At 55.3% G+C, this 127,289-nt stretch overlaps 5 protein-coding genes across 9 annotated transcripts; 2 read left to right on the top strand and 3 right to left on the bottom strand.

Moving 5' to 3' along the window:
* Positions 1 to 10,404: 10,404 nt before the first annotated feature.
* On the bottom strand, positions 10,405 to 40,255 carry LOC144253941 (complement C3-like). Its single transcript, XM_077796604.1, has 41 exons — positions 40,144 to 40,255; positions 39,138 to 39,330; positions 37,477 to 37,639; positions 37,320 to 37,390; positions 35,857 to 35,951; positions 35,681 to 35,763; positions 35,514 to 35,604; positions 34,458 to 34,560; positions 34,239 to 34,365; positions 33,949 to 34,064; positions 33,717 to 33,863; positions 32,534 to 32,743; positions 32,211 to 32,417; positions 31,929 to 32,087; positions 31,177 to 31,306; positions 30,898 to 30,969; positions 30,503 to 30,703; positions 28,564 to 28,672; positions 28,214 to 28,299; positions 25,935 to 26,077; positions 25,636 to 25,848; positions 23,109 to 23,175; positions 22,923 to 23,009; positions 22,061 to 22,264; positions 21,554 to 21,629; positions 21,070 to 21,229; positions 19,385 to 19,483; positions 18,802 to 18,958; positions 18,345 to 18,508; positions 16,559 to 16,717; positions 16,359 to 16,418; positions 16,075 to 16,165; positions 15,870 to 15,921; positions 13,838 to 13,925; positions 13,657 to 13,746; positions 12,702 to 12,807; positions 12,147 to 12,236; positions 11,896 to 11,976; positions 10,954 to 11,037; positions 10,730 to 10,865; positions 10,405 to 10,583 (listed from the first exon to the last, which is right to left on the bottom strand). The coding sequence occupies exons 1-41, from the start codon at positions 40,215 to 40,217 to the stop codon at positions 10,442 to 10,444; spliced, it is 4,986 nt and encodes a 1,661-aa protein (XP_077652730.1). The 5' UTR covers positions 40,218 to 40,255; the 3' UTR covers positions 10,405 to 10,441.
* Positions 40,256 to 43,514: 3,259 nt separating this feature from the next.
* Positions 43,515 to 50,281, bottom strand: Gpr108 (G protein-coupled receptor 108). Of its 2 annotated transcripts, none has more exons than XM_026414980.2 (18): positions 50,137 to 50,281; positions 49,284 to 49,403; positions 48,263 to 48,313; positions 47,987 to 48,069; positions 47,177 to 47,346; positions 47,016 to 47,062; positions 46,838 to 46,906; positions 46,653 to 46,757; positions 45,983 to 46,116; positions 45,809 to 45,884; positions 45,333 to 45,406; positions 45,135 to 45,252; positions 44,858 to 44,988; positions 44,728 to 44,771; positions 44,455 to 44,504; positions 44,236 to 44,319; positions 44,003 to 44,127; positions 43,515 to 43,678 (listed from the first exon to the last, which is right to left on the bottom strand). In XM_026414980.2, exons 1-18 carry the CDS (start codon positions 50,254 to 50,256, stop codon positions 43,606 to 43,608), a joined length of 1,674 nt encoding a protein of 557 aa, XP_026270765.1. In that variant the 5' UTR covers positions 50,257 to 50,281; the 3' UTR covers positions 43,515 to 43,605. The 2 variants fall into 2 exon arrangements, with proteins under 2 accessions (XP_026270765.1, XP_026270766.1); XM_026414981.2 differs by having other exon boundaries at positions 47,177 to 47,301.
* A 2,058-nt stretch (positions 50,282 to 52,339) lies between these two features.
* Trip10 (thyroid hormone receptor interactor 10) lies at positions 52,340 to 60,792 on the top strand. Its single transcript, XM_026414979.2, has 15 exons — positions 52,340 to 52,416; positions 53,609 to 53,724; positions 53,809 to 53,865; positions 54,641 to 54,788; positions 54,867 to 54,929; positions 55,153 to 55,257; positions 55,344 to 55,472; positions 56,018 to 56,164; positions 56,266 to 56,460; positions 57,399 to 57,566; positions 57,805 to 57,914; positions 59,623 to 59,755; positions 59,948 to 60,084; positions 60,165 to 60,283; positions 60,393 to 60,792. The coding sequence occupies exons 1-15, from the start codon at positions 52,393 to 52,395 to the stop codon at positions 60,539 to 60,541; spliced, it is 1,800 nt and encodes a 599-aa protein (XP_026270764.1). The 5' UTR covers positions 52,340 to 52,392; the 3' UTR covers positions 60,542 to 60,792.
* Positions 60,793 to 61,320: 528 nt separating this feature from the next.
* On the bottom strand, positions 61,321 to 68,185 carry Sh2d3a (SH2 domain containing 3A). Of its 4 annotated transcripts, none has more exons than XM_026414978.2 (9): positions 68,117 to 68,185; positions 66,460 to 66,809; positions 66,048 to 66,124; positions 63,983 to 64,470; positions 63,759 to 63,874; positions 63,382 to 63,556; positions 63,187 to 63,298; positions 62,481 to 62,666; positions 61,321 to 61,734 (listed from the first exon to the last, which is right to left on the bottom strand). In XM_026414978.2, the coding sequence occupies exons 1-9, from the start codon at positions 68,183 to 68,185 to the stop codon at positions 61,574 to 61,576; spliced, it is 1,734 nt and encodes a 577-aa protein (XP_026270763.2). In that variant the 3' UTR covers positions 61,321 to 61,573. The 4 variants fall into 4 exon arrangements, with proteins under 4 accessions (XP_026270763.2, XP_077651958.1, XP_077651959.1 ...); XM_077795832.1 differs by having other exon boundaries at positions 61,321 to 61,755; positions 63,382 to 63,579; positions 63,983 to 64,084; XM_077795833.1 differs by having other exon boundaries at positions 63,382 to 63,579; positions 63,983 to 64,084.
* A 5,882-nt stretch (positions 68,186 to 74,067) lies between these two features.
* On the top strand, positions 74,068 to 122,696 carry Vav1 (vav guanine nucleotide exchange factor 1). The gene is made up of 27 exons (XM_026414962.2): positions 74,068 to 74,271; positions 99,315 to 99,431; positions 99,551 to 99,609; positions 99,695 to 99,763; positions 99,992 to 100,100; positions 100,185 to 100,280; positions 101,034 to 101,102; positions 101,232 to 101,335; positions 101,795 to 101,894; positions 102,528 to 102,623; positions 102,855 to 102,923; positions 103,064 to 103,150; positions 103,251 to 103,336; positions 103,815 to 103,947; positions 104,744 to 104,853; positions 105,486 to 105,587; positions 105,767 to 105,864; positions 105,948 to 105,970; positions 106,141 to 106,186; positions 107,757 to 107,893; positions 108,213 to 108,278; positions 111,208 to 111,239; positions 113,852 to 113,968; positions 115,593 to 115,680; positions 117,419 to 117,533; positions 119,415 to 119,566; positions 122,468 to 122,696. The coding sequence occupies exons 1-27, from the start codon at positions 74,068 to 74,070 to the stop codon at positions 122,519 to 122,521; spliced, it is 2,538 nt and encodes an 845-aa protein (XP_026270747.1). The 3' UTR covers positions 122,522 to 122,696.
* Positions 122,697 to 127,289: the final 4,593 nt, after the last annotated feature.

Genomic DNA, 127,289 nt, shown 5'->3' with positions numbered 1-127,289 from the left:
TATGCCCAGTCTGTGGTGGAGAACACTAGGGTCTGGAGGGTCCTCTATCCCAGATATTGGAGCCTCATTCGTAGCCCATGTCTGGCCATGCATTTATTTGTGAAATTTTTAAGAGAAGGGAGTCTCCTCTAATGCTTGGGCTGGCCCTGGAGTCTTGAGCTGAAATGATCCTCTTTCCTTGGGTCTCCAAGTAGCTGGGACAACAAGTGTACACCACTGCTCACCGTTCACACTTTTATTAATCAAACCTGTCCTATGAGTCCATCTATATGCTGAGATCTGGAACCTTACTTCCGGAGACTTTCATGCTGAGAGGAGGAGTGGTGGAAGGGACGGAGCTCAGCACCCACACTCGCAGCCCCATGAATGTTTTCACCAGCAGAAAAAATTTCTGCTCCTTGGGGGATCAGGGAAGGCTTTGGAAGAAGAGGCCTTTCAGGTTGGCTCTGAAGTATGCATAGGGATTCACTATCCTGGTGAGCTTGTTTTGTAGGGAGAGGGGAGCCTGGAGGTCCCTTCACCTGACCTTGGCCGATTGCCCAAGTGACTATTTTTAAAAAGTCATCAAGGAGGAAAGCCTTCATTTCTACTTTTTGAACCTGTCTTATTTCAACATTGTTTTTTAGGATATTGTTATTTGAAGTTGTACTTATTTGCTTTTTTGTGTAGGTAATTCATGCATCCACGTGGTTCAACAGCTAAAAGGTACCACAGGGTGTCAAAGGGAAGGTCATCTTCCTCCCACGATTCTTAAAACTAATCTGAACACATTCTGCATACCATTCTTCTCTCCTCCCGGGTCGCCTTGCTTTTTCATGAACACTATACCCTAGACATCATTTCACACTGGTGCTCAGAGAGCTTCCTCATTCTTACAGGGAACTACTTCCTATCCCACTGTGTGGAAGAATCCAGGGTCCTCTTGAGGGGCACACAGACTTCTGTGGTTGCAGATCACACTCTCCCAGTGAACGGTCTTGACCTGCTCCCTTTCCTAGCTTTGAGCTTCCTAGCTGTGGTCTTTGGGCCAGCTCCTGATAAGCATTCTGAGCCTCAGCCTACTTCTGCAGATGAGTTGTTTTGCAACTACAGGAGAAGGTGCTGGGTCCACATGTACATGCCCGCTGACAGTGCTAGATACCGCTAAGTTCCCCTTCCTGGGAGCTGTAGTGATTTACCCACTGCTCAGCTTGCATGAAATGCATTGCCAATTTCCCCAGGGCCTGGTCCCCAGAGCATGTGGGCAGGCTTTTGGATTTTTGCAACCTGGGTACAAACTGGAAGCTCAGTGTCATTGACATTTGCATACCTCTGATGCTCAGAGGTGTTGTCCCCTGATCACAGGAGCTAAAGGGTTAATGGGAATGGTGTGAGGGTGGGGGGTCTTGGTCCCTGGAAAGGTGGTTTCCAAACCCCACTGAAAAGGTTAAAGGGGAGTTTGCTCTGATTTCCTGTAAACCACACCCTGTCCCTGGCTGTGCCAGGGTGGGGGAGGCCTGGAGAATTAGAGCAAACCTGGCTTCTGTCCCTTTGATTGCAAAACCCTCTCAGGGAGACAGAAGATGAAAACACTTGCTCAAACTGATCCCCAGTGGCCCCCATGACTTCCCCACTCCTTCCCCCCATCAGCCACCCTATTTCCTGGTTTTGTGATGGCCCTAAACACGGGGACTGGGGCACTGGCAATGCTGACGAGGGACTCCTGTCCTGCTGCAAGGATTGGTTCCTTCTTCTGGAGCCTCAGTTAAGCCATCTGAACAGTGGCTCACAGGACAGTACTGCTATGTGCTCTTGGGAGGGGCCCAATGCCTAGAAGTCTCCTGGCTGAGAGGGGAGGATCAATACAGGGTCGCCACCCTTCAGGCTCGTGGTGCTGGGGATCTGGAGGGCTCCAGACCTGGTGACCACAGGCAAGGGGGCTAGAAGGGAAGCCAGAGGCCTGGAGAGGACCAGGCCCCCTGGGAGGAAGGGGAATTCCTGGGCCTTGTGGCCTTTCTCAAGATGTGTACACATTGTGTCCAGAGGCTTGGGAGGGGAATGGTGGACAAGATGAGCCAGCAAGGGAGGGGCGGGGGTTCCCAGTGGAGGCCCAGGCAGCCCAGCATTCTGTATCTGGGCGGGGCCAGGCTGCTGGCTGACAGGTAATGGGGCATCTGAATGGCCTTACTCTGAGCAGGTGCGGCAGGCCCATACCTTTAGGTCCCGCATGCAGGCATTCAAGCAACCTGCAAGTATTTGGGGAAGAAATGGCATCTTTTCTGAACATGCACAGAATTTTTTTCTGGACATTGTTGCGACTTGGTCCAGTGTAGTGCTGTGGCCACCAAGTTGCACTGTGTTGGTGTCACCCGTCTGTGAAGTCTACAGGAGGCTGTGAATACTGCAGCATTTGACGTAGGGGACTTGGCCATACTCTGATTTGGCACCCCTGGGTGTCCCATAGGAACCAGGCCCCGGAGACTGCTTATTATTTTCCTGACGTTGAGATTTAACTGGAAGTCCTGTGTTTGATCTAGCACCTCCAGATGGGGTGCAAGGAGGGGGGTAAGGATTTAAGGGTGGGTCCCAGGCGCCCCACTGCACACCTGCCTGGGTTGGCTGCTGCCTGGTACACCCTGCCCCCATTCTTTCCTCTGAGGACTGGCCAGCTAGTGTTTTCCCAGAATCTCCATCCAGGACCCATGACAGGCCATCCCCTTCTCCCTCCTTATTACTCATTAACCCACAGGTGACCTTGACCTGGCTGAATCAACCAACAGCCCCGTGTGTACACTTCGCAGCCAACCCCCACCCGGGGAAGACGCAGGAGAGGTTTGGGTCCCAGCTCTGCAGGCGCCTCCCATCCCAGCCTCAGTGCTGACTCTGTCACCCGGAGAGGAGCAGGCAGGACCCCACCTGCTGGTGAGAATGCAGGACACATGATAAAGACGACACCTGGTTCAGTGCCCTGAGCACCATGTTTGTTGAGCCAGTTTGTATTTTTACTGACCCCTACTTCTTCTCCCCCTTGCCTGACTTTGGTGACAGCCAGCAGACCCCCAAGCCAGTCCTCCTTTCCTCTCCCTGGATCTGGATGCTGGCAAGCCCCTGGGTCCCTCCCAGGCTGCCTTTCCTCTCCTCCCCATGGCCTCTGCTCCCGCCTGGTCCAGCCTCTCCCGTCCAGCTTGTCTTCTCCACAGTGGCTGGGGACTCTTTCTAAAATCCATTCCTTCAACAAAATGATAAAATGGAAAATTCCAGAAATAGCTGGCTACAGTGGTATATATCTGTAGTCCCAGCTGCTCAGGAAGCTGAGGCAGGAGAATTGCTAGAGCCCAGGAGTTTGAGGCCCTACCTGCCTGCCCTTCCCCAAGCCCGGGCAGGCACTAGGTTTGTCTGTATGGACATTTCACAGAGATGGGAACAGCCGGCGTCTTCGTGTCAGGGTTATTTCATGGGCGCAGCATGGATCACGCCTCACGGCTCCATTCCCTTAGGGCAGAATGATATTCTGTCATGAGGATGAACCGAGTTTTGTATGGCCATTTCCCCCATGGAGGGACACGTTTCCCCTTGGGGACTGTGACTAATGCTGTTGGGAGCAGAGGTGCTGGTCTGAGGACCAGTTCTCAATATATTTCCAGGAGTGGAATTGCTGGTGGGATCGTGTTCTGGGGATTGAACCCAGGGCCTCGTGCATGCTAGGCAAATGTTGTGGCTTGGATGTGAAGTGTCCCCCAAAAGCTCACATGTGAGACAGTGCAAGAAGGTTCAGAGGAGAAATGATGGGATTGTGAGAGTCTTAACCCAATCAGTGAATTGATCCCTCATGGGATTAACTGAGTGATAACTAGAGGCGAGTCAGGTGTGGCTGGAGGAAGTGGCTCCTTGGGGGCGTGGCTTTGCGGTGTATATTTTGTATCTGGAGCTGGAATCTCTCTCTCTCTCTCTGTTTCATGATCACTGTGATGGGAGCTGCTTCCCTCTGCCACACTCTTCCACCATAATACTCTGCCTCACCTCAGGTCCTTGAGGAATGTAGAGGCATTTTTCTGGACTAAGAATTCTGAAACCATGAGCCCTCAAATAACTTTTCCGCCCCTACAATATTGCTGGTCAGATCCTTTAGTCACAGCAGTGAAGAGAGCCGGCTAAAGAGCCACCCACCTACCACTGAGCCACACCCAGCCCTTTGTATTCTATTTTGAGACAAGGTCTCACTAAGTTACCCAGGATGGCCTCAAACTTGAGGTCCTCCCCTGCCTAAAATGTTCCAGTGACTTCCCACTGAGCTGACAGGGTGGGCAAGTTACAGCCCATGGGTCAAAGCCAGCTGGTCCTGTTTCTGAGCAGCCCTGGACAGAGCTCCAGGTGGCTGCTATGATGGTGAGATTGGAGACCCTGCTGGGGTGGCGGCCTCTGCCTCTGTCCACCCCAGCCCACCTCCCTGGCTAGCTGATGGCTGCCACCAGGCCACCCTCCAAAACATGTTCATCACCACCTCCAAGTGGGAGCTCCCTTTAGCCACTGCTGGGCGCTGATGGGTGTGGCCTCCATGGGAGGCAGCAGCTCACATGCTGCCTGGCCTCTGGACGGCCACTGCAGAGGAGAGCCAGGCCCTGCCCAAACACTTTGCTGGGACTTGGTTGTTGCTGGAGCAGAGAAGGAAGCTGCATTGAGGGCCAACTCCCAGGCTCCCAAACTGCCTGCATTTCAAGTGACCCTTGGACATGTCACTCTGGCCAGAGGATGACTCCAGAGTCAGCACTCGGTGCACCCAGCCCTCTGGGCGTCTCTTGCCCGGGGTGGCAAGTCTGAAGTGCCCTCCCTGGTTTTTGTCATAGGCTCAAATTTACCTCTTCACCGCCCCCCTCCCCAGCCTTAAAATAGTTACTCTCTGGCTCTTATTAGGCAAACCTTGCTTTCTCTGACCTTTATAGATCCTTGTGGTCTCTACCTGGGGCTTTCTTGGTCCTCTGGCTCATGCCTTTTGGGTCAGTCTGCCCAGGCATCTCCAAGAGGGAAACAATCTTCCCTGGATGTCTCGAGACAAGCTCCTCCTCCTCATCTGGCCTCGACACAAGAGACCCCACTTCAGAGGAGCTGTCCCTGATCACCTGTGTTGGCCAAGGGTCTCCAGAGAAAGATACAACAGGAGAGAGTGAGATAGACAAAGAGACAGAGAAACAGGGAGAGAGACAGAGACAGAGAGACACAGAGATGGAGAAAGAGAGACAGGGAGGAAAAGAGAGAGGGACAGTGACAGAGAGAGAGAAAGAGGTAGAGGTAAGAGAAAGAGCAGAAACAGAGACAGGAGAGAGCTGGACCGGGAGAGGCCCGTGTGTTTAGGGACCTGGCTCCCAGGATGGCGGGTGTGGGCAGGCCGCAAATCTGCAGGGGCAGCCAGCAGGTGGAGGCCTCTGGGGAGAGCCCGAGGTGTGGCCTTGCATCCAGGAGCTGGGAACGGAGGCGGAGCTCTGCCTCCTGTGTCACGGCCTTGAGGCAGAAGCCCTTCTCAGGACACCTCAGTGTAGGCTCCTCAGGGGACCCGTCGTCTCCGACCCTGCCACCCAACCTCATCCAGGGCCAATGCCTGACCTGCAAGTCCACCGAGATGCGAATCCCACCCCAAAGACCTCCCCAGCCTCAGTTTTGGTCCTGGTCACTGTGACCAAATGCTCCATCCAGCTGGGACAACCATTCGGGACAACCTTTCTGGTTGCCCTCCTCCTTTTCTGTCTGGCTGAGTGCCCTCTGTCCTCCAGTGTCCTTTCCTTTCCCCCTCTCAGAAGGTCAGGTTCACAAGATCCCTCCTGTGCTGGTCACAGAACTGTGCACAGCGACCCCCAACACCCCCCCCCGAGAATTAAAGAAATGAATACAATGGCCCCAACTGAAGCCAGGGTTTTGAGGTGAAGCCAGGGTTTTGAGGTGAAGCCAGATCCCCCTTCTGCTGGCAGATGGGTTTGAGCAAACTGCGCCTCGCCGGTTTCCTTCTGGGGCCTTCTGGTCCAGCCAATGTGAAGAATAAAACCCACAGACAATAACGAAAGGGGAGGTTGAATGGAGCAGGAGTCACGACCTGAGAAGAGGGAGGTGCCGAGGTGCCGAGGGAACTGACGGTGTACAGCGCTGGGGCCTTCCGGGAAACTGAGGCAGCCAAGACCCCCCCACTCAAGCCCCGATGCTTCCCATCAACTTAGAAAGATTTCAGACATGTCACCCAGAGTAACAGGCACGAGTTTATTGAAGGTTTAGGAAAAGGGAAAGGGGACATTCTCAAGGGACAGAGTGGGTCCTCTGAGAGAGGAGATGGACAACAAGCCTCTTCTGTGCTCCAGATTTATTGGAGAGTCCAGAGAAGTGTCCAGAGAGTTCCACCCACATCTGCCTCTTGAGTCTTGATTGACAGCAGGATGACATCAGACTTCTAAGTTCCCATGCTGACCCTTCTAATAGGATTCTTTTTTTAAAAAAAAATTTAATAGCTGTCGATGTTCAGTGTGACTTAATTATATTTATTTTTATGTGGTGCTAAGGATCAAACCCAGTGCCTCACACATGCTAGGCAAGCATTCAAACACTGAGCTACAGCCCCAGCCCTCTAACAGGATTCTGAACGCAACATTCTTAGAGGTTATGGGGAGAACTACTCTTATATCCTGAAGTGCCGGGATCTGTCTGTGGAAAGAGTCACAGCCGTCTTCCCCTTCGGGGTAACTTGGGTTCCTCTTGTCAACTTATTTCCGACCTGCATTTCTCCTGCAGAAGCAGGTAGTTTCCTGAGGAATGTGACAGATCCTGTCCACTAAAGCCAGGCAGGGCTGCAGGTCAACTGCTTCTTGGGAAACAAAGGCATCCAGGGCTGAGCACAGTGGGCTCGCTTTGTGGAATTAGTCCCTGAACCTCGAGTTCCCACCACTCACCTCTGTCAGCCCCTGGCACAAGCAGGAAGCAGGGAAAGTGAGAAAGAGAAGGACCCAGAGAAGGACAAGGAGTTGGGGGGGTGTGACAGGGTGAGCCAGGGACCCAGGAAGAAATGAGGCACCAGGGACCCCCTTGACGGAGCCTCTGGCATTTGAGGGCTGTAGGAAGTGCCTAGGGGCTGTGAGGTGGTATCCCCCACATTCCTGGACTGGGAGGCGGGGCCTTCCTGGACTTGGAGTTCTTAGGGGGAGGGGAGTACCCTCTATGGTAGTTTGAGAACGGCATTCATTAGCCCAATGTCTCCCTCTATGGCATCGTGGGCAAATACCCGGTATTTGATACCTAGTTTTGTTAAACCCTCCTCCTATGGGGCAATTCCTTTTAAAATGTCCTGTTTGTTCACAATTGTAGCATGTTTTTGGCCTGGCATCTAAAACCTGTTGTACTGCAGCTGCCAAGACTTGCCCTTGTTCATTAATGTCTCTACATAATTTAATATATGTGTTTATTTTTTTTTATTTTTTTTAATTGGTCGTTAATATATGTGTTTAAATCTTCATGTTTCCATGGTTTAATGACCTCTCTGCACCAACGATTTGCTTGCTCATAAGCCAGTTGTTTTATTAATGGCATTGCTTGTTCTGTATTCCCAAAAACTCTGGTAGCTGTTTGAATAAGCCTATCTACAAATTCAGCGTAAGGTTCATTAGCTCCTTATATTACCTTAGATAATTGACCTTGTAAATCTCCATGTCCTTGTAAAGTCTTCCATGCCCTAACCGCATCTGCAGCAATTTGTGAGTATATGGCAGGATCATATGCAATTTGTTGCTGCTGATCCTCATAAGGTCCCTTTCCTAACAACATATCTAGATTTCTCTGAGGATAACCAGCTGCTGCATTTCGCCTAGCTGTCTCCTTGCAAAATTCCTCATTGGCAACCTTCCATAACAGGTATTGTCCTCCATTTAGCACAGCTTTACACATACTAGTCCAATCTGCTGGCGTCATGTTCAAGCTGGTAATGGATTCCACCATGCTTACAGTGAAGGGTGCTTGAGGACTATGGGTTGTTACAGCCTCTTTCAGCTGCTTCACTGTTTTGAAATCTAAAGCATGGTGAATTCGCTGCCCTCCTGCCTGCTCAAATACAGGGCATGTTAATATTTGAGGTCCTGTCTCAGGATCCCATCTATCAACTACGGGGGTTGGGGGCCTCCCAGCATATGGAGGTGGCACTGTTGGTTGGACAATTACGTCCTCTGGTGATAGAAAGGTGTTAGTAGCAGTCTCCTGTTGTAACTTTTCCCCTGATGGCTTTTTCTGCTCTAAACTTTCTTCCTCTGTCTGACTAACTTGAGAGACCTCTTTTACTTGAATCAATATGTCTTCTCCTTCCTCTACCATTGTCTGAACTGAAGGCTTTGGACTAAGCAACCAAGATACGAATGTCCACAGTGGCAATGTGCATGAGTCCATGGGCTTTTCTTTTCTATTCTTTTTAAATCTTCACCATGATGGTTCCATTGTGATATATCTAACAACTCCTCCTTAAAAAGCCATGGGCTACATTTTTGTGTTGTATCAACGTATGCCCTGACTGCTCTTGATTTTACTGGGATGCCTCCTTCCTCTAACAAGTCTTTCGGTTTGATTTTTAATAATTTCTGATCCCATATTTCTACTATAATAAAACCCAACAAGCTGACGCCAAATAAAACTGAAAAAGAATGGAACAACAAAAAATCATTATGAGAGCCTTTCTATCCTCCTGAAATGTCCATCTGTCCCTTCTCCCTATCTGTTCCTCAGACGCAAATAGTTTTTCCTCAGATGTGAGCGGTTTTTCTTCCGTCTCGCTCATCTCCAGGGACAGGCAACTTAAAACAAAAATGAAGCAAAACAAAAGAGGAATCTTAAAATGGCTACCCATCCTCTCCCCCTGCCCTCAGGGACGAGCAGTTTCCCTTCTCACTTACCCTCAGTCCTTCCAGTGCCGGCCACCAAATGCCTCAGTCAGGCTGGGCACAGTTCACCAGCCACTTATCAAGCAGAAGTGAACTCTAATTTTAGAACACACATGGCACCACTCAAGCTCTACAGAATTCCCTCAGAGCCCAACTGCCACCACCGCTTCCCAGGAGCCTCTCAACCTCCCACTCCTCCTGCTCTTGAGGCCGATTGGCTGGGTCATGTGGGTGGAGCCAAAAGAGTCCCCCAATGAGCAGCTCCATGGTCTGAAAGGGCGGGGAAACAGCCCAATGAGCATTGGCAGAGGAGCCAATCAGCTGGCAGCTGGAAGTTTGCTGGGGCCACCGTGAGCCAATCAGCTGGAAGTTTGCTGGGGGCTGTGAGCCAATCAGCTGGAAGTGTGCTGGTGCCTCTTCCGCTGTGGCTCTCAACAGCTGTGCACCCTTCTTCTCAGAGCAAAGGGACTTCCCCAGATGACCTCAACCCTGGCTGGATGCCAGGTCCCAGAATTCAGATTTCAAGGGACTCGATGTGCACTTTGAAGAGGCACTTGCCATAGAAACACCCCCACCCCACCCCACTCTGCCCCACTGTGTCTGCTGCTCCCAACAGCACTGGTGAGGCCGTGACCTCAGCGGGCCCACGGTCCCTCCCCCTTGCTGACTCATGTCTTCCCCTCTCCAGTCAGAAATACCTCCAAGTCCACCCACCTGCCAGCAGCCCCTGACCGCCCCCTCTGGGCACAACCGCCTGCGCATCTACCCTTGGAGCAGTCACTAGTCAGTTCTGGCCCTTTACTAAGTGGGGACCAAGAGGGTGGGGTGAGCCTGGAGCAGGGCCCATGGCAGGCCTGTGAGACCTGCAGATGAAGGGCAGACACAAAGGAGACAGGTGAGCACGAGGGCAAGGTGCAGGTGGGGATGAGGGGACAGGCAGAGCAGGCCTGTGGTGCTGGGAAGAACAGGTGAAGCTCAGGGGAAAGGGCTCCTAAAAGGTAAATGTGACCTAGAATGTGGGTGAGGACGTTGGAAAGAGCCCAGAGAAGAGATCCAGAGAGGCTGAGGGTGAGGACCCAGAGGGCCATGCAGAACACAGACACCTGCCAAGGTGATGCAGGTAGTAATACAGGTGGACAAGAGATGAGTGTTGTTAAGGTAAGGTACAGGTGAGCTCAGGTGAAGGTGTTCAGGCCTGGCCAGGTGAGGACAAGCAAAATGCAGGTAGATATGGCTGAGGGTGCAGAGGAGAGCACAGGTAGGGGTTCAGCAGGGAGCACTGGTCAGATTCAGAGGGGATACAGGTAAGCAAGCAGGTGAGAACTGGGTGCAGAGGCGGGGGCTGCTGGCGGAAGGGGGTGAGCATTCAGGTGAGGACGCAGCTGGAGGGCAGGTGAGTTAGGGCTTACTTCAGACGAGGTGCAGGGCAGGCTGCGGGGTGGCAGGTGAAGGAGGGAAGGAGGTGGGGAACAGGGGAGAGGCAGGTGCCCCTTTCCTCTCGCAAAAGACTCCAGATTTGGGGAGACGTGGAGTACGACCGAAGCTTTATTGGAGGGGTGCGGTGGTGGTCAGTTGGGGCAGCCGAAGACCACCATGCTCTCGGCGAAGGCGCCCAGGTCCTGGCACTGTTTCTGGTTCTCCTCGTCCTGGCATTCTTCGGCCTCGGGCCAAATCTCCACCCAGGTGTCCTTGCCAATGATGTAACGGATGCTGGGGGGGGGGCGGCAGGTCAGGCGGGGGCGGGGCCGGAGCGGAGCGGGGGCGGGGCCGGAGCAGGGCGGGGGCGGGGCGGGGGCGGGGCGGGGGCGGGGGCGGGGCGGGGGCGGGGCGGGCACGCGCAGGCGCAGGATACCCACTTGGGTTTTTCTCCCCAGAGGTCAGAGGAGAGACCCCACACGAGGTAGTGCTTGCCGTCCTGCAGCTTCAGCGCCTCTCTGCACTTGACGTGGCTGATGAACCTGCGCTCCTGCCCAGCCTGCACCTCATCGGAGCCTGGAGGGGAGCGAGCGCCAAGCTGAGCCCTGGGAAGGGGAGGGAGGAAGGAGGGGTGCAGGCAGAGAGATGGGGCGCTGTGTCTGACCTGATTTGATGGTCTGCTCCACGACCATGACGTACTCGTCGAAGTCCTCCGACAGCTCCGACCTGACCAGCCGGGTCTTGTACACTGTGGAGGAGGCGGGAAAGCCTGGGTCCTGGGCACGTTGCCCGTGGGGTGGAGGACACCCTCACCTGCATGGGCACCTGGGCGTATGTGGCTCCCTCCCCACCCCACGCGGAGCCCGAGGGGTCTCAGCCAGGCAAGCTGCAGTGCACCCTCCTAGGAACACACACAACCACACGTGGTCACTTGGTCACCATCCCACGGTCATGCTCAGAGGCATGTAAGCAATTCCAGCCGCCCACAAGTAGAGTCACACCCAGAAGTTCGGCTGCGCTGATGCATGGCTGTCCACAGCACTGTCCTGTCCAACCCTGGCTATGTGCGACTCCCTCTCACAACCCCCCCACACAAGCATGCACGCAGCTGTAGCCGCCCAAGACCCCAGCCACGCACAGAACTCCAGTTTCTCCAGTTTACTGTCGTCCACAACCAAAGCCTCATACAACAGAAACCTCAAGTCACCCACATCTAGTCACATACACAATGACCGATGACTCCCTCCCAAGTCATCCATGGCCACTGTCCCAGACAGCCACACAGAGTGCAGCCACCCGCAACTACAGGTATACAAGCCCCTAAAGCTGCTCCCATCCACAGCCCTCTCCAACCACAGCCTCACACACCACCTGATGCAGGGCAGCCCCGCAGACACGCCCCCCACAGCAGCATCCACTCAGGCCCAGCTTCCTCCCAACTCCACCATGGTAATCATGATACCCACAAGGCTTGCCCTTCGCAACACATACTCACACACTAGTCACCACAGCCTACAGGCGCAGGGCCTGACATGTACACCGCCATCCTCGGGCACCCTCACGTGTGTACACACACACACACCACACACACCCCACCCCCGCTCACCATAGTCCACCCCGGGCTCGCAGGCCTTGTCCAGCCGGTCATTCAGCGTGACCTCCTCCTCCTGCTGCATGAAGCAGTTCTCTGCAGGTGGGGGTGGAGACTCTGTGTGAGCCCCACTCCTCACCCAGGGCTCACTGCCCATGGGTGTGGCTGGCCCCAGGGCCTATCCTTCATGGTGTCCCCAGGGCATGGCTTCAGGGCTCCCAGGGTCCCCCTAAGGGTGGGTGTCTCAGGGTGGCTCAGGTGCCCACCCTCAGCACAGCGGCACAGGTCCTTGTGGCACAGCTTGCTCAGCATTCCGTCCTCCTTGTCTGGGTGGTAGAACTGGGTGCACGTCTCCTCTGTGGGCAGAGTGATGGGGAGGGCTCAGAGGCCTGGCCCTACACCCCAGAGACCAAGCCTGGCAGACTCAGATTCCCAGTGCCCAAGTGCCCGGGGCCTGCACATGCCAGGTCCCCAACCCTCTATTCCTGAGACTCTTCTGATCCTTGGGACCCTTGGCCCTGGGAACTTCAAATCTCCAACCCCAAAATCCTTGGGATCCTCATTTTTCCAACCCTCAGATCCCTGGGTCTCAGATGCTTGGGACTCTCAGAATCTTGACACCTGGGTTGTTGGGACCCTCCTCTCCCCCACAGCTCATGCATCTATGGGACCCTCAGACCTACATCTTTCTGTTGGAGGACTTTGAGCCCCTTAGAACCCCAACTCACAGGTCTCCAGGACCCGAAGACCCCTGGAGCCCTCAGTCTCTGGACCCTCAGGTCCCTGGAGCCTGAGAGCCCAGGCCCAGCTTGGCTGCTCACCCAGGTTGTAATAGGAGTAGACCTTGACAGAGCCCGGCTGGATGAGCCCCACATTGAAGTACTGGTGAATTTTGAAGGACAGACATTCTTCCTCGCTGTGTGAGATCTGAGGGGAAGGAGGTGAGGATGGTCAGTGTGAGGGGAAGGAGTTATGTGATGGGTCACTGATCCCCCAGGGATCGGGGCCTCTGATTCCCACCCAGCATCATGGGAACTTGTTGAATATTAGGAAACACTTCCCCAAGAGCAAGAAAGGAACTGTGTGATGGGCAAGGTCATGAAGATCTCAGATTCTGCATAGGTTCATGCAGAGTGCCCTGGAGGGGTTGCAGGCAGAGCCGAGGTGGAGTAATGGAGGCATCATAAGGAGTAGGGGCAGTGGGGAGGAGGAGGAGGCTGGGCCGAGCAGCAGGCCCATTCTCTTTTCTCTCACTGCCCACTTGCAGTTAGGTCTGGACAGGAGTCAGAGCTCTGCTGATTGGCTGCTGACATGCCTGCTGTGATTGGGAAGTGGCTTTCCCCCTCCCAAACTCATGTGGGGACACAGTTCCCCAGTGTAAGGGCAGTGAGGTGCCAGGGCCTTTAAGGGAGATAATTAGGTCCCAGGGCAGGACCTTTGCAAGGGATCAGTGCTCATCTTGCAGGAGTGGGCCAGGTCTCCTGGGCTTGGATTGGTCACCACGACAGTGGGGTGTGATCCAGGGAGTGTGGTTTCTGGACTTGCTCTCTAGGCTCCATTCCCACCATGTAACCTTTCTCCTGTACCTGCTCCCAGCATGACAGCTGAGGGCCCTTGCCAGATGCTCTCTCTCCTGCCTTCCAACAGCAATGGGCCCTGTCTCCCCCAGCCTGGGGCCGGCCTGACCTGAGCACAAAGGTCAAGGCACAAGAAAAGGGCAGCCAGATAGGGGTCCAGGTGCCTGAGGAAGCCTCCCAGGGGAGCCAGCAGGCTGACCTTGTCCAGGTAGATGATGAGCGTGTTCTTGTTGGAGAAGGCTTTGCTCAGCTCGTACTTGGAGATGTATCTGTCCACTCCGGTGCTCAGCTGGGGAAGGGCGGGGCTTATGAAGAATCCCTCCTGGACCCCCGCTCTCCCTGCAGCCTCTTCCCCATCCCCGTCCCCGAGCCCTTCATACCAGCTCGAGGTCATTTGTGTCAGGAACGAAGCCCGTCATCATGGCTATATCCAGGATGGACATCGTGGCATCCTCTTTTCCCAGGTACCTGGACAGGGCAGAGGGAAGGTTGTTGGAGCCCAGGGCTCTGCTCCTGGATGAGAGGGGTCTGTCTGACCAGGGACCGAGGCCTCCGATTCCCACCCAGCACCATGGGAACTTGTTCCATTTTAGGAAACACGTCCCCAAGAGCAAGACTGAACTGTGATGGTCAAGGTCATGAAGACCTCAGGTTCTGCATGGGTTCAGATCTCAGTGCTGTGTGAATCTGATCAGTTATTTGACCCTTCTGTGCCTCAGTTCTTCTAGAAAATGACAGGAATACGGGCAGCCCTTACTCTGCATGACTCAGCTACCCTGGTTCAGTGAACTAGCACCCAATGACATGGTTCCAACCACAGCACTCGGGACAGTAGTCATCCTTGCCTGCAGTACAGACCTTGTTGCTAGCTCATCAACCCACAGAGTGCTCTGTAACGCAACATGAGCTCCGAAATGAATGACCAATCACATGACCCCTCTGAAAGCCTGCCCGCGCAGGTCACGGAGCATCATTTATTCAAGTAACACACAGACAGCAAAGCATGAAGCTGTGTCGCCTCTGTGCTCCTGATGGACCCACATGACATTTACCCAGGTGGGTTCTGAAGAGAGGGAACTGGACAACAGAATGACCTTGCAGCAGAGAAATGAGGAGATGATGCTGGAAGTGAGCGTCATCTAGGGGTGCCAGGCGCTGAGGACACTGCCCCTGCCGCCATGGGAGTCAGCCTGAGTGAGGAGGGGTAGTGACAAAGAGGAGGACAATGTCCCAGAGGAGGACAGGCTTGGGGGATCCGCTCCTCGGGAAAGGGACTCCTGAGAAACCTCATGACTTGGAAAGCTCTAAGGATAAAATGGAGCGGATCTGAACTCAGACAGGAGCCCGGCAAGGCAGGATGGGAGAGGAGAGAGCTCACTGCAGAAACCAGCCCAGAGAACAGGGTTCACAGGGGAGAGCTGAGCAGGTGTGTGGGAAACGCACAAGCCTAGCTTCCCCGGAGGCTGAGGCAGGAGGATCACAAGGCTGAGGCCAGCCTTGGCCACTTAGCCAGACTCTGTCTCAAAATAAACATTTTTTTAAAAAGGGCTGGGGATGTAGCAGAGTAGTACAGCATCCGGGGTCCAATCATGAGTACCCCAAAGCAAGCAAAAAATCATAAGGGAAAACACCTTTATTTTCAATGTTCTAATGTTTTAAGTTACAGAACAATAAAAACAAACAAACAAAAACCTTGCCTTACTATATTTTTCATTTCTTATACCATTTTTTAAAAAAATATTTTTTTAGTTATACATGGGCACAGTATCTTTATTTTTTAAATTTATTTTTATATGGTGCTGAGGATCGAAACCAGGGTCTGATACCTGAGATTCGAGTGCTCTACCGCTGAGCCACAACCCCAGCCCCTCTTACACCATTTTGGGAGTGCTGGGGATGAAATCCATGGCCTCCTGTGCGCAGGGCAGGGCTCTGCTGGCAAGCTCCACCCAACCCTCCCTGTCTTTTTTTTTTTTTTTTGTCTTTGTGGTGCTTGGGATTGAACCCAGGGAGGGCTTTGTGCATGCCAGGCAAGCACTCCACCCACTGAGCTCTGTCCCCAGCCCCCTCCCTATCTCATTTTAACTGAGAGTAGAACAGTTTTTAGGATTCTGATAGAAAATTTAAAAGTCATGGAACAATTGTGACATCCCCATTGCTGTGGTTGACCGTCTGACTCTCCCACACGGCAGATACCTAAGATGGTACCACATGCACGGGACACTCAGAACTCCTGGGTCCCATGGATCCTGTTGGCTGGGGCTTAGCCCAGTGGTGGAGCTGTGGCCTCACATGTGTGAGGCCCTGGGGTCACCGCAGCTCACCAAAAATAGCAATAAAAAATAAGTAGAAGGAAATCTTGCCAAAGACAGAGGGTCGACCAAGAGGAAGCCCAAGGACGCAGCTTGTTACCTGGTACAGATGGCAAGGACCATGCTGCTCTTGGCATCCTGGGGCTTTTTGGCTGGAAACACAGAAGGGGGTGAGATGGGGAGGGCGTTCCTGGGTCCTGATGCAGGAGCCCGGAAGAAGAGGGAGCTGCCCAGCCACGCCCTCCGCCCTCTCTCTCTGAACAGAAAAGGGGAAAGGGAATGCCAAGGGCCTTCATTCCCTGTACCTGTTTCAGGGGCTGGCTTTATGGTGACCCTGAGGTCAAAATTCTTGCATTTGACCTTGCCTTTGACTTTGGCATGGTACATTGTCACCACCTGTGAGATGGGAGGGATGCAAAGTGTCAAGGGACTTGAGATGGCTGAGGATAGCAGGAGAGGGTCACTGTGGGGCAGAGGTCAAGGGCATGTGGAGGGCTCTGGGCAGGTGGAGGGCCATGGGTGGTAGAGGACCCTGGATACGTGGAGGGCCTGGGTTGGTGGCTCAGAGCTGTGGGGCCTCAGTCCTCACCGACAGTGTGCCTTGGCCTTTGCCCTTAGCTGTTAAACTGAAACCCTCGTTTTGCTTGGTCTGCAGGGGAGAGAGAAGAGAGGGGGTTAGGAACCAAGCCTTCCCTGGCTCTGAGGACTCCCATAGCCATGTGCCTCCCTCCTGCTTCCCAGAAACCGTGGGGGGGGGGGAGGCCCAGAGCAGAGAGGGCTTGGCTGTACCTCCTCTGATCGCAGGAGGCTACCGGATTCCCAGAGGAGGCGATGCTTGATCTGGGAGCTGCGGCTGGGCAGGTGGAGGGCCACCTCCATGTTCAAGTCCTTGTGGTCAGGTACATCTGTCTGATATTGTGCCAAGGCTTGGAACACCATGAAGGTGGCCTGGAACCCATGAGAGAAGGAAGGTGAGCTGCGAGCCCAGGGAAGTGCTCAGCACCCACTGGGGGATCAAGAGGTTTGGGTCAGAGTTAGGGCATTAAAGCTAGGCCCAGAGACCACCAGAGAGCAGGGTGAGACTGCGGAGTGCTGGGCACCGAACACACGGCTCACGGCCCTCTCACCACAGAGGCTGAGACCTAGAGCCCACCAGCGTGTGACGTTAAGATTGGAAGCCAGACATGGAGGTATCCGCCTGTTATCCCAGTGACCTGGGAGACTGAGGCAGGAGCATCAGAAGTCACGGCTGGCCTCAGCAACTTCGTGAGACTCTAAGCAACTAGTGAGACCTTGTGGCTACATAAAATGTAAGAAAGGGCTGGGAGTATTGCTCAGTGGTTAGGCACCCTGAGTTGAATCCCCAGTACCAAAAATATTAAGACTGGAGTTCATCAGATATTGAGGACATGTTCCATTTTCCAGAGCTCCCCAGGATGCAGAGGCTTAGACCAGGACCTGAAGACCCTGCGGATGTGTCTAAGAGCCAACAGAAAGCCCAGCTGTGCCCTGACTGGATGTGAAGGGTTGAAGGTTGGTCCCCACGCAGCCTGGTGAGTCATGGGGCGTGTGAGGAGCACCTGAGGGCTCTGAGCTCATCAGCACATGGACCCTTGGAGGGACTCACAGCTGGGCGGGCTGATGACAGCTGGTGGAAACTGCAGGGGACACCTAGTGGGAGGCAGTGGGTCCTTGGGGAGTGATCTGGTCCCTTCCTGTGTCTGCCTTCCAGCCACAGTGAGGTGAGCAGCTCTACTCTGCCCCATGCTCGCCACCATGGTGTGGGCCTCACCAGGGCCCAGAGTGATGGCCCCAAGCAACTATGGATGAAACCAAGAGCCAAACAAATCCTTCTCCTCTAAGTTGATCTTCTCAGGCATTTTGTCACAGCAATGAAAAGCTAAACACCACATAAGACGCTTATGGGGCCTCGACCTGGGAATGGGGCCTGAGAGTGGGGCCTCGACCTATCCAGAGGAGACAGTCCCATTTCAGGACTTAGGGACCCTGAAATGTGTCTAGAACCCAGTCATGAAGAAAAGGACCTCCTCGGAGCCTAGGATGCTGAATCCGAGTGTGACACTGTGAAGCGACACTGGGATTTTAAGGGAGAGCCCACCAGAAAGAGAGAGGCTCAAGCCGGAGCCTGGGCTGCTGGATCCTGCAGTCACTGAAACCGAGGTGCAGAAGGCTCTGGACGTGGTGTAGGAGGGAGAGGGCCTGGACGGTGCCCTGGAGTAAGGGGAGCCCGCTTTAGAACGGGAGCCTGGTGGAAGTGGCAACGTGGACCAGGAGCCACCAAGGGAAGGGGGGGGGGCTCACTCCTGAGCTGGGGCCCCGAGGACACGGAACGGACAGCAGAGAGAGCAGAGGCTCAGAGCAAAGCCTGGCGCTTCTGGACTGAAGTCTGGACCCCAGGAGGGGTGTCACCAAGAGAAGCGGGGTTCTCTGCTCCTCTCCTGTCCCCTTGCTTGTGGGACAGAAGAGCCTCCCGCCTGGGTCTCAGAGACCTGTCTGGGAGCGGGTGGCAGGCTCCAGGAGGTAGGGTGCAGGAGCCCAGGGGTGGGGCGCTTGCCTGGGTGGAGCCATAGCCGCCTCCATAGTATCTCTGCTCATTGAGCCAGCGCACCACGGCGGGCACGGTGTCGAAGTCCCTCAGCAGGAGCAGGGCCAACAGGGCATAGGACGTGGCCTCCACGTTGTAGAGATGCTGGCCTCGCTCTTCCCAGCGGTTCTTATCTGCAAAGAGGACACCCTGAGCCCCCATGTCACTGTCCTTGCAGCCTGGGGATGGCCCAGGGAAAGCTCAGAAAGAGACTCCTGCCTGCGAGGCACTGAGGTATGGTATACCAGCCTGGCCCTGCTCGGCGGGCTGTGACCCCTTTCTGCAACTGAGTGCTCCCTACCCCTCCCTGAGTGAGCCGGGTGAGAGGCTTCTGTGTGATCTGCAGTGACCATGGCCTTAGAGGCACTCACCCAAGCTCTCCAGCCACAGCACTGCATCCCCTCCCCTTCTTGAAGCTGCCCCTCACCTGTGGCTGTGCTCAGGAATTTTTCAAGGAGGACACCCTCTAGCTTGCCCATCTGGGCCAGGGCATAGCCAGCAATGGCCACGGTGTAGGGCCTCTTTAGGTTCAGGTATCTGGATTCCAGGAAGTCTCCTGCCTTGGAGATGCTGTCTCCCAGGAGCTGTGGGACAGAGGGGCAGGCACTCTGGTAGGTGGTCGCCACCACAGCCATGGTCAGCATCCTGCATGTGCCACTCCCGGGGCGACAGGATGGTGTCTGTCCTGGGTCAGCATCCTGCATGTGCCACTCCCGGGGCGACAGGATGGTGTCTGTCCACCCCCTCCTCCCCCTTCCTCCTTCTCCTTGCCATCGCCCTCACTTCCTGCGTGCCTGCTGTGTATCCACTTGCTGACCTCCCGAAACCCTGAGAGATGACAACAGGGATGCCCAAGGGTCGTGGCGATCTGGCCAAGACCTCCACGGAGCAAGTACGGGGTGATTTACTAGGTAGCAGGTGCAGGGCTCTGGCGACCCCCCCAAGGCAGCGCCTCCCCTCCCAGGTGGACATTCCCCAGCTGGGTAGGCGGTGCTGAGGAGGGCACTTACGTTGACCTGCCCCTCACAAATGTCCTTAGACTCCTGCAGGGCGATGAGAACAAAGGCTGTGAGGGCCACATCCCCTTCCACGCTGTTCCGGTAGCCACCCTGGGATGGGAGTAGCGCAGACACAGAGTCACCATGCTTGCTGGGTGGAGCCAGGGTAGATGAAAACCAGGCCCAGCTCCAGCCTCCTGAGCCTCTTGTCTAACAGGGACAGGAGGCAGGAGCTAGAGGCTCCTCCGTGGTTACAGAGGTTCCTCAGCTTCCGAGGGACTCACATGCCAACAAACCATGACAAAAGGAAAATATCGTGTAAAATTCATTGGGTGCCCTGACTTTCCACGCATCCTAGCTTAGCCTGAACTGTGCTGGGGACACTCACATTAACACCCCTCCCACGAGGCTATTATAACAAGTTCTGAATTTCTCCTTCTTGCATTCAACCTGTGCTGAAAGTGAATGGAACGTGGTGTGGGATACGGTTTCCCACCATCGTGAAGTGTAAGATCCTAAGTGGCACCATGGAAAGTCGGGGAGCACCTGTATTAATTTCTGACTTATGAAGGCTCTGCAGAATAGGACACAGCAGTGAATGAACTATGGGGCAGTGACCCTGTGAGGTCAGGACAGCTATCCTGGAGAGAGCGCAGCTGGCACCCTGATCTTTAGAGGTGTCAACTCTGAGTGCAGGGTTAGCACGCTGGGCAGCAGTGGGAGCTTGTGCAAAGCCCCTGTGGCAGGACTGAACAAGCTTCCATCAGTGTGGGTAGAGTGTAGAAGGAGAGGGCAGGCTGTGAGGCTGGGAGCCTGGAGGTCAGACTAGGGCACTGATTCTCCATCTTGGGCATACCTCAGCATCACCTGGGGAGATGGGATTATTAGAACTCATATTCCAGGGCCCCATCCCTAGAATTTCTGGTTCAACAGGTGTGGGATGCTATCCCAGAATGTTCATTTCCAACAACTTTGTGGGTGATGCTCTTGCGGTTCCGAATATCACACTTTGAGAACCACTCCCCTGTGGAATTTAAGAGTCAGGGGAAGGGCTAGGGCTGGGCCTGGGGCTGGGGCTCAGAGGTAGAGTGCTCGCCTAGCACGTGCCAGGCACTGGACTGATCCTGAGCATCACATAAAAGTAAATAAATAAAATGAAGATATTGTGTCCAACTATACCTAAATTTTTTTTTAAAAAAACGGGGAGCCTCAGGACTTTCTTTGGAGACCTCCAATCAGATTTGAAAAGCATCGGTGGTGAACACCTGAGAGCTAAAAAGAGTGAAGCCCGCAGGGCAATGACCAGGAGCAGCATTTCCAAGGTCTCAGGGTGAAGGAGGGAGATGTGTGGACGAGCTCTGAGGCTGGGGATGGGAGGAAGGGGCCAGTTTTGAGCATCATCCGAGTAGTGGAATGGGCAGGAGTGGACCTAGATTAGACAGGACGTCAGAGGAGATTCCCAGGCTCTCCAGCAGGGCTCCTGCCTTTGCTTTAATGAAATTCTTATTTATTTCTCAACAAGATGTCGTGCGCTTTCATTTTGAAGATCTGGCTTTTGCAACATAGGAGTCACAGTTATTTTCCCCTGTCCCTCATTTCCACTTGCGCAGAGTGAATTGGGTGCTGATGGGAATGTGCCTCCCGTGACTCCCAGGCGCCTCTCTCCCCCACTCTTGCCGTGAATCCCAATCTCTTACAATCATTTCTTGGTGTATCACGGGCCCATCCTCCTGGAAGAGTCCATCTGGCTTCTGCTTCTCCAAGATCAGCCATTTAACAGCTCCACAGAGGACCTGGGAGTCGATGGCAATGAGGTTGACAGCCAGAGAGAAGACCTTCACCACGTAAGCTGTCAGCCTGGGGGAGGACACAGAGTGAACCAATCGGCAACGGGCTGGCAGACTGCCATCCCAGTTACCCAATGAGAAGAGAGGGGTGGGGCCTGGCTCGGTTGCTGGGTTACCCCCAGGACTCCAGAGTTTCTTGAAGTCAGTGTTTAATGAAGCTCTACCTGAGCAGGTCACTTGGTTGACTAAAGGCTGCCGTGTCCGTGCAAGCGCCCTGGAAGCGCCGCACAGGGCTGTTTGTGTCCTGCTGGCCTAGACCACTCCTTGCTGATACCCAGGCCCTACTCAGCCAGGTGCAGGGCGGAGGCTGGCCAAGCGGACCACCCTGACTCACCAGGTGCTGGGCGCCCGGTTTTTGAAGGCAGCATAGGCCGAGCTGGGCTGTTTGAAGGCCAACTGCTGGGTGTACCCTGAGGGAAGAGAGTGGTCACCAGAGGAATGGAGCCCTTTTGGGTACCACAATAAGGGGCGGGGAGAGGATGTTATTCGGGGTGTGGAAAGAGTTCCTCAAGTGCAGGAGGACTCAGGGTGGGAAGGGGGATGTCGGGGAGTGAGAGGAGCTTAAAGGAGGATGGGGTTCTGAGGGAGTAAGAGAATAAGAGACGGCTGGTCCAGGGAGGGCATTCAGAAGAAGGGCGCAGGTGGGGCAGGATCCTGGTGCCAAGGGCTCTGAAGGGTTGGGGGATCTGAGAGAGGAGGGGAGGGGCTCTGGGGAGAGGCATTGCAGGGAGGGCGGGGTCTCAGGGGAGGGGCGGGGTCAGGAGGGGAGGGGCGGGGTCAGGAGGGGAGGGGCGGGGTCAGGAGGGCAGGGCCCTCCCAGGAGCCTGCGCCTTGGGCGCACCCTTCTTAATGAGCTCCAAGGCATTCTGCCGCTTCTCTAGGCCGAATTTCTCCCACTGTTCCGTCTGGTCCAGGTAGTGCACCGCGATGACAGTGGGCGTCATGCCGATCATGTTCTGTTCCCCGCAGCCAGAGGGGGTCACGATGAGGTGCTTCAGCCGCTCCGCGTCCACGGCGTCCTCTGCCATCTGGGCCACTGGGGTCCCTGCAGCAGGGCATTAGGGGAATCTAGTACAGGGGCCCACTGTGCAGCGGGTGTGGGAGGTCCAGGCTGTCCCCAGCGTTCCCAGCCTCCCACCAGACAGGGCCAAGGGCTCAGGACAGGGAGGGGTAGGAGGGCGAGACGGGAGTGAGGAGGCTCCGTGGCTGAGGGGCTGGTCGGGGCTTCTTCATGGGAGTCAGGGGAGCTCCTACTTCACAGGGGACCCTGGTTCCCAGATCTCTCCTCTCGCCCACAGTAAAGTATTGTAGGCATGAATGCTTGTATGGGGCGTCACGCCCTTTGCCAGGCTCCGTTCTAAGAGAACAGCATCCCCTTTAAGAGTCACAAGAACCCTGGAGGCCAATCTGCTCTTTCACTCCCATCACAGATGAGGGAGCCAAGGCTCCTGGCCCCCAGCCCTTCAGCTCCCAGGTTGGGAGGCCCCTTCCTGCCCTTCCTCGCCCTGGTCTTCCATCCCAGCAATTACTGGCAGAATTTCCGCTCTCCTCCAAATGTACTCTGTGAAGTCAGTAGTGCCAGAGGGCTCCCCTAAAACAGATCCAAGGGGCGCTGCCCCAGCTGAAGTGGAGGCAGGTGTGTGGCTAACAGAGCCTGGCGCCCAGACACCTTCCTGGTTCCCACAGGGTTGGGAATGGCTCACCTTGCAGGAGGATCCTGGTCTCCGAATCAGTGTCTGGGACTTGGTCACTGAGGTCTGCGGCTGGCACCTCCTCTCTCTGCACGCCAGCTGCAGGGGAGAGATGTGACGGCACCAGCCCCTCTCTCCCCTACCCGGCACCACCATGCCCAGGCTGTAGCCCCACACCCTCTCTGGCTGATGGCTCACCTTGTCCAAGGTGTTCTGGGTCCAGTGTGCGAATGGCCACTGTTTTGTTGACTCTAATTCCTTCGGGCTAGGAAGTCCAGTGAAGAAAAGGACAGACACACAGATGGTCAGCAAGCCACTGTCATGAGGATGACTCTAGCAGAGGGGTCATTCCTTACACAGATCTTGTGCAAATTCATCAAACAATTCTACATCAGTGATGAAAAAGTTTGAAATCTTCACCTGTGCTGAGAAACTACTTGGGCTAGCTCACTGGATCCTCACAATCCAATGGGGTGAGTGCTGCTTTCACTATGGTTTGGATATTGAATGTCCCCTAAAGGCCCGTGCAATGCAGGCTGAGTCTCAGGGTGGTGCTATTGGGAGGAGATGCAGCCTATTAGAGGTGGGGTCTGCGAGAGCTCTTTAGGTCACTGGGGTGTGCCCGTGAAGGGGATGATGGGATTGCAGACCCTCCTTGCTCTGTGTGCTTCCTGGCCAGGAGGTGAAGGATTTTGCCTCACTGCACACTCCACAGCCATGAGCCACCCCACCCCCACCGAGGCCTGAAAGCACTGGATCTGCCTGATCATGGACTGGAACCTCCAACATCCTGAGTCTAAATCAACCTCTTCTCTTCAAAAGTTAGTTACCACAGGTATTCCATTACAGTGACAGAAAGCTGACTAGCACAGCTATCATCACTCACGTTCTCTTTAATTTAAAAAACTTTTAGACTTAAGTAGAGATACCTAAGGTAGTCATGGTTGGGCACAGTGGTGTGTCTATAGGCCCATCTGCTCAGGAGGCTGAGGTGGGAGGATTCTTTGATCCCAGAAGTTTGAGGACACGGAGTGGAGGAGGGAGGTGCTTTGGCTAAGCACCCCCAGAATTAGGGACAACACAAGAGAGGATTTCTCAAAAATGTTTTTTAAATGTTCATTTGGGCAACTTTTATTCACTAAGGTATTATCACAAGAGAAGCATTTTAGAATGTGAAGCCTCAACTAGATCGAAAACTGCTGTAGGGCCGGGGTGCAGCTCCGTGATGGAGAGCTTGCCTGGCAGGCACCAAGCCCGGGCTCCATCCTTATACTTCAGTGAAAAAGAAAACAAACAAACAAAACAACAACAACAACAAAAACCTGCCTAAGCTTAGCTGCAAAGTCCCTCTGTTCAGCAGCAAGGAATAGCATGTCTATCCTACAGCAGCTCCCATGCAGCCAGATCCTGAGCACGCTGGTCCTCATGATTCCTGCTGGGACCAGATGACTCCTAGTTACAAAATGAGGACACTGGGATGCCAGAGGGGTGAAATGACTGGCTCAAGGTCACACAGCTAGTAGGACAGAACTGAGGTTTAAATCTGGTCACCTGGCCACAGAGACCGGGTGTTTAACCCATTGACATCTTCGCATCTCTTAAATAAAAGAATATGCACAAAGTAAGCAGCACAGGGCCTGAAACACAGCGAGTGCTCATGAACAGGGGCTATTTTAGCTAGTACTAAAAGTCCAACCCAGGCCCCCATCTGTGTGTACACAAAGGCTTCCATGTGGACAGCAGTTTCTTTCCCAGGACCCCATCTCCCCTCACTGGTAATAAAAGCCAGATTTTGTCTGGAGATTGATTTTCCCCAGGGAGCTGCTGACACATGTTCAAGGAAGGCAAAGCCCCTATGGGTAGGCTGTGAGTTCCCATGGGGTAAGTATCCTGCCATGATCCATTTCAGGCCGCCAACATCAGGGCACATGGAATTGGGGAGACTGGTGCGCTTTGCTCTCAGGAGCTGGACAGGCAGGCTCCCGCCAGGCCTGGCGTTTCTCCCCACTCACAGCCATCCAGTGTGGGGGCAGAAGGAACGTGGGACCCTCACTATGAGTTTATGTACTTTTAAAAGATGATTTTATTGTAGAGCCTTAAAACAATTGGTAAAAATATAAGTTTGCTTCCATAAAATCTTGAAAATAAGGATAACTAGAGTCTGGCGGGGTAGAAATCCATTTCCATGTAAAATAACATTGTCTGCTTGAATGCAGCAGCTTTTCTATGCTTTAATTGTTTTCCCAACTTCTTTAACATTTTGGAAGAAATCAACCATTAGAGGGAAAATACAAACATGTACTCAGGACACTCGTTTTTCCTTCTGCCTAAACCTCTCATGTGCCTTGGCTTGAGCCTGTGGGATCTTATCTGCTTAAGATTTTCATATTTTATTTACTGTCCCTTTGTTTGGTCATTTATTTGGATTCACTTCTTCCTTCCTTCCTTTTTTTTTTTCCCTTGATACTGAGAATTAAACCTAGGCACACTTAACCACTGAGACACATCTCGGGCTCATTTTTCCTAAGTTGCTGAGGCTGGACTTGAACTTGTGATCCTCCTGCCTCAGCCTCCTGAGTCGCTGAGATCACAGAAGCAGCCACTAAGCCTGGCTTGTGATGATTCTTAGGGTCTCAGAGCCTGAGCCACCCACCTGGGGTCAGCAGTATGGAGCACAGGCACCTTCCCTGAAGGACAAGGGACAGCGGATGCGCGAAGGACTCACCACGACCTTCAGGGTCTTCTTGACACCGTCGCTGATGAAGTGGTTGTACACAGCAGCCTTGACCTCCACCTCCTGCAGCCCTATGGTCAAGGGCACGATGACATAGGGCACTGGCACCGAGGACTTGGGCGGGATCGTTACAGTCTGGTAGTAGCGCTTCTTGGCGGTGGCCAGGCTGCAGAACGCTGGGTTGTGGATCAGTTCCACCCTCACCTGCCAGGGAAGGAGGTGTCAGCACAGGTGCGCAACAGGGCGTCCCCCTCACACCCCCAGGCCTCCGCCCCCTCCCCAGGGTGCACCTTGAGACTCTCCTTCTCGCGGTAGTTGAAGAGGACAGCTCGGATCTCCACCTGCTCATTGCGCACCACAGAGTAGGGCAACCGCAGGTCGATGAAGAAGTCCTGCATCACCGTGACCTCGTAGGGGTCTGCCACGCAGATCCCTGTCCACACAGAGACAGCACCAATGTCAAGGGCACGGGATGGGCAGGGCATGGGATGGGCAGGGCGGGCCAACCCAAAGGGAACTGTAGCTTGAACTCAAGTTGCTGCCTCTTCCATAGTCCTGGCTCTCACCCTCAACCAGGGGAGCTGATCCAAGCCGTACCTGACTCTGAGAAGCCCACAGACTAAACACTGGCCGAGGCACGGGTTCCAGATGGTGGAGGGGCAGGAAGTGGCCTTATCATTTGACGATTTCCTTTCTCTTTGCAGTTTGACTTTTAGATGCATGTGCAGGAAGACAGCCAGCCTAACTAACTGGCGGGTCTCCAAAATATATCTGTTCTCCAACCAGGTACCCTAAAGCCTCCTGGGATCACCCAGAGCTGCGGATGTGGCTGGCTGGAGTGAGGCTGTTTCTTACTTTTATTTAATTAACTTTTATTTACACTCATTCCATCTCAACCAGATTTAAACTAAAAAACTAATAGTTGAGGATAGATGTTGTGAATATAGAAAAGCTTATAAGCTGCACAGTTTATAAGGGGGATTTTTATGAGTGAGTTAAATCTCAATTCACAGAAAAAGCAATGCTAGATTCAGTGACTGGGAACTGTTTAAGTATGTTTGCAACAACTTGGGCTTGAAAATTTGCCTATTCAACTGTGAACATCATGAAACCCAGATACAGATCGAAATATTCCCAGTGAAAATCTAGTTCTGAGCTTCTCAAGGGAAATGCACAATAGATTTAAAGACTAGTGCAAAGAAAAGTAAACTATAGCACTAGTCATTTTTGATATATTATTAAATTATTAAACAAATTAAAAAGATTATTGTAACTATTTGTATAATAGTGGTTTTGCAATTTTTTTCAAATGTTCTAATGATACTATTTTGGATATATTTGGTTAAATAACTATATTATGATAAATTGTAATTACATAATTAATAATGATAATATTCACATTATTTAGCATCAAGTTATAATTTATATTATATAATGTTCATAATAACATGTTGTTAACAATATGATTAATTAATTGTAACTATAGATTATAAATTATAACACAATAAAATCATAATATAGTAAGTTTGATGTAGGCATAAGTAACAGATTTGCACTTAATACTGTGAGTTTAATATACCTGATTTTTGATGTAGTGATCTATTTCTAACACTGAAATGTTCTGGGAAAAATTTACCCTTAAAATATTCACAAAGTATATTTTGGGGCCCGCATCCTTCCAGTCGCTGCAGACTTTGACAAGGCTCAGCCCAGCACTGGTCTCTACTTAAAATTTGCGTATTTTCTTCATCATGGATTTTTTTTCTGCATTACTTCAATGCTTTAAACATCACCTTAAAATATTATCTGTCGCAGTGACGGAGCTTCTTGGCTGGCCCTGGGTGTCATGCTGAGGACGATGGCTCACTCCTTACCTGCCAGCCCTGCTGTGAGCCGTCCACATTTGAGCAGAGCTAAGCTGTCAGCACTGGGGACAGATACGAGGACAGGCCCCCAGGGTCGCCCTGACCTCCGCTGTCACAGTCCCTTATCCTCCTGCTTGCTCCTTGGCTTCCTAGGCGTCCTGCCCACTCCCATGTTGGTATTGCCCCTCGACACTGGCTGTGGCACAGGCCAGCCCTGGCCAGGCGCCGATGGCTACCGTAGGGCTGGCAGTGGTGTGCTGGGGCGGGGGGCGTCCTCAGGCATTTAGGGGCTGCCCAAAACTCAGGTTCACGTTGTTTTACGTTGGTCCAAACCCACAGAGCTCTCAGCACCAAGAGACCCCACTGTCCACTCTGGACCCTGTACCAGTGCATCAGCCCAGGCTCATGGGGGAACAAGGGGCCTCCTCCAAGGGGGGTAGTGGGAGGGGCTGAGAGCGCTGCGGGGCGCGGGGGTGGGGGGGAGTGTAGGGAAATTCTCTTTTCTTTCTGCTGAGTTTTTCTGTGAACTTAAAACCACTCTAAAAAATGAATTCTTTTTTCCTTAGTACCAATTTTGGAGACTATGTGTCCGGGCCTGGCCTTTGAAGCCATGCAGTAGCCAGGTCCGAGGGAAGCGGGGCGCTCAGCCCACCGGGGAGCCTGGTTGGGACCAGGAGATGCCCAGGGCCCCGACTCTCCCTCACCTTTCTTGTCCGACAGGCTCACAGCCAGGATCTCCCAAGTGGTGATGGTGTCTTTCAGAAAGATGTTCAGGACCTTCGTGGAGATTCTGGGTTGGGAGAAGTGGGGGCATTAGAAGATGTCCACAGGGAGGAGGGCGAGGCCTGGGGGGCAGGGCACAGGCTGGAGGGGCGGGCACGTGGGGGTGACCCAGCTCTTGATTTTCCTAGGTTGGGATGTGGGTTCCACAGTGGCTCTAGAAGAGATGCGAGGTTGCAGGTGTGTGCAGATGGAAGGTCACCCTGGCACGGTGTGGGGAGCTGGGGCAGTGGGCAGGGGGTGGCAGGGGTGGGCAGGGGCACCCTGGCCATACCCATTTTTCTCTGGTTCTTTTAACTCTTCTATGGCCCACAACCAGCTCTCTGGAAACTGGCTTCTGGAAATGATGTCTTCTTCTGGAATTATGTCCTCATCCATGTCACCTGACGGGTGAGAGCTGGCTTAGGGCAGCCCACCTCCCACACTGTTCCCTCTGCACCGTGGGGGCTCTTAGCTGGGAAACGCACCCAGAGGCCTGCTGTGGCTCTCCATGGGCCCGGGCACAGTTACCTTTCTGGAGTCCTGACTCCATTAAAAAAAATTTAAAATTCTATTTGCAAATGTGTTGCTATCAAGATAAATATAACCTTGCCTTCCTCTGATTTTCAAAGAAAGGAAAACATGTGCATGGACCTCCGTAAGGATCAGGGCCCCTGCGTCCATGGATCTGTTAGTTCCGAATGCCACCAGCCCTTTGGAGAGCTCCCCAGACCTTGTGGGGACCACTGAAGAAGTGCTGGCCTTGAACAACCAGCTTGACCCTCAGCAAGTAAATACAGCTGGACAGGACTAGGTTCCACCCTGGCTGGGCTGTCCTCAAACCTGATGGACAGATCTTAGTTTGGCTCTGCATCCCCACCACAGTATGCAGGTGGGATCCCATAGATGCCTGGACCCACCTGCATTCTGGACTACTCCTTCCAAGGGCACAAAAAAAAAAAAAAAAAAACTAAACCTAAACCCAAACCCAAACCAAATGATTTGCATGTGTGTAACCTGTGGACACAGAGCTGACTACACGTTTTGTCTCATTAAAGACTGAATGAAGGGGCTGGGGATGTGGCTCAAGAGGTAGCGCGCTCGCCTGGCATGCGTGCGGCCTGGGTTCGATCCTCAGCACCACATACCAACAAAGATGTGTGTCCGCCGAGAACTAAAAAATAAATATTACAATTCTCAAACAAAAGAAAAAACTGAATGAAGGAACGCATGAATGAGGCCTTTGATGGATTAATGCTTGTTACTCCATCAGGTGGCCTGACTTGGCGCCAGGCTTTGGGTCGCAGCACAGACCAGTTTCCCTGGGTGAAGGAAACTTCGCACCCCTCTGAGCCTTCCCACTGGCACCCGGTGTGGACAGCCCCATCATCTGGGACCTCCTCTCCTACCACTGAGGTCCTGGGCACAGGGTGTGACTGCAGACTGACTCCGCAGGACTGGGACAGCCTTCCCTCACCCCAGGTGGCTCCACCACTAGATGAGGGGCTGCTTCTCCCTCACACCTGAGAGCCTGGCCCCTTGTGGAAGGGCCTCCTTCCTCTCCCCTCACAAGGGACCCCTCTGCCCTTAGGTGGGGAGCTGGTCCTTTTCAGACTCCAGAATAGGGATTTTCTGCACCTCATGGGGATGTGTATCTCCCTCCTTAAAGACCTCCCCCTCCCCCTCAGACAGGACCTCCCCCTCCCCCTTCAGACTGGCCCTCCCCCTCCCCCTCAGACAGGCCCTCCCCCTCCCCCTTCAGACTGGCCCTCCCCTCCCCCTCAGACAGGACTTCCCCCTCCCCCTTCAGACAGGACCTTCCCTCCCCCTCAGACAGGACCTCCCCCTCCCCCTCAGACAGGACCTTCCCGCCCCCTCAGGCAGGCCCTCCCTTTCCCCCTCAGACTTGCCCTCCCCCTCCCCCAGACAGAACCTCCCCTCCCCCAGACAGGCCCTCCCCCTCCACCTTCAGACAGGACCTCCCCCTTCCCCTCAGACAGGCCCTCCCCCTCCCCCTTCAGACTTGACCTCCCCCTCCCCTCAGACAGGCCTTCCCCCTCCCCCTTAGAGTGGCCCTCCGCCTCCCCCAGACTTGCCCTCCCCCTCCCCCTCAGACAGGACCTCCCCCTCCCCCTGAGGACCTCCCCCTCCCCCTTCAGACTAGACCTCCCCCTCCCCTTCAGCCTGGCCCTCCCCCTCCCTCAGGAAGGCCAGCTCTTGACCCAGGGACTCACTCCTGGCCAGGCCCAGGAGGCCCTCGCGGCGGTGCTGCTGCCTCAGCTGGGTGATGTAGCTGCAGCAGTCCAGGAAGGCCTGCACGCAGGAGGCGCCCAGGGAGATGAAGCGGGCCCTGCGCTGGCAGGGGAAGCCCATGGGGTTCTCCCGCATCCCGTCCTCGCAGCACCTGCGCAGCTCCTTGGTCTTGTACTGACCCGCTGTGGGAGCACACACCTGCTCAGGCAGAGCCCTGGCCAGGTGCCCACACCCAGGAGAGCCCAGGGCAGACCCAGGAAGAAGTGCCCGGGGCCAGCCCTCCCCTCCTCCCTCTTTGGCTCCTGGGAGGTCACCTTGGGGCCCAGATGGCCAGGCCCCGGGCGGGTGGTGGGGAAGGGCAGGCAGAGGGCCCCACCTTTGTCCATCCTCTTTTCCATGAGCTGCACGGAGCGACGCCGGCGGGCAGCGGGTTTGGAGCACTCCAATTCTGAGGGGCAGGTGCACCAAGAACAGGTTGGGTAAAGCACCTACTGTGCGCCCTGGGATCACCCCTCACAACAGCCTCAAGTTGGCGTGTGGCTGTTTCCATTGGACGGATGAAGAAACTGAGGCTCAGGGAGAAGCCTGCTGGCGGGGCCGGTGGAGGCGGGACTTGAACCAGGTGCCCCATTCCAGAGCCCCTCGCTGCCCCTACCTGTCCTCTGGGCTGTCTGCAGGTCTTTGTTGGTCTTAAAGGCCAGCCCTGCGTCCATGAAGACTCCAGCATAGTCCTGCCCACTGCCCGGGGTGCAGCCAATGTCTGCCTTCTCCACCACGTCCCAGATCTGCAGGGGGTGGGTGGCCAGGTAGGGACAGGCAGGACAGCATCCCCTGTTCCAGCTCCCCACGGTCCACGCAGCCCCTCCCACCCACCCCTCCCCACTCCAGCCCACCCACAGCTCCATCCCCACCTATTCCTAGCCCCACTCCTCACCCCACCTCTTCACCTCCAACCCCACTTGCATTTACCTCTTCATTCCAAGCCCTGACCAGCTCACTCCTTCCTCACTCTCTAGCCTCACCCCATGCCCCAGGCTTCCACATCAGATGGCCCCAGAGTACACAGGGCCATGCCAAACTGGATCTTACTGTGACCATCCTTAAGCTGGACCTTGACCATGACCCTTCCCAAGCTGGACCTTGACCATGACCCTCCCCAAGCTGGACCTTGACCATGACCTTCCCAAGCTGGACCTTGACCATGACCTTCCCCAAGCTGGACCTTGACCATGACCCTCTCAAGCTGGACTTCATTTCCATCTCATGACCTCATCCCTGTGTGTCCACTCTGACGTCTGTTCCACCACCCCCGCCTCGTCTTCACTCTTTCTGATCCCAGTCCTGCTCCACCCCACGCCATCCCTGTGCCTCCGTGGTCTTGGGTCAGCCTCAGCCACAGCCGCCCACCTTACTCTGAGTCAGCTTGTTCTTCTTGTTGAGCACAAACACGCCCTTGTCCACAGCCACCAGCCCCACTCGGGCCCCACGGTCACCCTCTATCTTGAGGGTCATCTGCTGCCCAGGTAAAGGCTGCCGGTCATCCTTCCCACCACCTTTGACCACCAGCTGCAGGGAGGTGGGAGAAGCAGGAAGGAGCACTGAGCCCTGGGAGGGCACCGAGGATGGGGAGGTCCAGGCCTGACCCAGAGGAGGAAAGGCGGAGGGTGGGGGAGCCACGGGGATGCTCACCGTGCCCACGCATGTGTCCTTGACGTCCACCCACACAGAGTCCGCCACCACCTCCCTGTTGCCGCTGGCACCCATCAGCGTGTAATAGGCCACCAGGCGGAAGGAAGGGATGAAATCCGCAGTGATGGTCAGGGGCAGCACCACCAGGTCCTGGCCGGGCTCTCGGGCCTGGCGACCTGCCTTCAACAGCTTGCCCTTGTTCAGGATCTGGGGGACAGAAGGACAGAAGGTCAGGGCGGGAGAGGAGGGAGATCTGGGCTTGGGGAGGGATGCTGGGTGCTGGAGAAGCAGTGAGCAGGCCGTGGGGGCCCAGGGCCACGGACCAGGTAGGTGTAGTAGCGGATCTTGGCATCCTGGCCAGGGTCCACTCGCAGGTGGAAGTTGACGTTGAGGGTCTCGCCTGGCTTGAGCTCCATGCGAGACACAGAGAGGTGCAGGTAGTTGTTGGAGTTGAACAGCGTGCTGTAGGCCTGGGCCTGCATGGTCCTGACAGCCTGCCGCGCCTGGGGGATGCCCTGCTTGCTGGTGCGCACCTGGGGGAGGGGGAGAGGGATGGAGGCCAGGACCAAGGACACCCTCAGCCTGATCTCAAGGCACAAGGTGTGTGACCTCTGATGGCGAGGAAGGCTTTGCAGATGGGGTGAAGCTAGGGATCCTGTGCGGATGTCCTCCTGGACTATGTGGGTGGACCCAGGGGTGGGGTGGGGTGAGAGGGAGAGAGAGAGAGAGAGAGGGAGAGAAGGAGGGAGGGGGAGGGAGGGGGAGGGAGAGAGAAGGAGGGAGGGAGGGAGGGAGGGGGAGGGAGAGAGAGGAGGAGAAGGAGGAAGAAGGAAAAGGAAGGAGGCGAGGGAGAGGGGTAGAGGTGATTTCTTGGACACATGCTGCTGGCTCTGAGGTGGAGGACAGGTCAGGAACAGGGCCTGGGGGTGGGCTCTAGACGCTGGCAGAGACGGGACACAGATGCTCCCTGAACCCTCAGGAGGAACCACCTGCCACACCTGGATTTGGGGACTTTGAGGTCCAGAACTGCAAATGAGTAATTCTGTGTTTGGTCACTAGGCTGGGGCCTGACCACCTGCTTCAACAGCTTGCCCTCCTTCAGGATCTGGGGGACAGAAGCCACAGGCCTGACTCACATGCCAGCCCCCGAGGCCTAGACGGCAGAGGGATGGGCACAGGAGCCCTGGAGGATCACGCCCCTCTGCAGCCTGCGTGGGAGCCAGTGAGGGGCAGATATCAGGAGAGCAGGGACCCCGTGCAGGAAGTGGACCCCTCCAGGGACACGGCAGAGCACTGCTGGTAGGATTTGGGCTCCTCAGTGCCAGGAGGCCATGTGCTCCTCTGTGGCCCCCCAGAGAGCTGACCTCTCTGCCCCAGGAGGATCCCCCCACGCCTGCGACAGCACCCCACTTGCAAATCTTGCAAATGGCAGGGTCCTTCTGTACAAGTGCCAAGCCCTGGGCACCCTCTCCCTGGTGGCGGGAGCCCCAGGATGGCGGGACTCACTGTGATGGTCAGTGGCTGCCGGTTGTTGGGCGTGTTGACGGTCAGCTTGGCCACGCCATCATCTTGAGTCAGAGACTGCACATCGTTGCCCTGAATCACCACGGGCACACGGCGGGCTGGAGAGCCATCAGGGTTTGTCACATACACCTGTGGACATGGGGTGGGGGATCTGGTGACTCTGAGGTGTGCTCAGTGCTCCCCGAGTGGGGCGTGGCCCCTCCCCGGGTCTCACCATGAGGTCGAAGGGCATGGCTGGTTTGAAGTACTTGGGCGTCTTGGTGAAGTGGATCTGGTAGGGGGAGGTCACGATCTGGATCCCACTGTGCTCTGCCTCCACCATGTCGCTGCCTGAGGAGAGGGACCATGAGGGTGGCCCCTGGCTGCCCCCGGACCAGGCCTCCTCCCTCAGACCAGAGCCCCCTCAGATGCCCCCGTCTTCTCCCTGGACCTTGCTCTCGGGCTGGGCTCCTCCCCCAGGGGCCTCTCCTCTCAGCCAGACTGCCTGGTGGTCCTGGGCCTCACCTGAGTGCAGGATGACAGTGACAGACACGTACAAGGACTTCCCCACCAGGGCGTCGGCTCGGGAGGGCTGCACACCATCCAGCAGCACCTGGCGGCTCAGGGTGGCCTCCCCGGTGCCATCCTCGATCTGGGGAGGGCACAAGGCTCAGCGGGGTGGCCCTGGGGAGCTGCCTAAGAGGGGGCGCTGGAGGGAGGGGCGTCCAGGGGCCTCTCAGGTACCACAACGCGCTGGAGGGACTGGGGCAGTGAGATCCTCTGGTCGCCATCCTGGACCCCGAAGATGACGAAGGCGGTGCCGTCCACGTTCTTCCCATACAGGAACCTGCAGGGCCACGGCGTCAGCCGCCCACTCTCGGAAGGCCACGCTGCCCTAACTTCTCACTGTGGCCAAACACCCAGAGTCCCTGCCCTCACCTGGCCTTCACCTGGCCTCACCTGGCTCCTCACCTGGCCTCACCTGGCCTTTTCCTGACCCCTTCAAGTGGCCTCGCCTGAACCTCACCTGGCTTCACCTATTCCTCACCTGAACCTTTCTTCTGGCCTCACTTGGACCTCACCTGGCATTCACCTAGCTCCTAACCTGGACCTCAACTGACCTCGTCTGGCCTTCACCTGAACCCTTCTCCCTTCCACACCTGGTTTTCATCTGGCCTCACCTGGACCTTACCTGGCCTCTTCCCTGGCTCCTCATCTGGGTCCTCATCTTATATTCACCTGGTCCCATCCCAGGCCCTGTCACCTGGCCCTCACCTGGGCACTCACATGGCCTCTCACCTGGCACCTCATCTGGGTCCTCACCTGGCCTTTACCTGGCTCCCCACCTGGACCTCACCTGGCCTCTTCTGGCCCTCACCTGAACTCATCTCCTGGCCTCACCTGGTTTTCAATTGCCCTCACCTGGACACTCACAAGGCCTCTCACCTGGCTCCTTATCAGGGTCTTCACCTGGCCATCACCCATCCCCATCCTAGACACCTCACCTGGTCTTCACCTGGCTCCTCACCTGGACCTCATCTGGCCTCACCTGGCCCTCACTTGGCCCCTTCAACTGGCCTCACCTGAACCTACCATGGCCTAATCTGGCCCTCACCTGGCCTCACCTGAACCCTCATCTGGCTCCTCACCTGGGTCCTCACCTGGCCCTCACCTGGACTTACCTGAACCCTCATCTGGCTCCTCACCTGGGTCCTCACCTGGCTTTCACTGGTCCCATCCCAGGCCCTGGCACCTGGTTCCTCACCTAGCCCTCTCCTGGTCACACCTCTTGGGCCTCACCTGGCTGTGATGGTGACCTCCAGGCCATTCGGGTCATCGATGTAGTAGAATTTCTCTGCGGGCTCCACCAGGACCTCGAAGCTGGGCAGCACTAGGGTGAGAGCCGGTGTTGGCGTGGCTGGTGCAGGGCCCAGCGCTCTAGGGCCCCCAGGTCCTCCCCCACTCACCGTACTCCTTCACCTCGAACTCAGCGGAGAACACCTGCTGCGGCGAATTCTCATACTGGGCCCGGATCTTCCACTGCCCCATGCTGCAGAGAAGGAGGGTGAGGGCAGCCCGGTCTCAAGCCCTGCTCCCCCTCAGGGGACTGGGGCCCCCCGAACCCCCACAGAGCCCGACGTACTTGACCAGCTCTGGGATGTTCCAAGACAAGGGCACGATGCCAAACTGGTTTTGAGAAGACAGAGTGTCCCTCTTGATGGGGATGCCATCTGGGGTCTGTAAGCAGACAGGAAGGGCTGTGGCTCAAAGTGGCTCCTTTGTGGCCAGGCTCTGCCCCCAGCCTCTTTGCACCCCATCTACAGGTGCAGGGGTTAAGGATGTGGACCCGGGTCCATCAGCCTAGGTTCAAACCCTACCATGCCATTTACAAATCGTGTGACCTCCGGCAAGTTACTTAACCTCTCTGTGCTCCATGAGCACATGCAGCAAAGGGAGACCATAAAGGCTCCCAGCTCGCTGGCTTGGGTTGTCCTTCACCTAAGCAGGGCATTGATAAGGATCAGTGCCTCTCCGAATGCAGCTAACACTAGCATCTTCTGCCCACTGGTATGCCAGACCGGCACTGAGCCTTGTCTGTGAACACATATGAACAGGAAGTTCATGGGTTCCGCTGCCAGCAGCTAACCTTCAGGAGACAGACCTCGAAGCCTGCTTTTCTGGGTTTGGAATGCGGGCGATTCTGTGGATGAGGTTCTCTGTTGCATGGGAGCTGAGGCACCAGCACTTAGAGGAGGAGACCCGTGGACTCTGTCCCTGGCTGACCGCCTTGATCTTCTACCCAGTCACGGGGCCTCTGCACTCGCCAGCACCTTGCATGATTTCTGTCCCTCCTCATGACAATCGCTGAGGGCAAGACCCCCTTCCTCACCCTGCTCTCCTTCCTGCCCACCTCCTTCTTCCATTATGTTTTTATTACACCCAGGTAGATGCCAAGGACTGAGCTGTGTTCAGGTGTTGAGAGCCTGAACTCAGAGAAAAGTCCCTTCCCTTGTGAACTTGGATTCAATGGAGGGTGGAGGGGGTTAAGAAAGGAACAGATCATACCACGCATGGGATCTGAGTGTGTGTGTGTGTGTGTGTGTGTGTGTGTGTGTGTTGGTGCCTGCAGTGGGGACTTGAACTCTATGGGGTGCCCAGGGAAGCCTCAGTATAAAATCGGGGCAAGGGTGACAATTGAGCAGAAAATTAAAAAAACAGGCAAGGAAATGAGATCCGTGGCTTTATGTTTTAAAACAGGAACTGTCTGTGCAAAGACCCTGGGGCAGGACTGAGCACAGCAAGGATGGCAGGGGAGAGGGGAGGAGGGGAGGCAGAGAGAGAATGGAGAAAGCTGTGTGGGCTGCAGGTAGGACCTAGACTTTTATCCCAAGGGAGGTGGGAGCCATGAGAGGCTGTGGGCAGAGGAGGAAGAGACCCTCACTGGGGTCTCAGAATGTTTGGGAGCATGTGCTGCCCTGTGGGTCCCCCTGGACCTCTGCCATCTCCAGAAATCTCTCTGCATTGATGTCTCTGCATGTCTCTTTCCCTCTGGTACCCCCTGCCCAGGGTCTCTGTCCTGTGTGGCTGGCGCCTGGCTTTCTGTACCTCAATGCTGACGACGATGGTCCGGCCCACTGGCAGCAGCTTGTGGTCCACAGTGAAGATCCGGTAGAGGACTGGAAGGCCGTGGGAGAGACAGAGGAGCCCATGAGTCCTGCCCACACCCTGGGGCCTGGCCCTCCCCAGCCTGCCCAGCCCGTACCCGTGGAGCCGGGAGTGTAGATGGTCTTGTCTGTCTGGATGAAGAGGTACCCGCTCTGAAGGCTGACCAGCACCACCTTCTCCACCATCGTGGCCCCGAAGTTCGCCAGGACAGTCACAAACTTGTGGCCCTTTTCCGACCTGAACTCCTTGCTGGCTGGGATCTAGGCATGTGCCAGGGGATTGTTAGGGGTCTGCTCCAGGGTCCCAGGCCCTGTGTCCAGATTCGGGGCCCTTGGCGGGGCTGTCACCTGCTCCTCTTCCCCAGGGAACCTGCCCATCATCTTACTTTGCCTGTGTTGTCCGGGTTGGGAGAGGGCAGAGGCACCAGGAGCAGGAGCCAAGGGGGATCAGACAGTGGACTGAGGGTGGGCTCAGAAGAATGACAGGGTGGGGACTCAAAGGGTAAGGGACTCAGAAAAGGGGCTTCAACCCAGGAGAGGAAATTAAAAGGGTCTGAAACCTAGGAAAGGACTTAGAATAGGGAGGAGACTCTCAGGAGGAGACTCAGAGAAGTTCCAAAGGGGAGGAGACTCAGAGATGGGCGGGGCTCAGAGGGGAGGAGACTAAGAGATGGGCGGGGCTCAGAGGGGAGGAGACTCAGAGATGGGCGGGGCTCAGAGGGGAGGAGACTCAGAGATGGGCGGGGCTCAGAGGGGAGGAGACTCAGAGAAGGGTAGGGCCCAAAGAGGAGGAGACTCAGAGAGGGGAGGGGCCCAGGAGGGATGAGACTCAGAGATGGGCGGGGTCAGGAAGGGAGGAGACTCAGAGAGGGGTGGAGCTCAGGAAGGAGGAGACTCAGAGAGGGGAGGGACCAGAGGGGAGGAGTCTCAGAGAAGGATGGGGCTCAGGGGGAGGAGACTCAGAGATGGGAGGGTCTCAGAGGGAGAAGATGCAGAGATGGGAGAGGCCCAGAGGGGAGGAGTCTCAGAGAAGGGTGGGGCTCAGGAAGGAGGAGACTCAGAGAGGGGAGGGGCTCAGAGGGGAGGAGACTCAGAGATGGGAGTGGCCCAGAGGGGAGGAGACTCAGAGAAGGGTGGGGCTCAGGGGGGAGGAGACTCAGAGAGGGGTGGGGCTCAGAGTGTAGGAGAGTCAGAGAGGGGAGGGGCCCAGAGGGGAGGAGACTCAGATGGGAGGGGCTCAGAGGGGAGGAGACTCAGAGATGGGAGGGGCTCAGAGGGGAGGAGACTCAGATGGGAGGGGCTCAGAGGGGAGGAGACTCAGAGAGGGGAGGGGCTCAGAGGGGAGGAGACTCAGATGGGAGGCCCTCAGAAGGGGAGGAGACTCAGAGATGGGAGGGGCTCAGAGGGGAGGAGACTCAGATGGGAGGCCCTCAGAAGGGGAGGAGACTCAGAGAGGGGAGGGGCTCAGAGGGAGGAGACTCAGATGGTGGAGGCTGGAAGGGGAGTAGACTCAAGGGGGTAGAGGGCTCACAAGGGGAGGGGATAGAGAGGGAGGGGCTCAGTAGGGGAGCAGCAGACTCACATGGTGGAGTTTAGAGGGGGAGTACACCCAGAGGAGGGGCGGCACTCAGAAGGGGGCAAACTCAGAAGATACAGGGCCTGAGAAGGAAGACGCTCAAGGACATGGTTCAGAGGGACAGACCACAAAGAGTGGGAGGGGCTGTGGAGGTCGGCTGGGCTGGTTCCAGTCTGCGCCCACCTTGATGGTGACGTTGCCCAGGTGTCCGGTGGCACCACTCAGCACCGTCTTCTCACTGGACAGCACTTGCTTCTTGGCTGGAAAGTCCTGGACCGTGACTGTGACAGGAACGTCCCCTTGAACTTCGTGGGCCTCCAGCACTATGTTTTCCTCATTCTCCAGCCGCAGGATGTTGGGGGTGATCATGGAGTACCTGTCCAGTGGCGCACAGAGCTGTATTCCCAGGGACAGGAGACTCCAGCCCTAGCCTGGTCAGTGCCTGGATGCTCCTCTCTTCCCTAGCACTTTGCCTCAGACCCTGAAGGGGATCCAGTGACAGCCTGGGACACCTGCCAACCTCAGGTCCTGGCTATGCCTTCCTCTCTGGCACGGTCACCTCCCTATCCCCATGGGCAGGACGGCAGTCACCATGACCTCCCACCCCCTCAGCCAGGTGTACCTGGATTTGAAAGCTTGAACATCTAGGGCTGCAGTTTCCCACCAACCCCTGATCCTCAGAAACAAACTCAGCAACCCTCTTAAGTCTCTAGACTTCCAAACCACAATTGCCTAAACCCATATACCCCTCAACCTCTAAACCTCAAGTCCTAGAATACTCCAAACCCAAACTTAAGCCTCTGACACCACCGTCTTATTAATACAACCAGATCCACACACTCCCAACCCTGCATAAACCCAAAGTACCAAATCACTAAGCCTCCAAATGCTGAAACTCATGATTTCTGAACTGTTTGGACTTGTTAGCCTCCAGTTTACTCCAACTCACAATCGCTAAACACACAGACCCTCCATCCTAAACCTCCAGACACTCAGTTCCATAAATGTGCAAACTCCAATTCCCCTGTGCCTGGATTCCACGAGAACCCAGCCCACAAACACCCTAGCCAGGCAGCCCAAATTCTCATGTCCTACCACCAACCTGAAATCCACAGACACCCATGTGCATCTGGATTCTACAAGGACCTGAAGCCCAAATGCCTGCTCCCACCTGGGCCTGGCTACTCACATGGGGTCCCCCAGGGCTACGGGGAGGCTGGCCAGCAGCAGCAACAGCAGACTGGGACCTGAGGCAGGTCTCATGGTGCAGGGAGAGTGGAGGCAGAGGGACAGAGGAGAGGGAGAGGACAGGGAGGAGTGAGCAGAGCCCCTGGGAGCTCCTTTTATCCACTCGGCCTCTCCCCCACTCAGCCCTTCCTTCCCCTGTGGATTGTCCCTCCCAGGGGCTGCCCCAGATTGCTCAATACATTTCCTGAGGGTTTCAAGCCCTGTTGCCAGCAAGTCCAGGGGTTAGTAACTTGAGGACATGGCCCCCAACCCCCTTAACAGAAAGTCCCTGTCCGTTGACATGGCAAATCTCAGGGTCAAGGTCAGCTGGCATGCAGGATTGTTCCCCTACTCGCAGTCTGTGATGGAGAGCACTGGGGTCTGGGGCTATGGACACATTCTGCATACCATTCTTCTCTCCTCCGGGGTCGCCTTGCTTTTTCCTGAACACTATACCCTAGACATCATTTCACACTGGTGCTCAGAGAGCTTCCTCATTCTTACAGGGAACTACTTCCTATCCCACTGTGTGGAAGAATCCAGGGTCCTCTTGAGGGGCACACAGACTTCTGTGGTTGCAGATCACACTCTTGCAGTGAACGGTCTTGACCTGCTCCCTTTCCTAGCTTTGAGCTTCCTAGCTGTGGTCTTTGGGCCAGCTCCTGATAAGCATTCTGAGCCTCAGCCTCCTTCTGCAGATGAGTTGTTTTGCAACTACAGGAGAAGGTGCTGGGTCCACATGTACATGCCCTGCTGACATTGCTAGATACCGCTAAGTTCCCCTTCCTGGGAGCTGTAGTGATTTACCCACTGCTCAGCTTGCATGAAATGCATTGCCAATTTCCCCAGAGCCTGGTCCCCAGAGCATGTGGGCAGGCTTTTGGATTTTTGCAACCTGGGTACAAACTGGAAGCTCAGTGTCATTGACATTTGCATACCTCTGATGCTCAGAGGTGTTGTCCCCTGATCACAGGAGCTAAAGGGTTAATGGGAATGGTGTGAGGGTGGGGGGTCTTGGTCCCTGGAAAGGTGGTTTCCAAACCCCACTGAAAAGGTTAAAGGGGAGTTTGCTCTGATTTCCTGTAAACCACACACTGTCCCTGGCTGAGCCAGGGTGGGGGAGGCCTGGAGAATTAGAGCAAACCTGGCTTCTGTCCCTTTGATTGCAAAACCCTCTCAGGGAGACAGAAGATGAAAACACTTGCTCAAACTGATCCCCAGTGGCCCCCATGACTTCCCCACTCCTTCCCCCCATCAGCCACCCTATTTCCTGGTTTTGTGATGGCCCTAAACACGGGGACTGGGGCACTGGCAATGCTGATGAGGGACTGGTTCCTTCTTCTGGAGCCTCAGTTAAGCCATCTGAACAGTGGCCCACAGGACAGTGCTGCTATGTGCCCTTGGGAGGGGCCCAATGCCTAGAAGTCTCCTGGCTGAGAGGGGAGGATCAATACAGGGTCGCCACCCTTCAGGCTCGTGGTGCTGGGGATCTGGAGGGCTCCAGACCTGGTGACCACAGGCAAGGGGGCTAGAAGGGGAGCCAGAGGCCTGGAGAGGACCAGGCCCCCTGGGAGGAAGGGGAATTCCTGGGCCTTGTGGCCTTTCTCGAGATGTGTACACATTGTGTCCAGAGGCTTGGGAGGGGAATGGTGGACAAGATGAGCCATCAAGGGAGGGGCGGGGGTTCCCAGTGGAGGCCCAGGCAGCCCAGCATTCTGTATCTGGGCGGAGCCAGGCTGCTGGCTGACAGGTAATGGGGCATCTGAATGGCCTTACTCTGAGCAGGTGCATCAGGCCCATACCTTTAGGTCCCGCATGCAGGCATTCAAGCAACCTGCAAGTATTTGGGGAAGAAATGGCATCTTTTCTGAACATGCACAGAATTTTTTTCTGGACATTGTTGCGACTTGGTCCAGTGTAGTGCTGTGGCCACCAAGTTGCACTGTGTTGGTGTCACCCGTCTGTGAAGTCTACAGGAGGCTGTGAATACTGCAGCATTTGACGTAGGGGACTTGGCCATACTCTGATTTGGCACCCCTGGGTGTCCCATAGGAACCAGGCCCCCGGAGACTGCTTCACATGGCCCCGTGCCTTCTTGCTTTAGATCCTCCCTGGCTCCTCCTGCTGCCCCAGACGGCCCCCAGGCTCACCCGGGTGTCACTGCAGGCCCTCCTGGGCCTGCACGGCTCCGACTTCCTCATCTGGCAGCTCTGCCGATCTGTCTGGGCTGCTTCCCTTTACAGGAAGTTCTCCCCAGCCTGCCCCATGCCTGTGGCCTCCTCCATGTTTCTCAGAGATCCCAGGGGTTCCCAGGGACCCATGGGAGAGGAGAGAGGACAGGGTCCTGAGAACCTGCCCTGAGTGGGTGCACAGGTGTCTCCAACCTGCAGTCACTCAGGGTTCCGTGAAGGCGCTGAGATCAGGGTTGCTGGCCCTGGGCACAGCCACTCATACCCACTGTTGCATATGAAACTCAATCAACTCCAAGGTCCCATTTGATGGGACAGAGAGGTTAAGTCAGTGATCCAGGATCACACAGCAAATGGCACATTAGAGAGGTTGGTCCCAGAGTCCAGCTGTTGATGGGCAGTGTGTGCAGTGGTGAAGGACAGCTCCTCAGAGGGGCCAATGGTCTGGCTTTGAGCCTTTAGTCTCCACTCACTCCCTCGTGGTGTGACCTTGAGTGAGTTACTTAGCCTCTCTGTGCCTCAGTCTTCCTGATGAGTTAAGGTCCAGTTATGTGGGGCGGAGCACAGGCAGCCACCACTATGTCAGCTACTCATCATTTTGCCCTTGGTGGGGGCCACCTCTGGGCCCTCCCATCCCCATCCCCCTCTCCCCAGGTTCTGCCCATGCCACCCCTCACCTGGGCATCTCTTCACTTTCCCTGGCCTTCCTGGCTGAGTCAGGGCCTGTGTGGCTCATCCCAGGTCTGATGGCCCCATGATGGAACTGCCTGGTGACGTGTCCCTCTCCTTGACCCCCCCACCCACCCTGAGGAAACATGAACCCTTGAGGGCTGGGAAGGGGTGGGGGCCTTGGCCACTGCTTTGTCCTCAGCACTGACATGGGGCCCAGAACACGGTAGTTGCTCAATTAATATTTATTGACTGTGTAAAGCAAATACAGGTTGTAAACACAACTTCCACCGAGACCTCAACCCCCAGAAAGGCAAGAAACCAGGGTAGCAGAAACGGAGGGGTCCTTATTGTACAGCTGGAAGTGGGTGGGGTCCCCTGGTGAGGACAGGGCTGCCCACCAGTTGCTGGGAGGAAGGGGCAGTCCAACTTGTAGATGGGCTCCTCTCGGGACAGTAGCCCCTGGAGCAGGGTGCCTTATCTGCAGGTCCCCCAGCTCCCACAGGCTTTGGAGTGTCAGGCTGAGAAGCAGGTGGGAGGAGGCCGCTGCTGGGGGTGCAGAGACTTCACAAGAACTCTCGCCTGCTGGCTGTTTTGTTGACTTTGGACAGGCCTTCCCGGAACCCAGAATCCGTCATTCTGGGGGCAGACAGCAGAAAAGGCCGTGGGGAGCTGAAGGGCGGCAGGCCTGCCCAGAGCTGCCCCAGGCCTGAGCACTCTGCTTCGGCCACCCAGGCCCTGCCCCAAGAGCAGTCCTGGCCCGCCACTCCACGCCCAGGCCCACCCTGGCTGACCCTCCGGTGGGCCTAACGCAGCCCGGGTCAGCCGTGGCCCCCCACCCCATCCCAAACGGTCTTCACCCATTCAGCTGCCGGAGAGCTGGGAGCCAAGAGCTGAGCGGAGCCCCACCCCTCGCCTGGCCCCGCCCCCAGAGCCCGGGCCACACCCACTCAGCTGGCCTACACTTGCTCCATCTGAACATCCTCCTCATCCTCCTGGGGCAGCTGCAGGTACGGGTTGTCCCCAGCTGGCTGGAATTTGTAGCCCGTGAGCACGAAGAAGGCAAGGGTGGAGCCCTCCACCAAGAGCTGGGGACAAGGGGCAGAGTGGAAGAGTCAGGCATCCCCCCCACTGTAGGGCCCACCCCCCACTGTAGGGCCCACCCTCCCTCGAACCGAAGCTTCCCCAGGGCTCACCTGGTACAGCCACTGCCACTGGAAGGGCACTGCCACCCGCAGGAGAATGGCAATGATGCGAGTGAAGTAGACGTAACAGATGACCTACGGGGGCGTGGCAGGCATGGGACAGGACAGATTAAGGCCAGTGGGGTGGACAGAGGGTGGGGTGGGTGCCCAGAGGCTGGTGGTTCCGGGCCCCTCCCCAGGGCCTCCCTATGATGAGGGCAGACCTCTTACCATGACATAGTAATGTCGGAACAGCTTCAGCTTGGCCAGGTTCACTGCCACTGGGAGGTGCGCACAGACAGGGGGGTCAGGGGCCACGGAGGGCAGGACCAGGGGGAGAGGGGAGGGGGCAGGAAGGACACCTGGGGGAGTGTCCCAGGGCCAGAAAGTCTGGAGAGGAGGCTGGGGGTCAGGAGGTGGGAGGGGCTTCCAGGGGCAGAAAGAAGGGCTTGCAGCAGGAAGATGGCTGGGGGCCAGGGACTCAGTCCCGGGAGCAGGCCTCACCCTTCCCGTCAGTGTCAGACGCGTCCTGGAGATGCCGAATGGACCTGGGACGGGGCAGGGGACAGAGGGCAGTCAGCTCTGACAAGCCCACTCCTGTAGGGAGCAGGATCTCGGCAGTCGGGGTCCTCACCAGACAACTGGGAAGAGGATGGCGCCACAGCAGATGAGGTCCACTAGAAACAGGATTTCCTTCCAGAGCCCGTAGTCGCTGGCGCCCTCCTCTCGGGACTCGATGACAATGTACGCCACGTTGGCCAGGACCTGCATGGCCAGGCTGGTAAGTGGTCACCTCTTGACGTACCCTTGACTCCTGTGGGATGTGAGCTCCCACCTTGCCACCAGGATATGCCCCCTGCCCTCCTCTGATGGCCACGGCACCCCACCCCCCGGGAGCCGTCCCTACGCACCTGCAGGGGGATCACCACCCCAAACACCTTCTTCTCCTTGTCAGACAGGATGTACTTAATGAAGGCCCAGCCCGAGCCGATCAGGGCGATGGTGATGAACAGGAGCGCTCCCTTCAGCCTGGGGCACGGGCATTTGATGAGGGGGCCTCCCCTGCCCACTTGCCCCTGCACGCCCGGCCCGGCAGAGGGGGCACTCACAGGTGTGTGATGTAGTGCACGACAGCGAGGCCTTCGATGGGGTGGCCCTGGCTGTTGATGAAGTAGTAGTTGATCTGGAGGTGGACGGACGGGTGGACAGTCAGACCGGGGGATGCCTGGGTGGGTGGCTGGTGGGGGTGTTGGGGACATGGGCGATCCCATGGGATGGGTGTAAAAACTTGAACGGTTATCATCAGGATGGGGGGGGACTCAAAATGGACAGTCATCACCCACAACAGCAAAGGGACAGGCAGAGTTGGGTGGGTAGATGGCCAGGCAATCGGTGATGTGGACAATCATAGTTGGACCAGGGGACAGTCAGACTGGAGAGTGGACAGTGGGAGCTGGACAGGACAGGCAGACAAATGAGATGGGAAGACAGCTGCAGAGTTGGACACCCAGGCCTGCAGAGCTGGGGGGAGCCTGGAGCATCCCACCTTCCCGGCCCCCCCTCGCCGCCTGGCCTGGGCGCTCACACTGTGGAAGAGGAGGGAGATGCTCTTGGTGAACGCCAAGGCCGCCATGAGCCAGTGGATCTTGAAGACATTGTACCTGGCAGAGGGTTGGGGAGAAAGGGCCCGGAGAGCATCAGTAGAGGGTAGGGATGGGCTGTGGCGGGAAGTGGTGGTGGGTGTGGACAAGGGCATTACGTGTTCCTGCAGAGCACGGACACCCAGAAGACGCCAGCCGCCAGGAAGCAGGCAGACATGATCAGGTACAGCTTGAAGAGGGGAATTTCAGCAGCAGACAGGAAGCCGTCGGGGTTCTTCTCCCGGATCATCACCTAGGGAGGGGGCAGGTGGTCGCAGGGCCTAGCTCTGGACTTGAGGAGCCAGTACGGCAAGTCTCCAGCTCTCCTACTTCTGGCTGGGAAACTGGCCTCTGAGCCTCAGTCTTCCCCATCTCTCCAGGGGGTACAGAGCCATCCCTTGGTATTCCTTGAGGGTTTGGTTCCAGGACCCTGGTGGACACCAAAGACTGAGAGGCTCCAGTCCCTTATGTAAAATGGTGTAGCATGTGCATAGAGCCTCCCCCAGACTCTCGGTCATCTCTAGATGACGCAGCACCTGGAGCAAATGCGGCTGTGCCGTACTGCTTAGGGGTTAAGAACAGGGAAAGTCTATATACTTGGCACAGATGCAACGTTCTCCCCTAACGCTTTCAATCTGCGGTTGGTGAATCCTCTGACGGGACACGGAGGGCCGACCATACGGGTGCTATTTCCCACCACTGCCACCAGGAGGATTTTAAGAAGTGACGCTGGGGTGGTGCTCTTGGCCTGTGGCAACCACAGCAGCCAGCTGCTACCCCTCTGCTCACAGTGATGTCAAATGGACGCTCCCGGCCGGGCATGGAGTTGTAGCAGTTGTGGAAATTGAGGTTGTACTGGCCTTCCTCTGCCCTGGAGCCGATCACCACGTGGAACTGGGCAGGGGAGAGATGAGCTCAGCCTGGGGTCCCCAGCTGTCGGGGGAGACCAGGCTGCAGGCACCACACACACTTACGCTGAAGTTGTAGGAGTTGTTGAGGTGGCTCAGGCCCAACACCAGCTCCTTGTCCTTCCCATTGGGGTCCTGAAGGGACAGAGTCCCTTCATCAGCTGGCCTTTCCAGATGGCCCAGGCTCGGGTCCCCATGCACCCCTGGGCTAGGCCTCTCTCCCTCCCACCCTGGCTCATCGAACCTGAGACACTGCGAGTTTTGCCTTGGCTTTGTTGACTGTGGAGGTTCCTGTAGGAGACAGGTGAGTGATTTTAAGAGGAACAGTCAGAGGGACAGCAAAAAGTAGGGGGATCCACAGTGTGACCCTGCCCAACTTCCTCCCTGGCAGGCAGCCTAACTCACCACTGTCTACTTCAGGGGTGACTGTGGGCTCTGGCTTTGGAAGCGCTGGTTTGGAAGTCTCTTCGGGGAGAAGCCCAGGAGAGATGAACAATTTCTTCTGCTCCCCATATTTTCGTACCTGGACCCTGGGGTGAGAAGCAGGAGCCTGAAGCCTGGGGTCAGGCACACACCTGCATTGAAGGACGAGAGCCCCTCAGGCGCTCTGCATCTCCTCCCCGGGGACAGCACCTGGCTGAGCCTGGGGTCACCAGGTTGACCCCAGCATAAACCATCACCCATCAGGGCGAACCCCTCACCGCTCTGCTGGCTGCACTGGCCACTACCCTCCCTCCACACCGACTCCTGCATTCCACGTTAGCACCTCATGTTGTACCCACAGTGAGGCAACATGGGGTCGAGAGTCCCTGGCACCAGGCTGCCTAGGTCTGAATCCCAGTTCTTAAGACTCAAGTTTTCTCCTCTGAAGAATGGGCATAAGCACAATGGAAGGATCAATGAGTTCACACACGTTAAAGCTCCCGGGGCACCTCCTGGAGCGCAGGAGGCATTCAGCAAGGACGACAGCCTGTAATGCTGCCAGTCTCCCAAGCTGCACCTGGTCTTCTGCTGAGCCCCCAACATTCCCTGAGCACCTCCCTCTCCTTCCTCCCAATCATCAGAGGCTTGAAGCAGACACTGGACAGGAGCGGCTCCTCCCAGGAGACTCCAGGGTCTTTTGAGCTCCTGTTCCTCCTGATCAGCTCGGCACATGTGGGTATCACACTCAGGAAACCCCGACTTGGATCTTTAGCCAGTCGTGCCCCAACTCACTGCAGACCCTTGGTGTCGATGAGGAACAGGACCAGGAAGCTGCTACTGTTTCTTTGTAGAGGACAGTCATGGTAATCCCGGGTCTGGTGAGCAGGCAAGAAGGAGCAGGGGTTACCCCTTCCTACGGGTTGGTGCAGCCCCACCCTGTTTACCTCCCCCGGGTCTCTTCTTGTCCCCACCTCTGGGGAACAACCAGGGACTATGGGTTCTAGAGGCAGGAGACAGACATCCTCCAGTCCCCAGAGTCCCTCCTTCCCTCCCCACCTCTCCACTCACTGAGTAGGATCGAATGCCGCCAGATCGAACCCGGCTCAGGCTGAACCCCACCTGGTGGGTGTAAACAAAGAAGGAAGATGTGAGGGACTCCAGGAGGGACCCCTCAAGCCACCTCTTTCCCAGCAACAGAAATGTGGCTTCACATTTACTGAACACCTGCAGTGTGCCCAGATCCCACTCTTTCTCTGAGTTTCCCAACAACCCATCTCCACCCCCCCCTCCTCTTCCTTCATCTCCAGCCATCCCATATCTCTCAATCTGCATGGCACTTCCTCAAGGAGAACTTCAACAGCTCACCCGGTTTCCCACAAATTAAAATGTTGATGGGTTTCTGCTCTGGGCCCTGGAGTTCACACCAGGACCTGACATGAAGCTCTGTCTTTTTCAGGGTGTGTGATTCTGAGCAAGTCCTGTACCTCCCAGCTGGGGCCATCCCCTGAAACCTGGATTCAGTGAATTTCCACAGCATTCCTGAGAGATAGTTAAGAGGGAAGGAGTCCAAAGAGACTGCTGTGCAGAGGACCTGGTCCTGGTGGAATCAGTAGATGCTAGTCATTCACTCTGACTCCCGGGACTGGGGCTGTCCTCCCCTCCCATTAAGAACAGTGTCTAAATCAGGTGTGATGCCTGTAATCCCAGCTACTCGGGAAGCTGAGATAGGAGGATTAAAATTTGAGGCCAGCCTGGGCAATTTAGAGAGATCCTGTTTCAAAATAAAAAAGGGGCTGTGGTGTGGTTCAGTGGTAGAGGGCTTGCCTAGCATGCACAAGGCCCAGGGTTGCATCCCAAGTACTGCAATCAAAAAAAAAAAAAAAAAAAAAAAAGAGAGAGAGAGAGAGCGAGCCTAGCACATATCACATGAGATATTATTATTCCCAGGTGACAAGTGAAAAACCTGAGGCTCAGAGGCCAAGGGACTTGCCCATGATCACATGAGTGAGGGGCAGAACTAGAATGGGAATCCAGAACTGGAGGAGGAGGGGTGAAGCTTGTGCACCCAGCCCCCTTCCAAGCCCCTCACCAAGGGGGCCTTCTCGTCTGTCTCTTGGAGGTCCAGTCGTAGGAGCCTCAAATCCACTTCCAGGGAGCCATTGGCATAGAACCCGAAGCTGTTGAGCTGGATATCTGCTCGCTTCTCCCCCTGCCGGACACCAAGGAGGTAGAAACAGCTCAGACTTCTTTGTACCAGCCCAGCCCCAAGGCTCTGGCTGGACGTCTTCGTGCCTCCCAGTCCTCTTTACTTAGGACAGGCCTAGAGGGTGACAAGAGAGGATGTGAAGACCTCTCCGCAGGGTGTGTCCCCGAACCACTCCAGGACAGGGACAGGGTGGTCCTGGATTTTCCAACTACAGTTCTGGTAGTCCAGGAAGAGAAACGCTGGGGCAACTGGCCCTCACTGGCTGAGAACCACTCTGAAAGTCATGATTCATCTCAGTGAGCCTGGCCTTCACCTCCTGAAAACTTTCAGATCCCAACTGGAACCCGAGGGCTGAGATTTCGGCTAAGCCCCCAAGATCCCAGCGAATGTCCCGAAGATCCCACTCGAGAATCCTCAGGACTTCCTCTGAATGGCACCAAGGGACCCTAATGTCCCCAAAGTGAGCCCAAGAACTTAAAGGGCTTAGAGCGAAGGGTCCCGAGAGAGCCCCAGCCCTGATGCGCAGGCACGACTCTAGCGTGACTGGCCAGGTGACTCGTCACCAATACGGAGAGAGATTCTGGGACGAAACCACTCCGGGCCTACCAGCGGGGGGCGTCAGACTGCTCCATCCCGCCTCAGGAGGGGGGAGGATAGACGAGACCACTCCAAGCCAGGGGCTTCTCAGGGCAAAGTTGCGCCCCGCCACCCCAGACCGCCGAGCGGCGGGCCTCACCGTCAACACCAGCCGGTGGATACGCCCGGAGCAGCCGCCCAACAGCAACAGCAGAAGGAGCCGCTGCCCCCACTCTGCGGGGCTCCAGCGGCCGAGCCCCCTCCTCTCGCTCACTGCCATCTCTGGAGCTGCCGCCTCCCCTGACACCGCCTCTGACGCCCACAAGCCCGCCTACCAGCCAACCAATCGCCGCACCAGGGGGCCGAACTCTTAGGAGTTTCCAGCCCGCCCAACCAATCAGCTATCATCTCCTCGATGGACCGCGCCTATGCGACACTAGATGGACAGCACTAGCTCCGAATAGGAGTACTAATATCCCTTAACCCCACCTCCACTTTCACCAATCACTAGAAAGATTGTCCCGGATATAATTTGATAAACAGTCCGTCTAACCAATTAACCTGGACCTGATATCCGGCCCTTAAAGCGGAATTCCTTGACCTAACTCTTAACCGTCCAGGACTACATTACCCAGAATTCAGCGGACGCAGACGCACTGGACAAGGCGTAAAAGAACTACGTTTCCCAATATCCCCAAGGACAGACTTCCGCTTCTTACTCTGGGGATGTGGCTCCCAGCCAGAGCTTAAGCTTTGGGTAAACACACGCATCTGTTGAGGCTGTTCTGTTCTCCTAATCTTCCTGGTCCACAGAGAGGCCAAAGCCTCGCCCCAGGTTAAGTCTTGACCCTTGGATCACCCGTGACCCCAGGCTGAGTCTCCAATCTTAGACTAAGCTACGGCCCAGAGTGAAGTAATTGGAGGTCCACCTGCAGAATTCAGGCTTAACCCCTTGTTGCTGCTGAAACTCAGCTTTAGCCTGAAACCTTGACCCTCTCTCACATCCTACCAAACCCGAACGTCCCGCTCCCCGTGCACATTGAGCCTTAATCTCCGGCTGAGCCCCTGGTCTGTATAAACCAGCCCTGACTCCAGATTATTCCTTCTTCTGGACCGTAGTTTCAGTTCCTGCATTGCTGACACCTCTGGTAAGCTTCCTACTCCAGTCTGAGATCCCATCCCAACCATGGGGCTAATCTGGGCTGAATCCCAAATCCAGTTTGAGTCTCTGACCAGATTTGAGCCCAGAATTTTGCTGGGCTGGGCCCCAGTCCCTGACTGAGCCACTGAATCCCACCTTGCAATCAAAGGGTATCTAGCCCAGAAGTCACCAGAAGCTGGGGCCCAGTCCCAGCGGAGCCAACAACTCCAGTGTAGGTTGGGAGCCTTGACAAGGGAGGAGATGGGGGGGGGGGGCAGATTCCTCCTGCAGCCCCATCTGGGCGTCTGTTATCTGTGCTATCTGTGTGCCAAATGGGTGGCACCACTGGCACTTCTTCCCTTTCATCCCAGAGCCTCAAGGGGATTTACAAGGTGTGAACCAACTTTTATGGGAGTAAGATACAGACTTCCAAGCCCCAGGGCTCCAGTATCTAGGGGAGGGGCCGTGTTAGATCCTAGGATCAGTAATGTTAATGAAACCTGTTTGGGCTCATGGATGAGACCGGAAAATGGGGTGGTGCAAGCATGAACTGCACTGGAGCGGGGGAGAGGCCTGGGACAGGCGCCCCAAGGACAGTTCGTCCTCAGTTTCCCAGTGGAGACTCTGGAGGAGAGAATGCAGGATGCGGTGGGGGCGCTAATGGACCCGGCCTTGGCGGAGGCACGTCCTGGGCAGGATCGAAGTCCTCCCATCCGTCCTGTGGCCGGAGGAACCAGACCATTAGTGGGACAAACGTAGACGCCTGGAGCCGGGTCGTCCCGCAAGAGCCGGGTGACCTCAGGTTCTCCCTTCAACTGAATGGGGGAGGGACTTGGCTTTGGGGGTTTTAGTGCCTTGGCCCTTTAAGGAACGATTGAGGAAAAAGGGGGAAGGGAAGAACCATCTGCGGCGGGGGAGGAGGTGGGAGGATGAGAGGGGCCCCAGAGATTTAGAAAATGGGTGGGGGTCCTTTAAGGAGTCGGTCCAGTGGCTGCGGGCCGCAACGTTTCTTTTAGTGGGGCGGAGCGTCCGTTGGGCCCGCCTTCTCGTAGCCCCGCCCTTGGGGCGCCGAGCTGCGATCCGCGCGGGGCAGGAGGCGTGGCAAATCGTGAAGGGGCGTGGCATGACATAGAGTGGGCGTGGCAGAGCGAATCGGGGCGGGGCCGGGTGCACCGCCTGGGGCAGAGTCTCCCCGCGGAGGGCGGCGGGAGGCGGGCGGCGGGCGGCGGGCGGCGGGCAGCGGGGACCGGGCGCGGCGGCGGCGGCGGGAGCAGCATGGATTGGGGCACCGAGTTGTGGGTGAGTCCGGTCGACCCGACTCCAAGTTCTCCCTTGTTGGAGTGCAGACTTTCCCCCTTTGTCCCCACTGTACCTTAGCGGGGACTCAGCACTTTCCCTTCCACTGACCCCTGGGTCCCCACCCTCTTACCGCGCGTCCTCTCTCAGAGTTTTCAGCGAGTCTCTGGACGCCCAGAGACTAAGAGAGAGTTTGCAGGACTGGCGTAGGGAAACTGAGGCACGGGTTGGTTGAGAGTGAGGCGGAAAGAAGTTCTAGGACCAGGCCGGGGCAGCCCGGCGAGGTCACCTATTTTGAGCGCCCTGGTCAGGCCGGCGGCTTATCTTACGGCCCCTGGGTTCCTGCCCGCAGCCCGCCTGTCCCACTGGGAGGGGGAGGGGACCCTCTGGCCATCCTCTTCCCCACGTGGGACCTACTAGTACTGAGCGCCTTTCAGTCTCCTTTAACTTACACCTAGGGGCTTGGAACGCTTCTGGAGGGGGAGGGGGCTGCAAGGCTCGGCCCCTGACCCCTCTGGGCCCTTCCCCAGTTCACACTCGAGGGCGGGGCTGCCCCTCGGCTGCCTCTATCTCACCCAGGAAGCCCCAGAAATTTCCCCCTCTCCAAGCTGGACCTCAGAGCCCTCCCTTTTCTGGGGGCGGCGGAATCCCTAGGTTCCTGGGTGCAGCAGGGTAGCTAGATCGCCACCTCCTCTCCCACTGTGGGATTATTTTTGGAGGCGTAGTGGAGTTAATGGGGAAACTGAGTCACTCATCCGAGGACTCCGAATCAGAGAACTTGGTGTCTGCCTGCCCCCTGGCTGTTCCGAAGTTCCCCCCTCTCCATTAGCTGCTGCAAACCCTGCCCCTCTGGCCCTGACTCACGCCAGGCCAGCCGGATTTTCCGGTATCTGGGGGGATTAGGGGAGCCCGGGCAGTGGGAGGAGCCTTTCCAAATTTTACACCCCTCTAGGCCGTTGGGAGACCAAGACCCTGTTGTCCTGCAGGGGCCCCAGCCCTGTTCTCTGGCCCTTCCCGGGAAGGGGAGGGGGTTCCCGCCAGCTTCCTGCCTCCTGCGCCACGCTGGGGCGGCGCCGGGAAGCCACTCCTCCTTGGAGCGCAGGGCTTTGAGGCTGCCAGTGCATCTGGTCGGTGGGCCCGAAGTGGGGTCCCGAGGTCGTGACCCTGGCCCTCCCCATTCCATGCTCGCCATCAGGATCAGTTTGAGGTGCTCGAGCGCCACACGCAGTGGGGGCTGGACCTGTTGGACAGATACGTGAAGTTCGTGAAAGAACGCACAGAGGTGGAGCAAGCTTATGCTAAGCAGCTGCGGTGAGACCCTGGGCCGGTTTGGCGCAGAACTAGGGGTGGTCTGAGGCTGGGTGGCTCAGCCTTCCTGCCTCTGTCTTCCTTTAGGAACCTCGTGAAGAAATATCTGCCCAAGAGACCTGCCAAAGATGACCCTGAATCCAAGTAAGGATGGAGAGGGGGATGACCCCCACTGTCCCAAATCTGCTCCTCCTAGCCAGCCACCTTGGGTGTGGGGCTCAAGTTCTCTGCTTCTCCTTCTCTCGTCTGCTAAGTAGGATGCTCTGGTTCTTGCAAAATGAGTGCCTTTGGGAAAGTGACTTCTCTATGCCTCTGTTTTCCTCATCTGGGAAATGGGACCGGTGACCATGGCCTTGTGTGAAGACAGCTGGGTTAAAGTGTTAAAAGGGTCCAGCCCACAGTGACTGTCAGAACGTGTCTCTTCATTCTGAGTCTCCCATTCCAAAATCTAAAAAACTCTAGAAATCAAACAAGTGTTTTTTTTGTTGTTGTTGTTCTGTGGTAACTTGACAGCAATCCCCAACAAAACTGACTTGATGTTGATTCTAGTCTTTTTATCCTACTTAGTGTGAATATTGTTGTTCTTTATATCCAAGGATTGAAAATGTTCTAGTAATAAAAATTGTCCTTGTACTGAACTTACACAGACTGTTCCCCCTTGTCATCAATTCCTAACAGTACAGTGAACAACTGTGCCATGGCATCTACATTGTATAAGAGTTATACCCCTTTACCCAAGTCCCCAGGATGCTGAGTTCTAAATCACATCTGAATCAAGGGCTGAGGATAAGGACTATGGATCAGAACTTATCATTGCTTTGGGGATGAATGTTCGGGGCGTGTCCCTTCTCACCTGGAGACGGGTCCTAGGGCATCCTGCTCCTGGAGAACCTGAATCCCAGCCTCTCCCCGGTCCCAGGTTTAGCCAGCAGCAGTCCTTTGTGCAGATTCTCCAGGAGGTGAATGACTTCGCAGGCCAGCGGGAACTGGTGGCGGAGAACCTCAGCGTGCGTGTGTGTCTTGAGTTGGTCAAGTACTCGCAGGAGATGAAGCAGGAGAGGAAGATGGTGAGGGCCCCACTCCCTGGGTCTTGCCGAGGGCACCTGCCGGAACCCTGGTGAGCCTTCTCGCCCTCTTTTCCACAGCACTTCCAGGAAGGACGGCGGGCTCAGCAGCAGCTGGAGAGTGGCTTCAAACAGCTTGAAAATGTGAGTTCCCTGGGTCGTGGGTAGCTCTGGCCTGGGGAGCAGGGTGAGGGTGGCCCATCCCCAGAGCTGCCCCCTCTTTCTGGCCAGGAAGCCCCTCTCCCAAGAGTTCCCAGCATACCCATGGCCCCCCATCTGCTGGGTGACTTCCCACCAGTCCCTAATGACCTTGGTTTCCCACCTCCCCTACTGGGGATGGCTTCACGCGCTTCTGTCTCCTCCACAGAGTAAACGTAAGTTTGAGCGAGATTGCCGGGAGGCAGAGAAAGCAGCCCAGACCGCTGAGCGCCTAGACCAGGATATCAATGCCACCAAGGCTGATGTGGAGAAGGTGCATGTGGGGCCTGTGACAGGCTGGACGGGTCAGAGTGGGACATGGCCAGAACCTGGCAGTAACCTCTGCCTTGTATCCCTCAGGCCAAACAGCAAGCCCACCTCCGGAGTCATATGGCAGAAGAAAGCAAGAATGAATATGCGGCCCAGTTACAGCGCTTTAACCGAGACCAGGCCCACTTCTATTTTTCACAGATGCCCCAGATATTTGATGTGAGCACTCCTCAGCTTTCAGCCTAACTCTTACACATGTGGCAACACCCCAGTTGCCACGTCCCCGTCCTGGGCTGAAATAGAATTTGAAACCTGTAGTGACAAGGAGCTGTGCATTTACTCAAGCTTTCTTCCCGGGATGCCTTTCTCTCCTTCTGGAACTCTTACTCGATCTTCTAAGGCCCCAGCTCTACCAACCTCTAGGTCTCATCTGTCTTCTCTTTCAGCCTCCTTTTCCAGTCTCTGTTCCAGCCTGGGTGCTGGGATCATCTGTGCTGCTTCTATTTTTTTCTTCAAAGCCCTGTCCCATTGTCTCCTCTTTTAAGGAGGCTTTTCTGAGTTCCTAGGCAAGGGTCACCTTTGAGACCTGCGGCCCTGTGTTTCAGCCCCAGCCCCACTGGGCTGGAGTCTCCATATTGGACTGTCTTCCCACCACACTGGGCAGGGGCTGGTGCTGATGGCCTGAGCGCCATCATGTTTGCAGAGCCCGTCACATCTGAGCTGCCCCCACCCATGCTTCTCATGCCTTTGCCCCGGCCCCACAGAAGCTGCAGGACATGGATGAGCGCAGAGCCACCCGCCTAGGGGCTGGGTATGGGCTGCTGTCGGAGGCGGAACTGCAGGTGGTACCCATCATCGCCAAGTGCTTGGAGGGCATGAAGGTGGCTGCCGATGCCGTGGATGCCAAGAATGTGGGTATCTGTTCGGGCTGAGGAGTGGGCCTGGGGAGGGTCCCCCCCAACTAGGCACTTGGCCTTGCCCCTGACTGTCCACCCACTGCCCCTTCCCCCAGGACTCCCAGGTCCTCATAGAGCTGCATAAGTCAGGTTTCGCCCGCCCTGGCGACGTGGAATTCGAAGACTTCAGCCAGCCCATGAACCGTGCACCCTCCGACAGCAGCCTGGGCACCCCCTCAGATGGACGGCCTGAGCTCCGGGGCCCTGGCCGCAGTCGTGCCAAGCGCTGGCCCTTCGGCAAAAAGAACAAGGTGGGGGCCTGGAATCTTGTGGGAGAGGGCAGTGATGGGGACAGTCGAGGCCCCACTGAGTTGGGCCCAGCCACTGGAACGCCGAGTCCGGGGCAGGAATTTTCCTCTTGGCTGCAGGCCCGGGCTGGAGGGAAGGAAGGCGGGCGGGCGGGCGGCCCATTGGCTTGGGAGTCCCCCGAGGCTGGGGGGGCAGGGTGGGGTCCTGTGGAGTCTGTCTGCTGCTTCTTGGGATGCTGAGAAAAGACCTGCTAATGGAATTCGTGTGGCCTGATGGCTTGTGAGCCTGTCCTTCAGGAGTGTCCCCACCTTAGTCCCTCCATCTGGCTCATGGGTCCCTGGTCCACCAGTCCTTATGCCACTTTCTTTGGGGACTTTTTGGTTTTCAGTGTCAGACGAATACCTTAACACCCTCGTTTCCACCTCGGACAGCCCCGGCTCCCCAGTGTGCCTTAGACCCCTCCCACTGACACCTGCCATCTTGGCCTTCGGCCCTCTCCTCCCCTGACCTTTCCTGCCTTCCATACCCCTCTCTGAGTGGAGTGCCCCTTTGGCCTGTGTCTGAGCCCTTGATTCCTGCATGTGCCTCCCACACCTTCTAGACTGTGAGTCCAGAAAGCCCCTGGACAGCCGCGGGTCTGCGCTAGCCCCTGGTCCTAAGGGCCAATGGATGCGGGAGATGGGTTGGGGGGGGGCATGACCTCCAGGCCGCAGTCTGACGTCCTCCCTGCCACCTCCTGGATTTTGTGTTGCCCTTGCACGTGTGTTCTGTGTGGTTGTGCATCTCAAGTTGTGATTTTCTTACCGTTATGATTTTTTTTCTTTCTCCCTTCCTTTTGTTTTTCCTTCTCTGCGTCCATCTTTACGTTCATCCGTCCATCCATCCTCGTTCTCTACTCCCACCTCCTCCTGGCTCATCCCCTCCTGGCCCCCGCTGGTAGCCACACCCCCCACCCCTCTCCCCCCTGGGGGGCCCCCTGCCCTCGGCCTTGCCTAACGGACCCCCGTCCCCCCGGTCCGGCCGCGACCCCTTGGCCATACTGAGTGAGATCAGTAAGTCGGTCAAACCGCGGCTAGCATCCTTCCGCAGCCTTCGAGGTGGCCGTGGGGTAAGTGAAGGCTGGGGGAGGAGGGACGGCCCTGGCCTGGCCCGCCCAGCGGCAGGGTGGCGGACCCCGGGCTCGCTTCCCGCGGCCAGCTGGGCCCCTCTCCTGCTTCGCTCTGTGCATGGCCTTGCTCCCAAGAACCTTGGAAGGGGAGGAAGGCAGACTTGAATCCTCAGGAGTGTGCAGCGCCTGGAAGCTTCGACTTCAGAATCCCAGACTCAGGCCTCTCTCCATCTTGCAGACTGTGGCATCGGAGGATTTCAGCCACCTGCCCCCAGAGCAGCAGAGAAAGCGGCTCCAGCAGCAGTTGGAAGAACGCAACCGGGAGCTGCAGAAGGAGGTGGATCAGAGGTACAGCCTGGCAGAGCCGGCAGGCAGGGGACAGAACCGTGCCAGGGGGTTACATTGAAAGGAATGGTAGAGTGCTTGCCGCACAGGGGAAAAACAACCAGAAAATAATTACACTCAGATGCACCCAAAAATCTCCCAGAGACACCAGCCAGCGGGGTGGTTTTACAGGTCATTCTTCATGCACCGGGAGGAAACTGCTTTCCTTCTCCTGCAAGCCTTTCTAGCAAACAGAAAGAGTGAGAGCTGCCAGCTTATTTAGGAGGCCGCGGAAACCTGGGTCCCTAAATCATTGAGCAAGAACTCAAGCCAATAAAATGACGGGCTCCTTTTACCTCACTTGTGATTTTAGATACAAAATCCTAGCCAAGCAAATCTAATGACATATCACAAAATAATCCACCATGTGTGGTGATACTTGGGTATAGGTACCTAATGCCACAGAACTGTATGCCTCAAGGGGACCACAGGAGAAAATTTTATGTTGTCTCCTTTACTATATAATCAGGAAAAAAAATTTTTAAAGAAAAAAAAATACACATAATCATTTGGGCATTATCTCAATAATGCAAAGATGGTTCAATATCAAGAAATCTAGCAGTCTAATCACCACAAAAGGGGAGAAAAGGATATGGCTGTCTACTTAATAATTGAAACACTTTAAATATTAACAATAAAAATTTGCCAGATGAAAAAGAAAATCTTTACTCACTCTTTCCAAGCAGCAAAATCCTCTTCCCAGTCCTGTTACATAACAGGAATGACGTTTGCCACTTGCCAGGAGGCGGCCAAGTTCTAGTTTGCTGTCTGCGAGTAACCTCTCCGACAGATGGCTTTTCCGGGGGTGAAGTTTCATCTGGCACTAGGTGGTTTCAGGGTTTCTATGGTGGAGGGGCAGGTAAAGGGTGTGTGCCTAGAGTCAAGGGAGGCTGCTCGTGAATTCTGGCCGTCCCAGAGGGCTCAGGCAGCTTGCTTCACCTTCTTGCCTCGGTTTCCTCATATGTGACATGGGTCAGGTAATGACTAGAAGGAAGTTGAGCTGAGACTGCCATATTCCATGAGTGCTCCCACTACCCGGATGTACCCGGAGGTGGGAATGGGAGACAGCTAGCAATCACGAACACCTACTGGGCTCCAGGCACTATTCTGCACCCTCCACATGAACTCCCTGATCTTGACTCTGTTTCTTTTTTTTCCTGTCCCGTCCCGGTGCTGGCAACGAAACCCAGGGCCTCACACTGGCCAAGGAAGTGCTCTGACATTGAGCTACAGCCCAGTCCCCTAGAGCTAGGATAATGCCTAGTATAGACCAGGTACCCAATGTACATAGGAATAATTGAATTACTATGGGGAACTTACCGTGTACCAAGTACTGCTCCAGTCCTCATGCCAGCCCACACACGCTGTTATTCCCATTTTCAAGGTTAAGATCTGCAGGCAAGGCTCTGTAGCCTAAGCTCACACCAGCAGGAAATGCCAAACCGAGGGTCAAACCCAGGCAGTGAGCCCCACTAGCATGGAAGCTCTTTGTTTTGAGACTGGGTCTGGCTATATTGCTCAGGCTGGCCTTGAACTCTTGGGCTCAAGCAATCCTCCTACCTCAGCCTCCCGAGTAGCTGGCCCCCACATTTGAGTTCTAACCAATCTCGCCTTGCTCCTGGCTTCGAGCCCCTGTTCACCTGCAACTCTTTCCTCCTCTGTCTTGCCCCAGGGAGGCTCTGAAGAAAATGAAGGATGTGTATGAGAAGACACCTCAAATGGGTGACCCTGCCAGCTTGGAGCCCCGGATCACAGAAACCCTGAGCAACATTGAGCGGCTGAAATTGGAAGTGCAAAAGTACGAGGTAAGGGGAAGGCCCTGGGGAGGGGTGGAGTGGCGGCCAGCCTGGCTGAGTCACTGCCGGGTGGGGGACAGGGATCCAGCTGTTTCTCATCATGGCCTTGGGTGTGCATGGGTGATCTCAGGAAATCTCCGGGTGCAGGATGGGCCGACCTCGGAGCCCTGCCCCGGAGCTGATGTGATCTTGTCCTCCCAGGCTTGGCTGGCAGAAGCCGAGAGCCGGGTCCTAAGCAATCGAGGGGACAGCCTGGGCCGGCACACCCGGCCCCCTGACCCCCCATCCAGTGCCCCCCCAGACAGCAGCAGCAATGGGTCACAGGACAACAAGGAGAGGTGAGCTGGGAGGCCAGACAGGTGTGGCCCAAGAGCCCACCCGGAGGGCCTGCTTCCATCTGCCGCCTTCTCCCACCCAGCTCTGAAGAGCCCCCCTCAGAAGAGGGCCAGGACACCCCCATCTACACGGAGTTCGATGAGGATTTTGAGGAGCCCACGTCTCCCATAGGCCAGTGTGTGGCCATTTACCACTTTGAAGGTGAGAGCGGCAGGGGGGTGGGGGTGGGGGCACAGCAGTTGCTCTGGGCGTCTCTGGCTAGGATGTTCAAGTTCGCCTAAAGCAGAGACCCGGGCCCACCTCACGACAGGGTCCAGCGAGGGCACCATTTCCATGACCGAGGGCGAGGACCTTAGTCTGATGGAAGAGGACAAAGGCGACGGCTGGACACGGGTCAGGCGGAAACAGGGAGGTGAGGGCTATGTGCCCACCTCCTACCTCCGAGTCTCGCTCAACTGAACTCGCCAGAGGCGGGAAGAGGGGGCCTGTCGGCTGCTGCTTCTGGGCCACGGGGAGCCCTAGGACCTATGCACTTTATTTCTGCCCCCGTGGCTTTGGCTGAGACCTGTGTAACCTGCTGCCCCCCATCCCACCTGTCATCCCAACAGACCCGCTGTGCCTTCCAGCTCGATGTACATACTCATGTTCAAGTCTTCCTGCCACTCGGCTTGGGCCATTTCGTTTTATATAAAAAAAAATTCTGTAAAGTTTCTGGAGTCTGTGCCTTGTGAGAGGATTAGATATGGGGCCCAGATCCTCCGGCGCCACCCTCCTGGCCACACAAGGAATGAGGAAGGGGAGGTGAACTTGAGCACACCTTTGACAAACCCTGCCCCATAATGGGAGTTGGTTTTAATGCCCCGTAATGGGAGTTGGTTTTAAGTCAGTGGGTGCTTGTCACTCCAGCAGAGGAAGAAAGATACCAAACTTCATTCCTTCCTGTGCACTGTAGCTTACTGAGAGTGGGTAGGGTTTGTTGAGTTTGCCGTGTGCCAGGCATTCTCCACCATGATCTGATTGGAACATTAAGCTTTCATCTCGGCCACCAACCCTAGAAAGCACAGTTTCACTTTTGTGTTGAAGGTCAGCACAGAGAAGTGAAATGATCTGCTGAAAGTCACACAGCTTTTCAGAAGTACTGTCGAATTTGAACCCCTGATACTAGATCTGCAGGTTCTCTTACCAAGAAAAGCCAAATGTTCTCCACCAGGCACTGCTTTCGGGGTGTTCCCAGCTGTGGGGTGTGTGTGTGTGTGGCAGGAGCGTGGCCTCCAGTTTACCTAGGTCAGTCTTCTAGGGTGAGGCAGAAGGCTGCTGCACCCCCACCCCAGGATCCTTGTGCATTTTTGCAAACTTTGATGGCCTCCTTTTTGTGAGGCCTGGAGCCAGTTTCCACTGCTCAAGGCTGTGAGGCGCCTGAGGCAACTTCCTTGGTCTCCTTGGAGGTCCTGGAAGTTTGGGGTCCTGGTGTAAAGAAGGGTGTCTCTTGTCTTAGTGGTCAGGCTCTAGACGCTGCGACAGGATGCTAAGCACATGTTGGAACTTCTCCAGGCGTTCTGATAGGGGCGCAGTGGCGCCCCGGCTCCCCCAGAGCAGCCTCCGCATGAAACCAGTGGTCAGGGCCTCCCTCAGCTCCGGGTTAGGCTGGAATCCTGGAAAGTGGGTCAGGTGGGCTGGGGGTGGGGCCCGGAAGGCCTCCTCGCCCCTCCCGCACCCCCCCCCCCATCGCATCGGTGTTTTTTCAACTTGAGACTTCGACCAAGCACTAGGACTCTGCTCCAGTCTGTGGAGCAACGGGGAGGGGTTAGTACTTCGCCGGACCGAGGGGTGGCTTTTCAGAGGCTCATTCAGCCAGGGCGCCTGGAGATGGCCTATTTCAAATACAAGATTCAGGGGGCCCCACCTTGGGGCCGCCCCTGAGGCGATTTGAGGTCAGAGCCATCTTGCATTGCAAGCTTGAGGGTAGGTTGGCCACCTTAAGAGAGGGAAGGGTGAAGGTCACCCTTGAAGGCGGGGAATGGTCCGGATAAGGAACCCAGGATAGCGGGGCGTGGTGGCTCTGAGCGCCGGGAGAGTGTTCTACCAGGTGGAAGAACTGAGTCCTTTGGAAGGAAGCTGGGCGTTCTTGGGGGTCGAGAGTCCCCGGAGGCCTGGTAGTCCCAGGTGGGAGACTGGGAATGGGACCCCGTGGGTGTGGCTCGGAGAGGCGGGGCCGCCCCTTTCGGAGCCGAGGCCATACTTGGCGTTCCTGTCAATACTGTTAATTGGTGTGCGAGCTTGGGGTGCAGACTCCCGCTCCTGTCCTGGGACAGGTGGGATTGGAGGCATCCAACTGAGACTCTGAGGGGTGTCCCTGATGTCGGGACCCCTGGCGGCCAGGCGCGGAGCGAGCACTCACCTCGCAGGCGCTGGGCAGCCGCCTTGCGGAACTTGGGCGCGTCGCCGGCCATCTGACGCGCACCGTGCAGGGTCCGCAGCAGCCGCTCGCAGCCCTCCTCCAGCGGCCCCGCAAGCTCCTCGCCCTCCAGCAGGCGCACCGCGGGCGCCCAGTGCGGCAGCGCCACCTCGCCAGGGTCGCAGGGTCCTATGGAGGGGAAGGGTCTGATCTGGGTTTGGGCGGTGTGTGGGTTTAGGGTTGGGTGGAGCCTAGGACCGAAGCCAGAGCGAGGCTTTACGGGGCTTTACCGAGAGGACTGGGTCAAGGGCGTGGTCGAGGGCAAGGCGGGGCTTAGGACCGGGCCGAGGCTAAGGGCCCTGGACCGAGCCTAGTGTGGAAGGCGGGGCCGATGGTGAGGGGGACCGGGTCTAGGACCGAAATAGAATGCCACACGGGACCAAGATGGGACCTAAGACAGGACAAGGCTTGGGGACAGACACATAGAATTGAGCCTAGCACTCCACACTTAGGGCAGGGGCGGGGCTTAGGGCTGAAGCACCAATGAGGCGGGGCCTAAGATAAGGCTAGGACCCAGTCTCGAACAGGGGGCGGGGTCTAGAGCAGGGGGAGGAGTCTAGGGTAGGGGCGGGGCCTAGGGCTCAGCTGAGATTCCAGTTAAAGTTGGTCCCCAGCTCCGCGCGACGTCTAATCCCAGACAGTCACTTACCCGCTCCCTCATCCAGCGCCCGCATCAGCGGCTTCAGCTCCTGCTCGAAGGCCAGCGCAACCTCTGTGTGGCTCCGTCGGAGGTGGCGCCACGTGTGTTCCAGCCGGGACACCTAAGCAAAGAGACCCGAGCCTGCCTCCTCTCCCGTTTCCGTTACCTGCGCTACAGCTACCTCCCCATCCGTTTCCCACACACCTGTGGCATGAGAAGGGCTCCCATGACCGCAGCCAGCCCGGGCAGGTCCCCTGCTGCCCCTGGCCGCAACGCCAATGCCAGCTCCACCAGGCCTCTCAGTGCGGCTGCGCGCTCCTCCAGCGGTCCAGAGCAGCCCAGCACCGCCAGCGCCCCGGCCAGTGCCAGTGTCTCTAGCCTGCGGAGGCAGAGAACAAGGGTCTGGGGGCAGTAGGGAGGTTTGTAATGCGTGGGTGAGTGGGATTGGAGGTGGCACTGCCCATCTCTTCCCCCCTGGGAGGCCATGAATAGGGAAATGTTTGGAGAGCCTGGGAATCGCTCCCCTCAGCAAGTGCAGGGCACTTCCCCTCCAGGACCAAGGTTCCAGGTCGATGAATCACCTCTCCAGCAGTTCCAGCCTCAAGCGATGCCCATGGGGAAGCGTGAGCAGTTCCAGGCCCGTAGCGACGCCCATGGCAGCTCGCTGAATTTTGGTCACTCCTAGGAGGCCTGCAGCCTTCGGGAGGGAATTGGGAGGTCAGTTCCATGAAGCTAGTATAGGTTCGATTGGGCCCTGCCTGGCTTCAGCCCCCGGCGGTGGGGGGCGGGGGTGCAGGTGATTCACCTGGCAGTCCACCAATAGCAAGTGGAGGGCGGTGCTCCCAGGATGGTGATCCAGGAACAAACCACGGAGAATACACAGGACTTTGGGGTCCAGGGGCCGATTCTGGGGACCCAGCAGGCAAGATCGGGTATCAGGGGGGCAAAAGGAGACCTCGTCCTGTGGCCTTGCAAAACATCTGTCCTCCTTCACCATTTCCTCCTCCTCCTCCTCCCACCATGGTGACTCTGGCTCCAAACAGCTTTGGCCAGGAGGTATTCTCTGGGCACTGGGCACGCGGGGCACCAGCTCACAGTAGGTCGGGGGTCTTCCAGAGGCATCAGTAAGCGCCAGTGAGGGTGTCCGGAGGGGCTTGGTTGGTGCCTTAGCATGAAGTTGGCCATCGGAGGCTCTGAGATTGTCAGCAATAGTCCCCAGGGGAGCGGGCGCCTTGGGCAACACGGGGTCACTGCCTGTCCGGAGCAGGGCAGATATCGGCATAGTAGAGGTTCCTGGGGATCATACAAGAGGGGATGATGGGAGTACCCTGAGAAGATAGCTGGTAAGGTGGGGGCAGGTGGGAGATTCATGATTTCCTTCTGATTCATCTGCTCATTCAGTGGATAACACAGTATCCCAGCCTGTCTTGGGGTGCAATTTTGTACCTTAACAACTTCTCCAGTATAAAGGCCACCCACACTTACCAATAGTTTGAAAACTACATTTAACTTTTTCATTTCTTTTTTTTTTTGGGGGGGGGCTGGGAATGGAACCCAGAGCCTCATGCTTACTGGGCAAATGTCTACCACTGAACCACACCCAAGCCCCCACATTTTAAATCTGAGTTTTTCACTTTTGCCCTTGTGATTGAAGATGGTAAGCATGGACTGAACACAATGAAAAATAAAAATACATTATACAAAATTCAAAAAACTACACAAGTGTCAAAAAATGAACTTATTAAACTTCCAAATGATGCCTTGTGAGTTTGTGGCATGTTGACCTCTGGGGTTATTAGTACTTAAAATGACACCAAGAGTTTTAGGAGACTGCATTTTCAAAGCATTTTAAAATGCTTTGTTCTAGGGGTTCCAAGCCTCCCCAAGGGTCCCAGCTCACCCCAGGAGTCAAAGTTCTGACACAGTGGCTGAGGAAGTCTTCATTCATCTCAACCCCAGAATCTCTCTGACCTTTCCCTATTCCTACTGTTCAGCTCACTCATCTCCTTTGTTTGAAGGAACAGTTCAAGCTCTTGTTCTGACCTCAGGGCCTTTGCATTGCCTATTTCTCTGTCTGGGTCACTTTCAACCCCAGTCATCCACACTTTTCTTTCCTTCCTGTCCCTCAAATCTTTCTCAGTGGAGCCTTTCCTGACAACTATTTAAAGGTGCAAAATCTGCCTCCACCCCTACACATCCAATTACCCTTACTACTTTTAATTTTTATCCCAAAGCATACACAGTGGACTTATCTTTGTGGTTCATGGTCCATTGTTCTCTAATAGAACATGGACCCTCTTGGATGGTAATCTTGGGCTTTTTTACTCATTGATGTACCTTAGCACTCAGGGCAGAGTCTGGCATATGGTGAGGGCTCATGTTGAATATGGGGGGAGGAAACAGGACAAACAAGAAATGAGGGGTCATGAGGGCAAGTCTTCCTTTAGATAAGATGGTCATGGTCAGCCACTTTGAGGCACTGGGGTTGAATGAGAAGGGGCCAGTCAAGAAAAGGTTAGGGAAATACCAATGATCCTGTCAATGGTGAGAACGGCAAGTACAAAGGTCCTGAAGCCATAACTAGCCTGGGAGATTCCAGGAAGTGAAAGGAGGATCATCTCCGCTGAAGAGGGTATTTGACCAGAATGGTCAGAAGGGTCAGCCATGGAAAGAACATGTAGTTTCTTGGCATCATCACAAATACATATTTTTAAGCACCTACAAAGTAGGTGACAACACTGGGAGCATTATTGTCTCCATTTACCAGAACAAGAAGTTGAGGCTCCAAGAGGTTAAATCACATCCTAGATCACACAGATGGTGAATGGCAGAGCCCATGTGAGCCATGTGCTGCCCTGGATGACACTCACCTGGTCCAGAGTGGTCTTCTTTTGACTCCCCTGTGAGCTCCAAGTCTGCAGGCTGACTGTTGCTCCACTTCCTGTCCCTGGGGGACAGAGGTAGGAGAGAACTATAGTCCCAGCCTAGGCAGGGCAGCCACCGCCAATGCCTGGAAAAGCTGCATCCAGTCACTCTGTAACTAAGCTTCTGGACCACCAGCAAGGTGACCTACCTCCAGAGGACACAGGCAACCCGTGAAGACATCTTAGTTATTATATTTAGCAAGGGAGAGAGGGCAGGGTTCGTACTGGCCTCCAGGAGGGAGAAGACAGGGATGCTGCCCAACTTCCCCCCATGCTCAGGACCGACCCCCACAAAAGTGAGAGGGAGAAACCTGGAGGACGTTGGGGGCTGTCAAAGAAGCCGAGAGACTGCGAGTACCTGAAATGTCCTGTGCGGACTGGGCAGTCCATCAGTGTATCCTCGCTAAAGCTGCGCCGCAGAGGCCCCTGCCGAATCACAGGCCTGGAGGCCACAGCCCCTGTGGCGCGGGACAGCGGGCGGCAGCCGGTCACGTAACTGAGAACCAGGGCAGCCATGCTGGGGAACCTCTCGTCCTCCAACTGAAAGAGAGCTGCTGGTCGGCCTGGCCGGGGGCGCATGACCACACGAAACACCTCGAAATGTAGAACGGAGCCCCGCCAGCGGCAGGAGATCACAGGGTGGCCCCCACGGGACCCGGAGGCACGGACCAGGAAGTCGCCATCTTGCAGAAGAAGAGCTTCGGCCTTCTGAGGATGGAGGGCAGGTGGCAGGGTTTTAGGAATGAGTCCAGACCAGTCGTCAACAGTGATGTCTTCCCTTCACTTCTCCACCCACAGAAAGCCACCCCCGTGGAAATTTCTGTGCCAGGCAGAGATGGGGTAGTTTCACATCAAACCATTTCCCCTTTTATGGTGGGCACACAACTGAACTACATTTCCCAGGCTCCCCTGCGCCCAGCATCATGTGGCAAGAGCGGGCCAATGGGACGTGGGCAGAAGTTCTGTGGGGAATGTTCAGACCTGACTGGTAAAACCTTGCTAGAGGAAGGTGAAGCCACGGGATGGGTTTGGGTCCTGACCGATTCATGGAGCTCCATGTACCCCCTCTTCAACAACCAACATGAACAAGTTCACAGTGTTGATTGTTCTTAACTGATGACATCTTGAGACTCTGGTGTAGCCATGACCCACGCAACTTCAAACTTGGTGAATGCCCTGGGCTTGCCATGCAAATGTGGCTTCAAGAAAAGCCGTTCACTGGATCTTTACAGATCACCGTCCCCCTAAACCTCTCCTTTATATTTCCAAGCAATCTTATGCTAACGGTGGTGGCTGGTGTCAAAATAAGGTGGGAGGGCCAGGACCCCTGCGAGAGGCAAAGTGGAGCTGGAGAGGGAAGCTGAAGACAGAGGAATAAATACATGACACATGTACAACCCTTCCTCTGGGTCTGGCACTGCTTTTAGTGTAAATGGTATTAACTCACCAAGTCCTTGTAACAAGGCTAAGTGGGACGTTTTATTATGTCCACGCTCAAGATGGAGAAACTCAGGCCCAGGAAGGTCAAGTAACTTGCCCAAGATCACATAGAATGTATACGTCATAGTACTGGGATTTGAACCCAGGATGTCTGGCTCCAGGCGGGGGGTTTAAAAACCAAAAATCTCCCAGAATCTCATTGGACATTCAGAGTCCCAGGCCTCCTGGGGATGTGACACCAAGTTGGAGGTGGGGAGCCTTGCACTGAAAGGGAGATGCCAGGAGAGAGACAGGGCTCCAAGGGAGAGATAGAGAACTGATGGGGTAGTTTGGGGGGCATTAAGACCCTCTTCAGTCTTCATCACCATCCTCAACATGATCCCAAGATGGTGAAAACTGAAAGAAAGAAAGTGATAGTGCACAGCCAGCCAAGCTTCATGACAGATAACAGTGCCCCTGCCACCAGTCCCAACAGACCTGGGCACTAAGTCCCTTAGGCAGGATCCAGGCAACCCTGAGTGGAGGGTAAGAGAGATTCCCCATCAGATAGTGCTGAGACCCTGCAGAAGTGGTACCTGGCGCGATAGGAGTCCATGGTACCAGGGTTGGTGGTTGAGGTCCTCTCCATTCTGTGGCCCCTGCATGGACATCTTGAGGGCAGAGGGTGCCAGGGTTGAGCTCTGTACTTTCAACAAGGCTTGGTCTTCCACATCTGCAGAATGACAATAATGAGCCCTGCTTTTGGAGATGACAGCCCACATTCTATCACATCTTGAAGTACAACTGTGTAATGAGATATACGTGTGTGTGTGTATATAATGTAAATACCTATGATGTATATCATATATCTATCCTGTTCTAAATTAAACAAAGTACTTATAGCTGGATTTTACACACACACACACACACACACACACACACACACACACACAATTTTTGCTGGGCATTGAATCCAGGGCCTTATGCATGCAAAATACATGCTATACTACTGAGCTATATCCCTGGCCCAAGATTATATAATTTTATATATAAATAAATAAATTTATGTTTAGTATTTATTACCTAAAAATAAGCTAATATCCATATGTTGTATATAAAAATCTGATTTGAGTAACTTATGTTTCATGTATTCTATTTATAAATAAACATTACATAAATTTACTTCTAAATGTTTACATATTATGTAAAAATAGAATTACATAACATATATTTCTGGGGCTGGGGATGTGGCTCCAGCGGTAGCGCGCTCGCCTGGCGTGCACACAGTGGTTCAGCAGTTCTAGGGAAGTAGTCAGGCATCTACGGAATTCTTGCAAGGAGAGAAGATGTAGCATACGCACTGCTCTCAAATGGAACGTAACTTTTTTTCAGTCCTGGGGATTGAACCCAGGTGCATTCTACCACTGAGCTACATTCCCAGCCCTTTTATTTTTGTTTTGAGAGGGTCTTGCTAAGTCGTTCAGGCTGGCCTCAGACTTGGGATCCTCCTGCTTCGGCCTCCCAGACAGCTGGGATCAGGCGTAGCCCCCACACTTGGTGGAAAATGATCTTTCTGAAGTGAAAAAAATGGAGCTGTTGTATACCACCACATTTCATAGAAACTTGATTCACGGGGCTGGGGGTGCAGCTCGGTGATGGCATGCACAAGTCTCCAGGCTCCATCCCCACCCAGCATGGGGAAATTTTTTTTTTTTTAATTCACTGAGTCACTGAACTTGTATTTGTGGGTAGTGCCCTGGGTGTCAGTGCCAAGTGCTGTTCTAGGAACTGGACCCCCAAAGTGGACAAAAGAGATGGGAACCCCTGTCCTTGGTGGAGGATGTCACGGAGTACCTGGTGGAAAGACAAACCCAGGTGGGATGTGATGCAGGTTCGGAAGGCAGGATGAAGTTTCCACAGGTAGACAGGGAGGGCTCATTCCGGACCGGGAGAATTTTGAGGGTATCGACCAGGTGGCTCTCTGGGTGGAAAAACCCTGAAGGGGGGATGAATTTACAAACATGCACTGTTTGGGGGCAGCGGTCCTGGGGTTTCTCAGGATGTGAGAAGATCTAACTCATCCCTTTAGCATGTGATGCTATTTTTCTCTTTTTAGCATTTTTTTTTTTCCCAATGCTGGGGATGGAAGTCAGGGCCTTGCACCTGCCAGGCAAGCGCTCTACTACTGATCTACACCCCATGCACTTTTTAAATGCGAGGACACGTTTGGAGAAATATCAGTAAGTAGCAATTTTGTGTTTGCAGTTTCTTCTTGTGTTTTGAAGCCCATCCATTCCTTTGTTCTAAGGCATTCTGGGAGCTTCAGAATCATTCCACAGGCCCCTGGGCCAGTGTGTCTCAAATGTTGGGAGATAAAATTGCCTTGGGTGGGAGGGAAGGGCGTCTATTTCTTAATCCCCCCACCCCTCAACATCATGTGAATGCCTCAGAGGGGTCTGATTCCTGCTTCCTGAGTCAGAGGTCTGTGGGCCAGGAAGGGGCAGGAAGTTTCCAGATCAGTCTTGGCCAGCTTTAGGGGAGGGCAGCTGGGCTGGGAGCTGGCTCCAGGCACTGCATACCTGAAGCCAGGTGTGTTCTGAATACCTGCCCACTTCCTGTTTGTCAGATGGGCCAGGCTCTGTGGCCTTGGTCTTCTCCTCTCCCAACTCCAAACTCCTCTGCCTCAGGCCCCCCTTAGTGGGAGTGGAGGTGGATCACGGCATGTCAAGGTTACTTTTGGGATTTCAAGGTGGGCACAGGTCAGTCAAAGTCCAACTAAATCATCCTCCTGCCTTTCAGATAATTTATTTGGGTGGTGGGGGAGAGAGAAAGGGGGTAGAACGGGGAAAGGGGTTGAGCTCAGGAGTGCCACCACATACAGGAGACAGCCACAAGCACACACAACACCCACACAGGGGAGCCAAGGGCTCTGGGGTCATACATTTGAATTGAGCAAACACTGATGATTGAGCACTTAGTGTGCGCTTTGCCCTCTCTAGACCCTGGAGATGCTGAGATCAAATCCCAGCCTACCCCTCCAGAGTACAAAGACAGATAGGTAAGACACAGCAGGAAAACAATGAACGAAGATAATTTCTAAGACAAATCAATGTGGGCGATAAAACAGGAAGATGTGATAAAGAAGGCTGGAGGGGGCAGGTTGCTTTAAGCAGCAAAGTCAGGAGTTGATGACATAGGAGCTGAGACCACAGGACAGAAGGAGGCAGCACTGCAAAGATATGGAGTCGTCCGGCTGGCAGGTACAGCAAGACCTGGCAGTGAGATGAATCTTTATTTTTACACTTCACACCCTGGAGGAGCTGATGTGGCTGCAGTGCATCGAGCAAGGAACGGAGTGGAAGTCGAGAAGGTCAGGAAGAGACCGGCGGGGAGAGCCCGCACAGGAGCTGGTGCGACCCGGATTTTAATCTCAGTGCGATGAAATGGAGCCTTGAAAGGGTTTTAAGCCAGGAAGTGGAGGGACCCGATCTGGGATCGCTCCAGCGAAAGTGGAATAAGAGGATTCCTGGGTTGCACAGGAAACACAGAAGAGCGCATGCAGGTTCGCCCAGCGACCCACTCGCTTGCTCACTGGATGCCCTCTCTAGTCCATGCAGACGCGCATGGACAGGCCCCTAGATCCCCCCTGCAAGCCGGTACCTGGAATGAGAAGATTCTCCACCTCCAAAATTCCCTAGTCCTGGATCTGCCCAGGGCCTCCGGCTTACCTAGGCCAGATCCGTGAAGGTCTAAGGACGATCAGCGGCTCCAGGTACCTCCCTGCGCACTGCAACTAGGCTTAGCCTCCCCAGACCGCACCTAGTGGGAACTTAGCCAGGCCACCTGGCCACGCCCTCTTTAGACCCCGCCCCACTGGACCGCGCCCCGCCTCCAAACGTAACCTCCCAGGCTCCCACCCCGCCCCTCGTCCTTGCCCCGCCCCTAGATCGGTTCTTTGCTAACCACGCCCCTTTTCGAAGGTATTTCTTTCCGGTAGACCCCGCCTCCTTGGGAACTCCGCTAATCCCTTCTCCCAATGGCCCCGCCCCCTCAAATGTAGCCCCTCCTTCTTCCGACTGACCACGCCCACTCAGCGCGCACACACCGTTCTCAGGCCACTAGAATGATTTTCAAACGTACAGACCTTAGACCCGCCGCTGCCAACAGGCTCTCCCTGAGCACCCGTGCACCCGGTGACCTGCGCGACCGAGGGAGGTGCTTCTTTCTCCGCCCCCAGGGTTCCGGGTAGGGGCGGGGCGCCCGGTCTGGGTCTGATCCGAGGCCGGGGGTGGCCGCGGCTGTGACGCGTGCACTTCCTCCAGACTGCCCCCTTGGGGTTCCCGAAAGGACCCCGCATGGGTGACAGGTTTTGTGGAGAGACGTCCGGGAAAACACAGCACGCGTGGAATCGGGCTGGACTGTGGGGCAAAACGAGGGGCAGCGCCCAGGTGGTGGGACGAGTGGAGAAAGTGGGGGGTGGGCAAGAGAGGCCGCTCTGCCCACGCCTATTAAAGGCTCAAAGTGTAAGTTTTCAACGGTTCATAATAAGTCTTGAAAGCAGTAGCCACCACGACTTTTACTGAGCACTTACTGTATACCGAGACTTCGGCTGGCCTGTCCTACCTCATAAGTTTCAGTAGGTCACTCGATGGGGGAGGTAGGTTCCCAAATTTTTGATGCAGACACTGAGACACAGGGGAGCGAAGACATTTGTCCAGATTGTCCTGTCGTGTGAGTGGTCGAGACGGAATTCAAATCCGGAGGCGTGGAAGGCTTTCATCTTTGCAGCCCCACGATCTCTGATCTCCACGATAATTGAGAGTGCAGGGAAAGTAAATGGTGACCCATTTTACAGAGGAGAAAACGGACGCCTAGAAAGCCAGGCATTCTTGGGGATGAAAGTTTTGATGTCTGTAGGATCACAAAGTTGGGAATTTCCAGGTAGAGTTCCCCTCCTCTGCCTTCCACCCCCACCAATAACAGGAAAGTCTCCAGGTTCCGGAGCGGTTTGGGTAGTGAGAGGGTCAGGGGGCCCCTGCAGGGAAGGAGTCTAGCGCCTCCTAGTGGTTGTAAGAATCAGAACCCGGCAGCTCCCTTTCAACCCAGGTTGGCCCAAAGTACCCATGCCCCCTGGGGACCCGCGTGGAGTGGGGGAGCCGAGTCATACGGAGAGGGCAGGGGGGTGCTACTTATAGCCTGGTGGGGTGAATAGGGTGAGATAGTTCTCTCACTGAAGATGATTTCAGCTGGTGACAAGAGAAGGGCTAAACGAATGGATTAATGAATGGCACTCTCCAAGTCCCTAAGGACAGGATGATAGTAGCTTCCATTTGGGTGGTGTCCATGGCCGTGGTGAGAAAGAATTTGGAATAAACGCGAGGCGGAGACAAGAGAGCTTTCGATCATTTATTAATACAGCCAACGGATATTTATGGAGCTCCTGTTTGTGCTGAGTGCTAGATGGGGGAGGGGTCAGCAAGCAAAGAGTCACTCAAGTAGACAATGAAGAAATAAGCACAATCATCTCTCAGTACTGCGGGGAGTGTTTCAAGACCCCCTGAGGATTCGCAAATCTGCAGGTGACCCAGTCCCTTCTATAAAAGGTGTAGTAGCATGCAGTATGCTTTAATTCATATCTGCACGACTTACTATACCTACCGATTACCATGTCAATTCTGTGTACATAGTTGTCACACTTGTCTTTTTAAGAGAATAATGACAAGTAAAAAGCCTGCTCATGGTCAGTAGAGACATTTTCAGTCTGTGGTTGGTTGAATCCAAGGATATGTAACCCACAGACACAGGAGAAAACTGTATAATAAATAGCAGGTTTGTTGGGTAGTGATCCGAGCTTAATGTAGGGTGATATGGGATGGAGGGAAGGCTGTAATTTGAAATGGGGAGGTTTGGGAAGACCCCAGAGCCTTCTGGGCTTCAAAGAGGACTTGAGCTTTTGCCCAGAGGAAAGTGGGAGCCATAGAGGGTAGAGGAGGGACAGTGCCCAGGATCAGGTGCTCACGGTCGCCCTCTGGCTGTTGCAGGGAAGACAGTCTCTGAGAGTTCAAGGCTGGAGTCAGGGTCCAGGCAAAGGTGACTGCACTGATCCAGGCTGGGTAGATAGGAGCCGACCCGGGGTGGAGGCAGAGGAAGAGGTGACAAGTGGGTGGATTTCGGGTTCATGTTAGAGGTGGCACTGCTTAATTGCAAGGGGGTGGGATGAGGAGGAAGCAGTGACCTCACTGTCCAGCCGGATTGTCGCCCTGCAGCGCTACCTGCTCCCGGGTGCCCAGGCTTGTGTTGAGAGGGAGGTGGACAGGGGGGCCAATCCCGCGTGGACCCGGTGGGGAGGGGCTGAGCTGCAGGTGCTCCCTCTCCGCCCTACAGCTCCTCCTCCTCCACCTCCTCCTCCACCCACTCCGGGGTGACAGTTAGAGGCGCAGAAGAGGAAGTGGTAGCCCTAGTTGTCGCTCCACAGGCGGGAGGGCGGGCGGGTGGGTGGTGGAGGCCGCGAGCGTGCACGGGCAGCCGGGCCCAGGCCTCGGCCGCCATGGAGCTGTGGCGCCAGTGCACCCACTGGCTCATCCAGTGCCGGGTGCTGCCACCCAGCCACCGCGTGACCTGGGAGGGGGCCCAGGTGTGCGAGCTGGCGCAGGCCCTCCGGGATGGCGTCCTCCTGTGCCAGCTGCTCAACAACCTGCTGCCCCAGGCCATCAACCTGCGAGAGGTCAACCTGCGCCCCCAGATGTCTCAGGTGAGGCCCCCTGGCCTTGGCCGGGATCGGGGGACCTGGGCTGAGAAGGAGGGGCTAAGCACTCTGCATCAGGGCCAGCAAAGTGGGGGGGGTTCTGGTTCCAGGCCAGGGCCGGCCCGGCCGGTGGCCCATCTGAGGGTAGCAGGTCCCCTGCGTGGGTGGCCTGAGTCGAGCTGAGAATGGCCAATCGGGGCTTAACCCTCCAGCCCCCACCTGACTCTCCTGGGACCATCGGGTGGGTCCTGGGTGGGGGGGCTTGGGCACTCTCTGGTAGCCACCAGGGTAGGGTGCCTGAGGTTCCTCCTGTGTTGACCCCAGATCCTGGCTGTGGGGGAGGGGCCCCACCGACTTCTCCCCCACATGTGCCTCCTCCTCCCTGGCCCGGGCCCCTTCCTTCCCCTCACATCTTCCTTCCCCTTGGCTTCCTGCCTGGGCCTGGGACAGTGAGGTCTCGTGGGGGGCTGCAGCCCCGGGGCCCTGGACTTCCTCTCTGTACCCATCCCGTGGGGACGTCGAGGCAGGCCTTGGTCCTGACCGCCGGGACCAGTTCCTGGGGTTGGGGGCCTAGAAGGACGGCATTTTCTCTGCTGGGGTTTGAGCAGGGGCCCAGGCTCCGGGACGTAGGCTGACGGCATTGTCCCCCGTGGGCTCAGGAAATACATTCAAATCCCCATTTGAATGTGGTTGGGGTGGGGGTGGTGGCAGGACTGTCCTGTCTCTTGGGTACCTTCTCTGCTTCCCCGCGGCTGCTGAGTGGATGCTGCTGCCTGCGAGAGGGGACAGGGCAGGGCTGAGGAGCCTTCCAGGGCCTGGAGCACATGGGTTCTGTTCAGGGAGCGGAGGGTACATGTCTCTGGCCCGGGGTCTCAGAGGACATGACTCTGCCATGGATCAGGGGGACCTGGTCCCGTCCTGAGCCTTAGGGACATGGTCCTGTCCCTAGTCTGGGAGACAAGGCCTTGCCCTAGGTCTGAGCATCGTGACCCTGCTCTGGGGTTCGGGGGAGAGCTGCTGCCTGGCCCTCAGCCCTCACTGCAGGGTGAGAGTCTTAGCCCCAGCAGCTGGGCTGGTGGGCTGTGGCCAGCGGGGGCATGGCCTCCTGGTTGTCTGAGGACCATGTAACTGGAAGAGGGGGACGTGATTGTCCAGGCAGTGGGGTTCACGGGGGGCTCCTGGGGGGTTTCCTAGGGACAGGGCCATGGGCCTTCTCCTTTGTGTCCTTGGTGCCGGGGCATTGCCCTTCCCCACTGGGCAGGTTTCCTGAAAGGCAGAGGGAACTCAGAGCCCTCTCCTGCCCGTCCCTCCGGCCAAAGGCCACCCACATTTGCCTACATTTGCCTAAACCTCCCCGACCCCGCAGCTTCCAGGGCATGAGAAAGTAGCCCCACATCTGTCAGGCCCAGCCCTGGCAGGGAGTCCAGGTACCCTGTAGTGCTTTAATAATGGTGACCGGGACAGCAGATAGATTAAGGATGAACTTCCCCTCCTGTGTGTCTTCACCGAAGCCGATTTTCTGAAGGGCAAGCAATCATGGCACTAGTCCCTAGGGAAGCAGCTCCCTCCCGTGGCAGCCCCAGTCCTCCATACCAGGCCGAGTTGGGAAACCAGCTCTGGCCCTCAAAATGCACTTGAACTCAAAGGGCCAGGAAAAGGTGCCCCAGCCCTGAGATCTGGGCTGAGGGCCCTGGGTTGGCCTCGCCTGGCAGAGTCAGGCTTGATGTCAGAGGAGCTGGCGCTGGGCTTTGTCCGGCTTCCTGTGCCCAGCGGTGCAGGCCCAGGCTGGGCAGGGGGTACCCCGACCCTCCCAGTCTGGGGGCTCTGTGCCTTCCTGCCCCTGCTGTGCCTGGTACCCAGTGGGGATGTGTACGGGGAGCTGGGTTTCTGGGTGCCTGTCAACAAGTTTCAGCAGAGCCATGCCTGGCCCACAGGATGTGGGAAATGGGAAGGTGAGCCTCAGGGGTAATGGCACAAATAAAGGTGTGGAGGCTGGGCCGAGGTGCTTCCCCATTCCTCCCGCTTCTCATTCCCGGCCCTTCTCCTTCGCACAGTGGTTTCCAAGGAGGAGGAAAGAAATCACATTCATCACCCATCCCCCCAACCCGCCATCCATCCGTCCACCCAACCAGACAACCATCCATCCATCCATTCACCCGACCAGCTGTTCGATTTCCATCCACCCATCCATCGATTCAATTACCCATCCATTTTTCCATCCTAACAACATTCATTCATTCATTCATTCATTCATTCATTTTGGTTCTGGGGATTGAGCCCAGGGGCTCACCAGGCTATACCCCCCTCCCCTGTTAGTTTTCATTTTGAGATAAGATCTTGCTCAGATGCCCAGGCTGGAATGGAACTTGCCATCCTCCTCCTCAGTCTCCTGAGTGATGGGGATGACAGCTGTGCACCACCAAGCCCTGCTCCTCAGTCAACCAGCCATCCATCCATCCATCCAGTGATTACTGGGTACGCCCGGCCCTGTTCTTGGTGCTGGGGACAGGGGGACTTAGACACGCAAACCCCTGTTATGGAGGCACCTGCCTTCTAGCAGGGACATGCCTGGATCGTCAGGAGGTGGTCATGTTCTGAAGAAAGGAAAGCAGGGAGGGGGCTTGGGAGTGTGGGGTGAAGGAACCGGCCACACGGAGCGGGGACACTGTTCTGGACAGGGAGCTGCAGACAGACGCACAGGCCCCCAGGCCGGGCGAGCGGGGATGGCCCAGCCAGGGGGAGTGGTGAGGTGGGTCCGGTGGGAGTGAGGCTGCAGAAGGGGGTGGGACGCTCTGAGGTCCAGTGATGTGGCCATGACGGGCAGCACAGAGACCTGGACATCACAGTTGCTCCTCTTCTGTCCTGGAGGCCGAGTCTGCAGAGACGGATTTGAAGGCCGAGGACGTGCGGAGGAAGGGATGGACTGGGGGACGGCACCACCAGGATGTGGGGGCTGCCCAGGTCCCCGGCCCGGAACGCAGTGGCTGGGGTCGGGGTGCAGCTATGCATGCCTGTGGTCAAGGCAGGAGGACTGCACGAGCCCAGGAGTTCAAGGCCAGCCTGGCGACAGAGTGAGACCCCATCTCCAACAACAACAGAAAATACGTTTCTCTGGGGCTGCAGCTCCGCGGTGGAACACTGGCCTAGCACGTGAGGCCCTGGGTTCCAACCCCAGCAGCACCGCGGAAAACCCTAAAACACAAAGTACCAGAAACCAAAACACAGTGCGACTTAGGGTGGGGAGGGAGCTGGTGGGTCAGTAAGAGCGGGGGTCTGGGGGTCAGTGGCCTGGGGAGCCACACCTGGGTTCAAATCCTGCGCCACCACTTCCCGCTCCGCCTCTCCCCAGCCTCAGGTTCCCGTCTGTGCATCTGAATCGTGGATGCAGACGGCCCTGGGTGCCGATCAGGGCTGGTGTTCAGAGCCGCTCCGCCTGCGCCTGGCACCCCCCGGCTGGCTGAGGTCTTCCTGGAAAGGATGTGGGGTGTGAGGCTGAGGCTGCGGGGCAGCTGGGGGTGGGGGTTCTGGGGGGGAGGCGGGATTTCACCCATCTCACGTGTCCCCAGAATTTGGCAAAATCTGGAGACGTATTTTCCAGTTCCTTGAATTTTTTTAAAAATTTTATTTTGATTTTTGGATTGGCACGTGATCCTCGTGCTTATTTGTGGGGTACAGGCACCGTACGACGGTGGGATGCGATGCAGTCGATCTGCTCCGACCCCCTCAGGGTCATGAGCATTTCCATTTCTCCACCGTTACTCTTACTTTGTGTTTGGAGCTTTCAAATCTGTAATTCTTCATAAAATGCAGGATGGGTGGTTTAAACTGCAGTCGCCCCTGGGCTGTAGAACAGCTGGGCTTGTTCCAGCGGAGCCCTGGGGCCTCCGTCCCAACCTGTCCCCACCCCGTCCCCTTCCGTCTCTAGAAGTCACCCTCCTGTCTCTAGAAGTCACCCTCCTCTCTATTTCTACCAGATCAACTTTTTAGCTTTTTTGAGTGAGGCGTGGGCCTGGGGCAGGTTCTCTTCATCGCAGGTTGGAAGGTGCTCAGGGGGTGGAGGCAGGGAAGCTGCCCGGCCCCCAGGAGGTTCAGGATGCCCTAGGGAGGGAGCCGTCCAGCCCCTGGGGACCACCCCGACGTGGTCCTCAGGCCTCACTTTCTGTAGGTTCACCTGCCGTCTACTGGGGCTTGAAAACAGCAAATAGAAAACTTCAGAAATAAACAGTCATACTTTAAAATAAGTTTTATTAAAGTCTACGGTGCCATCGTCCCATGTCCCCATGGGTGGGTGGCTGGTCTCTTACTCTGCCTGATGGAGAAGCCCGGCGGCTTCATGGTGGGAAGGAATGTATGAAAAGCGGTGCCCACACCCCTGGGCTCCCCAGACTGCGCCTCCTGGGCGGGTCGGAGAGCCCCGGAGGATCTGGGAAGCGGTTGGCTGTCGGGTGAAATAGTACATTTGTGATTCAAATATTACAACACGTAAAAAGCTGCCCAGGGACGCTCCAGCTCTCAGCCCTGGCTCGAAGCTGCCTCCCCACACGGGAGCTGCCTTTAATAAGTCGATTTTGTCACGCACACAGCCAGCGGCAGCCCAGGCCCTGAGTTACTCGCTGTGCTCCATAATGGTGCTTGGTCAGCCACGGTCCTCAGCGGAGAGTGGGGCTGCAGGACTCCGGTCCCTGGGTGAGCCTGTGTCCCCTGAGATGCTGTAAGCAGCACCTCTTAGGTTTGAGGGGGGGCCGGGGGAGACCCACCTGCTGCACGGCCATTTGTGTGAAGGTACGGCCACACGGTTGTGTGTGGCAGGTGAAACTTGGTGACGGTCAGTGACAGCCTCACTGGCTTCCGCGTTTCTGATGCCAGGCTGTTGATCTCTGCTTAGGTTGGTTGCTCAGCGGTCTGCCGGGGGACGCAGGCAGCCACCGCGTGGGTCTCCTTGGCTGAGTCTTGATTGGATCAGCCGACCACGTGGGGCGCTTGACCGTCGCCGTCCGAGTGTGTCAGTGGGCCCCTGATGCCCCACAGTGACAGCATGCCTGACGTCACTTGTCCCGGCCCTGAGGGACATGTGGCTGCCCCCCCTTGCGCCACCCGATGCTCTGTTCCTACTTTCCTCCCTGGGTAGCTGCCTCGGGATCTTTCCGGATGGACACACAGACGTCCTGGTTGAGGACGAGGCTGCGCGTGTTAAGCCCACTTAACAAGCCTTTATGTTTTGCTCACTGCCCGTGGACGGTGGCCTCGGCGAGGGGCCCGCCAGCTCCAGACTGTCTGACCCGGGAACTGAAGGTGCTGGCTACCCGGACCTCAGCAGGAAAAGTGTTCAGGTGCTCGTACCAAACGCCCCCACCCACCGGCCTTTAGATCCTCACCACAACCACTAAGGCCCACGGTGCTATCGCCCATTCTCCACAGGGACAATGAGCGTGTCCCAGGTCACCCCACTGGAAACGGCAGAGTGGGGGTTTGACCGCAGCCTGGTGCGGGTCCTTGTTTCCTGACTGTGACACCCGCGTTCCATCGTGTGGCCGACCCCTGTGGAACTGACTGTCCCCTGGGACGGACACTGGGTTTGCCAGGCTTCTGCTATACCAAGTGCACAATCAGTGACCTGGTCCAGGGTTTTCAGTGTCTTCACTATGGGCACACGTACATACAAACAAACGCAGACACACACACAGACACACACACGACAGGAAGGGTAACTATGTGAGGGGATTAGATGTGTCAATTAATTGGTGACAATCACAATACAATGTGCGCATATATATCAGATCTTCACATTGTCCATCTTGAACAAATGTTTTTTTTGTGGGGGGTATTTACCGGGGATTGATTACAGGGGCCCTCGACCACTGAGCCCCATCCCCAGCCCTATTTTGTATTTTATTTAGAGACAGGGTCTCTCTGAGTTGCTTAACGCCTTGCAGTTGCTGAGGCTGGCTTTGAACTTATGATCCTCCCGCCTCATCCTCCCAAGCTGCTGGGATTACAGGCGTGTGCCACTGTGCCCAGCTTGGACAAATTTGTCAATTATAAGACCAGGGGGAAACAATTTCCTTATTCTACAATTACAGCTTCTAAAAAAAAAAAAAGACCTTGTCCATGAACCATTTTTCATCTTCCTCACTGTGTGATCATGGACCTGTTACTTAACCACTCTGTGCCTCAATTTCCTCATCTATAAAACTGGAATAATAAAACTCTATCATAAAGCATGGTCATCAGAGAGACATTTACTATAAAGAACCTAGGGCCAGGGCTGTGGCTCAGTGGTAGATGCTTGCCTCACACGGGTGAGGCACTGGGTTTGATCCTCAGCACCACATAAAATAAATAAATGAAAGAAAGCTATTGTGTCCATCGACTAAATATGTTTTAAAAAACCTGGAAAGGTACCTGGTGGCATGTAACTGTCATTATCACTGCCGTGTTTATTATCACATGAGCAGGAATAGCCGTGGGATAAATTTGCAGAAGTGGGATTTCTGGGCCAAAGTGCATGATCCTGTGTGTTTTTGGGTAGATATTGCCAATTTGTTCTGTGGGTGGGACTTGCTACGTGGGTCCTTCCAGTAACACCACTCAGAGAGCTTGTTTCTCTACCACCTCCCCAGAAGACTGTTCTTTGTCAGCTCTTGAAGTTTTGCCAACGGGGTGGGTGATAAATGGAACCTTTGATGGCCAAAGTCGAACTCTCCTATTCCAAGTGAGGCTGTCTCTTTTCCTGTGTTTTAGAGAAATTTGTATTTTTTTTCTGTGAGATAATATCTGATCATATTACTTGCTTGCTAAGTTTTCCTTCTAAGGCTGCTGGCCTTTGTTCATATTGATTTTTAGAAGCTCTTTATATATATGAGGCTGGTTTCAATTTCAAGTAAAGTATTGTGATCTTGGCACAGAAAAAAACTTCTAGCCTATATGAGCCCTGATTGTCTTCTCTATAAAAATGAGGATCTTAATAGCATCTTATCTCAGAGCCGTGTGAAGGTTAAACATGGTAAGACAAGTTCTAAATTCACAGTGATCAACGTGAAGTACTGAATTAATGGGAGTCGTTTTTGTTCATTTGATTTCATGAAGCTTGAGTTGCTGGTAGGCAACTCGAATATATAAGCCAGTGTGTGTTATGTTAGCTGCTGTAACAAACCGCACCACTTCCATGATAATGCAAGTTCATTTCTTGCTCCCATTGCAGTTCAGTCTGGGTCACCTAGGAGGTAGCAGGGGGGTGGCCCTGCTTTATAAAATCCCTCCAGGGTTCAGGCTCCTTTTACCTCCTGGACCTGGCCTCTCTCCAGCCAGAGGGGGAGGAAAGAGGGCCGGGGAGGCTTCACGGGCCGAGGTTGGAAGAGGTGGAAGAGGTGCCATTAGCGACCTGTTGTTCTGTTGCCTAGAACCTGGGCTCGGCCTCTCCAGCTCAAGGAAGATGGGGATGGGGCTAAGCTGGGCGCTGGGGAGTGGAAGGCTTGGGGGACATGGAGTAGCCAGGGCCTCAGAGTGTCACAGCGGGGCCTGGCTGGCTCTGAGGAAGACCCCCACAAGGTGAGGGAAGACTTCATCTGGGGACGGGGCCCTGCTGGGAGCCGTGGAGCAGGCTGCGGAGGCTCAGCTCAACGTGCCTGTGAGGGCCAGTGGGAGGGAGGCCGGGGCCAGCGCTCGGCCCTAGCCTTCCTTTACCTTCTATTTTGTTTACTGACCTTCTCTCTGGGCCCAGGGGACTTTCCCTAGGGACGTTGGGAAGACCTGCCATGGCCCTCCATGCCCTTGTGAACAAGACAAGTCTACAAAGACCTGTGCATGTTGGGGACCGCAAATCGAGTCAAGATGGCGCCTGGCAGTTTGCCAGGAGGAGTGGTTCTTAAGGCCACGCCACCGAGCCATTAGGATGGTGGAGATTCCTTATTGGCTGACTGCCGTCACTGGATGATGCTAATTGAGTCGAGCTGTGTGTCATCAGTTAGGTATATAGACCTCTGCTGTTTTGCAATAAGGCGGTTCCCGCTACCTTGAGTTCCCGCTCAGTTCCCGATGAGTTTCCCCACAATAAAGCAGTTCCCTTTTCAACCTTCAAGTCGCTTGTCACCTCCCGGTTATTGTGCCCAGTTGGACTGCGGCATGTGCATTTGGCCTCCGCCCACCTTTCCGCCAGCGTCCTCTGCCCCCCCCCCCACACTAGGGCTGTGCCTCAACACCCAGGCTGGGCCCAGCCTCAGGGCCTTGGCACAGGTGCCCATCTTCCCAGCTCTTGTCCCCAAGTATGCTCCATGATGGCCTCTTGCCCCCTGGGGCTTCCTGCCAGAGCTCTCCCAGTTCCCTCCCCTCCTCCCACCCTCCAGCTTCCTCCCTTCTTTTTGCTTTCCTCCATCACTGCCCTCTGATGGGCCATCATTTTGACTGGATTGTTTATTTTCTGCCTCCTGCACTGGGATGCCAGGGCGAGAACTCTGGTGGGTGCCGTCCGCAGCGGCGTTCCCGGCTGGAACAGCACCTGTCCCACGGCAGGTGCCTGTGAAACTCTGTATCCGAAGTGAGAATGTCCTCTCCATCTGTTCACTCAGTGCAGGGAGGGACGGACGGACGGACGGACCAGCTCCCACCCAGCCCGCCTCATTTTATAGCCCGTGTTCCACCGCTAGGACGTCAGGCCGTTTGGGGCCGCGCCATCGGGTCGAGTAATGAGATGGCGGGACCCCACGGCCCCTGAGGCTGAGAGGAATTCCGGATCTGTGCCGGGGAGTCCAGGCTGCCGGGACCCGCCTGCTACGCGGGTTGGGCCAGTGTCCACGCCTTCTCACCCCCGGGTTCTTTGCGAGATGGGATGATGATGGCGATGACAGAGGTGACCCCGCTGTGGCCACCACCCACCTCAGGCTTTTCTCTGTCTGGGGCCCTGGGCTGGGTCATGGAGCATCCCCTGATGAAGGAGGACACAGGTGACCAGGAAACAGGCAGTGGCCACGCGGTGGACCAAGCTCACTGGGAGGAAGGCGGAGCTCAGGGAGCAGAGCCACCAGCGTCCTGGGAGCCATCGGGGTGGGCTTCCCGGAGGAGCTGAGGTGCCAGCTGGAGGTGGTAGCTGGGGACCTGTCTGAGGGCTGAAAGGAGCTCTTTGTCCCTCTCCCGAACACTGCGGCTATGAGGAAGCGGGCAGGGCCGGGAGGTTTTGGATGGGCGTAGCTGGGTTTCTAGAAATCTTACCACATAGAGGGGTGGACTGTCCTCCTGTGAGACCAGGGACGGGGTTCTGAAACCTGACGTCAGGGGGAACTTGGACGTGGGGTCACTTGGGGGACAGTGGGAGACACGGAGGATGTTTAGGTGGAGAGATCTAAAGACTGAGGACGTTCTGACCTCAGTCTGCAGAAATTTCAATCGGGAACTTTTGATCTTGGGACCCAAGAACCCGATGAGCCTGCCTTTGTCAGAAATGCTCATGGCCTCCTCCCGTGGTGACTGTGCCCCCGGGTTTGGCCGGGTCGGGGCTCAGAGGGCGTCTCAGGACCCCCTGGCCCCTCCTCTCTGTCCCCATCCTGCTTTCCCGGGGATTCTCCTCCTGTTTCCAGCCATTCCCCCCTCACAGAGTCAGGCAAGGCCCCCGCTGCCCCACACTGATTTCTTCCTAGTTTTGAGTTCAGTGGAAATCACAAGGGTCCATTTCCTGGGGACCCAAGCCCAAACCCTGGGATTGACTTCCACTGGGCAGGATACTTTGGGGGTGCATTTCCAGGGATGGAACCCAGGGTCCCCTGCACGCTGGGTAAGCACTCGACCACTGAGCCACCCCCCGCCCCCCAGTCCGTGACAGATGTGTGTCTGGAGAGGTCCCACATCCACGCCTCGGCCAGTTGCTGAGCACACCTTGTCCTGACTGTCAGCCCGGGACCCCCCATTCTTGAGCCAACCCTTTCAACTAGGAGAAGAGCCGGCGCTGGCTGCCCACCTCCCTGTTCCGTGGGTTGGGGAGGAGTGGGAGAAGATGCCAGGGGACAGCAGGGTGCACCTGGCACCGAGCACCAGCTGAGGGTTCCCAGCCTCTGCATCTGACATCCGGGCTGGCCCTGTCCTGGGGGCTGCTCTGTCATCACAGCATGATTGGCAGGCCCTTGGCCCCTGCTCCCTTGGCTCCAGTGACACCTCACCCTGTAGCTGGGACCTCAGAATGTCTCCAGATGTTGCCAAGTGTCCCCTGGGGAGGGTCACGCTGGGCGAGGACCACTCTTTCGGTGGAGCGGTCTCCCTATCTTGAGGAGTCCCCGAGTGGGACCGGGGCGTGACCGGGGAGAGCCACCGGGGACAGTCCTTCCCTGCCTCTTCCCACTCCTGCCCACCGTGGGTGTTCCTTGATGGCCATCTCCCAAGGCCTTCCCCTCTGACTTGGGGGCCCACCTGCGCAGCCAGGACCGTCTCCTCAGGTCAAGAGCCTCTGGGACCTACATCTTGCAAAATGCTTTTGTTAAACAGTGTCACACTCACAGGTCCCAAGCACTCGATGTGGTCACCTCTTTAATTAGGAGGGGAGGCACCACACCACCCGTGACAGAGAGTCCACAGGGGGCCAGTCAAGGAAACGTTGGCAGATGGTAATAAATGGTGCAGAAGAAATAGACGGAAGCCCCAGGGGGAGAAGAGAGGCGTGCTTCCTGGAGGAGGAGGAGCTAGGTCTGCACAGAGCAGGGAGGGCTGAGGCTGTGCAAAGGCCCTGTGGTGGGGTGTTGGGAGTGGCAGCCAGTGTCCTGGGAGAAGGAGGTTGGTGAAGGTGGACACCTAGTGACAAGGGATGGTGGTTCAGATCAGGAGTCCACAAATTCCAGATCCAACTCAGATTTTGGTGAGACTTGCTGAGGGATTGGATGAAACGAGGAGGAATTTGTAGCTTCAGGCTGCGTGAATGAGGTTCACTGAGATGGGGAGATGGGAGGACCGGGCCCCGGGGAGTTCCGACAGGACCGCGCGGGTCAGGCTGGTCAGGGCAGCACAGCATGGTGGCCGGTACCCGTTCCCATGTGGGGCTGGCAGGGTGGCAGCAGCTCTGTCCTCCGATGGAACACTTGGTGATGCCTGGAGGCACTTGTCACCAGAGCCGACAGCGTGGTGAGCTACGGGTGCCTGGCGGTGGAGCCCCCGGAGGCTCTACAGCACCCAGGGCAGGACGCGTCCCCAAGTGTCCATCGTGCTGAGACTGACCCGCTCCTGTCGGGGTGGACTCCTCCGGGGCCCAGGGGTCTCAGCTGCAGTCCAGCTGTGAGGTCTGGGGAAGGTGCCAACCTCTCCGTGACTCAGGCTCCCCGTCCCCACGTAGGGTGGGAGGGTCCCTGCCTTTCACGCTGTAGGAAGGATTCAAAGTGAGGTCCCGGGGTGGAGCGCTCGCCTGACACATGGGAGGCACTGGGTTCGAGTCTCAGCACCACCCGTCAATCAAGGAATAAGATAGAGGTCTGTCAACAACTAAAAGAAAGAAAATTAAGAAAACGAGGTGACAGCTGTAAAATGGCGAAGGGCTTCAAGCCGTCCCTGTGAATGTGGTCCAATAAGCCCAGGGGAGCAGGGGAGGTCCTTTGGGAGAGTAGAGAGGGACTGAGACTGGCTCTAGAGGGCAACAGAGAGGCTGGGAAGAGGAATAAGGAGAATCCTGTGACCTGGGAGGATGGCCAGACAGGGTAGTGTCACGAGGCTACAAGAAGAAAATGTGTCAACATCCCATCCGGGTCTTGTTACTTTGGCAAGAACCGTTTCCATGGAGTGGAGAGGACCCCGACACACAGTGTCTTTTTCTAGCATTTATTTCAAAACCACCCCAGCTCTCACCCTTGACCCAGTTCCAAAGCTGCTTCTGCATTTTCACGTTTTGTTAGAGCAACACCCCACTGGTCGGTCCCAATTTTCCATCTTGGTTCATTTTCTGTTGCTGTAACAGAATACCGGAGATTGGGTAATGTATAAAGCAAAGAGGGTTACTTGGGATCATGTTCTGGAGGGCGGGAGGCCCAAGGTCAGGAGCTGCAGGTGGTAGGAGCCTTGCTCTTTCAACTCATGGTGGAGGCAGAAAGGCAAGGGGCTGAGCGTCTGCCACAGCCAGCAGACTCCCACATAAAGGCACGGATCCATTCGTGAGGGATTCTGCCCCATGATCCCAGCACTTCCCACCAAGACCCCAACACTGCCCCATTAAGGAATTAAGCCTCCACGTGAGTTTCAGAGCAGACAACCCACGTCAAACTACAGCAGTAAATTCACAAAATATAACAAAGGGCAACCGACCAACCCATGGTTCATTTATTGAGCATGTGCTATGTGTGTCGTTGTTCTCAGGATTTTGTGCTTATAAACCCTTTTGATTTTCACAAAAGACCTCTGGTGTGGGCATCTGTCATGCTTAGCTTCTCTGTTGCTCTGAAACAAACCACCCCAAGCTTACGGATGTCACATACCACTACTGATAATTCTCCAACTCTGTGACTCAGGGATTCAGACAGGGCATAATAACTGCAGCTTCTCAGCTCTGTGGTGAGAAGACCTGGTGGGGCCTGGAATTGCCTGCGGGATCATTTCTCTACCACTGAGCGACTCCCTCGGCCCAGAGGAGGCTCCTTTGTGTAAGGTAATAGAGGACAGAGGCCGATTCCCCTGGTGGTTCCCAGGATGGGAAGCCCCAGAGCACGGGCAGCCTCTGGGGAGGGCCTCCTGCTGCAGTGAGAAGGCACCGGAGGCAGAAAGAGGAGGCCGAGCTCGTCCCTCTACCAGAGGCCACCCCTGCAAGAACCCACCCATCCACCCGGGAGGCAGAGCCCACGCCTCGCCACCTCTCCAAGGGCCACCTCTCAACACCGCGCACCCGGGTCGGCTTCCAGCACGTGGGCTTCGAGGGATACATTCAACAGGGGCAGCTGCAGAGCATCCCAAGGGACATGGGACTGCCACCCTCAGACCGACCTGCCTCCGGCCAGCAGGAGGCTGAGGCTGCGGACTTGGGAGAAACACTCCAAGAGGCCAGTTGCTCCAGTTTTGAAAGAGCTGACCTTTGGTCCCCTGCCTCCCCATCCCCTGGTTCTGCCTCCAGGGCGCCGCCCCCAGCAGGCCTTCGCAGTCACTGTGCCCTCCGTCTGGAGTCCCAGGTCCCTCTCTGCACCCAAGCTTCCCGGACGACCTGTTTAAACTGGCACCTCTCCTGGCACGGCCCCCACCTTCCCCCACTTACCTGTGGGACCCACCAGGGAAACCCAGATTCGTGGATGCTCCCGTCCCTCGTGGGGAGCGGCACAGGATGTGCCTAGACCAGCTGTGCGCAGCCTCGGTGGACAGCTGCCCCGCGGGGTCACCAGGGGATAAGGGCAAGAAAAGGCGTCTGAACAAGTTCAGGACCAATGCAAATTCTTCTCTGAATGTCCCCGTCGTGGTTGGTGGGATCCACAGACGTGGACCAGGCGGCGGTGGGGACTGACGAGGGTGCGTGTCACTCCTGGGTGGCCTCCTCCAGTAGGAGCTCAACCTGGGGGTGGGGGGCGGGGCACCCCCTCTTAACAGGTGCACCTCCCAGGGCCTGGACCAGGATCCTCCGTAGCGTTTGTCACCTCAGGGAGGGGGAAGCTGAATGACCCAGAGCCCGCCGCGCTCTTCTCCTCCCGCCTCTGAGTGGGACTGATGGGTACCAGGGGCACCTATTTGCCTTTGTTCCTTCTCTTTATCAAGTGTGACCGGAGAGTATATTTTGCATGATCGACCAACGGTGGTTTAAATTATTTCCTTCTTTTCCACTCAGCCTCCAAGTCTCCTGTGCTCCTAGTTTTAGGGGAGGGACTCCACAGAGAACCCCCGTAGCTGTTAGTATCTGCAGAGGGTCGGTTCCAGGACCCCCGGGGATAGCAAGATAAACAGATGTCAGGTCCCTCATATCCAGTGACGCAGTCTTTGCATAGAACCTACAAAGTCCTCCCGTGCACTTTAGACCATCCCTGGGTGAATCAGAATACCTAATCTGATGTAAATGCTATGAAAATAGTTGCTCCACTGTGCTGTTTAGGGAGTGACCACAAGACCAAAAAAAAAAAAAAAAAAAAAAGGTGTATCCGGGGTCAGCACAGAGGCAGATTTTTAATTTTTCCTGAATATTTCAATCCGAGATGTGTGGTTTACTCGGCGGGTGCTGAGTCTGCGATACAGAGTGCTGACTCTGTGCTAACAGACAAATGATATTTAAAGCAGGAGTTGATAAATTTTAGCCTATTTATAGACCTGAGCCATCAGCCCAACAATAAAAGACTGGACACAGCTACTTCCGCCCAAGCTTCTCCCCTCCTGCCCTCCCTGGGCCCGGCCTGCTTCGGCTGATGGGTTTGCGTCTCCCAGTGTTCTGTGGGCGTGGGGCTGGAGTCTGTGTGTTTGGGGCTGCAGTTCTCCAGGGCATGCTGTTTGGGGTTTTGCCCTGGGGTTGTGGGTAGCAGCGCTTCGCCCCTGGTTAGTGCTGGGTGGTGTACAGGTGGAGCATCCCTACTCCAAAAACCTGTCATCCGAGCTCAGGAGCTTTTTCAGCCGACGTAATGCCACAGTCTGAAGCCTCAATGCACACAAGCTTTTGTTTCATGGACAAAATTATCCAAAACATTGTATATAACTTTCTTTCCGCCGTGTGTCTAAGGTGTATGTGAAACAAAAGAATTTTGTTTAGACTTGGGGTCATCCCCAAGATGACTCACTGTGCATGTGCAGATATTTCCAAATCTGCAAAATCCAAAATCTAAACAACAACAAAAAAATTCCTCCCAGTTCAGACAGGCAAGTCATTATACCTGTGGTGGCTCCCTTTACCTAGTCTGCACATCGGCAATGAAAATACCAGCTAAATCCCCCGCTCAGAACCTGCTGCAAAGCCCAACTCACTGAGCCCCATCAGGCATTGATGCAGCAAGCATATATTGAGTGCCTACTGTATGCCAGGCACTGGGGCCCAGGGTAGCCACGGCAAACAGGGTCTTGTTCCCACAGGGTCTTAGGCTGGAGGGAGACAGACCTCGAAGTCTAAAAATCAATCACAGTTTGCTGGGTGATCAACAGTCCCCGGCCCCAGTGGCCCCAGTGATCTAGACGGAGCACAGATGCTTGGCTTTTGAAATCTCAGTGACACAGAGCCCGGAGATACTGTCATCGTTTTAGGGATTCCCAGCCTACACACCTGCTTCTCCATGCTCCTGTGCATGAACATTTGGGTGGATCCCCCCTTCCGCCTGTTACCAGTAAACTGCTGTGATCCTTCCGGCCCAGGCCTGTGTGTGGACACACGCTTCACACTCCCGAGGCAGTGCCTGGGCAAGGCCTGGAGCGTCTTTCTACTTAGGAAACGGACACTCGTGCCAGGCAGAAGCACCGCTGGACCCTGGGCTGCGCAGACCTCTCCTCCTGGCTCCCCAGCTCTGTGTCCCAGAGGGCCAGCCTGCCTTGCCCTCCTGCCCCCTCCAGCACCCCAGAGCCTTACCCGAGCCTCCCCATGTCCCCACAAGCAGGGGTCTAGCACCCCTGCTCACCATCACCGTCACTGAGCACTGATGCCCACTGCTACCTGCTGGGACCTGGCTCCCTGCCAGCCGGTAAGCCCTGTGGGAACAAGGCCTTGTTTGCTGTGGCTGCCCCTGGGCCCCAGGGCCTGGCATTCAGTAGACACTCCATATAGGCTTGCAGCCTTAGTGCGTGCTGGGTCTTGGAGGGTCGGGCTTTGGAACAGGTGCTGAGTGGGGATGTGGCTGGTATTTCCACTGCCGATGTGCAGACGAAGTAAAAGGAGCCACCAGAGGCCCAGTGACTGGCCCAAGATCCCCGAGATGGCACTGGGAGTCACCAGATTCACGTGTGGCCTCTCCGCGCAGCCCGTCCTGAGTGTGGGCTGGGTGGAAGGGGGGGAGGAGAAGAGGCTGGTTTACAGGGCGCTTTGCAAGCAGGGCCAAGTCTGTAGAGTCTGTGCCTCCCCTTCCAAGCTTTGGAAAGGCTGCACAGCATGCCCACCTTGTCTGGGCAGCATGTGGGTCCCTCTGGGACCTGAGCCTGCAAGATTCAGGGTCTGAGGGGCTGGTGCAGGGGCCCCTGCACCCTCTCACTATCTCCCCCAGCCAAGCCCTGGTGACAGGCATTTCCTGTTTCCGGCCATCTCCCTGGGGCTGGTGTGGGTGGGGGAGCCAACAGCAGTGTGGTGCTCAGCTCTGGGTCCCCTCCGCCCAGCCCCCAGCAGGGCCTCCCCCTCCCCCTGCTTCCCTGAAGGAAGGCCTGAGACCTGCTGCCCTTCCTGCTCTCTGTCTTGGGCAGGGCTGGGCTGAGGGGGGACACAGTGGCAAAGGGGGAAGAGGGCGCCTTGGCTTCACCGCAGTGCCTGCTGCTGATTTGCATAGGAGCACAATGCTGGCCCAACCCAGGGACCATCTCTGAGGTTCTGGAGGAAGGAGGAGGGGAGCTGAGAGTTTTGTCCCCCCAAAGAGAGGAATCATTCTCACATAACTGCTACATTTAAGGGCCTCCAGTCCTTTGTCATTTTCTTGCATGCCTGAGGCTACCGGGAAGTCCTTCTGGTGGTCTAACCACAGTCATTGCTGCTGTCTGAGGGAGCCCCCTTTTGTAGCTGGCCTCACCCCAGCCTGGAGGGGTGATGAATCATAACCCCTTTCCCCCCTTTGGGGTATCACATGACTGAAGGGAAGCAGTCTCAAAGCTCAGCTGATACCCTTGAGGTCAGAAGGGAATTTCCTCTCTTGGGCCAGACACAGCCATCTGCTCAGTCGCCTCTGATGACCTGCTGGTCTGCTGTGGGGCCAGCCCACAGCCCACAAAGGGACTTTGTGTGGTTCAAAGAGGCAAGGTGGCGCACCGGTTAGGGGCATGGCATCTGGGTTCTGTGTGCTGGGATCTGGTTCCCCATTCCTACCCCTGTGGCCCCGGGCAGGTGATATCCCCTTCAGAAGCCTCAGTTATCCCATCTGTCAAATGGGAATTCATCCCTCCAACAACTCTTCCTGAGCATCTACCAGGTGCCAGACAGGTAGCAGGTGTGAGGCTGCAGCAAGGAACAAAACGCAAGGAGAATTCTGCTTCCATGGAGCCTGTGTTGCTGTGTGTGTGTGTGTGTGTGTGTGTGTGTGTGCACGCTCATGTGTACACACGTGCTTGTGTGTGTTTGAGGGATTGTCTCCAGACAGCTTTGGGAAAACGAGTCTGTAGTGAGGCAGGGAAGGCAAGATGTGGAACAGGGTGCACGCGTGTGCTGCTTGTAGGCCCAAGCATGCGCAGTGACAGCCCAGGCCTGTCATCCCAGCTATTCATGAGGCTGAGGCAGGAGGCTCTCAAGTTCAAAGCCAGCGGGCCTCCAGCTAGAGGCTCTGTCTCAAAATAGGGTTGTAGCTCAGTGGTAGAGCATCCCTGCATTCAATCTCTAGTACTGAAAAAAGAAAAAAAAAATATATATCCTAATGAAAGGAGTTGAAATTTATGCCCCCACAAAAACCTGTGCACATAGACATTTGCAGCAGATTTCATATACCCTGGGATTCCAGCGCTTGTCATTCTAGGAAGGGCAGAACTATGGAGACGGTAACCAGGTCTTGCTCCAGAGAGAGGCTGCTGGGAAGGGAGGGAGCGACGGCAGGGCACAGAGGACTTGCACAAAGGGAAACTCTTCTGCATGAGTCTGAGATGCTGGAGACACGGCCTTACGTGTTTGTCCAAATCCACAGAACGGACAACCCCAGGAAAGAGCCCTAATGTGCAACGTGACTGTCCTGGGTCAGTGTGGGTTCGTTGATTGGAATAAAGGAACTCCTCTGTGGGGGACCTGACCCTGGGAAGGCTGTGCCTGGTAGGGCAGGGGTACCTGGCGGCCCTCTGTACTTTCTGCTCAACTTTGCTGTAACTTAGAGCTCCTCCAAAAATATAGTATATTATTTTAAAAACAGAAAAAAAAAAAAAAAAAAAGGGAAGCAAGAGCCGGCTGCAGCCTGCAGACCGGGCGGATGGAGACGGCAGGGCCTGTGGGGGTCGCTCTGCCTCCCTCCAGCTCGACAGGGTCTAGCATTTCAGGAGTAGCCCGCTCCTCAGCCATGTGCAAAGACACAAGACCCCCTTCAGGGCTCAGCAACCCTGACCCGTGGACCTGACCCAGCCAGGGTTCCCGAGGGAACCGTGGGGGCTGCCATGGCAAGAGCTGAGGAACTGTAACCACCACCACGGTCCTGCAAAGCCAAGGACTTTGTTATCTGGCCTTTTGCAGAAAAAAACTTAATGAGGTCCTAACTCCCGGGGTCTTACACCATATAAAGAAAGTTTGACTCATGCAACAGAAATCATAGGTGGGTTTTAGGCTTCGCTTGGTTCAATAATTTCAACGATGTCATGGGCGACTGGATATTTCTCTGCAGTAGGTCCTTCTTCAGGCTTCAGGCCACTCCAAGATCTCCCCCTTGGGGCATCCAGTGGCTGCAACTGCTTCAAACCTCTCACCTCACCTCCACCTTAACTAAGGGTTTGTAGAAGTCCCAGGCCTGGAAGAGGAAGCCTAGGTCTGGGGGGGTCCCTACTCTCATTGGTTTAAACTGGGCCACGTGGTGATCTCTGAACCAATAGCTGTGGGCAGGGGAGGGGATATGCAAATTAACAAGAACGGGGGTGGAGTCTTTCTTATCCCTTGTGACCACAAAAGGAAGGGGAAGAAACTATTTTGCGCAAAGGTAAATCAGGGCTCTGATGTGTGTGCAGATGCTCCTTTTGATTGCATCTGGTTGCTTCTCGTTGGTGGCTTCTTCGGAACTGGAGATTTGATGGCTGATGAGATGGTGCCTGCCCTCAGGATGGTGGTCTCCCGGGGCTCTCGGTCTGCTCAGTGACCACCTGGTGCCACCACGGGGCTGCTGTGGATTCGCTAGGACAGCAGGTCTGCCCTGGAACAGCCGGTGGAGATGAACCTACCCCTGACCTCGAGAGGGCGGAAGAGAGACGGAGTTATTCCAGGAGCAGGTGGAGCCTCTGGAATCCTACAATCCTGGGGGAGAGGCAGTGGGTCCCGCCACTTGGAACCGCTGGTGGGCTGCCTGTGCTAAAGCCAAACGTGTCGCCCAGAACGCAGAAGTCCCCCTCCTGGGAGGCACCCCAATAAATGAATCCATCAAAAGAAACGGCGAGGAGTGTTCAAGGCAGGGTTATTCCTGGAACCGCGATGATGGAAACAACCCAAATGTCTATCAACAGAAAGGCGGATAAAGGAAGGACAGCACATACTGTACAGTACAGTAGCTGTGTGTGGAGATGCCATTACGTCGGTGTTGCCCTGTTCCTTCCTAGCAGCCTTCGAGACTGTGGGAAATAAATCTCTTTTCTGTAGTATGCAAGAGAAAGCACGACTTTGGCAGATCACTGTGGCTTCTGCCACAAAGAGGCAGTAGGAGAAGAGTTAAGGGCTAGGGGGCAGGAGTGAGCCTTCTTCCTCTCTGGGTGTCTCCCTCTCTCTGGGAGCTGAAGGTTGAACACTGGTGGGCATCTGGGGTCTTTCCAGTTTAAAAACATGCGGGTCAATGAATGCTCCTGGGCCTCCTAGCCTGAGCTGAGATGATGATGATGAAGATGATGGTGATGGTGGTGATGGTGATGATGATGGTGAAGATGGTGATGGTGGTGATGGTGATGATGGTGAAGATGATGGTGGTGGTGAAGGTGATGGTGATGGTGGTGCTGATGCTGATGACATCAATGTTGATATAGTGATGATGATAGTGATAATGACAACGATAATTTCCAGACGTTAAGGGCTCACATATTAAGTCCTTTACACACTTAGTCCCTGAATTATGACGTGGTTCAGTAGGCATAAGTTCTCTATACCAGTTTATTGTCTTTATCCCCATATCACCTTGTTATTACTGTGCAACACAATTTTCAAAAATTGAGAGTGTAAAAAGAGCATTTATTATGCTCATGTGCTATCTGGATCAGGAATTCTGAAGCGGCTCAGCTGGGCAACTCCGCCTTGGGGTTTCCTATGAGGCTGAAGCCAGATAGCAGGAGGGGCTGCTCTGGTGTGAGGGCTTGAGTGGAGTCAGAGGAGCTGCTTCTCAGGTGGCCCAGCCACATGGGCCTCTCCACAGGACTGATTGAGCAGCCTCACAGTATGGCGGCTGGTGAGTCACCCAAGAGGCCAGAGTGGGAACCACAGGGACGTTTATGACCTAGCCTTGAAGAGTCACTTATTGTTACTTTCCCTGTATTCTGTTCATCACACAAGGTCAGTCTTGGTTCACTGTGGGAGGGGATTACGAAAGTGTGTCCTATATTCTCATGCGCACGGGGAGCCAAGGACTCTGGGGCTCTCTTGGAAGCTGGCTACCATCATCACATTAATGGTTGTCCTTGATGGTCCTAGGACGGGACTGTCTTGGCTATTCATGATTCTGTATTTTCCCACATAAATATGATTAAAGCATCAAATTCAATAAAAAAATCCTTTTGGGATTTTAACTGAAATCCCACTGATTCTAGAGCTTAAACTTAGAGTTAAAAATTTTAAACAATTGAATCTTTCTTGATAAGAATTGGTGTTCATTCTACTCTATTTATGTAGTTTTTTTCCCATGTCCTTCAATACAAGGATACTTTTCTTCATACAGGATCTACACTTCTTTTTGTTAGCTTTATAAGCCGTTCCATGTGTGGCTTGGTTTACATCTTTAGGCAAATGCTAAATGGTTTCCTTTTTAAATCAAAGCCCGATTTTCCCGGTGACTTGCTAAGTTCTTGGGTTTGCCTTGCAATCAGTCCCAGCGCCACACACGTGTGTAACCCACACCCTTATCAAGATGCAGAACCTCTCCGTTGTCGTTTGTGGCCTTCTTGAGTCAACCTCGCCACACTCCCCTTGCTCCTGCGGCAACCACGGCTCGGCTCTGATTTCTATCACCATAGGTTGGTTTTGCTGACTCTAGGATTTTGAAAAATATCATATTTTAGGCAACATTTTCTGTTTGCTGTGTATGTACCGACATGCAGCGGACTTTGCCTATTGGTTTTACATTCAGAAACCTTGTATTACTGGTAGGGATGTATCCATATATTTGGGGGGAGTTTCTGAGTTGCCGGGAGGAGTTTCGGTGAAGGTTGCCAATGTGCCTCTCTCCTTCTTCCGTTTGGCTTCTCTGTTGGGTACAAGTGTGGCAGAATTTGATGCACAGCCAGACCCCTCTCCAGCCCTCTGCACCTTTACCTCTGTTCCCATGTCAAAGGGAATTGTTCCAGCATTTCACTATCGGGTGCAACATTTTTCTCTAGAGCTTTTGAAGATGACCTTCACCTGGTTACAGAAGTTCCCTTCTAACCAGCTCTGTCACAAGATATTCCCCCCCCCCCTTTTTTTTTAAATCACAAATGGCTGTGGAATTGCTACTGTGTCTTTTAAGTTTCTCTCACAGTTGCTAATCTCTTTTGACAGAGAACAGGCCTGGGGTCAGAGCCTTAGGCAAGAAACAAGATCTGTTTGAGTTTAATAACATTGTATAACAGAGATTTTAAGGCAATTCTGTTTACAGGTAATGGTCTTGCTTTTCCTTTTACAGTCGGATGCAGAGGATCTCTTTCTCTGTCCCTGCTCTCTGCCTCTCTCTTGCAGTACTGAGGATTGAACCTAGGACGTTCTGCCATTGAATTGCATACCCAATCCCTTTTTATTTTTCAGACAGGCTCTTGATAAGTTTCCCAGGTTGGCCTTGAACTTGTGATCCTCCTCCCTCAGCCTCCCAAGTAGCTGGGGTTTCAGACATGCCACCAACCTTGGCAGATATCTCTTCTGAGATACACTTCATTTATGTTAAACCAAATTTAGAGTCCAGTTCCAAATGTAGTGCTTCAGATGAACGTGGCTACAATTAAGAAGGTACCATCTGAAGGTGGAAATGTGGGAGATGGTGATACCTGTGGGTGCTGCCTCCTCTGATTCAACCAACCTCGGATTTTAAAAACATGTGGACAACATTGGGTCTGCACTGAGCATGTATAGATGTTTCTCTTGTCATCGTTCCCTAAACAATGCAACACAACAACATGTTTTTAAATGACATTTACATTGTTAGGTATCCTACTTCATCTAGGGATGATTTAAAGTCTACGGAAAGATACGCAGAAGTCCTGTGCAAACACCGTGCCATTTTACATTAGGGACTCAAGCATCCTTGGTTTTGGCGTCTGTGGGGGTCCTGGATACCAAGAAACCACTACACAATGGAGACTGTATGGAATCTGTTCGCGTGCGCAGTGGAGGCGTCCAGGTTGAGCACGGGCTGAGTTGTGTCCCGGCTGAGTCCCTGCCTCAGTTTCATTACTTGAGAAATGAGAAGAAGAAGAATGCCTTTCAGGGTTGGGAGGTTCTGCCTTACTTTTGCAGAGTGCAGGAAACGGAGCCACGCGGGTGCTTACGGGTGGCTCCGGCTGCAGGGGTGGCAAGGAGAGGCAGCTGGGGGCGAGAAGAGGGCTCCAAAGTCCACCGGCTTGGCACTGCCCTGTGGCTCCCTACAGACTCATTCTCACTGTCAACAGCTGTGGGCATGTCCCTCCCCATCTCAGCTTGCTTCCTGTCGGTGGTGGAAAGGGCTGCGAACTCAGCTAGGGGTGCCCAGCTCTCCCCCAGCGATGCTTCCAAGAAACATTATCATGCGGTCGGGCTGCAGGGGAGGCTCAGGACGGCAGGCGCTTGCAGGTTAGGTTCCAGACCCCCCGCGAGGAAGGGAGTTACAGGAAGCTTTTGGTTTCTCAGTCACATAAGATGTGTTTACACATCCTGTAGCCTATCGAGTGTGTAGTAGCATTATGTCCAAAATAACATTGCTGTCCCTTAATTTAAAAAAAAAAAATTACTGGTAAAAACGGCAGCGATGACCTGAGCTTTCCAAGTTGCAGTGTGTTTGCTGGTGCAAGGTCCTGTTGGTGGCTGCAGACTGGAGTTGCTGAATGTCGCGGGCTGTGGCAGTTTCTTAAAGCCAGACCTGGTGGTGGCCTGGGCTGTGTGGACGGGCTCCTCCTTTCCTGGAACCTCTCCCTAGGGTGCAGGATACCGCCTGGGAATGTTTTATGTGCAGTAGAAGCTTTTTCGAAATTAGAATCAGACTCTGGAATCCGTATGCTGCTTTATCACCTGAGTTAAGGAGAGGGACAGGCGGGGACCTGTGGCCTGTGGTGCGGTCAGATTGTGTGGATTGTCTGCCGCCTTGTCTGGGTGCAGTTACGGGCACCCCAGAATGTCTACATGGCTAATGCCACAAGTCACTGCTTGTACATCCCCACAACAGATAGAAGAATCATGACGAAATCTGCAGTGTCATGAGAATTGTTGGAAGAGGGGTCTTTATAAACTGGCTCCTCGGTAAGATTCCCGTGGTCCTTCCATTTGTCAAACATGCGCCACTGTGAAGCAGAGTGAGGCATACCTCTCTCACTGCTGAGGGACAGATTCCCAGGCCGCCACCTCTGCCCACTTGTCAAACGTGTCCTGTTTGCTACCTGCGGGACCCTGCTGCAGGTGCTGGACGTCACCATGGGGGAAACCATGGCTCTGCCTCCTCAGGTTGGCATCTCACTTGGGGGAGGTGGACGGTCAGGGACAGCAGACTAAGCAGAAGATGCCGGAGTGTGGGGTGTGGTTTCCCAGGAGGCCTCATGGAGGAGGTGGCCTTGGAGCAGGGACCTGGGGACCTGTGCACCTGGGGTGCAGACACAGGGAAATGCGTCCAGGACAAAGGCCCAGAAGAAAATGACCAGTCAGATTTTTTTCATTGCTGTGGCCAAAAGACCTGACAAGAGCAACGTGGAGGAGGAACAGTTAACACTGGCTCAGAGGCTCAGAGGCTCAGAGGCTCAGTCCAAGGCTGGCCAACCCCTCAGCCTGGGCCCAAGGCGAGGCAGCGCAGCAGGACAGAAGCAGCTCAGGACATGGCAGCCAGGAGCAGAGACAGCTCCGGCCACCAGGGCAAAACTTCAACCTCAATGGCACACCCCCAGGGATGACTTCCTCTGCCGCACCCCGACGGTCTATGGTGACACCCAGTTAATCCACTGAAGTGGATTAACCCACCGATTAGGTCGCAGCTCTCATGATCTAACCACTCCACCCCTGAACATTCTTGCATTCTCATTGTTTCACGTGAGCTCTGGGGGACACCACGCATCCAGAACATCACAGAAACCACGCCTGCCTGCACCTTGTTCTTGCACGCCCAGTCTCAATCCCACAGGGAGGGGTATTTTGGGACTGGCTGCTTTTCCTGAGCTGTTTTCAAGATCCCACCCAGGTGGTCGCGGGAAACAGGACTTCATTCCTTTTTGTGGCCAAATAATATTCCCTGGCATGGACTTGCCTTCTCTGGACACTTCCTGTTAGTGGATCACCTACCGTATGGTTTTGGTTCACACTGGCTCCGGGACAGTATCGGGGGCTGAGGGAGAGAACCAGTCTGCGCCCCAGGGAGGGCGTGGACAGGCTGGGTACAGTGCTTTAGAATCTAAGGACCTCAAGAGAGCTTTCTTTCTTTTTTCATCAGAGCCAGGTCGGGGAAACCAGGGCCATGTCTATGTGCTTGACTTCTGGGTTAGTTAATGTCCTTCAGACTCGAGCCTCAGTAACCTGACCCAAACTGGCTTTGAAAAGGCAAAGAGTGTGTTGACTCAAGAAACAGACTCGTTCAGGGGGATTCGGCACCTGTGGAATGCATCAGCCCATATGTGACCCGGGGCTTTGGTCTAACGGAGGGTCCCAAGGTTCGCCCACGCGTTAGCATGCCAACGTGTCCTTTCTTTTTGTGGACGGACAGTCCTGTTATGGCCGACACTACACTTTGCTCGCGTGTTAGGGATCAATTTCATGTTCTGTAAATTGTACTGGGGGGGCCCAGGAGGGTAGATGGCTTCAGGAGGGTCTTGATCTTTCTCAGGAGGCAGCGGACACCTCCCCCTTTCCCTCTGTGGAGGTCCCCAGGCCGGGCTGCCCCGCAGCCAGCTTCTCTCTGCCCCTCATGCCCCACGCCTCCTCGTTTCTCTCCCCGCAGTTCCTGTGCCTCAAGAACATCCGGACCTTCCTGTCCACCTGCGGAGAGAAGTTCGGCCTCAAGCGGAGTGAGCTCTTTGAGGCCTTCGACCTCTTTGATGTGCAGGATTTTGGAAAGGTGAGCTGGGGGCCTCAGGTCCCCGGAGGCTTGAGGTCCACCTCAGGGTCGGCCTGGTCCTGAGGCTGTGCCCTGGCCTGGGTGTGGGAAGGGCTGTGAGCAGGCGGTCTTCGTCCCAGGTCATCTGCACCCTCTCTGCGCTGTCCTGGACCCCGATCGCCCAGAACAAGGGCATCATGTGAGTAACCTCGGGGACACCGATCCCCCCGTGAAGCCCCTCCCTCCTGGCCCCAGGCCCCTGGCTCACACCTTCTGGCCCCCAGGCCCTTCCCCACTGAGGAGGACACTTTGGGTGACGAGGACATCTACAGTGGCCTGTCGGACCAGATTGAGTGAGTACCGGGCCCCGGGGGAGGGAGGCCCAGCTGTGGTGTGGGGTTGTGTGGGGGGGGGGCTCTGAGGGACATGGCTCTGCCCCGGGGTCTCAGGGGGTCTGAGGGACACCGTCCTGCCCTACGTTGGGCACAGCCCTGGGCTGGGGGGTATGAGGGGACACAGCTTTGATACAGAGGGGTCCCTGGTTTGGGGGCTGGTGGCCTGCCTGACTCGGAGCCCCACAGCGACACCGCGGAGGAGGATGAGGACCTGTACGACTGCGTGGAGAACGAGGAGGCTGAGGGCGACGAGATCTACGAGGACCTCATGCGCTCGGAGCCCGTGCCCATGCTGGTGCGAGGGGCGCCGGGGGGCCGTGGGGGTCACGGGTGCGGTGGGGGCCACCCGGGTCCCAACCCGCTGTCCTCCCGCCCGCAGCCCAAGATGACCGAGTACGACAAGCGGTGCTGCTGCCTGCGGGAGATCCAGCAGACGGAGGAGAAGTACACGGACACCCTGGGCTCCATCCAGCAGGTGGCCGGCGGCCTCTGCCTTTCCTCCTGCGACCTTTCTCTGTGTCCTCCTCTTGTCCCTGGTTCTCCTGTCCCCCCTCCTCAGCGTGGCTGTCTCTGCGGTGTCCTTTAACCTGCCTCAGGCTTCCCGCACCTGGTGGCTGCCCCTTTCCGTTCCTGTCTGTCTTTCTCTCTGTTGTCTGTCTTTCCTTTCTCTGTCCTTGGTCAAGAGCCAGTGGAGATTTAATTATCGTCCCCATGTCCAGCCCCTGCAGCACCCCAGGCAGGGTGAGCTATGAGCCCAGTGCCCTGTCCCTGGGCCACCAACTGACAACACTCCCATCATCTCCCGAGGAAGTCCACCCCCACCCGACCCCGGTGTCACAGTCTGTGTCCTGCCCCTATGGTCGGCTGTCCCTGATGTTCCCATGGGGAGTCGCAGGCCGTGTGGCCTTTGGCATCTAGCTTCTGTCACCGAGCACAGTGTTCCGTCACACTGTGGTGGTGGCAGAGCCTCAGGCCTGTCCTAGGGGAGTCGTGTTCCTGCCTACTTCACCTGCCCGGTCCTGGGTGAGGGGCACGTGGCTAGGATGAGACCCTGCTCAGAACACTCAGGCGCAAGCTCCGGGGTGGACATTGGCCACCTCTCTGTCTCATCTGTCTCTTGTCTGACGTTTTGCCTGCGCATCTCTGTCCCCTGTCTCTGGCCACGTCTCCCCGGGGCTGCCCTGGGGAGGGTCTCAGCCTCCCTCACTTCCTCTCTTCCGCTTCCCAGCACTTCATGAAACCCTTGCAGCGGTTCCTCACGCCCCAGGACATGGAGAACATCTTTGTCAACATCGAGGTGAGCCCGCTGATCCCCGGCCCTCTTGGGCCTCTGTCCCAAGGGGAGGATAATCCATGGGTGTCATCTGACCTGCCCCGTCCCGAGCCCCAGGCTCTGATCCCAGTCCTCGCCCCTTCCTCCAAGTAGGACCTGCTTCGTGTGCACACCCTCTTCCTAAAGGAGATGAAGGAGGCCCTGGCCACCCCGGGATCACCCACCCTGTACCAAGTCTTCATCAAATACAAGGAGAGGTGAGACCCAGCTGGCCAGATCAGAGCCCTGGGAGCCCCTGCCCTGCCTGGGTGGGGCTTGGGGAGAGCTTGCCATCAGACCAGGCAGGGGCTTCCCATCTCTGGTTCAGTTCCCAGCTCTGCTGTGTGATACTGGGAAGCTACTAACCTTTCTGTGCATCTGCTTCTTCCTTGTCTGTAAATCAGAGTTCACTTGGTTGTGGGGACGGTTGAATAAATAAAGGTATAAAACGCTTAGCACAGGGCCCAGCACACAGTAGGCACTCAATAAGTGTCTGCTAAATAAATGAACATTGGGCAGAGACTAAAGTCAGGCTCTCTGCTAAAAGCTGCATGTGCATTATCTCATTTAATGTTACGCTAACTCTGTGTGTAGGTGCTGTGTTAGGGCCACTTTATAGACGGGGAAACTGAGGCTTGGGGATCTACCCTTACCCTTTGGCCTGCCTCTTCCTGTAGGTTCCTTGTCTATGGCCGCTACTGCAGCCAGGTGGAGTCTGCCAGTAAGCACCTGGACCAAGTGGCCACGGCCCGGGAAGACGTGCAGATGAAGCTGGAGGTGGGGGCTGGGCTGCCTCTGGGGGGTTCTTCTCTTTGAGCTGGAAATGGCTCCACTTTCCAACTGGGGATGTGTCAAGGTTCCGGGGAGGGATGTTCTGGGCAGCCAAGGGGAGGAGATGAAGCAGGGCAGACATGGACCAGCTCACGGAACCCAGCCTCAGCTGAAATCCTGACCCTGGACCAAATGTTGACCCCAAGCTGACCGTCAGCCCCGAGTGAGCCCTAGCACCATGTCCCACGTGGGGCTGAACTTCCCACTGAGCCCTATCCTGAGCTGAACCCCTGAGGGGACCTGTGTGTCTAGTGTCTAGAGGGTGGGGCAATGAGGCTGGGGACCCTCTAGGCGGGCCCCCTCCCCTTCGGCCCTCTCAGCTGGCAGAGTGCCCGGCCTCCGGCCCAGCAGCACTGGCCACCCTGAGATGCTCTTCAGCTGCTCCTGGCCGGCCCCTTCATTTCCCCGTGGGGATCGATGATGACCCCTTCTGGTGGTCCCTGGCTAGAAACTCGCCCAGCTCTGGGTGGAGAGGTGCCGAGTGTTCCTTCACGTCTGTCTGCTGCAGTCCCCTGCGTTGGGCTCATCCTGGCCCCCAGGGTCCCCCCCTCCCTCACACCTTTGTTTTCTGTCCCCCAGGAATGTTCTCAGCGCGCCAACAACGGCAGGTTCACCCTGCGGGACCTGCTCATGGTGCCCATGCAGCGGGTGCTCAAGTACCACCTCCTTCTCCAGGTGCCAGCACCAGCCGGTCCTTGAGCCTGGCTTTGCCCACCTGAGCTGTCTGTGGGGCGCTGGGGCTGGCTTCCATGGCTTGGGGTGCTAGGGCCCTCTGGGGTGGGTCATTTGGGTACGTCCGAGCCTCCAGGGAGAGCAGGATGGAGGAGGACCTCGTGGGCCAGCCCAGTTTGAAAGCCCCCCCAGCAGTGGGCAGGCCCAGGTGAAGCCTGACTCTGGTTCCCACAGGAGCTGGTGAAGCATACGCAGGACACAGTGGAGAAGGAGAACCTGCGGCTGGCCCTGGACGCCATGAGGGTGAGTGGGGTGTGGGCCTGACCGTGGGCATGCTGCGGAGACTCTCTGTGAGCCTCTTACTGGGGGCTGACCCAGGTAAAGGACCAGGCCGTGTGTGTGTGTGTGTGTGTGAAGCCACACTCTTTCCTGCCCCACCCCAGGACCTGGCGCAGTGCGTGAACGAGGTCAAGAGGGACAACGAGACCCTGCGGCAGATCACCCACTTCCAGCTGTCCATTGAGAACCTGGTGAGGGCGTGGAGAAGGGTGGGCCAGGGGTGTGGTCACATGGGAAGGGGTCTGTCCCCTTCTTGGTCATTACTTGCTAGACCCTCTGTGTGCTGCATAGGGCCAGTCTCTGGCCAACTTTGGCCGGCCCAAGATCGATGGGGAGCTCAAGATCACTTCCGTGGAAAGGCGCACCAAGACGGACAGGTGAGTGGGGTCAGCTTGGGTCTGGGTGGAGCCCGGATGGGGAGGGGCAGGTTCCTAGGTGGGCGGAGTCAGCTTGGATGGGGTGGAGCTGGGGCGGGGGACAGGGAAGGTGGGGGGAACCAGGTTAGAACCGAGGAGCCCGGATTCCTAGATAGATTGGAGGTTGGCCTCGTCAAGGATTTGGGGAGGAGTCTGGTAGGGATGGGGGTGGAGTCTGATTTCTAGAAAGATGGATGGGGTCCCCCAACCAGCGCGTGGAGCCAGGACGGGTGGGTGGGTGGAGCCAAGACTGACAGGTGGCTGGGCCAGCGCGGATCAAGTGAGTGAGGTCAGGGTGACAGTGGCCCTGGCCAAACGGGCCAAGGAGGAGGAGGAGGAGGAGGGACGTCAGAGTGCTAGAGGGACAGGAGGTTGGGGCTAGGAAGGAGGTGCCAATGGATGGGAGGGGTCAGACCGTGGGGCTGCCGGTGACCCGCAGGTATGCGTTCCTGCTGGACAAAGCTCTGCTCATCTGCAAGCGCCGGGGGGACTCCTACGACCTCAAGGTCTTTGTGAACCTGCACAGCTTCCAGATCCGGGATGACTCCTCCGGAGACCGAGAAAACAAGAAGGTGGGGCTCTGGCGCCTGCTGTCCCGGGTTGCAAGGGGCCGCTCGGGTCTGGGCACCCGGCCTGGGGACTGCTCGGCGCGTGCGCACACGGGATTGCTACAGCGCGCAGAACCCTGTTCCTTAGCCCACTGAGCGCCCAGGGCCCATCCTGCAGGGTCTTCAGGCTCTGGGGCTAAAACCTAAAACAAAGCAGCTACGATCTTTCTCCTGTGGTGCTTCCATTCTTGTACGAAGCAAGAAAAAGCGATGCTTTCCACAAAGAATGGGGCCGGGTGGAGGGGCTGTCTTCCCAGAGCCCGCTGGCCAGGGTGTTGTCGATGGCCACTGTCCCTCCTGCTGCTGGCCCTCTTTCTTCCCTTTCCTTTCTCCCTCCTCCCGGAAGCTCCCCCTCCCTGGCTGCTCCTCTGTTTCGGTTCCCCGCATCTCTCTATCTCCCTCCCGGTGCTAATTGCTCTCTTGAACCTGCCAGCCTGTGGGTCTCTCTCCTTCCAGGCTGGAGTCCAGGGGCAGGTCCTGCTCAGTGCTCTGTCCCCAGGTCCCTAGCAGGTGTCTCATCTCCCAGCAAATGCTCTGGAGTAACTGATGGATGAATGACATCTCTGTGGGGTGTGTGTGTGTGGCTTGTGGTTGTGCGTGTGTATTCCGACATCCCAGGCAGCCCTCCACTAGGGTGGGAGGGCAGGGTTGGAGGGCAGAGACAGTCCTTTGTCCCTGTGGGGGAGGGGGGAGGGGATCATGGGCGCAGGGCCCCACCTTCTGCAGGGACGGTGCCTTCAGCCCCAGCTCTTCTCTGCAGTGGAGCCACATGTTCCTCCTGATCGAGGACCAAGGCGCCCAGGGCTACGAGCTGTTCTTCAAGACTCGAGAGCTGAAGAAGAAGTGGATGGAGCAGTTTGAGATGGCCATGTGAGTCCCCCTTCCCCTCCCTCGTTCTGTCCTCAGAGGACTCCATCTTGCATGTGCAGGGCTGGGCTCTCATCCCTGCTCTGTCCTGACATGCCATGCGACCACTCTGAACTTCAGTTTCCTCATCTGGAAAATGGGAAGAAGGGTTCATTCAACCTCAGCATGTGAAGGTTCTGTGAAGCTTCAGCTTGGAAATCTCTTCTACTTCCTCTCCCTCCTCCCTCCTCCTCCTCTCCCTTTTCCTTTCCTCCTCCTCTTCCCTCTTCTCCTCCTTTCGTTCTTCTCCTCCATCATCGTCATCTTCTTCCTCCTACAGAGATATAATTCACGTAACAACTGCACCATTTCAGAGTGTAAGTTCTGTGACATTTAGTGCATTCACAGTGCTGTGCAGCGTCACCTCTCCACTGCAAACCTTTCCCCACCCCCAGTGGTGACCCCATGCCCCTGGCCACTACTGCTCTTCTCCCAGTCTCTGCGCACGTTCCCAGCCCCACTGGTCAGCACAGGCAGAGGTGGAGATCCACCTGCGGATGACCCGACAAACCCAGTGGGCCATCTTCACGGGGACACTGTCCAGCCTGCAGAGGGATGAAGTGTCCGTCCTCTCTGCTCTTATCTTCTCCCTTCAGCTCCAACATCTACCCAGAGAACGCCGCCGCCAACGGGCACGACTTCCAGATGTTCTCCTTTGAGGAGACCACCTCCTGCAAAGCCTGCCAGATGCTGCTCAGGTGGGCGCTGGGGGGCCCAGGGCTCAGGCTGGCCAGCCCTTCCCCTCTAGAGCCCCCCATCCTGGGAGGCCCCGCCTTGACCTGTCCCTCTGCCTCTGGCGAGGACGCGCGCTGTGGGCAGCATGGTCAGCGTGCCCGTCCACGGTGCCGACTCTCGCCCACCTCCCCCTGCCTTCCAGAGGCACCTTCTACCAGGGCTACCGCTGCAGTCGGTGCCGCGCACCTGCACACAAGGAGTGTCTGGGGAGGGTCCCTCCATGCGGCCGACACGGGCAAGGTACCAGCGGGAGGAGCAGGGGAGGTGGGCTCACTTCTCCGCGGGGGGGTTCCCCACCCTAACTCTTTCCTTTCCTGCCGTAGACTGTGCCGGAACTATGAGGAAGGTGAGACCCCCACACACACCTGCTTCCTTCTGGGACTGGGAAACCACAGGGGGCAGCACCCAGGAGACCCCAGCCGTGGGCACTGTCCTATGCTGGGGAGGCAGCGATGGGCTGAGGGGCCTGGGCCGGGCACTAAGGGCCATGCTGGCCTTCTCCTTCTCTCCTTGCAGGATAAGCTGCATCGAAGGGCTCAGGACAGAAAAAGGAGTGAACTCGGTGAGTGGGCAGGGGGCGCTGGGGGAGGGCAGGAAAGCTGGTCTCTGCTCTAGGGGTGTGGACCCAGGTACTGATCTTGATAATCATGCAATGCTCACGTCATGCCTGGCTCATAACTGTGACCCCGGGTTCCAGTCCCAAGGAACTGACACCCAGGGCCATTCAGAAATAGCAACGCGATTTCTTTACTGGCTTTGCTGAGCTGCTGTGAAGGACCGTGGCAGAGTTGATTAAGATCCTCTTTCTAGCCAGGTGTGGTGGCACACCCTGTAATCCCTGCAGCTCAGGAGGCTGAGGCAGGAGGACCTCGAGTTCAAGGCCAGCCTAAGCAAGGCTCTAAGCAACACAGCGAGACCCTGTCTCTAAATACAATACAAAAAAGGGCTGGGGATGTGGCTCAGTGGTAAAGCACCTGGGTTGAATCCCAGTACAACAACAACAACAAAATCTTCTTTCTCTTCGACCCTCTTTTCTTATTGACTTTCCCCCCAGCCACACCATAGTCTCAGCTGGCTGGGCCACCTCTGATCCTTTACCCCTACAAGAGGGTGAGCAATTCTTTTCTTTTTCTTTTTCTTCCTGTCCTGGGGATGGAACCCGGGCTCTGGCGTGCCAGGCAAGCGCTCACCATGAGCCATACCTCAGCGCCTATAGGCTTTGCACCAAGACAGAAGACACATGCTGTAAGGGGCGAAGAGGGAATCAGTCTGGAGTGTTTGGCTCAGCAAACTTATGACCATGAGGTCAGCAATCAGATCAAGGTTTAGAACATTTTCATCATTTCAAAACGGGACTGTCCAGTATAAAAAAAAACGAGTTGCCCTTAAATAGCGTTAACCTTTGTTCACTCAGACTAGCACTTCAGGTGCCAACTGTCACCCGTGGCTGGTGGCTACCCTGTCTGATGTGCACAAGTTTGAACACTTCATCACCACAGAACACTTTATCAGACAGCATTGCTGGTCAGCACCATGTCTCCCAGAGAGCGCCACTGTTTACCCCTCGTGGTAGAGTAGCTTGGCCTGCCTTTGGATTTCCTACCAATGAAGCCCTGGGTGGTTTCATGTATGTTCTTTTTGCATCTGGTTCTTCTGTTCAACACAAAGTCACTGAGATTCATTGATGTAGTTTCTTGCAGCAGTAGCTCATGCTTTTCCATTGCTGTGTAATATTCCGTCGTAGGACCATATCACAATCTGCTTATCCATCCTATTTATTAAAGACACGGGGTTCGTTGCCACTTTGAGGCCATTGCAAATAAATGCTCTGAACATTCTTGCTCCTGACTTCCAAGGGACATGCTTTCATTTCTCTTGGGTGTGAGTGAGAGTGGAACTGCTGGGCCCCAGGTGGACGTGGGCTGGCTTTAGCTTTTGGCCTAGCTGTTGACATCCTGCCCAGCCATTCTCTGAAGTGAAGCTCATCCCAATTCACAGACGTTCCAGTTTCTCACATCCTTGCCACCCCTGGGCGCTGCTGGTCCTTTTACTCTCAACTACTTTGGTAGGTGGTGAGACAGCTTTGGAAGTCCTGAGTGCCACTCACCCGTGCCCCCCCTTCCTGTCCCCAGGCCTGCCTAAGATGGAGGTGTTTCAGGAGTACTACGGGCTCCCCCCGCCTCCCGGAGCCTTCGGGCCTTTTCTCCGCCTCAACCCCGGTGACATCGTGGAGCTGACCAAGGCCGAGGCCGAGCAGAACTGGTGGGAGGTACGGGCTCGGGCCCTGGGGTGGTGGGGGACCCTGTGGGAGGCCATGGGTGCAGGTGACCCCGGGGAGCAGGCTCCTGTCTCCCGGGACTCTGGAGATGGTGCCTGGGGTGGGGACGTGGACGGGGTTTCCAGGGGTGGTCCTTCTGAGTTGGCCAGGAAGCTGATGCTGGTCGGTACCTTTCTGGGCCATCCAGAGGTAGATGGGCAAGCAGAGTGGCCCCTGGGCAGAGGGGTGGACGCACACACACACACACACACACACACACACACACACACACAGCAATGAGCTCTGTCCATGTTTCTGTCTCTGGGTTTAGGGCAGGAATACAGCTACCAACGAAGTCGGCTGGTTTCCCTGCCACAGGGTGAAGCCCTACGTCCACGTGAGTGCCTCGGCCTGGATGGAATGAGGGCGGGGGCCACAGGGGGGCCACAGAGGGTCCTGGGGGCGAGCAGACGTGGGAGGACCCCCTGAGGACCATCAGGGTGGGTCATTCCTCACTGCTCTGCTGCCCGCCAGGTGACCTCAGAGTGGGGCCAGAGGGGAGATCAGCCCCTCCCCCGGGATTCTTTATGTGGGGGGGGGGGCTCCTTCATCAGGTGCGCGGGAAGGAGGAGGGGTCCAGAAGGTGGCCCCGTCCTGGCTTCCCTTGGAGAGCTGAATCGAGTCCTGAAGACACGTTGTCCACTCTGGATGGACAGACCTGTCCCTGTCCTCGCGGCTCTTCCCTGCTCACTCTTTACAATTGCTGCGCACCTTTGCAGTTCTCCCCAGACCTCGGACACCCCTTCCTCCCTCAGTCCCAGAAATGACCCCACTTTCCACTTCCCAGTCCAAATAGCAGTCTGCAGTGGGACCCCCGTCCAGCCTTACCCGCCCCCCACTTGCTCACGGGTGACCTCAGGGTCTCCTGGGTGCAGATCTACACATGTGTTATTTGTTTTTCCTGAAACAGTTAAAAGTAAGTCTGTGGATTTATTTTCCATTCACCTAATACTTGGTGAGACCAGGAACCTGCTTGTATGGAACCATAGTGTGATTTAAAAAGAATGAAGGATGTACATTATAATCTGATTTAGTTCATTGTCTGTTTAGATTTTGTCAGTTTCCCTAAAAACGTCATAGAGAGATTGGGGTCCTGTGATCTCTCCACTGTCAAATTACACTGTGAGCTTCCTACTTCATCAATCTTTCCAAATTTATTGGGGGTCCTCTGCTGTAAGGAAGCTTGTCTCTACCCCATTTACCTGACTATCCTTCTGTTGTCTCCTTGCCTGTCTGTCTGTCTGTCTGTTATCTGTCTCATCTATTGTCTGCCCACCTCTCTGTCATCCATCTGGTCCATTCTCTCTCATCATCATCAATTACCCATCTATTATCTACCCATTCATACCTATCATCTATCTGCCATCTATCTATCCCTTATCTACCCGTCTATCCATCAACCTATTATTTCTTACCTGTTTATCAACTATCTATCCATCATTCATCTCTATCTGTCCATTCATTATCCATCCATCCATTCATCCACTATCTATTCACCATTAATCTGTCTCCTATTATCCATTACCTACCTGTCAATCATCTAGTCAATCTGTTATCTACCTACTATCCATTACCTGTCAATCAGCAAATCACTCCATCCATCAATCATCTATGAGGAATAGCTGTGGATTCTTACTTTTAAATTGTCCCAGCAGGAGCCCTGTCAGGCTGGTCCCTCTGTCCTTTTGACGTGTCCCCATCACTTTTTGAGCATGTCCTTATTTTCTGACACAGTACCAGGTCCATCTGGAACTTTCCCGGTCCCAGTCTTGGAGTTAACCATTTCTCCAAGATGCTTTGTCATGGGGCCTGGTACTCAGAAACCAAATCTGGGCACCTCTCCAATTTCTGCCTCCAAATGAGACTTCCCGGGGCCTCCTCTCCTGTTACACCGAAGGCTCTGGGAATAGATACAGCAAATTGCCACTGTCCATTCCACCCAGGTCCCCAGCCTCCGCTGCTACCCACCTCATGACACGAGGTTTCTTATGGCGAATACCAGTAGGTCTGCGTGTGCATTCCTGCTTCACTGCAGGCCCCCCAGAGGCTCAGTACTCGCTGTTCTGCCACCCGACCCCCACCTTAACCTACCCCTCCTTGTCACTGGACTGGAACGTCTATCTTCCTTATTCAACATTTGAGGTGAACTTTGCACAACATAAAGTTGACTGTTGCCCATGAAGAGTTCAGTGGAGTTCATTCACTTGTGGTTATTGGGTTCCAGCTTTCTGGAACAGGTAAGGGCGCAGTCACCTGGAGCCCCAGGGGGCTGACTGCGGAGGAGGTGACAGGCCTGGGGTGTCTTCTGGGGTGATAAAAAGCATTTAAAACTCAGCAGAGGTGGTGGGTCCTCCTTTCTTATTACTTTTAAATGCGGTAAAACACACACCGCAGCACATTTACCAACTCAGTCATCTTTCAGTTACCACTGCCAATGATCCAGTGGCACTGAGCATGTCACATGTCACAAAGCTCCAGAACTTTCTCGTCCCAGTCAACACTAACCCCTGTCCCCTCCCTGCCCCCGACACCCGCCCTTCTATTTTCTGTCTCTCTGGATCTGACGACTTTGGGGGCCTCCTGGGAGTGGACCCTGCAGTAGCTGTTCCTTGGGGACTGCCTGTCCCAGTGAACACAGGTCACCCATGTTGTGGGTGTCAGAACTTCCTCCCTTTTGGCGGCTGAGTAAGAGCCCAGGGTGTGGACCATCGCATCTTCCACCCTGGACACCTGGTGGTGCCATCCTTCGGCCACGGTGGGCAGTGCTGTTGTGACTCTGGGTGTGCCCATATCCCTTGGAGACCTTGCAGTTACGGCTGTTGGTTGTTTGAGGAGCCACTCAGCGGTTTTCCACGGAGGCTGCTCCAGTTAACACTGCTGCCAACAGGGCGCCGGGGACAGTTGCCACGTCCCCACCAGCATTTGCTGTTTTACGGTTTTTCTTTTTTCTGGTGGTGGGTGTGAGGTGTGCACTTTCACACTTATTTAGATCGAGGGCTGGCACGGGCTTTCTGTAAAGAGCCAGGTGCTCAGTATTTCCACTGTGCTTGGTGTGAGGGCCCTGATACAACAGGTGGGAGGAGGACCCCCCCCTGCCTGTGCCGGGGCAGCACCCCTTTGCTCCACTGCAGGCCTGATCCCGGTGAATGGCACCGTGGCTGGCACATGATTGGCGGAACCCGTGCTGGTGGCGTGAGTGAGGGAGTGAACCAAGGTTGGCAGCAGGTGCTGAGTTGGCCCTGAGTTGGTGTCTGTCTCTGTTCTAGGGCCCTCCTCAGGATCTGTCTGTCCATCTCTGGTAAGTAGGACCCCATCCTTACTTTCAACTAGGGGTTTCGGGGGCAGGGCCCCAGGCTGGGCATGGGAGGGGCCCCCAGGCCAATCAGCTCCTTATCTTGTGAACCCTGATTGCTGACCTCAGAGTCCAGCCCTGGGCTGAGGGCTGCTGGGGCGGGGGCAGACAGGGCAAGCTCCCGACCTGGAGTTTATGGAAGGAAAATAGTCACAGTGAGAGCGACAACGATGATGATGGTAATGGCAGTTTCCTTTCCTCTGATTTCATTTTTATTTTGCCCACGTATTGGATGTTGAGCAGGTGTGGCTCCTGGATCCTGCTATCCTGGGTTCAAATCCCGTGCCCAGCTGTAAAGCTGACCTGAGCCTCAGTTTCCCTCTTTGGGAAGCAGCTTCGTAACGGGATCTGCTCCACCGTGTTAAACTCCTTCTACTCGTGTCCAGGTGCTTCTCCAGCGTTAGCTGGGTGGTCGCCCTCCGAGGCGAACATCCTCCCCCAGCATTTGAACACCTCTGATTGGGGGAGGCCTTGGACGCCGTGGTCTGGGTCTTCTGCCTAACTTTGTGGGCAGCACGTGAAGGGATGGGCGTTTTACCGTCGTTCCCAGGCAGGCTTGCCGCAGTGTGGGGTGATTTTTATGACCCTGCGTCAGCACTTTAATGAGCTCACTTAATTCCCACAATAACCCCTTGAAATACAGGCAATTCTCACCCCCCTGTTGGCTGAGGAGAAATCCTGTGTTGCAGAGGGAGCTCAGGTGGGAAGTGATTTATCCGGTGTTGCATGTGGAGGAAGCGAGGGGGGTGAGGCTGCAGGATGTTGGCTCTGGGGGTCCCAGCCCTCTCCCTCTCCTGAGTCTCTGACGTGCAGCAGTCTTGTGCATTATTACCGCCACTTGTCATAAACACCCCTCTGCGGAATGCCCCTCTTTTCAAAAAAGGAAGTTCAGGTCTAGCACGGCACAGCCCTTCCCCCAGTGCTTACAGCAAGCACCCGAGTCTGGATTCCAACCGGGTCTGGCGTTACGCTGGCCGGTGGGGACTAGGATGAGTCGATGACCCAGGCTGACCTGGGCTGCAAAATCCAAGGGTGGAGCCCAAAGTTTATGAGATGAAGATACCTAATATGCTAATGCAACATTTTAGAAAATCAAAAACAAGGCAGAAAATTTGCAATGAGCAAAATATGAAAATTGTAAACACAGGATTCAAGATCACTAGGATGGAATTCCAAGCAACAGCTGTCCCCTACAATCTGTTTTAGTTATGGATTTTTTTGCACTCATTAAAAAAAAAAACCAAGATGAAATTAAAAAAATTAGCTAAATTCATAAAATTAGCTATTTAAATATTACCTACTCACATTGTCATATATCACATATAATTACATATTTTATGTAATCGACATGTATTATTTATATTGCATATATACCTTTATCTCATATCATTAAACATCTTATATTACCTTTATAATGTTTAAATAATCATATATTATATATAATTACATATTATATAATTAATATTTTTACATATGTGGTGGTTTTACATTCATTTAATTTTATGATATATCTATCATCTATTACAATATTTATTTACATTTGTATTCCATATTTACATTGTTACATTATAAACAATTAATATTTATTATTCATATTGCACATTTACATCTGTAGCATATTGCAGACCATGTATTTTCATACACATCATATTTACTTGATAGTATATTTATATTTTGTCTAAAGTAATGAACACGTATTATTTATAGTGCACATTTACATTTAAATACTGTTATTTTATATTGCGTGTCTATTTAAGTTCGTGGTGTATGTTATACCTGGTTGCATGTGGCACATAACCAGCACATTACCGTATTGCGTGTTCACATTGACGTCATGAACAGGTCCACATGTGCACGTCTATTCAGTGTTTCCCACACACAGTGGTGCGCTTCCACCACTTCTGTCTAGTTGCAAAGCATTTTCTGGCCCCGAGAAGGACGAGTGCCCGCTGACAGTCACTCCCATTCTCCAGCTCCCCGGCGCCCAGGAGCCACTTCCTTTCCCGAGGCTTCCCTGCTCTGGACATTTCCTGTCTGTGGAGTCCCACGCGTGACACTGAGCGGGACGTCACCGGTGCACCTGCTACGGAGCACCTGTCGGCCCTTCATTACTTTTTATGGCTGATTTTTAAATTTTTTTAATTTTAAAATGTTGCATTAAAATACTATTTCATTACTATTTATCTGTGACTGGGATTTTTGGCACCCGAGGTGGGTGCCTCAGTCTCTCTACCGGACTTCCATCCTGGTCACCACAGAGATGGACATCCAGTGGGCACCCAGCAAAATACCAGTAATGGCCAAATTCCAGAGACCAGCCAGACCCCAAAGGCTGAGCCGTCCCCTGTAACCCGTGTGTCAGACCTTGGGTGATTTGCACAGCCTGATGGCCAGTGCCCACCCCAGGGCTTCAGCATGACCCCCGTGGGGCTTGGTGTGGGGTTTGAGGCCTGCTGGACTCACCGGCCCGCTCCACACAGCATGGTGGGTGGGGGAGGCAGCCTCAAGAGCTAACAGGTGGCCGCCCCATGGCCCCTGTCCCTGGTGTGTCTCCGCAGGTACGCTGGCCCCATGGAGCGCGCGGGCGCAGAGAACATCCTCACCAACCGCTCCGACGGGACCTTCTTGGTGCGGCAGAGGGTGAAAGACTCAGCGGAATTTGCCATCAGCATTAAGTAATTCCTCCCTCCCTGCCCATGTCCCTGTGACCTGGGAAGAATAGCTGGTCTTTACTTTATAAAAGTGTCCAGTAAGGACGGCCACCTTGACGGAGCTCCTGCGGGAGCCTGGGTGCTTCTCTCTTTCTCCTTCCTTCTAATTGACGGGCAACTCCCAAGAAAGAGAAACGATTCCGTGGAGGCTCGAGAGGCTCTGGGTTGTCAACGGTGTCCGCCCTGCGGTGGGTGGAGCATCAGCACTTACTCCCTCCGCCCGGCCCCGCGGGGAACCGCATCCAGCTCCTCCCGGCCTCCAGTCATCACCGTTCTATTCTCTTCTTTGAGACCATCTTTTCTGTTTCCACGTATGGATAAGAACATGTGCATCTGCCTTTCTGTCTGGCTCATTTCGCTTACTGTGAGGTCCTCCAGTTTATCCACATTTGTCTGTTCTTGGGAGTGGCCGAGTCCAGTCCATGTGTGCGTGGACCACAGCTTCCTGGTCTGTCGCTGGTCACCTCGGTCCATTCCAGGCCTTGGCTGTTCTGAACAGGGCTGCCGTAAAGCTGGGTGCAGGTGTCTCCGATGGGCTGGTTTCATTTCCTGAGGATAGATAGCCGGTAGTGGGACAGCTGGGTCTTGGGGTCGTTCTGTTTTTACTCTTTTAAGCCACCTTCTTACCATTCTCCACGATGACTGTGCTGATCTACATCTCCACCAGTGTGTTATGATCTGATCCATGGGACTCTTAACTCTGTCTGGGTCTCCGGAGATTTTGTATTTGCTTGTGTTGGGCCCGACAACAGGTAGATTTCTTTTCTTAGGTTGACGCGGGGGTCAAACCACCTGGGTGGCCTCCCAGCCTGCACAGGGGGTTTAGATTCAAGCCCCCGATGCACACGAGAATTCTTTTCCACTTTGGGTCTGAGCTGGCTAAGCCTTCTCACCACCTGCTCCCTGTGGATGGGAGGAGTTCCTCTCCTTGGACAGTCCCGTGGTGGAGTGTCGGCAGGCCACAGTGTGAGCTCTCCACCTCACATGGCCCAGTGGCTCATTTTCCATTTCCACCCAGTCGCCAAGACAAGCTCTTGGTTACCAAGATCAGCCAACCGGCGAGGGTAGCTCTCATTCTCATGGCTGGGATTTTAGTTTCATCTTTATTTTGTTCTCTGGGGGTTTCCTTACCTTTGTGAGAGCCCAGCGTCCCCACCCCCTGGAATTTCTGGGGGTTTTGTGGTAGGCCGCCATATTGGCGGAAGCGGGAGTCTCCTCCATGTTCTTCTCCTCTGTGGTCTGCTTTACTGGCAGAAACGGTTCTCTTCTCCCATCTCCTTTGTATTTTCTGGTCCCCATACTGGTGGCAGTGGGGTTTCTTCCCATACTTTCTTTCTGAGGTCTCCCGATGGTTCTGAATCAGGGAAGATGAGGAGGAGCTGAAGGCTTGGAGCCATCCCCAGGGGAGGGATTCCATTGGGGCAGCTCTGGTTTGGGGGGACAAGGTTCACCCTTCCCTGAAGGAGCCAGACTCTTCCGAGGTATATTCCAGGGTTGGGGGGACACCCTGGGGCTGAGGCTCGGCGGGGGACAGGCCTGGCTCCAGATTCAGGGCCTGCCATCTGGTCCTCTCTCTCTGTGGTTCCAGGTATAATGTCGAGGTCAAGCACATCAAAATCATGACGTCAGAAGGACTGTACCGGATCACCGAGAAGAAGGCTTTCCGGGGCCTGGTGGTAAGGGCGAATCCACCCCTGCCCCGGCCTCCCGGAACGTGGTCGGCACCCTCCCTGCCCCTCTGTCTTCCATGTCCACCAGGGCCCTTCCAGGGAAGCCAAGGCCTCAAACTTATCCTGTTAGTGGCCAGTGATGATGATGATGATGGCCATGTAGAGGGCATCTACTAAGGTCCAGTAGGTCACAGTAGGACTCCAGTGAGTCCCCGAACTCACCCTGGAGTCCCCGCTTCCCAGATGGGCGAAACTGAAGCTTGCTCTTCATCTCATGTCACAATCCAGCAGCGGCCATCTCTGCCTGGCATCCAAGTTAGCTCTGCCTCATCGGCTGAGTGACCATTTTGCTGAGGGTTCAAATGCCTTGAGCGTTTTTTGCGTCTGTTCAGTGCCCTGTAATTTTGATAACTTCTTTTAGGCATTTTGAACCTATTGTGTGAGGCATGTGGTTCTGACCCGTGGCCTGTGGGTCCCCGAGGAGCCTGGTCCCCCAAGGAAAATCCAGGGGACTTTTTTTTTTTTTTTTTAAAGGGGATGTCTTGGATTTTACCTGATTCCCAGAGGAATCCTCGACTCCCAGAGGTTAATTCATTCCACACATTTTTTTTTCTCCCCTAAACTTTTGGGAGACTTCCCCTCGATTTTTTTTTTTTTTTATTTCTCAAAGATTTCAGGAAAGACGTTGGAGTAGTGTGATGAACATCTGTGACCCTTCCACGTGCATCCACTCAGGACTCCATTTTGCCTCACACTCACTTTGTACTATTTGAGTGTGGGTTGCAACAGGCTCCTTCACCCAGGGTGACATTGGCATGAGAGCCCCCAGAGCCGAGGTGTCACCACACTTCTCCACGCACCCTGTCACCCTTTAGAAGTGGGACGTGTGTGTGGAATCGCGCTCTCGTGTTCGTCCACGTTCCCAGCTCCCACCGCCCTGGCTGTGTTTTCAAGCTGCCCCCGGATCTGATCGGGCACCACCGTGGCATTCAGTTCTGCTCTCTTTAGTCTTTAGTTTGCGATCATTCCTTGGACTTTTGTTTGTTTTCTTACTCTTTCGTGGAGTTGGCATTTTTTGAACCCAGAACTCCAGAGCGGGGGCAGGGTGTCCTGCAGAGCGTCCTTCAGTCTTGACCCGAGTGTTTCCTGGTGATCAGATTCAGCCCGCGCATTCTGGCAGAGGTGCAAGAGCCGCGCCGCTGGGACTTGAACTCAGATCTGAGGTCTTATCTCAGAGGCTCGCTCTGGGCTCCCACCCTCTCCTGCCCCGATGGGGTTGGACCCAGGGCCTTCTCCTCCAGGCGGAAGGCAAGAGAACTTGCCTGCTCAGTCTCTGTGACTGAGCTCTCCATGGACAACATGGAAGGGTCACGAGCTGTCCTCCACCAGGCTTCTCAGGAGGACCTGCTGAGGCGTGGTGTGCACCCTGGCTGGCACATGGGCGCCACACCACAGCGGTTAGCGTTACCGTTAGTTGTAAGGATCAGGACACCACAGGAGAGCCTGAATCTGGTGAGCTGGAGATTCGGTGTCTCTATCAGGAAGTGGAGTCATTGGCCGTAAGGAGAACTGGCCTTAGGCCAGGTGGTCTCTTCCCCACACCGTGGCCCTGGCTGCCCAGCCAAGCTTCCCACCATGGGGAGAATCCAAGGAGTTGCCTACCAGGGAGTCCAGGAGGGGACCCCAGACCGGCCTCCTGGGGGCTGGCCAGCTGTGGCAGCATCTCACGCCCTTCCTGTTGCAGGAGCTGGTGGAATTTTACCAGCAGAACTCCCTGAAGGACTGCTTCAAGTCCCTGGACACCACCTTGCAGTTCCCCTACAAGGAGCCCGAGAGGAGAGCCATCAGCAAGCCAGCAGGTAGGCGCCTCGGTGGGGCCCTGGAGCTCCAGCCCTTCCCAGGGTGGAGGGCAAGAGTAGGAAGCATCACCTCCCTTCCCAGGGCACTCAGGGGGCAGACCTGTGGGACAGCAGAATTCCTTCCCGCCTGCCTGTCCACTCTGAGTGATTTGCAGGTTCCTTTGCTGGAATGGAAGGTGAAGTGGCATTACTTTTGTCTGGGAAGATGAGGATAGTAGGAGCCAGAAGGGGATTCACCTGCACCTTGTAAGGCTATCTTTAAAACAATCAATATCAAGGGAGAATTAGTGTCTGTGATCTCCTCCCCCATAAGACAAGACTGATGGCGCCGCTTAACTTCCTCTTCCTTTGCATCTCACCTACCAGATTTGTTGACATTAGGAGGAATTGCTGGATACGGTTTGTTTCATGTTAAGTAGGATCTATACTTTAGGAGTCTATGCTTAGTAATTGCATTTAACTTCACAGATACAGTATCAAGAGTTATTTAGATCCCATCTGTGTTTGTTTTCCATGTTTTTCTTTATTTTTGAAATTTTAATTCAGATTCACATTTCATCTTGCTGGAGCGCATCCTGCAGTATATATTTTTTTTTCAGAAAAATATACGTGGGTAGAATAGTCTCTGAATTCTTACATGTCCAAACAGTTTTAAAGGATGGATTTATAAATAAATTATTATTAAAATCTTGTAGTCTTGAAAAAGCAATATCAACATAACACCAGTACTTCAAGACAAAAATTGCATCTATGTTCATCACCCAATTAAATAAACGTTTCTGTCAGCATGTTATTTGTCCTAGTGATACCTATGTATCTGTACCTTTGTCTATATTGACATCCATAAATATACCATGTTACATATTGGTCTTGGTCTGTGTACGTGTGTATATATCTATTTTCAACCTTTGGAATTCTACCAATTGGGCCAGGGTGTAGCTCAGTCGTAGAGCTCAAAGCCCCAGGTTCAATCCCCTGCACTGAAAAAAATTATTGATTAATTTCATATTTTAAGCTTCACTTAATTTTATAATATGAAAAGTTTACCATGACCGACCTTAAGATAACTCAAATTAATAGCCTAGAGTGATTTTTTTTTTGTACTAGAAATTGAACTCAGGGGTGCTTACCCACTAAGACACATCCCCAGCCCTTTTAATTTTGAGATAGATAGATATTTTTATTTCTTGCTAAATGGCATAGGGTCTCACTCAGTAGCTGAGGCTGGCCTCAAATGTGTGATCCCCCTGCCTCAGCTTCCCAAGCCACTGGGATTACAGGTGTGTGCACTGTGCCTGACTCTAGAATAAAATTTTTATCATTTTTCCTGGTCCATTTTCCTACAGTACAGTCACCCTTGGTCCCCACGGGGGATTGTTCTAGGGCCTCCCGTGGATATTGGAATCCGCAGACGCTCGAGCCCCTCCTATCAAGGGGCATAGCATTTGTGTAAAACCTACATGTTCCCGCCCACCTCGGGTCATCTCTAGATGACTTAGAGTTCCTAATACGAGGTACATCCTACGTAAACGCTCCCGACGCCACACCAGTTGGGGGACAATGGCCAGAGGGACGTCTGCACACGTCCAGTGTGGCTGCCCTTCTTTCTTCTTGAGTATTTTCAGTGTGTGCTTGGTCCACAGATGTGGGACCTGCAGACACAGAGGGCTGACGGTCTATAAAACTCATCGTACATTCTCCGCCAACGGTCTTCCTGGCTAACCTGGCTGTGCTGGGGCCAGGGCGTGGTGCTGGGGAGCTGGTGTCCGGCCGAGTCAAGGACATCCCGCACCCTGCACGGAGGAGTGTGGAGTTTGCCTCCTGAGAGCGTCTCCTTGCTCCTCTGCCCAGCCCTCACCCACCTCTGTTCTCTACCCACAGCAGGGAGCGCCAAGTACTTTGGCACAGCCAAAGCCCGCTATGACTTCTGTGCCCGCGACCGATCGGAGCTGTCCCTGAAGGAGGGCGACATCATCAAGATCCTCAACAAAAGGAGGCAGCAAGGCTGGTGGAGAGGGGAGATCTACGGCCGGGTGAGGGATATGTGGGTGTGGGTAACGGGGGGTGACCTGGCCCCAGGGCATGGCATTGGAGCTGAGGAGAGGGGGACGTGGGCTGAGGATCACATGGAGGTCTTTCCTGGCTGGAAGGGACACGGATTCAATTCATTTATGCAAGCTACATTTATTGACTGAGCACCTACTATGTGCCTGGCATTCTGCTGGGTGCTAAGGAGACAAAAAACAAGCCTGGTAAAACCACTGTCCCCATGAAACCCACAGTCTAGAGGGAGGGTACAACCCAAACTTATGGGCCTGTGACCAAGCAGTGATCACTGAGTGTTTGGGTTTGAGATGAGGCCACACAGGTTGGGACACAAATCCAGAGAGAACCCTGTCCTGCAGATCAGGTGGCCTCAGAGGCTGACTGGTGAGGAATAAATGAAGGCAGGTAAGTGAAAAGGTCACCAGTGAGGTTGCACAAAGTGTCGCAGGCAAAGGAACGGCACATACAAAGGCCCTGGGGTGAGAGAGTGAGTCGCATGCGGGAGACTCGAAGGGAAGGATCGCGTCTGTCCTGTTCAGTGCAGTATCACAAGTGCCTGGAGCAGTGTCTAGCTAGCACACACTAGTGTTCAGTACAGGAGGCATGAAGAGGCCCAGTGGTCCCTGGGCTCTCTTGCCTGCTTGAATTCAGACCATCAGGAGTAGGGTGGACCTCAAGGCTCTTCAATCCAGCCTGCTTCTGCCAAATTCTAGTCTTTGTTCCACATAAGCACAGAACCTTCCGGTTTCATTCACTGATGGATCCCCGGGCCCCAGCGTTCTTCCTTGTTTGAATAGTTCCTCAAAAGTGTTTGCTGGATGAGGACAGGGATAGGGAACTTATGCGCTGCCCAGGAAACACCCAGGAGGAAAAGAGCTGATTGGATAGTTGCTCAATGGAACAGATTGGTTAAGAACGTCGGAGAATGAACAGGGAGCAGTGGAGGAAATGGGATTTGGAAGAGCCTGACAGAGTGTTTAGGAAGGTCTAGGACGTACAGGATTCACCTGTGAATCTCCATCTTTTCATGCATCCATCCATTTCTATTTATGCCTCTGTCCATCCATTCATCCATCCACCCATCCATCCATCTACCCATCCATCCATCCATCCACCCATCTATCCATTCACCCATCCATCCACCCATCCATCCATCTACCCATCTACCCATCCATTCATCCATCCATCCATTCATCCATCCACCCATCCACCCATCCATCCACCCATCCATCCATCCACCCACCCGTCCATCCATCCACCCATCCATTTACCCACCCATTTAACATCATCCATCCATCCATCCATCCACCCACCCATCCACCCATCCATCCATCTACCCATCTACCCATCCATCCATCCATCCACCCATCCACCCATCCACCCATCCATCCACCCACCCATCCATCCACCCATCCATCCACCCACCCATCCATCCACCCATCCATCCATCCACCCATCCATCCATCCACCCATCCATCCATCCACCTATCCATCCATCCATCCATCCATCCACCCACCCATCCATCCATCCATCCACCCATCCATTTACCCACCCATTTAACATCATCCATCCATCCATCCACCCATCCATCCACCCATCCATCCATCTACCCATCTACCCATCCATCCATCCATCCACCCATCCATCCATTTACCCATCCACCCATCTACCCATCCACCCATCTACCCATCCATCCACTCACCCATCCATCCACCCATCCATCCACCCATCTACCCATCCATCCACCCACCCATCCATCCACCCATCTACCCATCCATCCACCCACCCATCCATCCATCCACCCATCCATTTACCCACCCATTTAACATCATCCACCCACCCACCCATCCATCCATCTACCCATCTACCCATCCATTTACCCACCCATTTAACATCATCCATCCATCCACCTACCCATCCATCTACCAATCCACCCATCCATTTACCCACCCATTTAACATCATCCATCCATCCATCCACCCATCCATCCACCCATCCATCCATCTACCCATCTACCCATCCACCCACCCATCCATCCACCCACCCATCCATCCACCCATCCACCCATCCATCCACCCATCCATCCACCCATCCATCCACCCATCTACCCATCCATCCACCCACCCATCCACCCATCCATCCACCCATCCATCCACCCATCCATCCACCCATCTACCCATCCATCCACCCACCCATCCATCCACCCATCTACCCATCCATCCACCCACCCATCCATCCATCCACCCATCCATTTACCCACCCATTTAACATCATCCACCCACCCACCCATCCATCCATCTACCCATCTACCCATCCATTTACCCACCCATTTAGCACCCATCCATCCATCTCCACAATCCACACATCTGCACACATCCATTCATCCATCTCTACTCAAGCATTTACCCACCCACCCCATGCTTCCACCGTCCATCCATCCAACAAATATTTAACAAATATGAATTGTGTGCCAGGAGCCATTACAAATTCTTGGGATTCAGACACAATCCCCTGCCCTGGTAGAGCTTGTGTCCTGGGAGAGTGGGGTCAAGAGCAAGCCCACAAATAAGTAAAATATGTAATCAGTTGGAAGGTGATAAGTGAGTGGGCGACTGGAAAGCAGGGGAAGAGAGAACTGGGGGGCGGTAGAGATTTCACATTTGAATAGGGTGACCAGGAAGAAGGCTTTACTGATAGGGTGGCATGAGCAGGGACTTCTAGAAGGTAAGGGGGGGGTCACCCCTGTGTATATTTGGATGGTGTATTTTCTGGGGTAGAAGTAAGAGCAGGTGCCATGGTCCTGAGGCAGGAGGGAGCCTGCCTAGTGTGGTGAGGGGCAGGCGGAGAAGGCAGAGGCTGCTCTGACGGATTCCTGGTCTCTTTCCAGGTCGGCTGGTTCCCTTCCAACTATGTAGAGGAAGATTACTCTGAATACTGCTGAGCCCGGTGCGCTGGCAGAGAGGGGAGACACTCCAGGCTCTGAGCCCAGGATGAGCCGCAAGCAGGACCACGGGCTGTGACAGGTCCCAGTGGGCGGAGAGTCTAGATGGACTGTCCAGGGCCAGCATCCAGTTGGCAGGACTCCCGGGATGGTGCCCTGCTATGGTTAATTTATAACTCGCCGACTGCCTCTTGGGTCCCCCTGAAAGGCGGGGCTCGAGGCAACTGCTTTTAATAAAATGATGAATGCAGAGCTGGTGTGTGCCCGGGGGCTGGACGGGGAGATGGGAGGGCGCGCGTGCCCAAGTCCGCCTCCACCCTCCCTCTCAGACTTGAAGGGGAGACGGTTCCTGTTACCTGGAGTCGGGATCTCAGGATGTACCATTCACGCGCTTTGTTCTCCCTCCCCCACCTTCTAACTTTGCTGAGCAGGAGAAATGTCCGCTCTCCGTCAGATCATGTTTACATTCCCAGGGTTTGGCCCTGGGATGCTGGGGACACTGCTGGCTTTCTTCTGTCCCCTGTCACCTGCCGGACATCTTCCACACCTCTCCCTGCACACGCAAGACACTTGGTGGTTTTCCTTTCACGTGGGGTTGGGACGGTGGTACATCCTGGTTTTCCTGGGGGCCGGGATCCTGGTGCAGTTATGAATCACGATGCTTTTGGTTTTCCAAGGTGTCCTGGTTTGGATGATAGTTACCTGGTTACTGCCTTAGGGTGCCCCCTTCCAGAGGCAGACCCCAAGATAAGGATTTGAGGGCACACAGTTTTATCTGGCAGATGATCCCAGGAAGGAGCTGGAAAGGAGTAAAGAATAAAGATGGGAAAGGGACGGAACCAAGATAGGGGACATCCCAGGGCCACTGGACCTGTTCCTGATGGGAGATGGGGTTGGAGTTTAAGAGTGAGGAAGCTGAGGTACTGATCCACCAACTCCGTCCACATGGCTTCAGGCTGCTCTGGTGGCCAGAGAATTCCAGGAGCTTTGGAAACCATCAGTCTCTAGGGATACGGGAAGTTTTGGTGGGTGGTGGGTTGTTGCCATGAAGAGATCTGCACTCCAGTTAGTACCCGGGCTCCATTCAATGCAGCCGCCATATGCAATGTGGGGAAGAACTTGGCAGAACTTGCTGCACCCGGACTCCGGGAGGCATAAGGAATCCTGTTTTCTTATATTGCCTTGAAGCTCTCTGGGTTGTGGGTGGGCTAGTAAGGTGTAGGGATCCATCTCCAGACCACCCGAGTATGACTCTATTCTCTCCCTTTCAACCGTTCTCCTCCACATTGAATAGGCCTGTTTACTTTTGTTGCAAAAGTGTGAACCGATGGATGTTCTTGCACATCCATTATTTACGATCAGACTTCTTTTTTCTAAAAATTTAATAGGCTTGACTTTTAAAACTGCAGGGACATACACACAACATGCAATTTACCATCTCTCCATTTGTAAGAGCTCGGTTCAGATGCGTTCCGTGTATGGGCAGGGTCAGTGGCGCGGTGACTCACTCTGCAGAACTGAAACTCGACCTGCTGATGGGCTCCGGTCCCCTTCCCCGCCTCCCGGCCATCATTATCCCTATGCTGGATTTTTAGTGAAGTCCTTCAGGGTTTAAATTTGTTATGCTCATTGAGTCAAGATTCAGAATCTCAAAATAGACTTGAAGTTCAAGATCCAGAAAGTTGCTTTTTTTTTTTTTTGGGTAAATCTCCTTCAGCTTCTGGAATAACTTAACCCTGACCTAGCAGAAGAGAAGGACTGACCAGGGCAGCCAGGGCTGGGGGACCATGGACTGTGAGTGGATTTGGAGAAAAATAGTAAATAATTCCAAATATGGCCCATTAATAAGGGAGGCAGCCCCCCGTGTCACCTGTGTCACCTGACCTGGTTCCATGACAGTCAGCACTGTGGGCACATTGTCCTCTTTGATCTTACAGCCACTTTCAGGTCACAGTAACCAAGACCCCAGGAAGTTCTAGGGCCACCCCTGCCCCTGTAAAATGAGCTGTAACATTCTGAGCCTGGCGGCACCTCTGAGCCAGGGAGAGATGGAATCACCTTTCCAAGGGCACAGAGCGAAGAGGCACCTACGTGCAAGGCCACCCTGGGAACGGTCACTCTGGTGACTGGGGAGAGCCTGGCATAGCCTGGCTTCTCTCCACAATCGCAGGGAAGCCAGTGTCCACACAGCACCTGTGCACACCTGGCCAGGTGCAGGCTACACTATAGGGGCCTGGTGTCACGAGTTCTCTTGTGTGAGGGCCATGAAGCTGGGAAGGGGCTGGGGAAGCAATGGGGCCACCATGGGGGGGCTTCTGCCCTTCCCCCTGGCTCTCCCATGAGAGGGAGGACGGGGTAGTGGGGTGTTGGTGAAGCTGAGATCCTGGACTTGTTCTTGGAGTTCCTGGGTGCTGTGTCCTTTAGCCCCAGGCTGAACCTTGGCCCCAGCCAGGCACTGAGCGCTCACCCTGGTCTTGGGCTGGGCCTTTAAGCCTCGGCTCAGCAGAAGCTTATATTGGTCACCTTGGGCTAAGTTTTGCTGCAGTAACAAATGATGCCACATCTCAGCACCTTTCTTTTGGTGGGGGAGGGAAGTACCAGGGAATGAACTCAGGCCCTCAGCCACGGAGCCACATCCCCAGCCCTATTTTGTATTTTATTTAGAGACAGGGTCTCACTGAGTGGCTAAGTGCCTCACTTTTGCTGAGGCTGGCTTTGAACTCGAGATCCTCCTGCTTCAGCCTCCGCAGCCACTGGGATTATAGGTGTGCGCAGGTTTCCTCTCAGCACCTGACACACAATTCCTTCATTCGTTGGCTTCAACTCTGAAGTGAAGTTTCTGGAAAGAGGAGATGCTGAAAAACTGGAACTATTTGAGACAACTGAGCTGCGGATATGCCAGGCTCACAGGAGCAGCGATGCCTGGCTGCCCAGAGGTCCTAACGCTCAGCTGGAGGGCGGAGGCTCCAGTTCCTCCCCATCTCATTGACCAGAGCAAGTCACCTGACCAAGAGGGCACCTGCGGGGACTCCTCACACAGGGAGGGGCAGAGAATTCTTGGAACAGTAACAGTCTGCCAGGCATCCAGGAATATGGATGCTCCCTGGGTTCGTGTGCATTTGCAGTTAACGCTGACACCCACTGCTCTGGGCTGTACACATCGGAGTCCTGACCCCCAGCACCACCTGGGAATGTGACTGCACTTGGAGGAAAGGTCTTTAAAGAGGTCTTTAAGGGAAAATGAGGCTGCAGGGTGGGCCACAATCCAGCCTGACTGAGGACACAGGGACAAGCAGCATCTGCAAGACAAGCAGAGTGGCTTCAGGAGGAGCCAGCCCTGCCACACCTTCACCGGGGACTTCCAGCCTCCAGAACCGCGGGTCAATGCATGTCTGTCCCTCGGTCTGTGCGGCTCTAGGAAACCCACACCAGCTGCCTGCCAGTCACAGAGCTGGCTGCACAGTGCATGGGAGCCAATGGGGAGCGGCGCTCGGCCAGGGGAGGCAGCGAGAGGCCCTGGGAGCAAATGCACCCCGACCCCCAGCACTGGGCGGGAGAGGATGGCCAGGGAAGGCTGCCTTGGGGAGGAAGCATTTCAGGTGGCACCTGGAGGAAGGAAGAGGGAGACATTTGCCTGGGGGAACCTGGGGGAGGAATCTTACAGGGGAGGGTGCAGATGAGGGCGATCCTGGCAGGTCCTGGGAACTGCAAAGGCTCTTCTGGCTTGGAGGAGAGGGAAGGGGGAGGAGCCAGAGAAGTTCCTGCGATTTGGACTGATCCCCAGCAAGACCCGACCCCGCCCTCTCTTGTGTGTCCCCCGAGGAGCCAGAGGAGAGGGGTACCCGGCTTCCTGATGACACCTCCCAGAGGGACACGGCAGGGGTGCTGAGGGTCTTTGGTCAGCCCTGCAGGCCGGCTGGTGTTTGGGAATCGGCTTGGTGGAAACTGACCTTGCTATGCCACAAGGAGAGGTCCAAAGACCACACTGCAGCCTCGGAAGACCCCAGCCTGGAAGTCCCTGGTGCTGCCTGAGGATACCGCACAGACACACGTCCTCACCCCCCCACACACGGGCGTACACGTGCACACACATCCACATACACGTCCTCACCCCCACCCACACACGGGCGAACCTGTGCACACACATCCACATACATGTCCTCACACCCACCCACACACGGGCGAACCTGTGCACAAACATCCACATACACACGTCCTCACACCCACCCACACATGGGCGAACCTGTGCACACACATCCACATACACACGTCCTCACCCCCCCCCCGACACACACGGGCGTACACGTGCACACACATCCACATACACGTCCTCACCCCCACCCACACACACGGGCGAACCTGTGCACACACATCCACATACACACGTCCTCACACCCACCCACACACGGGCGTACACGTGCACACACATCCACATACACACGTCCTCACACCCACCCACACACGGGCGTACACGTGCACACACATCCACAGACACACGTCCTCACCCCCCCACACACGGGCGAACCTGTGCACACACATCCACATACACGTCCTCACACCCACCCACACACGGGCGAACCTGTGCACACACATCCACATACACACGTCCTCACACCCCCCCACACACGGGCGAACCTGTGCACACACATCCACATACACACGTCCTCACACCCACCCACACACGGGCGTACACGTGCACACACATCCACATCCACACGTCCTCACACCCACCCACACACGGGCGTACACGTGCACACACATCCACATA

The sequence above is a fragment of the Urocitellus parryii genome, chromosome 3 (assembly GCF_045843805.1).
Source record: "Urocitellus parryii isolate mUroPar1 chromosome 3, mUroPar1.hap1, whole genome shotgun sequence".
Classification (NCBI taxonomy): domain Eukaryota; kingdom Metazoa; phylum Chordata; class Mammalia; order Rodentia; family Sciuridae; genus Urocitellus; species Urocitellus parryii.
This window is presented reverse-complemented; position numbering and strand designations above follow the sequence as displayed.

Bases quoted from the DNA above. Each gene is read 5' to 3' on its own strand.
- LOC144253941 (XM_077796604.1), bottom strand. From the start codon at position 40,217: ATGAGACCTGCCTCAGGTCCCAGTCTGCTGTTGCTGCTGCTGGCCAGC. The intron at 32,744-33,716 runs GTGAGTCCCGCC...CCCCTCCCCCAG, and splicing joins GGCAGCCACTGACCATCACA to GTGCGCACCAGCAAGCAGGG. The intron at 28,673-30,502 runs GTGAGTCCCTGG...CTCACCCGTCAG, and splicing joins CCTCCTGGGCCTGGCCAGGA to GTGACATGGATGAGGACATA.
- Gpr108 (XM_026414980.2), bottom strand. From the start codon at position 50,256: ATGGCAGTGAGCGAGAGGAGGGGGCTCGGCCGCTGGAGCCCCGCAGAG. The intron at 49,404-50,136 runs GTGAGGCCCGCC...GGTGTCCGGCAG, and splicing joins TCCACCGGCTGGTGTTGACG to GGGGAGAAGCGAGCAGATAT. The intron at 45,885-45,982 runs GTAATGCCCTTG...ACCCTCTGCCAG, and splicing joins TCCGTGCTCTGCAGGAACAC to GTACAATGTCTTCAAGATCC.
- Trip10 (XM_026414979.2), top strand. From the start codon at position 52,393: ATGGATTGGGGCACCGAGTTGTGG. The intron at 57,567-57,804 runs GTAAGTGAAGGC...TCCATCTTGCAG, and splicing joins GCCTTCGAGGTGGCCGTGGG to ACTGTGGCATCGGAGGATTT. The intron at 60,284-60,392 runs GTGAGAGCGGCA...ACCTCACGACAG, and splicing joins GGCCATTTACCACTTTGAAG to GGTCCAGCGAGGGCACCATT.
- Sh2d3a (XM_026414978.2), bottom strand. From the start codon at position 68,185: ATGCAGGGGCCACAGAATGGAGAGGACCTCAACCACCAACCCTGGTAC. The intron at 66,125-66,459 runs GTACTCGCAGTC...TCTGTCCCCCAG, and splicing joins GTCCGCACAGGACATTTCAG to GGACAGGAAGTGGAGCAACA. The intron at 63,299-63,381 runs GTGTGTGGGAAA...CTCTTTGCTTAG, and splicing joins GAGCCCTTCTCATGCCACAG to GTGTCCCGGCTGGAACACAC.
- Vav1 (XM_026414962.2), top strand. From the start codon at position 74,068: ATGGAGCTGTGGCGCCAGTGCACCCACTGGCTCATCCAGTGCCGGGTG. The intron at 74,272-99,314 runs GTGAGGCCCCCT...CTCTCCCCGCAG, and splicing joins TGCGCCCCCAGATGTCTCAG to TTCCTGTGCCTCAAGAACAT. The intron at 101,103-101,231 runs GTGAGCCCGCTG...TCCTCCAAGTAG, and splicing joins ACATCTTTGTCAACATCGAG to GACCTGCTTCGTGTGCACAC.